Source organism: Telmatherina bonti (assembly GCF_933228915.1).
Source record: "Telmatherina bonti genome assembly, chromosome: 2".
NCBI classification, from domain to species: Eukaryota; Metazoa; Chordata; class Actinopteri; order Atheriniformes; family Telmatherinidae; genus Telmatherina; species Telmatherina bonti.
In genome coordinates, this window is record NC_136620.1 from 20,476,664 (window position 1) to 20,620,842 (window position 144,179).

The 144,179-nt window shown below is 38.5% G+C and overlaps 4 protein-coding genes across 8 annotated transcripts in view; 2 read left to right on the forward strand and 2 right to left on the reverse strand.

The window, feature by feature from the left end:
• Nucleotides 1-5,923: 5,923 nt before the first annotated feature.
• LOC306767872 (transcription factor SOX-6-like) lies at nucleotides 5,924-112,691 on the reverse strand. Of its 2 annotated transcripts, XM_079256020.1 has the most exons (17): nucleotides 112,373-112,691; nucleotides 95,092-95,160; nucleotides 92,243-92,325; nucleotides 71,592-71,811; nucleotides 68,865-69,075; nucleotides 53,234-53,323; nucleotides 46,428-46,600; nucleotides 42,926-42,994; nucleotides 34,710-34,830; nucleotides 33,583-33,662; nucleotides 26,437-26,586; nucleotides 24,332-24,509; nucleotides 23,028-23,230; nucleotides 16,637-16,745; nucleotides 15,499-15,669; nucleotides 11,633-11,846; nucleotides 5,924-8,909 (listed from the first exon to the last, which is right to left on the reverse strand). In XM_079256020.1, the coding sequence occupies exons 3-17, from the start codon at nucleotides 92,245-92,247 to the stop codon at nucleotides 8,561-8,563; spliced, it is 2,343 nt and encodes a 780-aa protein (XP_079112146.1). In that variant the 5' UTR covers nucleotides 92,248-92,325; nucleotides 95,092-95,160; nucleotides 112,373-112,691; the 3' UTR covers nucleotides 5,924-8,560. The 2 variants fall into 2 exon arrangements, with proteins under 2 accessions (XP_079112146.1, XP_079112147.1); XM_079256021.1 differs by lacking the exon at nucleotides 92,243-92,325.
• A 7,637-nt stretch (nucleotides 112,692-120,328) lies between these two features.
• On the forward strand, nucleotides 120,329-125,610 carry cUnh11orf58 (chromosome Un C11orf58 homolog). The gene is made up of 5 exons (XM_079248220.1): nucleotides 120,329-120,462; nucleotides 121,995-122,075; nucleotides 122,201-122,261; nucleotides 122,486-122,595; nucleotides 124,946-125,610. The coding sequence occupies exons 1-5, from the start codon at nucleotides 120,409-120,411 to the stop codon at nucleotides 125,171-125,173; spliced, it is 534 nt and encodes a 177-aa protein (XP_079104346.1). The 5' UTR covers nucleotides 120,329-120,408; the 3' UTR covers nucleotides 125,174-125,610.
• Nucleotides 125,611-126,888: 1,278 nt separating this feature from the next.
• Nucleotides 126,889-137,384, forward strand: LOC306765025 (NLR family CARD domain-containing protein 3-like). Of its 2 annotated transcripts, none has more exons than XM_079252355.1 (10): nucleotides 126,889-126,935; nucleotides 130,968-131,092; nucleotides 131,305-131,409; nucleotides 132,005-132,050; nucleotides 132,156-132,384; nucleotides 133,030-134,851; nucleotides 136,147-136,314; nucleotides 136,437-136,604; nucleotides 136,685-136,731; nucleotides 136,826-137,384. In XM_079252355.1, exons 1-10 carry the CDS (start codon nucleotides 126,918-126,920, stop codon nucleotides 137,368-137,370), a joined length of 3,273 nt encoding a protein of 1,090 aa, XP_079108481.1. In that variant the 5' UTR covers nucleotides 126,889-126,917; the 3' UTR covers nucleotides 137,371-137,384. The 2 variants fall into 2 exon arrangements, with proteins under 2 accessions (XP_079108481.1, XP_079108482.1); XM_079252356.1 differs by having other exon boundaries at nucleotides 126,921-126,935; nucleotides 130,968-131,126.
• A 1,087-nt stretch (nucleotides 137,385-138,471) lies between these two features.
• The window catches only part of LOC306765006 (pleckstrin homology domain-containing family A member 7-like), a 120,605-nt gene continuing 114,897 nt past the window's right edge, over nucleotides 138,472-144,179 (reverse strand). For all 3 annotated transcript variants that reach the window (XM_079252326.1, XM_079252325.1, XM_079252327.1), the window contains 4 exons: nucleotides 141,729-141,902; nucleotides 141,360-141,493; nucleotides 140,869-141,002; nucleotides 138,472-138,609 (listed from right to left, as the gene is read on the reverse strand). In XM_079252326.1, coding sequence (XP_079108452.1) covers nucleotides 138,587-138,609; nucleotides 140,869-141,002; nucleotides 141,360-141,493; nucleotides 141,729-141,902 — 465 coding nt within the window. In that variant the 3' untranslated portion in view covers nucleotides 138,472-138,586. The remainder of the gene's footprint in view (nucleotides 138,610-140,868; nucleotides 141,003-141,359; nucleotides 141,494-141,728; nucleotides 141,903-144,179) is intronic.

Genomic DNA, 144,179 nt, shown 5'->3' on the forward strand with positions numbered 1-144,179 from the left:
TTTATGAAGAACACAACACATCTTGCTAAATAGCTGTACCATGCTCAGAGCTGCGGACATCTCCGCTCCGCTGCACAAGTGTGTCTACTGTCTTTATCTGCGAGCAAAGTACAAAAGGGAGTGCAACTCTACAATCATCAGAAAGGATTATGTTGGGTCAAATGAAGGGAGGACTGGGAACAATAGCGCTCTTTACCTCCTCACGGTCGCACACTGTTCCACTCCTCAAGGCTGCAGACATGTCTTTGACTCAAACAATCCAGCTGCTTTTATGCTGGCATTTTTCGTTAAACATATAATATTTAATTAGCGGGACAAATTAAAAGGCCCAAGGACTTGGCAACAAAAAAGGAAAAAATGTCCTTTTGTCCATTGCCTATTTTCATGAAAAACTGTGGTAGATTTTTTTCTTTTCACCTCTAATTGCATTTAAAAAAAAAAAAAAAAGTATATGCTTTTATGCAATGTTTCAAAGACATGGAAATCCAGAAATTGCAAAAGCAATTTCTTTCTAATTATTTTTTTTTCTTTTTTGTATCATTTCCCTTTATTCATGTATTGCATTTAGCTTTTTAGTTATTGTAGAATACCTCCCAAGGCTGCTGACCCTTGAAAATTCTAATATACCCCCCCCCCCCCCTTCCAGTTTTCAATTGTTATCAACATACTAAAACACATCTAAAAGCATAATCAAGGGTAGGTATTAACATACATTTTACTTGCTTTTCATGCTGAAAAACTGCTTTTTCTTGCATTAAAAACAAAGCTTTATAACTTTTGATATTTTTTAAAAATCTTTTAGTGAGTTTGACTCAACTTGTTTCCTCAACTTGCCGTGTGAAAACACAGCTAGTCCTGGTCTAATATCTTTGTCTCATTTCATTTGCAACAAAGTCCTGCCCAAGTGTGTGACTCAATTCAGGGTCTGCACACTTCCAAGTGCGAAGACAGCGTAGGCTACGAAGTTTTCTACATCGTCTGCACTAACCGAAGTGTGCTTACTTGCCAGTAAAATGAGACGGCTTATCTAGTGGACAAGAATTACCCATAGTGCTCCAGTCCTCCGTTGCCTAGCAACTACATATGGCAAACTTATCTAATCACTGATCCCATTCTTCCACAAAAAACACAAAAATATTGTTTAAAATGACAGAAAATGGTGCCAGTAATTTTAATTAGATTTATTTTCATTTTCCTTTGTGATTAAATGACAAATATGAGGAGGAGGCGACCATTAAAGATGGAGAAAAACAGCTGTCTGTGAAATAAGCTGAAATAGACAAAAGTAATAATAAATTACAAATTTTATGAAAATCATTACATTATTTTCTAGTTCTGGTTTAATAAAAAGATTTGTTTTTAAAAAAGCAAATAAATATGATCAAACAATATATCTCCATCAGTCATAAACTAATATTAAGTTAAACAGGCCTTTAATGTTTCCAAGACAGTCAGGTGTTTTCTGTTCCTACCAGTCAGACCTCTGCACCTGTTGAAAGGTATTTTGTCCAACAGTTCATCAGAAAAGTGCTCTAATTTGTCCAGGACCGACTGATTTGTTTGTTTGCTTTTTAACTCTGTTAAATGACAAAACTGTGTCTTATATCACTAAGTTATGATTTAGCATATTTTTTGTTTTTTTTCAGTCTCCAATTAGTTGAGTGACTGTTATAAATTCAGCCTTTTCTTTAATGAAAGGGGACGAAGACATCTGAGGACGACTGGAATCAAATTTATTTGTGGTTATTGGACACAATGTCACTGTCCTCCCAACCTGTCTGTTGGGGCAAATATGTGTGTGTATATAATGAAAAAAAAAATAAATAAACAAACAGTTTGGCTGGTGTGGTACCTACACGGCGCTCTACTCCTCATTCTTTTCTATCAGGCGCGCAATGAATTCTGGGATAAGAGAAGGCGCATAGAATGCATCGCCAAATGAAGTGCAGATTTGAAGGGATGATTCAAAGGAGCCGTTGAATTGGGACAGCACATGGCGCGTCGCTATGACGTAAGCAGCCAGCGAATCAGCACTTGGAAGTGTGCAGACCCTGAATTGAGACACAGCAAAAGTTTCCTGCATCCTATGATGCCAAATTTTATCAAAATTAATCATGGAAACCTGAAAAACTTTTTTGCCCACCTTTTGCATAATAGTCAGTGAAGAACCTTCCATTTCTTTTCCTCAACGCCCCTGATGGCTTTCAAAGGACAAGGCAGACACTTCAGGAAGTCGGTTAGATAGTTTTCGAGATTTATAGCCTCATGCTATTATGCTATTGTGGGTGAAGTGAGGAGCTTAGGATACTGGGAGGACAAAAACCGTGTACAAAGACAGGATTCACAGAAAATATGATGAAAACCATGGCAAGGACTAATCAATATGTGCTCAATTCTTTGTTTTGGCATCAGAGCTGTGTTACATCTCCAGTTAGCTTTTTTAATATGCTAATAGCTAAAAATCAACTGACACAGCTGTTGGTTCTTAGTCTTGTTTCTGGTCAAAGACGTTTAAATAAATTATTGTTTTATTGAGAGAAATTAGATGGCTGTGTCAACTACGGTATATTAAACAGTTTTTTGTTTTTGGTTTTTTTTTGTGACGTATAAAAAGTCTTACCTTGTATACAGAAGTATGCTCTCAGTTTCGACAGACTTGGAGGAATTCTGATGGGGAAGCTAGCTCGTCATCACAGATGAGCAGATAGGCACCTTCCAGTCAATTTAAACAAAAAAAAAAAACAAAAAAAAACCACAGACGTTCAAGTGCAATGTAATTATAGTCAGTTTACAGGGTCATCTGTGCACCAGACATTTGTGTTATCATTTCTAGAGTGATGAACATCTGTGTTGTTGTACATCCTTGCAAGCAATGGTGATTACTGTTTCTCTTGAAATATTTAGAAACTACACTGCTCATATGTACTTTCTTACCAACCCACTTCCTGGAAAAAAAAATAAAAATAAACAATATTTTCCACCACAATAATGCTACCTAATCTTGTTGTGTTGTTATTAAAAACTTTGGGAAAACTAAATCAAATCCCATTCAGTTAAATACAGTCTTCTTTATTGGTTTTTTTTTGTTGTTGTTGTTGTTGTTGTTTGTTTGTTTTGTTTTATTTTTTACCTGCATCATAATACTAAAATGATTGGATAAACACGTGATTGCCACGTGCGAGGGTCGTTGAGTCTCCTTCTGAATCAGAAGCATTTCAATGATTAAGCATCACACATTCAAAGAGGACAGTAGGATGCTGCAGCATCATAATCATTCTGTGGGTGGCTTTGATGCCTTCCTGCAAGAGTCTCTTCAACACGTCTGAAAGGGGATCTTCCTTTGTGTTAACAATTTATAATTCTCTTGATCTAAATGCCTTATTACTGAAGAGAAGAGAAAAAAAGGATGTGGTTTTCTCGACTCTTCAATATAGTTTAAAAAAAAAAAAAAAAAAATCAAAAAGTAGATTTGCCTCCAGGCTGCATCCAGGGCTTGTCTTTCATTAAGAAAAGCAAGCCATTATACCTCATCATCTCCTTACACACCAAAGCCACGATAAAAAGGACGTAAATTCAAAGTGGATCTAATCATTTTATATTTTCCCTTCCACGTGTAAGCAGCATGTAAAATGTACAGCACAATATTAGAATTTTAGATAACTTTGCGAGTACATTTAGCTATTCTTCAATTAATGAAAGACAGTGTTGCTCCAAATATCAGCATGTAAGCACAGTGCCTGCTTACTTACCATAAGAGCCCAGTCATGACAACTTATTTTCTTTTTTGTTACTTATAGCCTCTGTTAACTACTGAGAACAATAGACTGGAGTGTTCAGAGAGAGGGGAGCATGACCGGCAGCAAAGTGCCACTCAGGTGAGGGACACACTTCCTCCATTTGAGCTTTGTGGTGTACCATATCTTTCTGAGGCAAAAGACTTCAATGTCACACTGACCTCATCACATGCTCAAGCTTGTCATGGCACAGGAGAGTTTTTGAATAAGTTCAGAACCTATTCTAGTTATTTTGTTTATCAAAACGCAGAAAACAAAAGTCAAAACAAATCAATGGTTTCTTGATGGAGTTGAAAGGGAAAACAAAGTGAAATGCAATAGTCTCACGTTTGAGTCTAGCATCCAGATCTGCTGCAAATGCATAAAAAATCTGAATAGTTTTGGTAATTTGTTTTTGTCAAGCACTTTGAACTACAAATTAAAGCTTTGAGATCATTCTGCAGAATGGGGACATAATCTCACGGTGTGCTTATTGCAGGAGAAAATGTTGCAATATCAGAATTACATTCTTTATTCAGTCAGTTAGGCAGATTTCAGACATTTTTCCAATGTCTGAAATGATAGGGGTGTTTGAGGAGGGGACACGATAAACTGACTTGCAAACTCAGAAATTATAGGTTGCAATGATCACAAAAATACTGGAGGGACTCTACTGTGTAGATTGTCATGCAAGTTTAATTACCACTCAGTATGGCTCAAAGACTTTGCACTTCTCTACTTTGTTCTTGGTTGTGGCTGGTTGGGGTTAGGCATTAAAACAGCACAACATCAACACATGGTCATTTCCCTCATGTTGGCTGAATGTTCAAAATCAGGAATGAAAAATGTTACCAACTTACAATTTCTGCAGCTTTATGGTGACTCTTGTACATTTCAGACATGTGGACTAATGTATTACTATAATTATATATTTTGTGAAAACGGACAGACACATGACACCTTTTCAATTAATTGCAACAATACAAAGTGCAAAATAAGTTTTGGTTCGCCCCCACACTTGTCTATTTTAGCTCAATAGGCTGTTTGTAAATTATATACTGTATATGTATTGCATGAATATGAGCATTTCCATATTATATGCATAAGGCTTAAAAAGGAATCAGGATATATTTGGTTCCAGTTGTGAATGACTAGATCTCAAACAGCGTGCTAACTAATTTTATTGTCATGATGTTTTAATTAAACATTGCTGCATCTCGCTACCAGAAGCTTTAACGTCTCATAGAAACAATTGGAAACTAAAAATTGCGTCACTTTCCATTCAGTTATAATGAAGTTTGCACATATGAGCGTAAGCAGTTATGGAACATTGACAACACTGTAATAAACTATAATCCTTTACTGAGGTGCTGAAAGCTTCACATAGGCTAACACTAACCGTATGCACACGCACACAATCTGTCAACTTGCAAACAGCTAAACGTTCATCCTGCAGAAAGGAAAGAGGAAATGTAAATTATGATGACTTATTTAACAAGATTAGCATGGCAACAGCACAAGTATGATTTCAAACACCCCTCCCAACTAAAGCTATAGCCCAGCACTCGCACATACATACACAAGAGCCTACAAAGGAGTGTGACAAACTTGCCGGCGCCCCTCTCAGGGTGACGCTACAGTTGATTTGGGAATTACAATTAGATTTATGATGTGGCTGCATATGGCTGAGCTCTCTGTTCCTCTCTCTGCAAGGCTGGGATTGGCTGCAGTGAGCACCGGCGCCGTGGCGTATACACCACAGCAATGAGAATGTGTAGCGTTACCTCACACACATACACACACACAATGGAACAATAGGCCACATTTACTGTAATAGGCCACCAATCTATAAAGACCGAGTGGAATAGCTCCGCTTTGGAAACAGAAAGCCTTGTGTTGGAAATTATTAGATCCCTGGAAAGTTCGAGCAGTATTTAGAGCAGTGGAAACAAAAAATCATGCAGCACTACCTGTGTCTTGTGCTGTTGTTCAGTGCACACGACCATAAGCGTTTCTCTACAAAGGAGCAGCTTTAGGTAACTTGTAAAAAAATTCATAGAAACTTTCCAAAAGCAATGATGAAAGGAGAGATTGGTAAGAAAAAGCTCAAGTCTTTACTTTTTTTTATTTATATATATTTTTGGATTGTCTTTCTCACCAAGTTGTACTGACACTTTTTAGAGCCAAAGATGGCTAATAAATACAATGAAATGTTAAAACGCACAATTGAATTTCAAATACAATATTCATCACAAAAAAATGTGTGTGTGTGACCATGAAATGTGTATAATACCTCTGCAGGTCACAACCAACAAGAGCATGAGGTTACTTTTTTTTTTTAAAGAGAAGAGGTGATGGGGCCCCTTCAGGCGGCACTAGATTTGCAGAAATAAAAAAACAACCTGCTTAAATAAAGGAAATGTTTCTAAAGAAATGGCAATTTACTGGTGTCTGTCGTGTAAAAGGCTCCAAAAATGACTTTTTTTTTCTGACTAATTTATCATGTTTTAAATCAAACTTCACATTAGTCAATACTTAAAAAAGAAAACATAACAAAAACCCCCAGAAACAACATAGAAGTAATATCCAGTGCTTAGGATGTGTGACACTAACAAAAATGTCTATGTATGACGCAAGCTAAACTCTACATTTAATCCCAGCTTGTGATGATTTTCCAAGTAAAAACTGCCAGATATGGTAATGATGAGAAATTTGGAGTCAGAAGACTCCTGAAGCAGCTAAACAGAGCATTCAGAACTCCCCCGAGGTCACAGGTTTCGTAAATAGAAACGTATTAGAAATTGCAAAGAATGCAATGAAAAGAGAAAAAAAAACAGAGAAGAGTTTTCAGAGAAAGAATGTGAGATTTGAGTTAAAAGAAAAAAAGAAAACTGAGGAAAAACAAAAATGCAAGCGGAGCGTAGTGCTGAGCGCCGGGTTGCTCCGGAGGAAAAGGGAACATCTCGAATCTGACTGTGGAAAAACTGTGCTCTGGCTGGGTGTGTTGTGGCTGAGAATTTTGTACCTTGTCCAATCTCTATTCTCAAGAATCTATTTTTTCTCAAAATATACATGTCAAGTAAGAAAAGAATCTTTTTTTTAAACAGACTAATAGAAAAAACACCCCCTTTTAAATATACTTAATAATCCCAATTTTTAAAAATGACATAAATTCTCTTATGAGATATGTCTCTCTAACATAATGCTAAGAAGATATTAGAAAAGAATAAGCCCAAACAAAGTATACTTTTGTACTTTCTTGTAGGATTCAAACACAATACAGTGAGCTGATCCAGAATATTAGGATTTCTCATCCTTCAGTAGAGCCTCCCTGGCACTGTTTTCTCCTTCTTCCTATAATGCCAAGCGAGCTGAACCCAAAGTACACTTTAAAGACAAAGGGAATTAATTGTTAAAGTGAAATTGAGATGAAAAGTATCTATACCTTTAGCCTGATTTAAAGGGACAAACTCAAATGTTAATACTGCACTGTATTTACTGCAAAAGCGTTTGGCCTCAAGGAACTAAGGGTTATGTGGTTTATGAACACACCGATGCAGTGGGAGAGAGGAATAAAAGCCAAAGAGTCTGCCGGAGGGCGACATGTATGTGTGTGTGAAAGAGTGTGATGAAGACATATCCTCCCTGAGCGCTGCCTGTGATTGGGCCAGTAGGGGAGCCAGCAGTTACTAAGTAAAACCCATTTCATCAGATAGAAAAAGTTGATTGTATAAGACTTTTTTTGCAGCATTGGAAATTAAGACGACAACATCCCAAGTAAATGTGAATGTTTGGCACATGTGAAGAAATCTGTACAATGTCTGGGTACTTCCTTACACAATAATAATAATAATAATAATAATAATAATAATAATAATAATAATAATAATAATAATAATAAAGGGGATTTTACTCCCTTTATTTAAGTGTAAGTTTGAAAAGTCCTATCACTCATTTTGTATGAAAAAACAAACAAAAAGAAAAACACATTCACAAGCTGGCACATCATACCTGAGCTGGGATATTAAAAAAAAAAAGAAAAAAAAAGAAAAAGAAAAATCTAACAGTAATGTAATGTAAGCAGTTTGTCAGGAAAAACAAGGATGTAGCACTGTATTTATAAGAAACAAACAAAAAACAAAACGTAAGACTATAAGATTACAAGAGCTAGGATTTATATTAAAATCGTTTCAAATTCAAGTTCCGACAGTCCAGAGTTTGTACAGGCAGTGACCTGTCAGAGAAGTCAATTTAACAGAATGAAAAAAAAAAACACGAAAAAGTAAATACATTATGATAAAACTAACACACTCCTTAAACGTTTAAGACCAAATAGCTGTCAAAGAGCAATTTGCAATGCCTGAAAACCCATGCATGCTCGTTACAAACCACACAGTGATGTGTTCGTAGCTCATTTGTTCTCTGTCCCATTCTCTCATCTTCTCTCTCCTTGTTCACTTCTTATTCACTCCTGTTAAGATTGTCAAAGAGTAGAAAATTGAAGTTCATTATCTATTGGATGTCTAAACGATTGTTCAGGTTGTGTTTTTAGGCCACGTTTTCCTCCGTCGGCCCTCTTCTTCAACAGGTATCAGTCATGATGCTGTTCAAGAGCTTTCTGGGCATGTCTGTAGAATTTCCATCAGGTCTGGGCATGCTCAGCACATGATACAGCATGACCTGAAAGTGTGCATAAAGGTCTCTGTGATGAACTGTGTCCTCAAGATTAGTCTCTTTGTCTTTTGGGAGTTGTTCTTTTCTTTCTACATTTGACACTCTGAGCATGCTCAATTGGCATTCACAGCCTCCCGTGTCTCATGGTCGCTACTATAGTCTGACTTGGGCTCGTCCTCAAAATCCTCATACATGTCCATGTCATCGTCTCCATTGGTGGGATTACTGGGCAGATCCAAAGCTCCAACACCACCACCGTTGCTGCCTCCGCCCCCTCCAGGCTCAGACTTCACCCCGTACGTGCTCTGAATAACTGGGATGTTGGGTTCAGGGCTTGCTGAGTTGCTTGAGCAGTCCGAAGTCAGGTGTGGAGATGGTGTTGCTGTCGTTGCCATAGTTATGGCACCTGGGTAAACTCCTACACCCCCTGGGCTGTTACCGAGAGAAATTGGTGGCTGAGGCCTGTCAAATCAAGGAAAGGAGAAAAGTATAAAGTAAGAAAATATGAACTTATCAAAAGTAAACCCATAGAAACCAAAGACATACAACAGACATAACATCATAAAATAAAAATGAAGCAGATGAATAAAAAGTCTAAAAATAAACATGTCAGCTCATCATTTAAAAGGAGCTTTTAATGTCTGCAACAAGGGTTTTCATTTAGAAAATAACAATATACAGTTTGTTGATGTGGCAAAGTAAATAAACTGCTAATTGACTGCTTTATATTAAAAAGAAAAGATATGTCAATCGCATAATACATAATTTATTTTAGTTTTATCATATGTATGCTGTTATTTTATTCAGATAGAATAACTGCAAGTTACATAGCTAGCATAATTTTAATTGCTAGCTTAGCAATTGTTGCTAATGTTATGTTTTATTATTTTTGGTAAAACAATCACACTATATAAAAAGAAAACAAAACTTCAACAATGTTGCTGTAATGCTAATACGCTGCTGGTCACACAGTAAACTAGCTGTACCCTGAAATATTATCAGTGTTTCAGCTGTACTGTGTTGCTTAAGTGCAAAGTTACAGAAAAAATGTTAAATGACAAAAAAATCCCCCAAAATAAAAGATTTAATTGTAAAGCCTAAATGTTCCATATTACTTTTTAGCATGTTAACAAAACTAATAAAAATAAAAGAATGCTTGTTAATGTTTATAACATTATATAAATAGATATTTTAATAGAGATTTGATGTTTGCCGCTAACAAAAATTCAGTCATAATCCAAGTTCAATTTGATTCAATTTAGGATACAATGAGTTATATGAAATGATATCATAGGCAAGTGAACACAGTTCAACATTAACATTTTTAATTATGACCTCAGGCATTTAAATTAAGTAAATTTTTTAAAAAAAAGAAAGAAAAAAAAAAAGAGAGAGCTCATTTTAAAGAAGACCGACCAATAATAAATGGCAAACGACACACTTAAAATACAATCATTTACAAAATAGAATAGTGTTAATAAATGTTTATTGTATCAATATTTGAATAATATTTGCATTTTATATCAATGTCATTAGCTCAACAACCAAACGATTGATACAGTATTTTGATGTAGATTGATGTATTGTTACACACCTAATAGATAGATAGATAGATAGATAGATAGATAGATAGATAGATAGATAGATAGATAGATAGATAGATAGATAGATAGATAGATAGATAGATAGATAGATAGATAGATAGATAGATAGATAGATAGATAGATATTTTCTGTACACGCTGAAGAGATAAACTTCTCGTGAGAAACTGACTCATCTTCATTTGAAAAACTGCTTTAAGCAAAACATTAATTTTGAAAGCCACTGAAACTGAACCCAAAGCTCATCAGGTCACACATGTCCTAACATGAATTTCTACCTGCCCGCTCACAGAAGGATCAGCTAATGAGCCTGTAAAGATATAGACAGAATGAGGGTAAATGCATAGCATTCTAGCTCCATAAATTAACTACATAAGGCAGGAAAATTACAGTCACCTTTCTCACCTAACAATTTTCCCTCCCCTGTCTCCTCACACTGTTAGTGCCGTATGCTCTGACAGACTCATTTTCACATTAGATGCTTTAAAGCAGCCCTGGTTTAGTTATTTGGAAAGTGCAAGCGACTGGCTGCGCAGCTTTAACTGAAAGGCCAGACCTGGAGAATTTGAGCTTTTTTTGCATTTACTTGACCACACACAGTAAATGTGGCATTCAGCCTGTGACGTCTGACTCTCAATCCCTCTCAAACATCTGCTTACATTTCATATTCCACTCTGTCTGTCTGTGTCCAATTTCACTGCCCGCAAGCACCCAGCATTGTCCTAATTTAATAAATGACAAGCTATTAAAAATCACTCCTATTCAAGCTGTGGCCTCTGGTAAATCAATCTCATACACAGGCCGCTGTGATGGCTTTAAACACATCCATAGCTGGTTCGCATTAAGACAATGCCACTGTTTTCCCCCTACTGTGCTGACTACACTGAAAAATATGTAAAATCCTTCAGGAAATGTTTAAAGCATTTTGCAGATTGCACCACAGGATGTACCAAACCTTTCATAAAGGGTCAATAAACCCTGATGGTCACTCCACAGACCCCTAACGTACATAAAGAAAAAAGACCTCACAAAGTGCACAACCACTTTTGAAATATTTGAATAAAATGTCCTTGAAACTCCTCTAAGAAGCAGTACAGTAGTGCATTTGGTGATTACACTTTTCATTTACATCTATATAGATGCACTTTGCTTTTCTTTTATATACATTGTTGGAATTCTGAAAGCAAACATTTCTGTCATCAGTTATTTTATTTACATCTATAAAACGGCCTTTTCTTACCTTTTCATTTTTAAACATGAAGCACCGACATAGGTCAATGTTTAACAATCCCTAGAAGGACGTCTTTCAAAGGCCGTCAAACATTAAGTGCAGTGTTGCAGATTTGAATTAATAATGTAAAAAATGCACCTTTTAATTACACCATAGCAGTGGTTTATGCTGCTTCACATGTTTTAGGCAACTGTGTAAAAGCTGGAGATTTATTCAACAGGAGGACTATCAGGATATAACAGTGTACGTTTTACTTTTTTTTTTTTTTTTTTCCCATTTGCTTTTCTTTACAAACTATGGTGAACACATCTCTAGCGGTAACGGTGAGGCGCAAACTGCACGGCAAAACTCACCCCACAAAAAACTGTCTCATCTCCTGACGGCGTGAGCGCATCATCTGCTTGTACTCCCCGATGCGCAGCTTCTTGCCGTCGATAATGCAGGTTCTCTTGGGCCGGGGCTTGTACTTGTAGTTGGGATATTTCTCCAAGTGGATCTTGCTTAAGCGGGCCTGCTCCTCGTAGTATGGCTGCTTCTCCTGATTTGTCATGGCTTTCCAGCGAGAGCCTGAAGCAACATGGTGGAGATTCTTCATTAGTGTAACAAGTTTTGTCTTAACGGCTACAGCAACTCAACCTTTAAGTGCAAATTCAGTGTCTTATCATCAAACTTTTCCATGATATTTTGTGGAAATGTGTCTGAAAAGCTTACCGCAGAGTATTTTGTTAGACACAAGTGAAGAACCACATTAAAAGCTGTGCCCTACAAGCTATTTTTCTGTCTTTCTTTTATCACCAATGCACCGCTGATTAAATTCTCCAGTTCCTTTGATGTCTATATTATAGGTCAGTGTTTTTCAACCTTTTTTAAGCCAAGGCACACTTTTCTCACTGAAAAAAATCTTGAATAGAACACAGATAAACACAAGAAAAGGAATTTTATGATTATTCTCTCTACTCGCCGAGAAAACTTGGGCCTGTTTGGATGAACATTGTGCAACTTTTTAGACCAATTAGGTGAAAGTGAATAACTTCTCATGGAACACGTGATGATCTCTCACGGCACATCAGTGTGCCACAGCACAGTGGCTGAAAAACACTGCATAGTAAAGGTGACAATGAGATTTTTGTAGTTTTGATAAAGTGAGATGGCCAATCCATAGGCAGCATTACCCTTCCTGTCTGGATGCGCTTTGTGCAGGTGAGGAATGGGACGTCACTAATGGCTGTGTAACTACAAACGTCAAACGGAGCATGGAGATCATTATACATGAAAGGAGTACACACTGAGAGATTTGATTAAGTGCTTTCTGTTATACAAAAGCCAGAATTGTGTAAGACTGGAAGCAGATAGAGGCTGTGCTGTATATCTCCTTCAGCTTCAGGCTCCCAGGACAGCTGTGTATAAAACTGTGGGACAATTTATGATGGAGTATTGAAATACAGCCAAAGAAAGATGGTAACTTCACCTTATGGGACTTATTTTCCACTTTTATAGTTTGTCTTCATTTCTGTCCTGATTTATTATTCCACTCCTTCTCAAACTGAAAATGTAGCTTTACTTTATTTTACAAGATGTAAAATGACTGGTGCACTTTCAAGTTGTATTTAATATCCCAGTAATAAATATCCATCTTTCACACTGCTCCATTCTGATAGGCTGGGGCAAACTTTACAGCCCTGTGAAAACAAAGTTAGAAATCATTTTATTGTGTTGCTAACAGGTTAATTTTCCCTGACAGACAATATTTCCTCTAATCCTTTTTCTTTCCGAGTCTCCTCCACGCCAGTCAGGCTAACAATGATGAGTCTGTAGTCTGTCATGTGCTTGTGCATTTAATTTTTAAATCTCTGCCACATTGAGAATACTCTTTATTATGCATTTATATTACTTATCGGTAAGATGGTTCGAATACACGCTGCTGTCGTTTATGCAATCTCTCTGCTGAATAGTGGCTTCTTTTTTAAATGAAGAGTAAAATAAATCTGTTAAATCAGTTACAAGTGTTAGTCCTCAGTACTTATTCCCACACTTTAATTTACCTGATTTGTTGACTTGAAAGTTTCAATTTAATCATATTAAAAGGTGACAAAATTTTGAGGGGAAGATGACCAAATGTAAACCTTCGGACTCTAAGTGATCTTCGGTAGCAACAAGGACGGTGCTTTGCCAAACTCTTTTAATGGAAGTGGTTCAGTTTGTCATTAACTAGATGTAATGAAACAGTGTTCTGTCAGTAACTGCGTTTTCATTACCCTTAGAAAACCTAAATACCAAAATAAAAAATCCAAATACATAAATTTGAAACAAAAAAAAAAAATCAAATATCACCAAATGTTTTTACACTCTTGTGAGGTGGTTTTCAGATGTGTCCGTATGGAAGTATATAACAGAAGTTTAATAGAAACACTCATTTGCATTCATGCATTCCCAGACGTGACGCAGGCGGGTCATGTGACCACTTCATAACAGGTAAATATGGCGCAGTATGGATGGAAAACTATGACTGCCATCCTTAATGGCAAACAACAGCAAAATGGGAAGTTTTACAAGGAGTTAGAAAAGGAAATGAGGGAGAAGGGCTGCAAAAAGCTGTGGCAAACCTTCCACAGCAAGTGGAAAACCCTGAAATATCATGGCATGAGCCACAATTCTTGGAAATTCTAGAAACCTCTCATCCAGGGAACGAGATTTTACAAAAATTGTGTCTTATACTTTAAACACTGTTCAATGGAAACACCTACAAATCACAACTGCAGTTTGTCAAATTTTTAGAAATTATGTTTTTATATTGCAAAAAAAACTGTAATGGAAACGCAGCCATTGCTTGTGTTCTACATTATTAAATCAAACAAGAGTCAGATTTTGACATTTTTGGTGGTTTCTAAAGCGTGGATGTTTAAATGTGACCAGACACCATTAGTCTGTTTAAAATCAGGAGTGGACAACTCTACTCCCTCTTGGCTGAGGAAGAATGATACATTGTGTACTTGTGATGTTCCCTGGTAAGAGGATCTCCTGAACAAGTGGACAGGACCATTACTGCAGGAACGCAGCACATCTGTGAAGTACTTTGACAACTGATTATATACACTCTGCCTCACTTCTCTGTTTATCAAGGTTTTTCTTCTTGTTTTTCTGTGACACAGGAAACACAGGAGAGTTTTTTTTTCAAGCCACCCACCCACTCCCCAGAGTCCAGCTGTGTTATTAAATTGGAGGGGCATGCACTGTATACATACGGTCATGTAAACGTACGCTATTTCGTTTTTTTTTTTTTTGTTCAAGCATGGTCACAAAAGCTTAACAAAGAACCTTAAAATGAACTGCATTAATTCTAATTTTATATTTTCAACAAACATTAGATTAAACAGAATAATTTCAGTCAAAACTCTTTAAAAGAAGGACCGACTTTAAACTCAGCCCTTTTACAAACATCACCAGAATTTTAAAAGCAAAAAAAAAAAAAAAAATTATCTTAAAAATTCAGGAAACATTTTAAAGGAAACAAAATGCAGCTTTGTAGGACTCCCATTCAAAATTCCAGGTCAATAACAGCCAATTTGTTCACGATGTTCAGGAGAAGCGTTTATATTCAGCAACCCTCAAGCTTACTCCAGCTCTGCGTTGGACAGTGGAGGTCTTAGGAACGTTTCATGAACATCCGTTATGCTCAGCACCTTGTGAATGGATATCTGTGTTGAGGAGGTTAGAATCCACACGGATTTTAACTGAATGCATCCATCACACTAGTCAAGCTGACACAGTGGAGCTCTGTGTGTGGAGTGTTCCTGGCTGAAAAACACATTAGTCCTTCTCATAATCTGCAGCTTGTTGGTAAGAAACCCTGTGAACTGTGGAATATTGCGGGAGGGTAACCTAATGAGCACACATGCTCACCTTAAATAGAGCCGTGTGAAACTGACAGAGAAAAAAGATGAACACAAATTGGCTTATATTGATGAGATCTGCAAATATGCTCTGTAGGTAGTTCGCACACCATCATTTAAGCCTGATTGTTTTGATAAAGCGTATACATTTCATAAAGGTTCTGTTTTCACTGTAAATGTATATAAATTCCTGCCTGGCGGAAGACAAAGTGAATGTCTCCGTTTGTTGCAAGCACAGAAGAACAGAACACGTAATGAAATCTATAACAAGGAAATAAATAAAGTCACCCAAAAGTTTGCTGATCAAAGAAAAATCTCTAAAATCTCACCGAGGATCTTGCTGATGTTTGAGTTGTGCATATCTGGGAAAGTCTGCAGGATCTTCCTCCTCTCGTCTTTGGCCCAAACCATGAAGGCGTTCATGGGCCTCTTGATGTGGGGCTCGTTGTTGTTCCTGCCACGTGCCTCCCTGAATACTCGTGCCTCTGCGATATTACTCCCTAGGTGATAGATCAGAGACATTTCTCATTTAGCACTAATTGTCCAGTTCATATTTTGATAAATAAAATAAATTTAATTTTAATTTAAAAAAACACAACGCAGAACTGACTTTCAGTTTTCTTTATGATTTTTTATCTTTGCTTTTTATGAAAGAGGATGTGCAACAAAAGCATAACAAAAGTCCAGTGGGGTCTGACCGGATTGCCCCCCCCCCCCCATCCTATCTTGACACAAACAAACATGAACTATATGTACACTGTAGTCAGTTTGCTTGCTCCCGTGTTTACTCCTTCAACTAAACGAAACCATGATAAGTACTCCACAGCTTCTCACAGTCTGTAAACAATGAAGCTGTATGAGAAACAGGTGGGTCACGGCTGAAAGGTACTTAGACAATACTACGTGACAGTATTTCATTACATACTTTCTATTTATTTCATAGAATATTTAATATTTATATAACTGCTTGGAAATGGACGGTATTTGTCTTTGATCATATCTCCAGTGAACTCGCTGCCTAAACCTACACTAGGTGGGACGTCATCTCACAGACACTTGAAGAAGGGGAATTATGCCTCTGGACATAAACTTCCAGGAATAATGTCAATTTAAATTTACAAGGGCGCAAACATATTGATTCAAACTCTATTTAGCTGTTGTGGGTGCCTCTGACTATGACTTCTTGAAGAGCACAATAAATATTTGCATTTGCTGAATGCAGCGTGAATACCTAACAGACTTGTACGGTGGCTCACTGGGTTACAAATCACTTGTATTTCCTGTCTTTTTAGCCTGAACTCATTTTTAAAATGTACATTTCTTACCTTGCTTTCCACATATGCACGAGTTTTTGATTTACAGACTATAAGTAATGAGTCACAGGAAGATCATAGAGTGTAAGAAAATGTAAAAACAAGAAAAAAAAGAAGAGGAGGAAGAAGAGACATATACAACAGAAGTGCTCACCATCCAGATCCTCTGGTCTTGTGAGGTCAATAACTCGATGGACCATCTTCCCAGCGTCCTCTCCAAGCTTCCCCAGGTGCTGGCTGAGTGTTTCATAGTGCAGCCGCTCCTAAGATGTAAGAAAATGTTTCTAAAGTTACACTTTTTACACATTTCCCTCCTACAATTTACTGATGTCAGATTAATGGGTCGTCATGAGGCTTGTGCAGAACTTGACAGCAAGCTGTTGGAGAACTGTTTTATTTCAACCAGCTGTGTTACAGCAGGTAAACATCTAAAAACCTGCAGGACACTGGTCTTACAGGTTCAGAGATGGAGATTCCTGAGCAAAACATGTGCATTTGCAGATCACTTAAAGTGACTGAATTATGTTGCTACCTTTTAAGATGAGTCATTGCGGACATCTCTAACAGTGGCAGTAAAATGGACTGAACATGACATATACAGAAAACTCCAGCAACCTCTTCTTTTCATCTTTTTTTCTGAGTATCTCATCAAATCACCAAAAGATAAAAGTGGTTCATGCAGAAACCTAATATACAAGACATTCCCTCCTTGAGGCGATGCTAATCCTTGTCTTTCCAGCCTCTCATCATCATTCGCTCCGTCTGCTTCAGCCCAACTGCCTGCCACTCCACTTCTAAGACAAATAACTTCTAAAACAGGCTTGCCTTAGGGCCTTCCAGCTAAAAATTACCCCACCGCACTCCGAAATTGTCTCTGAAAACACTGAAAGCCTTCGCACAGCTACTGCACATCCGCGCTCCACTCCTCTCCCCTCCCCTCTTCTTCTTACCTCTTTCCCCCACCTCCCTCCCCGCACCACTACTTTTTCTGGTGACAGAGGCATTTTGTTTGACGCAAAGAATGGTTGCCGGGTGAAGTCATGCCGCGGTAGCCGCTGGCAGAGTTGGTGGAACTTAGAGGCCAACATGTGTGTGTGTGTGTGTGTGTGTGTGTGTGTGTGTGTGTGTTTATAGATGAGGAGTCGGTGCGGGCCAATGTCAGCACTACAGCAGGACTGTAATCAGGCCCACCACAGAACATGTGCCTGGGCAGTGCCATGCTCACCGCAGGAAGCAACCGCCTAACAAAGGACCAAAGAAAAGGGAGAGGGAGGGAAGGACAGAGAGTGATAGAGGGAGCAAAAGAGAAAAGAGGAAGTAAAAAAAAAAAGACTAGTCCAGACAATCCACTTTTAGGCTTATTAAGGGGGGATATGGGGGCCTGTTGAAAGCTGCCCCAGACGATGCTACTTCTTCAAGCGAGCTGAAGTTTGGCACCGTGTTATAAAAGCTGGATGTCAGATGTCGCATAATTTCTAAACAAACTAAGTAGCTAGAGATGTATGACTGTTTCTGGTGAATGGGAGGAGACCAGTGGAAAAGTAATGCAGAGGAGGGTTGGGGTTTTGGAAAACAGTCTAAGACAGCATCAATAGCGGTAGAAGGATCCAAACTACAGATTAACAGCAGACCTGGGTCAAAATCTGCAAATATTCCCTGCGGTTGGTCTACTTTTGGTCTTCTTAAAAGTTCTTGCGGCAAATGCAATAAGGAGCTGTCTTCCTTTTGTTTAGTCAAGATTGAAATAGGTTTGGCCTGCATGCCTGCTGGTTTTAAACTGGACTGCTGCCTTTCAGAGCACTATTATAGATTAGATTTTTCTTTCCTTTCAGTAGACTCCACTTGTATCGAGTACAAAAGCCGAAAAGAGAGGCAAGCGTTTTGCTTTTAAAATTTTAATCTGAACAAACAAATACCCCCGAAACAAATGAGATCAGTCCAGCCGCAGTAGTTTCAACACATCGTTGCTTTCACTGGCTTCTGCACGCCTTGCTGCTGCGTGTATATTTCTAAATTTAAGAGTCACCCGACTCTTTTTGTTCTGCTTGGTTTGTTCTCTTCTTGGCGTTTGCATTTCTCCACTGTTGCCAGGGTAACACTCCAAACTTTGCTGTGTTTTCCTTTTTTCCTTTTCTTTTAATTCATACTGCATTGAGCTCATTACCACAGTTACAACTCGCCCTCTGCCAGCGCAGCCTGTCTCCAGCTGACCCGCAACCGTTTACTGTCTCCTCCTGGACCAATCAAGTTTGGCAAACTGATGCTGCACAGGACAAGTGAAAAAAAAAAGCTCTCACTCCCCCTACTCCCACTCACTCTTCTCCTTTGTCCACACTTTGCTGTGTTCTGATAGAGCTGTCAGTCTTACCTGTTCTGTTTTGCCCCCCCCCCCCCCCCCCCCCCCCCACTCCCCTCTTCTTCTTCTTTTTTTTTTCACAATTCTTCATATTTAAACCCTTAATACACCCCCAGCATCCCTTTTCCCCCTAGAGGCTTTTTTCCCAAAGACATAGACACTCACAGTTTATTTGTAGGTGCCAGACTCAGCTTTGTAGTATACATTATAATAATATTCATCATCCAAGCTTCAAATGCAACATTATGTCAACCTTTAATCATTACTTGGAACAGTCTGAGCTGTTGGTTTCACAGGCTTACATCTTATGAAGACCAAACTTACCAGCAGAGCCAGTATAAACTTCTATACAATCAATCCTTCCCTGGTTTTTAAGCCTTTAGACTGATTCTCCTTTACTAAAGTATCCTGACTGGCTGACAGAGAACAGACAAAAGGACTTTTCTCTACAATGGGCCATAAAATAAATCAAGAATCTGTTTTGTAGTGATGTGGTAAATTAAAATACTGTTCAAATAGCCTGTCAAAATGTCACATAAAGTAACAAGAATGTATGTTTCAGACAGTAACAAGAATGTTCATGCTGGATGAGGGCCGAGACTTTACTAAAATAAATTTGATCAGTTCTTTGTATTAAGCACGTACATGTGTACAGTGTTTTACCAACAGTAGACAGCAACTGGGAGACTTATGAAGAATAAGGAAGGGATTCTGATGATGAGGCTAAGATGATCATTCAGAATGGTGGCCCACAAGAGCAAATAATCTCAGTTCAAAATACAAAATGCCAAATAGTAGTTTAATCTGATGTTATTTTTACACTGTATGAACATTTGAATCTGAATGGTATTTTTATTCCTGTCACTATATTCTTAAAGATGGTGTATCCTGATAAGTGCCATAGCCTGTCTAATAAGCAGTGGGTAACTCACCGCTAACAATTACTTCTACAGGCAGAGTTTTAAAAATTCTTTCTGCTTTTCAAGGCTTTTTTGCTGATTTTTATTATAGTTGTCATTTTTGTATCAAAACAAGAGCATTGTGAGGCAGAGCTGATCCGTTAAAAGAGACATTGTCTGGGGGCTGCAGGTGCGTAGCAACATCAATGTTCTTCACTAACAAAGTAAAACAACTATGTAAAAGATACTAATCTGCAATATAATTTTGCTGGAATAGCAAATATATCTGATGAAAATGGGCTTATTTGAAGTTTCTTTCTGGTTCTTTTATATGAGTGTCCTGGCTGCTGTGACACTAACTACTCATGATTACTTCACACAATCCCACATTTAAAAAAGAACAAAGTTAACCTCAGTGGTTTATTAACATAAACAGCAGAGATACTGAAAGAAATTCATGCATTGCCATCATTACATGCATCATATGTAGATGTGTCTGTTAATTAAATGTGTGCATGCCCAATATTATCCATGGTGACATAACAAATATTGGACTAAAAGCTGCTTTTTACTCTTTAATTATCCTGCATATTTATCTGCAATAACTAACATCACCTATTAATTTCCTTTGGAAACAGAAAAAGTACTCCTAGTGGTTCAAAGCACAGTTTTATTTTTATACTATAAAGTAAAGGTGACTGGGCATCACTTTAACCAAATTTAAAGATATATTGTTATTCTGTAAAGTGAGATGTGCATGATTTCAGCCTGTCATCACATAATATGTTAGCTAAGTCACGTGCCAGTCTTTAAAGCCCCGGTGTTTTCCCTTAGGTGGGTTAAAAGACTGTTTTGTGACTGTTGAAATGAAAAAGCTGCACACAAACGATTGCAGTCTTTAACACAGGCGTACATGTACACACCCACACAGTCGTACACAGGGGCTATTTCGGTGAGTTTTGGCAGCCGCTGGCCAGCTGGAAGCAACGTAAGCGTAAGGTGATACTCAACAATGCCACGAACTGGCCAGGCCTCTCGTCTGTACACCAGCTATAATGACATTAACGTGGCCAAGGCCAATGCAGAGCCAGGACACACACACACACACACACACACACACGCACACACTCAAGAGCAGGGGATCACTTTCAGCTCTCAGGGAAATGTCTATGTAGTCAATTCTTGAAATGAACACTGTGGTACAAAAATACACAAGCACACAGCAAAATACAGACAAACGCATCCAGTCACACGTCACTGGAGTCCAATCAGCGTGAGCAATAAATAGCTCAACATTGCACATTACACTTGGATATTATTTACAGCACTTGCCTTATTCCACTGCAATGAAGGCAAATATGCTGTGTTAGGACTGTGTCGTAAAGGAGAAAAACTTGGGTGGAGCCTCAAAGTTTCACAGTGGGAGAAGATTTATTTGATGAACAGAGAATTGCACACAAGTCCAAGGTGAAGAAAAAAGTGCTGGTCCTGTTGCCTCCTGAGGTGGAAAGGGTGAGTCACACATTCAAGTCTCCAGCAAGTTCCATCCATGAATTGTTTAAGACAGAGCAAAGTCTTTGAGCACTTCAGGGGAAAAAAAGCAAATAGAAAAAACAACAAAAAAAAAAAAAACACACACACACACAAAAAAAAAAAGAATAAAAAAAAGACTCTTTTCCAATGAAAAAATGATGCATTTACAGCTAAAATGAAAGAGTCTTTGAGTGCCTGTTGTTAGGTAACGGATAACAAAGTGACAACAAACACCAAGGCCTGCTGTCATCCTTGAACCGGAAACAATTACAGGAAACTTTCCGAATGAACTTTTTATTAGTGAGGATGCGGCCATAAACCAAATTACTGCATTGCTTTGGTTTTGTTCTCATAAAGTTAGAAAATACAGCGCTTTAAGAGAATATGGATTTCCCTGCAAGACCTCAATGACGGATTATTTAAAAAATAACTTCAAGAAACTTTAAACAAACAACAACAACAAAAAAAAGCTCTTTTAAGCATAAGCGTATCTTAAATGGGTGATATATATATATTTATTTTGCTGGACTTGCAGCAGACAACTTACATTAAACCTTATTAAACAATTTATTAGCATAAGTTGTCATATAATTTATATTTATGAGTTTTTTCAGTATTTACTAGTATAATGATCTATAAAAAAGATCAGCTTGGGACTGCGAGCCAGTGCAGCAGCAACATATTTTGCAAGATTTTTGGATGTTTTCTTCCTAAAGATGCCAGGCAAACAAGTGCAAAAAATTCAAAACAGTCCATCCTTGGAGTGCACCAATCATGACCTACTTGGGGTTGGTGGGTTCAAAGTCTCCACCCCCTGAAAAATTCATGAGCTCCTTTCCTTCCCCCTCTTCTCCTCATCCTTTCAAGCAACGCGGGGTCAATTGCGCAGGAGAGCCAGTCGAATCATGTTCCTTCTGGTGTTTTCTCTGAATGCCTGATCCCTAGCATCTACGACTGGCTGCCCAGGCCGACTGAAGATGTTTTAGAATATGCATTTCCCAGTGGATATGAGGATCTCGGTACAAAGGCCCTGTCTCCTTCAACCCAAGGGGAAGAGATGAGCAGGGGAAGAGGTGAGAGCGGAGGGGGAAGAGGCATGTTCCCCAAGAAAAGGCCCTTTAATTGGGCTAAGACCCTGAGGCCGGGACCACCCCCCTCCAGGCCAAGTGGAGAGATGGACTGCATTATACACACATGGACACACACTAATGTTAACATCATCTCCTCTCCAAAAAAGCACTCACTCAGTCAGGGGAGGCGCACAAACACTCACACATACACACACTAACATGCCAAAGCCATCACTTGTCATTGGCCCAGCTGCTCCCTCTTCAAAGCTGTTGGCTTCTGGGTGGCCGTTGAGATGAGAGGAGAAATGAGAAGTCCTTAAGAGCTGCAGCCCAAGCCAAATGACACTAAATATTATACAGGAATATTCCTCACACTGACATGCTAGCTAAGGAGAAACCTACAACACACAGCCAAGGTGATCCAGAAGAAAATGTAACAGAAGAAAGAGGAGTTTACAGGACAATCAAAGCATGAAGGACACATAATTACTGATCATACTCCCAGAATTAAGAAAACCTTTCAGTACTTTTTACAAAAACAGAGCTGTTTAGTATTATGTGAACCTATTAAGTGAATGAAAATTTTGTACCTACCATGAAAAAAACGTCCACTGCAATCACACCATATGGTTTTCATACACATATCAGTAAGCCGTGCGTGTGCGTGCATCTTCACACACATCTTACCTTGTTGCCGTTGTTAAGGCTCATGCTGCTGAGCGCAGATAGTTTGGCCTCCAGACTCTGATGTCCCGGCTGCTGTTGCTGCTGCTGATGGTGGAGCTGCTCTCTCTGGATTTGCTCCCTCATGCTCCTGGCCTCCTGGATGGCCTTCATCACAGCATCCTGGTCACCAAACAGGGCTGTGGAGTTGAGGCTGGACAGGATGTCTGCACAGGACACAGGAGGACTTAAAGGATATATTCACAGAAGTTTAATCAAATAACAAATAATAATAACTTGATATCCTATAACCTGTGTATCTCATTTGAATTAAGCAGACTTGGATGAAAATGTGTCGATGTAACCCGAGATTACTGTAATCTTCCACTGCTTCAGATTTCGTTAGAATAACTTTATAAGACTGGTATTATTCAATATCATCCCATAGCCACATGTTTTTCAGTCCACTTGTGTAAACGTGACAGAGTCTCCTCCCCCTTGTTTATGTGTTTCACACTTTTGAAGTTAAAGTTGATTTGAAGAATAAAAAAAAAAAAAAAAGAAAAGAAATAAAAGGAAGCAAAGTTTCCGTCGCCCTCCTCGTTTAATTAGCAGACAAGTAGGAAGCTCTGTACGCTTGGGTGGCCATTAAAACGGGCAAAAAATAACTTTGCAGGGAACACAAGTGTTGCGTCCTCAAAGCCACTCCAGAGGAGCTGGTGAAATTGTTTTCTGGGGGGATATAATGAGAGGCTTTAGATTGGCCTTAATAACAGATAGCAGAGGTAGGGGCATAAAAGGTCTAGCGCGGGCAGACAATAATGTGAGGAAGCTCTTAAAAACCAAATAACGTGTGCTGGGTTTCACTGTTTCCGCTGCCGGGGTTTTCATTGGGGCTAAATACAGGGCTTTGGACTCCTGTAAAACACAAACACTCACTCAGAATACACACACACACACACACACACACACAAACACACACACACACACAGGTCTCCTCGTGAGGGTGAGGTGTCTGCAGGCTTTCAGGCACATGCAACTCTGCTCAGTCTGTCTGTGGGTGGTGGAGGGGGGGTGTTTGGGTGGGTGTTGTTTTTGTTTTCCAGTTAGAGGGAAGACAACATGATGTAGTGTAGGAGCTCTGGATGGATGTACAGTACAGATGTGAGTGAGGTAGTTGTGTGTGTGGGTGTGTGGGTGTGTGTGTGTGTGTGGGCATGAGAGTTTGTGCGTGAAGAGTTTTCATTTCCTTTTTTAATCATATCTTTGAGATTGGCATTCAAAATGTCAGCAACACTCCTTCTGTATTTCATGTATGTATTACCTACCCAGAGAGTTATTCCTGCCCATGTTGGAAATGGGACTGGGGATGCGACCTTTGCCCATGCTGGTAGGACTGGTCTTGCTTCCGGAGAACAGACCCTGTGTTGGGGACGTTGGAGAGCGACGAGGCTCGGCTGTCTTAGGTCTGGCTGAGAGGTTCAGTGGCTGTGTGGATACTTCCTCCTGTTGGCAGAAGAGTTGATGGACATATTCAACTTGTAAAAGATCAAAGTCCCACCTTGATGTAAATCTGTAGTCAGTTGAACACTGATCAGTTGTTACGTTGTAATACGACATATTGTGATCTGCAACCTTGGATCAATAGTTTAATAGCTGACTAACCTAATAACAGGTTTTTATCTTTATGCAAAATATCTTTCTTGCAACATGGAATTTAGTTTGTTTTGACTTTACAAAGTGGTGGAACTATGCTGCAGATGCCTCACTGATGTGCAGCTAATAGAAGCCAGTAACATGCAGTACTTACGGTGGCTTTAACATGGACGTCATACTCACAGTCCAAAGACATAATGCTGGGTGAAATGATGATATTAAAGCTGTAACAGTAAGCATGCATGGCTTATTGTATCTGTCTGTTGGGAAAGTGACAGACCAATGGCTTATTTATGATATACTTTGCCTCTCTCCAAATCCCAACCCAGCCTCATAAAACAGTGAAATTATATGTAGAATACAGAGTATATAAAGTATAAGAAATAAATTGATTTATTATGATTATGATTATGATTATGATTATGATTATGATTGTTGTTGTTGTTGTTATTGTTATTATTATTATTATTATTATTATTATTATTATTATTATTATTATTATCTGTAGTTATTATAGTAATGACTATAGTAATTATTATAGTAATGTAACTAACAACTATTATTATCTCTGTCAAGACAGAGCAACTTAACTCAAAAAGTTACAGACAGATTCATCATTTCGAGCTTCTAACTCAAAATAATTCCCACAAACATTGGAAAATATTAAAAAGGCGGAGGTCTGAGCCCCATTGCTTCTCGTTGTAAATATGTTTCAGACAGATTCTGGCAGATGTATTGTATGAACGTTTATCTATCTTTCAATTATACCTGGAAACAAAACACAGCTGCTTGTTTTCAACTGTGGCTAACCATCTTTTCAAGTAATTTCACTCATTTAAGTCATGGTTTCACAAACTTATAAGTTAATCCTGTTAGCTTTAAGTCAATAATTTCCACTAAATTGAAGAAAAAAAAAAAGAAGATTGCTCAAAAGTTGAAAATTCCTTCTCATCTGGACAAAAGCTTTTTTGTCAGTGAGACAAGAAGTAAAATGCTGGACGTCAGCACCGCCTGACTGCAGGTCTTACAGTGGTAGCAAACACATAATGAACATGGTTTTAACTCGAAACCCAGGCTCAGCTGAGGAAGTATTGAGAGGGGTTTATGCAGGGAGGGGGGAGGGCAGGGGGAGTCGGGCTGCATGTGACATGCCAAAGTGGGGAGAGTATACACACAGGTTAGTGGATGCTGGGGTACTCAGAGGGTACAGCACTACTGTTTGAGTGTGGTGAGCTCTGACGCCCGTCTATTGTGACGCCGGTTGCAGCTGTGCCCCACACACACACGTGGTTCCCATTACTGCCTCGTTGCAGAGTAAAGATGAGGCGTACGCTCCCTCCACTGAAGGGGTCTGGGCTCCTGCCAAACAGCAGCCAGAGCCAGAGTCAGTGTGTGCATGTGTGTATCAGTGTGTGACTTTTAAATAAGCTGTTACTAATTGACGATGAAGAGTACAGGGCCATGCGCACGGCGCTGTTTCAACAACCTCCAAATTTCCAGCCTCTCGCTTTGACTCGTGCTGATCATCACTTTTAAGCGTTTTCCCATCACAGCTTTTCCCAACTCTTTCTTTCCTTTAGCCGTCGTTTTGCTTTGCAAATGTTAATATGCTGTTTTTTTCTAACAGAGGCAATACTGAAGGACTGCTGACGATTTGTTGATGTTACAACAGATCATCTTCTTACCCGTCCATCCCTTTACCCGTGTGTGTTCTGTTGAATCATTTAATTGCCTTTCGGCATCAACGCTTTAACAACATTTGCAGCACTGCACTTACCTTAATCTGACTGACAGGACTGGATGCTCGTTTCTCGCTCTTGAGGGTGGAAGGAGAAAGAGGACCGGAGGAGTTGGGAGCCTGTGGGAGGGGACCCATCTTGGCTCCTGGTGAGATCTGCATGCTTGCCAGCTGTGCGGCATACAGCTGCTGCAAAAAAAGAGAAGAAACCAGTAAAACCGACAGGCTATTAACATCGCTCGCCAGAAGCTAGTCAGTGGCTTTCCTCTTTCATCCTCTCTTTTTCTTCCTCACACACACTCACACAACCATGATCCTGTTGTCTTGTACTCTCTTTTTTTTTTTTTTTTTAAATCTCCTCCTTCTTACTTGCTGTATCTTCTGAGGTTTGCTGGGTGTGTGTCTGAGCCAAAGGAACCCAGAGCTCGTATGGAAACAAATGCATGTGTGGGAGAATTGTTGGAGGTATTTATCAGGAAGGTTTTCTCAGCAAAATGTTTTTTAGTTTAGATGATCTACATTCCATATCGGACACTTATTCTTTTAACAGATGCTGGGAGCATCTTGTATATCCATTATCATCTAGAAATAAAACCAAAAAATAAAAACAGATGTTTTTGAGTCTTTTATATATATCCTGATAAACAAAGGTAGAAACTTTCTAAGCAAAGCACAAAGTTTTTACACAATGACTCAGTTGTCTTTTCAGTCCTTTTTAAATGACCCAAATAAAGTGTGTATTGGTGAATTTCTCTGCTAAAGCCATCCATTTGCATGCTTTTCACCTATTCCTCTTCACATTGCTCTTTTTGACTGTAAAAATCCTTCATATTCATGAAACATCTTGCTGTGCAGGGTGCATGTCATCTGCAACTGCAGAAAAATTCTGGGCCAAATTTTTCACATCTCCATCTCCAGTACTTATATAATATAAAAGATTGCTATAAGTCATAGGGGGAAATACATAATAAGGTTGAATTCTCTAGTTATTGACACAAGGCAAGCTTAAAAAGATATCTTACATGATAAATACATGAGCTACTTAGTATATCTTTATCTTGGGGTTGACAGTTATGAGACTTTAGGTTTCAACATCCTACTTGAAAGGTGCATACAAAGTAAAGTTTTTACAAAGAGAAGTGAAGGATGAGTGTAAGGTAATGCCAAGAATAGACCTGTTTTGTAATCTTGTGCACATGTAGGTAGCTGTCTCTATTACTGGTGTGACTGTTCGCATACTTATCAATGTTCCTTGTTGTTTACAGGCGGATTCCTCAAGCAAACTGAGACTGTAAGAACGTCATGATTTAAACACAGAACTTGTAAACAAATAAATTGGATTAGTATTTGGGTATATGTTATATCATAACACAGAACAGCAAAAAAGCAGAAACAATGGTAAATCTTAAAGAAGAGGAAAACTTCAGATAGATCTGGTTAACCCAAAATCAGAACATACAAGAGTTAAGCACCTTAAGCGACATTAAATCAGAGGAAAGATCAGTCATTTTTAAATAGGTGTAGACTAATCATACTATACATATTTGGACAAGTGATTGAACAATACAAAATTGAAAAGAGCATAAAAATAACATAACAAAAGTAAATGAAAACACATGGAAAGTGTTTGAGTTGGACTAAAACCTTACAAAGAATGAAAGCAAAAAGGTACTGACTTTTCATCCAAAGTACTTTACAGAAATCAAAGAGTCACATAGTCGGCTCAGAGTCCAGGGTCTTCTAAATCAAAGCTAGCTGGCCAGACAAACCGCTGCCTGAAACCACTGTCAACCCCTGTCTCAATGCATTGGAGTGTGAGTGCTGGAGTATCAAAGAGCCTGTCTTCAGGAAAACCACCCAGACGTGGCTGGTCCTCAGTAAATTCCCTCTTCTCCTTTTTTTTTCTTTCCTCTCATTTTTTGTTACTCTCACCTCATCCATACCCCCCCCCCCCCCCCCCCCCCCCCCCCCACCACCACCACCACCACCACCACAAAATGTCTGCCTTTGTTTCACTCTGTGAGCTTTTGATCTCTCCTTAACTCTCTCGACTTGTCTTGTGTCTAGTTCCAGAAATGATTCTCCATATCTTCCCCGCCATCTCCATCTTTGTTTTTCTCTCTGGCCCCTTAACCCAAAGTGGCCCCCAGTGTTGTGAGATCTGATTTCCCCGTAGTCAAAACTGCGAGGTCTCCTGGGACCAGAGATCCAACAGCAAAGAAAGCGCCACGGAGAAAAAGAGTTGAGAGAGTTGGGCAGAGTTTTGCGCTGCAGACACACGAGACCACCGTCGCTTCACCGCCAAAGCGCCAGGCTCAGCAGTCAGGGCCAGAGAAATTGGCTGGCCCTCTTTCGTCTTCTCTCAGAGCGATATTAAACACAAACAGAAGGGGCCTCACCACTGAAACAAAGCCCTGATGTCACACCGCTTATTTTCCTTGGAAGGTACCGGGAGCTCTCGGGCCAACCCCTGGCGATATGAGACCCCTGTTAGAATATGCCTTGAATGGCTGGTGGTGAGGCCTCTCGCGTCAATCAAGACGACCACAGAGTTACTCCTGGTGCTGCCTGATATTCTTACAGCTGTGAAGGGAGCATGGGCTCGGGCTGACACTTGAGTCTTTGAGGTAAAATACACAGTTAGGATCTCACACACTTAACCACATCTGCACAAACACACACACTTAGGGTATTTTCCGCAGACACACCCGCCGCTATTGTGCTGGTGGCAGCAATTCTGTCAACAATAAGAGCAGAGAACTGTCGAACAAACAACAGGCTGACGATAAAAGCTTTTATCTTATTTTTCCTTGGATTCTGCAAGATCTTCAGCAATTGATTGTTGACTGGCTAATGTGCAGCGTAAACAACCCAAACCGGAGCTCTTGCCATGCAATCAACTCTCAAGGGAAGACAATGAAGCAATTTCCTAAATTACAAATTGACAAAGAGGGCTTTAAACTGCACCTCAGCTGTCCAAAATGTCTGCTTGGACTTTAGTGCAAATACCACTAAAATGTGTCATTTCTGACCTCTGTGATTATCAGACAGTTTTTCGGCCAACTTTGTTTTTAAACTGAAGAAAAAAACCATGAAAAGGTGATGTAGATCTGTTCAGCTGCTTTGGAGTCAGCTTCCTTCGTGGTTTGTGTTTGAGCCGGGCTTCTATTGATTCCGAGAGTGCTCAAAACAAATGAGGCTTTGTCTTTTTCAGCAGGTTAATGGTTGGAGGAGAAGCTGAAATAGACCAGTGTGCCTGTTCTGAGAATAGAGTCTAAATGTTACCCTGCAAGTATCCAAAGAATCAAACATATAGACAGTCTCGATGAAAACAATCATTACACCATTTCTGTTGTCTTCTATTTAACAGATATACTTGTGTTATAACTGTCCTTTTAGCGGTATGAATATAATAATTAAGACTTAATTGGAATATGTTGCTTACAAGGTTGAAATCATGACTCAAGAGGACAAAAGTACGCTCTTCACCTTTGTTTCCGTGCTTCAGACACTAAACAGAAAGTGGCAGAGCATGGAGACAGTGAAGGATGTCATATGATTTCAGCAAGAATGTCTGCTAAGCAACTGTATTTCCCGTGCATTAGCTGCACACAAAGAACGCCTTTCTTCAGCAGAAATCCACTGTCTGTGAAGGGGTCTACTGCGAGGCTCTGGAAACAATTGGCCAGATCAAGTTCCCACGCCAATAGCACAACATTTGCACTATCAAAATTGTTGTTTCAGGTCATGATGGGTCAAGCGCAGCATGTCAACTCTGGCCAAATACCTCAGCTACGCTGCTTTTTCTTAAGTTAATAAAGGTGAAAAACTAAGCAGTTAAAGTGTAAAACTGTATTTTCTTAACTCCTACTGATTTTTTTCTTGCAAAACAAAGAAATAGTAAATTTTTTGTGGCAGAAGGTTTATGTTTACAGCCTCAGTTTTTAGTCTTTCTAGAGGACACTTTATGAGTGTTTGGTGTTGGCCAGCTGTCTGATAGACTGCTACAGGACTTAACTTTAAAACATCTGGAGGAGTCTGGCTGCAACATCTGTTTATTCTGTACTAATCTGGCATTGATTCAGTTTAATACCAGCTAGTGAATACTGGACTACAGAATTTACATTAACAGTGGGTACTGCTGATAGAGCTAACATGGTATCACTGTCTATTTATAAACATTTTACCAGGCTAATTGCACACTGAGGTGCAGCTAAAACTGAAAGCTAAAAGTTCTTAATCAAACAAGACATTTCGATTTTGGCATACTATTGTCACAACAATTGCTTACAAAGGACTTGAAAGTGATGTCAAACAACTTAAGACACAAAAATTGACTAAGCTTAAGCAAGAATTAAAAAGCAATTGTTAACCAAACGTTTTTTGTCAAAATGTTTTTATACAGTGACCTTTTTTATCCTGTTGGGTTTATTATCAATAGCTAAACTTATGATATTTTGATATTTGTTGTTGCTGCTGCCATTGTTATTAGAGTTTTTCTAAGTTTGTCATTTACAGGTACTCCCAATGATTGACTGCTTTGTTGTATTACAGCAGCTATAGAGCACAGCAATTGAACTTGAGTGCCTGAGGTTGTTGTTGTGAAGAAGTTGACAAAAGTTGTTGGCTCCATTTCATTTGAATTTGGTGTGTTGGAGCAGTGGAACAGCAAAATCCTGCAAGATAGCGACCCTCGAAGGCCAGAGCTTGACACTGTTATGACAGGAAACGTCCGGTTAACGTTTTTACAGGTGTTGCAGATGCGGTTGTTGCCATTGCTTTCTGTTTTTTAGATTATTGCGTCCTTTGTCTTGACTTGTCTTGACTGTCTTGACTTACTCACTCCTTCTGCATCGGGGTCTGTTTTTTTCTTCTCAGTCGGAAGAAGAAAAAAACAAATCCCAAATCAATTTCTCAAGTGAACCCTAAATTTGTGTCTAACGCTGAAGAAAAACATTCTCATATGAGCACATGTACGACATGCAAACAGTCCCACTCCATGGATAAATAATAGTGAATACCACAACAGCATGCAGGTGTTTGCTGCATGTGTGTTAAAGATTTTGCTTCCTGTTTTTTGTTTTTTTTTTATGATTGAGATATATAATAAAACCAGCACAAACCACAAATGTCAGAATGATTGCTTTTGACATCATCATCATTGTATAAACAATGTCCAAATGTGCTGAAAACTATTCCCTCTATCACACAAAATTTAAAAAAAAACGAAATCACACTTCCCAACACTCTGTCTGCCTCTTTTTTTGCTGTCTCCGTCTTTATCTATGCTAATGCCTTGATGAGAAACTTCCTCTTTCATTCAGGTTCCACGCTGCCTCTCCATTCTCCGCGCACATCTCAGGCAGTGTTTAAATGTGATTGAGTTTGCGTTTCTGACATCATTTGTCCTCTTACCTCTCGCTCACCGTGCAGCTCTTTTGATCATTTCAAAGCCAGGAGTGGAGACAGGAGGTTCCAACCCCCCCTCAGTGAAGCAAGGCGCTTTGCTAGTCAATAGCAGCTAATGAGGGTTTCGATAAGTGAGAACCACAATACAAATTGAATAAACTGAGATAAGGATTCTTGTAACATCTAAAAGCCATGCTATAGTAATGACTGACATGATGAAGCCACATTGTTTGCAAGTGAAAAAGCCTTAGAGGGCTTTTGTCCTTTTAGCTGATAGTAGGTACAGCAGGAAGGGTGACGGGGTCGTGCTGTGAAATTCACGGAGTTAGGATTTCATGCTTCTTTCCCAATTTTCTATTTCCTTTTTTTTTTTTCATTTTCTTTTCAAACATGTTCTGTGATAACAATTATGGATAAGTGCTATTCTCAAACCACAGGTGTCAAGCAGCAATAAAATATTTGATGAATTGTCCGAGCCAGGTGTTGTGCTGGTGGGGCGGAATTCCTCTGTGATTCATCATAACAGCTTTTGTCTGACACAGCTGACGGAGAGCAGATAAAGCAGGCGTTAGCGTCAATTGACTGTGCTTCATCTTTAACCAGTGTGTCATGTTGTGCTATTCTTTCTTTAAAAAAAAAAAAAAAAAAAAAGAGTTACTGTAACATTATTTAAAATTCATGAGCAGGAAGAAAGCCTGTAGCCTGAGCCAAATCATGTATGTTTGGTCTGCTCCAGCTGTCATTTGTATTTTCCCACTCTTTTTTTTTTTTTTTTTTTCAGTATATATTAATGAAAATACTATGCATTGCAAACATATTTCAGCAGAATACTGGCTTATGCATGAAAAAAAGTTCAATCAGGCTGCAAAAAACATTTTAAAGGAATACTTAAAAGCATGCTGTCTCTTCCCTCTGATCCGTTGAACTTTAACCTACTGACTACAGCATTTCACAGTGTTGTTATGATGATTATGACTTCTCATGAAAAATACCAAGTTCCACTCTTTTTTTATTGCAGCTGTTGCCATAGGCTCTTCCCATGAAAAGTTAATCAGATGCTCAACGAGTTTCACAATAGCCTTAACCTCTCAGTTTCATGCCAATGATTAAAGGTTTCATGCATTAGGTATGGCTTCAAATACTGTTATGTTCTCCTAAGTGTGCAGCAGCCAGGGGTCATTACAGAGCTTTTTAGTGAGGAAAATCTTATGTAGATTTGAATTCTGTGCTTGTAATCTTTTAAACAGGCAAGTGAATGAGTGTTCATGACCAGTGTTTATACTCTCCCTGAATTTAGCAGCAAGCAAAGATTTTAGCTGGTGATAATTAAATGAGATTCAACGGGAGTCAGTGGCGTTGGAGCAGAGACACATTGAAAACATGCATGACACTGGCCCAAGAGGTCCAGATTTGCTGATCCCTGATCTGAAGGTTTGAATTGCCGCTAAACCTGAAAAAGTTTGACAAACACATTTCCAAAAAAACAAAAAAGAGTCAGGTTCAGCCTTAGGCACATCCAGGCTAAACTGAAGCATATCTCACAAACAAGACACACCCCCACAAACCTGCACACCTGCACTTGTCACTGCTTTATTGCTATTTTCAGTGTATTTTCCTTCTGTCTTGAGAGATTTCTCAGTCTCTCTTTTTTTGAGCAGTTTTACGTATACTTTGCTTTTCAGTTTCCCCAAACAAAACAGAACGTAATGCAACAAACTTAATGAACTTTGCACATAAATTTGGATTTACTAAAATGTTATAGTTTTTTCCTCTTACTTGTAGTTGTAATGGGCTGAGTCCAGACGCCGCTGCAGCAGCCATTGTCGATGGAATGAACTGCATCGGGTAATTCTCACCTGGTGAACGAGCAAAACAACACACATTATGAGGAGAGGTGGAGACAGAGTTCAGCACAAGAACAAACCTGCTCTTTAAGTTCAGCCAGCTGCTCTCACTCTTTGTCTCCTTCCTTGTTCCCGCTTGCATTTTTATTCATACCATATGAAACATGAAGGGGTCACAAGTGTTTTATTCAAAAGGTTAATAACAGTCACTGCTGGTGCACACAAGTTTCAGAACAGAGCTCACTCAATTGGATGCACTCAAAGCAATGCACGAACACGGTGTGTGACCCCCACTGTTTGTCTGTAAAAGGCTTTTCATGTCCAGGTCTCTGTTTAAAACACGGCAAAGTCAAAAGAGAGGGTCGATCATGGCTTTTTAACTCCTTTTTCATTTTTATGCTCCACTTTGAGCTTTGTGCTAGTGTGTGCTGGAGCCGCCTTACATGGATCCGTCTGTATGAAGTATGGCCGCTCAGTGCTGCCCTGTGTCAGGCAAGCACCTGGATGAATATATGGGAGGGAGGAATGTGTGAAGGACAAGAAGACAGAGAAAGCAGGTGGTGCAGAGGATCCTGAAGTAATAGGACTGAGTATTGTGTCTTTCTGCAGGTGTGGCTTCAAAATATTTGTTGAACCTGTTCAAGATAAAAAATTCTTGTGGTCTGTTAGAAAAAAAAAACACCCAGCACATTTGATTTCTTTAATGTGTATTTTTGGAAGTGTGAGTGATTTGTATGTCTGCATGATCAGTGTGTGAACACCGCTGGCTCCACGTGCACTAGGAGAAAATGCTCAAGAGCAACTGTGAACATGTATGTGTGAGTTTGTGAGTGAGAATGTGTGAAATTCCATGTTGCAGATGTGCAGTGCAACTGACATGCTTTCAGCATGCCATGAAAGAGACATTCCAGTTCTAACTGAGTCCAATGCATTGATCCTGGAGTGAACAAGCAGGGCTTGTAAATCTCTCTGCTCATTTCCAGAACATTCTTCACCTGACACACCTCATTAACTTAGACTGGGATTCCAGTGTTAGTGTGAGAGAGTGCATGAGGATACCTGGCTTGTAGGACATGCCGGGTGGGAAGAGGAAGCCTTGCTGTGCAGCAGCGGCTGCGGCCAGAGACCGCTGGTCGTGTGGAAACACAGGGATCATCAGAGGAGGCATGTGACCCTGGACCTGAGAAACACAACCAAGGAGAGTTGGGAGAGATGACACAAGGTCATTTAAGTAAGGTTGATGAGCACATACCCTGCAAAATGCATAAATAGTAAAAAAAAAAAAAAAAAAAAAAGAAAAAGCCTAATATACCATATGTATTTGAATTTATATCTCTAGTTGCCTGATACTATTGTGAAAAATACCACTCGATGCAAATTATTGAAACACAACACACTGTTAATAATAAAGAAGTGATCTGACATACAAAATGCGGTGTTCATATGTATATATATATATATATATATATATATGCACACACATTTTATATTTATTTTACATTTATATATATATATATATATATATATATATATATATATATATATATATATATGAATATGTGCATGTGTGTGTGTGTGTATATATATATATATATATATATATATATATTTTTTTTTTTTTTTTTTTTTTTTTTTTTTTTAACTTTATGTCTTCACGTTTATTTCTAAACTTTTGTTTCTGAACTTCACAAGCTGTGTCTCCAAACTGTCGCTGCCATGGGCTGTGTTTGAGCATGGAAGTGATTTTTATTGGGAAAAAATAATAAAACTGCTTCATGCAGACTTGATTTTTGTGGTTCTTTTGGCCTCAATATGTAAACTTATTATCAGCTCATGCAAGTGGTTGTGCTGATAAAACATCCTGATTGTGGCTGTGGTTAACTTGTTCATGTGTTCAATAAAAGTATGAAAAAAAAACAGGCTTTGACCATTAAGTAATAAGTCATCTCATCACTCTCGGATTTAATATGTGTACTGCTTACAAACTGATATTTTACTATTAATAATCCATTGATCTTAGGTAATAGAAGTGAACAGGATAAAAGCAGTATATATGCACCAGTAGTTAGTATGTTCATTTAAAAAAAGACTTGCAAAACTTCATGTTATCTGTTTTCATTTGGTTGATTTAATACTTTCACTTGAAGAAGAATAAAAGGTTTTTTACAGTGCAGTGAGTGCACATTTTCACACAGCCAAAACACAAGCAGCCAGAAAGTTCAGTCTAAAAAGTAAGGAGAGGAGAGGAGAAAAAAACAAGGAGGAAAACAAAATAAAATTCAGAGGACCACAAAAAATTATCGATGGATGAAGCAGGTGTGAATGGGATAAAAAGGTGTATGAATCAAGAAAACAAAGAGGTAAAGATTTTTTAAACACAGAAAAAGAGCTGCTGAGTAAACATTTAAAGGCAAGCAGCCAAACAACAAATAGAGACATTTGAGAGATGAGTAAAAAAAAGTGAAACAAGCTGCTTTTAAAACAACAGAGAAGCTAATAGCTGCCTTTCATGTGGGCTTGAAAGACTAAAAAAGTTTTTCTGAGTTAGGATGCTGAGGGCTCAAACTGAAGACAGCATATCAAAAATGACCCTGCGGGAATCTATTAACGTTGCCTGCGCTAAACCACAAGAATATACTTTCCCTTCCATCGCTCCCCTTCATCTCATCCTTTTCTCTCTTTTCATTAATTTCTGTGTCTTGTGAAATTATTTGCCGTTTTCTCCGCTTGCTTTTATTGCTTTTTTTTTACCTTTTGCCCCATGTGTGAAGTTGCAGCCTGAAAGTTGAATAGTTTAAGTAGATTTTCAAACACAATGAAATCAGAGTCTTAAAGTAATGAAATGTTAATTACCTCCACCAAGGAGGTTATGTTTTTACCAGCGTTTAACTGTTTGCTTGTCTGTTTGTGTTCAAGATAATTAAAAAAATTAAGGACAGATTTTCATGAAATTGTCAGGAAATGTGAAAAGGAAGAACTGATTACATTTTGGTGGTGATCCAGATCATTGTTTAGATCCAGGAATTTTTTTAAAGAATTCTTTAACATAAAGAATTCTTTAACTCTGTGATCCTTCGCGGAGGTTTGCGCTCTCCGAGTGTTTTTTTTAGCTTACAGCCGTCAAGCTTCATTTACTCTTTATCTATTTTTCTGCATCAGCTTCTTTCTTTTTCTTTTTTTCTACTTTAAATATTCTCTGACACTTTATTTGGGTTTGGTAAAAGTACGTTTTTCTCTCTGCTTTCATCTTTTATAACTGAAGACATTGTTTAATTTGGAAACAGCAACATACAATCAGTGTTTCCAAGGTCTTTTTTGTTTCAACCCTCAGTTCAGTGCCATCTGTTTATTCATCTCATTGACTACGACTTCACTAACCCTACTGCAGCCACACACACACACCCCACACTGACCTCCTGGGACAGTTCATCATGAGAGCTCAAACATCTGCAATCAGCATGCTGTGTGATTGCACTATGTCTCTGCTTTTGTGAGGCAGAGTTACACCGCTGCATTAGTTCAATAAGAGGACTGTCTTCTGGGATCTTCATGGTGTGTAAGGGGGGTGGGGGGAGGAGGGTTAAAGCGTTAGTCGCAGGAAAGTTTAAAGAGCATGCCTAAATGGAGAGACAGAGCAAGATGAACAGGGACGTGTTTGACTTGTTTGTGTCTGTTGAAGCGATAAAATGATTAATTAATTAATCACAAAAAATTAATGGGCCACAGTGATCCTTTTACATAAATTATGTAGAGCGCTTAGATTGGAAAAAAAAAAAAAAACTTTTAATCCACAACCTATCAGAAAACCAAACTAAAGAATTCAAGAAAATGGTAAACCTTACAGTCATACAAAGCATTGCATTTAAATAACCTGTTTGAACAGTTTTATTATTTGGATCCGTCCTCATGGACAGCAACATACTTGAAAAAGCCATCAATGTTTGCCCATCCATTGTCATTACCTTCATGCTTTATTGTTTAAGCATGACACACTGTGAAATTGTGGACAGCAAAGAGTTATTTTATACATTTAAATCATTTGATTATAAAATTAAGTTGTGGGTTATTAAAAAAAATGATTGCAGGCAGCTTAAAGCCTACCGTGGCGTGTGCATGTGTGGTCCTGTCTACTCTCAATATCTTTATAAGAACCAGTGATATTTACACTTTAAAAACGTAAAGTCAGACATATTTTTTGGTCTCAGGATAAAGGTTATAACAAGGTTGTGTAAGCGTGCTTTTGTGTGTCTGTGTTGTCAACAGTCGGCTCTGTTTGTGTGGAGATACATGTGTTCATCGCCTGACTGGCTCTTCAGACAATGTTGTTCAGGTCACACTCTTAAAAAGCATCAGCTAACACACACATGCACACAAACATTACACACTACTAGTTGGAGGCACTCTTTGAGGCATTCCCATACTCGCAAACACACACAGAGACAAGAGGTCCGACGTCTTGTGACATGAAGAAAAGAAAATAAAGGGAGAAGAAAAACAAGTTTGTGTCCGAATGACTATAGAAAAAAAAAAGGAGGAGGAAAAGAGGAGAGAAGTGGGGGGTGGAGGTTTTTGAGAGTGGGACAAAATGCTCCCATTCATTGTGTTCCTCTGGGAACACTGGGACTGACTGGGGCTGCTTCACCAGCACAAACACACAAAGATCTCCTTTTACCAAGGGGAGGGGGCGCGCTCGATGAATGGAGAGAGAAGGTGGTGCTGTATGGGCCCCCTCTCCTCAGCCCCTAAGAAAACACAAGGTCCCCTTCCTCCTAGCTGCTTACCAGACACATCGACATACACACCTAGGCAACAAGGAACATGTGTACACATGCAGACACACACTCTGAATTAATGGTCCTCTTGTGTGAGGTCAGCTAGGTTAGGGGGCAATGAGTGCGTCTTTATGTCAATGTGATTGAGAAGGGGAGAAGAAAAAAGAAAATTATGCTGTTTTATGGCAGGTATACACTCGTGTGTATTTGTATGAGCTTAAGTTTGTTCATCACTTCATTTCAGATAAGACTGGAAGTCTGCACATGCAAAGTATCCACAAGATTCAAAAAGTAAAAGGATGTTTCGCAGACTTCCTATTTTCATGATTTCTTCTTGTTCAGCTGCTTTTGTTACCTGATCATCAGTTTGTTTTGTTATTACATCTAAGAGTGGCTTAATAAACTGATGCTAGTTAAGCATACATACATACAAAATAGCACATGATGTTTACTTTATCAAGGAAAAGCTTTGTTTACAATGCAGAATGTCACATGATGTATATATATATATATATATATATATATATACACACACACACACACACACACACACAAACGGGTGACATTTGCATATTCTCCCTGTGTATGCATAGATTGTATGCATAAATTCTCCCTGGGGACTCCAGCTTCATCCCACAGTCCAAAGACATGTTAGGTTAATTGGCTACTCTAAATTGTGAGTGTGTATGTGTGCGTGTTGTTGTCTGTCTCGCTGTGTTGGCAACCTGTCCTGGGTGCCCCCTGCCTCTCACCCATTGATTGCTCAGATAGACTCCAGCTTCCCGTGAACCTGAATTAGACTAAGCTGATAAGAAAATGAATGTAATTATATATTTTTACTTCATTGTTTGGATGGAGTTGTATTTGTGGTTTTAAAAATTGTATGGAGTATCTTGGACCATCCTAAGTAGTATATAAGCCAGACTAGAAAGGTTGATGGAGCAGTACCTCATAGGGATGTGAAAATATTAAAGTTGAGACTGTATTTTTGGCTTATACACACTTATCTTAAATGTGTGAAGAACAGCTGCTCAGTCATTTTTTTCACAGTCTTTTTTTTTTTTTTCTTAAAATGTGTTATTATTGTGTAACACACACAATAATGACACATTTTAAAAGAAAGACTCAGAATTACTGTTTGCTGCTCATAGCATTTCTTTTTAGGCTAACTAACACAGAGGTTAATGGAGTGGAGGGAGGACCACTGCAGAGTCAAGAGTCAGCCATTTCCCATTACCAGTGAGCTCAATCGACATTATAGGTTCTCCACTGCTCTCCAAGTTATTGTGTCTGAAGCTGTTTGTGCTGACGTAGAACTGCCTATCCATCTAACGGCCTTTTGCTTGCTCAATAGTCCTTACGCATGCCTGTGAGTATGTGGATCGTGTGCTTGTGCCTGCGTTGAGATAGCATCCCGATAGGAGGGAACATTCCTGGCACCGATTCAGACAGAATTAGACCGAATAGATAAGCCTGTTCTGACTAATAAATTAATAATAACTTTTGTAACTTAGTTAGTCGTCACCAGCTTCTAGTTCTGTTCCTAAAGTTTAAGATTCAAAATGTTATCTAAAATCACTTTAATCAATCCCAAAGTAACAGCCAAAACAGAAAGACGTCAGCATCCTGAAATCATGGAATAGGACAACAACAAAACAATCAAACAATACGATGACAACAATTGAGGGAAAAGAGCCCAAACATTGAAAAGGAGGAGGACGCGTAAAGGAGGAGACAGCGAAGTTATAAATGAAGAACAGAAAGAGGGAGGAGGAGGAGGAGGAGAAGTGCGGCTTTGCAGCCATTAATTAGCCCGTTAGCTAGGGCCTGGGCGGTGCGGTTAGGGCCTGCGCCTTTGTGGGCCTGAAGGAAATGGGCCACATATGAGAGCCATTATAAGATCTGACTTAACAAAGACACATGCCTGTCAGCCACCAGGCTGGGCTGGGCCGCTCGGCTTACGGCACACAAAGGGCCCGCCACCGCTGCATATGTGCGTGTATGTGTGTGTGCGTGTGCGTATACACGCCTATATGGAAGTTTTTCCACAAGTGCCTATGCTTTCTTTTGGTACGTACACACGCTTGTGGGTTTGTGCTTGTGCGTTTGTCTCAGAGTCATGCACAAACTGCCCATATGTGTGTAATTATCCATTAATGTCAACTGTCTCTTCTTTAAGTTAATGTCAAACCCATGTGTTGCTGTTCACCATTGTGCGAGCGCATATGTGTGTGCAAACCTGAATTCATGCATGTACATTATATCAGTTTATACTGGTCACTCACTGCATTGTTTTACAGTCTCGGATGTGCATGTACGGATGTGTGTTTACGTAACTATATCTATCAAAATGGGGCCTTCGGAAGCATTTCTTTAACCCCTGGACATCCCCCGCTGGCTCCCCACACCATTTAAAACCACATGACAGGAAACCAGGGTCACTTTGAACTGTGCTCCCCCACCATATAGCTGACAAACATACTGACACCATCCAGGGAGTAAAGCAAGAGAAGAAAGATGCTCAAACACAAAAATGGGTTCCTGGTGGGATTTTATTGTCTGTGTTCATAAATCATAGGCTGCTTGTGCTAATCCTATTTGACTATTACTATACTACTAAAACACTGAAGTTTGGGGATATTTATCACTGTAATGAAGTAAACAATGAGAATGCGTGTCTGCAAAAACCTTTTCCCACTTTTCTGGCACAAACTTTGTTTTGATTTCTTATTTGTTCCATCTGGACAACATTTAGTGTATCAAGCTTAGATGAGAACAACAACTGGCACTTCAAAAAAAGATGGTTTCGCCACACTGAGGCCTATTCTTCTCAGCTGAAACAGTAGCATTTGGTCAGCTCCTCTGAGTATTGGCCTGAGAGGAGCTCAGGTCTGGAACTGATAAGTGGAAACAGACCGGTGCAGCGCTGCCTGTGTGTTTGAGGCTAACACACATCTGACACAGAGTAAACAGGCCATACCCGAATAACTAAAACCTGGAGTTTAGCCATAATAATCCTAAACCTCTGTACTCTAAGTATACCATATGCTTCTTTCTAAATTTGGTGTGTTAGCCAAGACCACCTATTGTTTAGTAAATTCCTTAAATGACCAGAAGTTAAGCAGTGGGCAAATCCTTTACGTTTTTCTTTTATTTTTATGTTTACTTCTGCACTTTTATTAAGTTGAAAATGCCAGTAATTGAGAACATTTTAAGTTCAATTTGATTTTTTAAAAAAGTGTAAAACAAGAGTTACCCTAAGTTGGATTTTCACATATATTTACAGCTGATGTTTCCAAAGCTCTACACAATAACAAGCTGCACACCCCATCATCCTCAAAACCAAACATGACACAGTATCCATCGCTTCACAGCATGGACGAGGATCCGAGTCGGGGTTGGTTTTTATGGTCTTGCTCTCCCCTGGGGCTAAGAGGCCTAATGAAGTCCGATCCGAGCTTTATTAAGATCCAAGGGGTAGGTCTCGTAATAAAAAAAAAGAAGGGGGGAGGGGTGGGAGGTATACAAGCCTCTTTATTAAGTTCATCACACCTCCAGAACACAGAGAGATCCAAACCTCTGGAACGACGACGGGTAAACAGGGCAAACGGATTACATCGAGTGCATGTAGACCGTCTCCTGAGCTTATTTCATTTAGCTGCAGTCCAGTCTCTCGAACAGAAGATTATAAATAGACCGATCAAACACAAAACTGCCTAAATTCCCTCAGGACTTTCAGCCGCAGCGTGCAAATTTGCCAGCATGTGGCTCACAGCTGGCGGTAATTTCTGCGTGAGTCTGTACGCATATACAGTGCATGGAACATGAATCTCAATACGTCAGGTGGCTAAATGTAACACATGTAGGCATAAAACGAGGACGAAGACAAAGAAAAGGAGGACTAAAGGACGAAAAGTAAATCAAATGTGGCAAGGAATAAGCAGCAGCTTGATGCATGGCATGTCAGGCGTTTGCTTTTCCCTCGTCAGGGTGAAAATCTGCAACATGTACCGCAGCGTGTCCGGTTTTTACTCCACATGTATCAGGAAACAATGAGCGTGCCGCATGTTCAAATGATGAGTGTGAAACACATGCTGATAAACAGACAAGAGGGGAGAGAAACAGTGTGTGGGAGCCTAGGGGATACTAGAATATTGATCACTAAGTGATCAATGGAACAGTGAATAATCCAGCCATAACCAGGGCAATTACTGGGTCACCATCATGTGCCATAGTGTGTGTATCTGCTGGTCACTGGTGTTGCACCTCTGCATATGAAAGGTCACGACCCCTGTGTTAATACGGTTTTCCAGTCACACATGATACACTGATAATGGAGCTGGAGGAAAGTCAGACAGTCCGCGCTGGAAGACTGATGGGACAAAACTAAAAGCAGGGATGGATGCAGAAACTGCTGCGGCGGTGGAGATGTCTGACGCATCCGCAGAAGGGAGAACTGCAAGTAAGCTGAAGAAGTGTGGAGAAGAGAGACTGTCTACAAACCTGAATCTGCTGCTGGAGAATGTTGATCTTGTGCTGCTGCTGCAAAAGCTGCTGCTGTTGTCTGGCAATCTGTTCCCACACAAACACAACATGACAGAATGAGCATGCTACTAAAAAGAAGTGTTTGTTCATTTTTCATAGAACAATAACATTTTTTTTTTCCTTTTTCTTTTTATTTGCCTGCGTGTGTCCAAGTTAAAAGGTTTTTTTCGTCGGAAACTTTTTACATTTTAATTATTCATGGTAAGCCCCTGTCTTAAATTTGCAGAATGTTACAAACAACTATTAGGCTTATGGTGGCAAGTGACCTGAGAAATATTCAGTCTATTTTTTGTTTTAAATCTAAAATTTTACTGGAAAAATGTTAAGAAAAACAAGTCAGTTTTTGCCTCACAGAGAGCAATGAGTCAATAAAAGGTAAAACATCTCAACAGAAAAGTATGTTAAAGTGGAAACAAAATGGCACTCGTGATCATGATCGGGCCGAAAAAGCCCTTTAAAAGGGAGCGCGTAAAGTGTTCCTGAGATGTAGTGTTAAGAAATGGCTGTGAAGACAAGTGTGCTTCAAGTGCAGTATGCTAAAATGGAAAAGGAAAGTAAACTAGCAGTGAACTAAGTGTCTAGCCTCACACGAAAAAGTGCAACAGATTTGTCCGCATGTATGAAAGCTAAAAGTGACCGTGTCTGCAATCATTAATGGTCTATGCTGTTATCTTTAGATCACTGCTTAACTGTTCATTATTTTTGTTTCCTCAAAATCACAATGTTGATTGTTCTCATAATCCAATGAAACTGGTTTTTGGTTTTCTTAACCTGAAAGTTTTCTCAAGATCATAATGGGATTGAGGCGAGCGTGAAACTTGAGTGTTTAGCACCTAATTTCATCATGTAATTGTTGCAATTGGTCACCTTACCTTAACAGTAAGTAAAAGCCTGTGTTAAGTTATGTTTGCTTCCTGTGACTTCCAGTGGCTTTTCCAAGCCTAAGCAAAGAAAGACCTCTTTGTTTTATTTCAATTTAAAAGACAATTAACCTGTTATCTTGACAGGTGAACCCTAACAGAGATTGATTGACAGCAAAGCAGAAAAATAAAAACTGTTGCATAATATTGGGTTTAAAATCACATCACAACTTTTCTTGATTTATTTTCATTTTATTTTAGAATTTCCTAAATCGTTAAAGAAAAAAGGAATCAAGTGTTTTTGAAGCTTTAATTTTACTATTTTTAAGCCTGTGTGAGAGTTTTATGTAACGCAAAACACAAGAGTGATATAATTTAGCCCAGAAAGTGGAAATTTTCCAGTTTTGTAAAAGTTCAGAGCTTCTTCTGTGGACCAACGTAGCTTCTTCACATTCTGGTGTGAGACTGTACTGACATGTCTGCTTGACCTGAGATTATTATCTCTAAAGGGACTTTGCCGAGCGAGATGGATGATGCATTCAATTCACACATTTAGTAGTTTGAAAAACTCTTGAGAGCGTGTCATGACTGACAGTGTAGCTGCGAGAGTGACGTGTTTACTTCACCAAGCAGGATCCGACATACACTCACATTAACATGAGGAGCCATCATTTCTTTCTGACGCTAAATTATCTACAATCAAAACTCTTACGTTGAAGTCTGGAGCCTCATCGCTTAGTTGAGTGAGGAGTTGAAATCTTTAAAGGGGCAGCACATCATTTATATAATCCCACCCAATCTGAGAGAAAAGTCAAACTGCTGCCGTCTCTTTCCTTTTTTCTTTTTTCTTGAGGAGTCGTTTAGTATATTTATTCCGAAATGTAATTACAGGCTGCTGAATGGGAGGCGGCGCCCCATTTGCACACATGTCATATTTCATTAAAGGCAGATTTCTCAGGGTTTGTCTGTAGGGCATTATCCTATCAAGTCTCAACAGTCAAATGACTGGCTGATACTGGAATCTGTCTTTCTTTTCTCTCTCCTCATATTGCCTGTTCCTTTGTGAAGCTGTGAAAGGTGGTATGTGTTTTGATGGGAGGTGTGGACTTGTCCAAACACAGCCTGTCGTATGCCGACCTAAAGTGACGCGTCAACAAACGGCAAAAACAAAGAGTAGCTCACCTAAACACCTCTCTGCTCAGGCTTTCCTTTTGTTACACATTTTTCTTTTTTTTTGTAACTTCAGTCTGACGTGAAGATTTGCATCTGCATCCTCTCTCTCCTTTTTCTAAAACCTTAGGAGAGACTCTCCGACATGCAGATCCAGCTCAAAGTGAAGCAGAACTTTGGTTTGAGAAAGAGCGTCAGTCACAGTTTGTCATGCAAATCCCAGTTCTGTCATATTGACAACCAATGGTTCCCAGTTTTTGGAGCTTATGACACCACACAAAAACTCAAAAGACAAATCTTCAGCAATGAAGGAAATACAATTTTCTTTGGAGATTTCTCAAAATTCCTCTGAATTTTGGCAAAATTTCAGTCATAAAATCTTCTAGTCAGACCTCCAAAAGTAAAATCTTCTTCTGATTTTGTTGCACGTGAACTGAAAAACACAATTTCTGTTAAATTTTTGGGAAAAAGTCGGTTGTCTTTATGTTTTCACAACTTTTTTAACAGATGGACTTCTGAAATGTGCCGGACTAAGTGTGCGAGCTGTGTGGAGAAAGGCTTTAACCTCTGATAACATCTTTAGCAAACAGCAAACATATTTGACTGCATGTTGTTATTAGAAGTTGACGGGCTGAATTGAATAATAATGAGAAATAATGAGTTGAGTAAAAGACATAGTAGTCCAAAACCAGAAACTCGCTCTTGGGTAAAGATTAAAGAAATAAAGCAGTTGTTCCTTCAAAAAACAGAGATCCTTTTTCCTCAATTTTCCTCATTTTCTCTCATTTCCCTATTGTCAGTCATGTAGCTAAATAACACCTTTTTATCTTTATTACTTATCCTCACAAACTACTTGTACCTCCTATCAAGCACATGAATTTTTCTTTATTTGGAAAAAGACTAACACCTAACAAATGCACGCATGTAATACCTGTTTACCTTCCAAACAACGGGAATGTTTGTGAGTGCACGATTTGGCAGAACACTGATGCAGATTTCACACTTCAGCTCACAATGTTGCCAATGGTGCTGCATTCAGGAAGTTTAAGACCCCTCAAACAAGTGACTAGCGAAAATCTAGCGACTTTTCCAGGTGTTATTGGAGATTTTTGGAGATTGATGTGAACGATTTACTTCTATTTCAATGAAATGAGTTTTTCTAGATGTAACTACATAGTTTATTATATTAATGTCTATGTCTGTTATCAGATTCAGCTATGCACTAAAGTCCATTTAAACTAGAAAATATTGCTTTTTGAGGCAACTGCTGTTGTGTGACTAAAATGCAATTAATCTTTTCACCCAGTCAGTACATTTGGCAGTGTTGTACAGTGCACAACCTGCAGTTTCTTTCTTTCCCTTTAAACAGCCACTTCAGTTCAACATTTAGCACCGTCTCCCACCTAACACCCATTAAGACCCCATCCTACCTGCTCCTGCTGCTGCCTAGCCAACTCCATCTGTTGTCTCTGCTTCTCGAGCTGGGAGGCAGCCATCTTTTTTTGCTCATCGTGAGCAGCAAGAAGCTGCTCCCTCAGGTTGATCAGCTGACCGATCATGGTGGAAAGCTGGCGTTCCTTCTCCTCCAGTGACTCTGGCGTACCTGCACATGAAATTGGAAAGAAAATCTTACCATCTGAAGCCATTAGCAGGACACATTAGGTGGCACTGGATCATATGAAATATGGATGTTCAGATCTTACCTAAATTACCATGCTATCAAACTTCTGCACTTATTTATGATTCCTTACAGAAAAAAAAGGACACGGCCTTTGAAAAACTCATTCCTTGTTTTCCATAAATCATCTAGATTGTAGTTACATCTTACTACTTATTATCTTTTGCCTTGTCTCTACTTGTCATCACCTAGTGCCTGTTCACAAGAACAATAAAACTGTTTTGAGTTAACCTCTGAAAATAAGTAGCTGTTAAAGGCTTTTGTCAGGTTTATGAGTTCGACATTCTTGGGAGGTTTGCAGGCCGACACCATTAAGATTCCTTCTTTATACCATACTGTCAATATATTATGCAGATGTTGTCATAAAAGACAGAGACAATGTTGCCAAGATATGAATGTTATTCAAAAAAACAACTCACTATTCTGCTACACATGCAGCCAATTTTACTTTATAGCCATTGTTTCACTGTGTCAGTGTTATTCTGATTTAGTAACTGTGATTTCTTCCAGATTAGAGTGCCAGGGGAACTTCCACACCTTATTCCCACAAGTTACCATGGATACAAATTCAAACTTCCTATCCATAGTCATAAAATGTGTGGTCCCTAAATATTGATATGCAGTACACACCAAAAGTTTGGACACACCTATTCATGTTTTCAATGGGTTTTTCTCCAGAATTTTGACAGGAACTCTTTGTTAACCGGAACTACTGTTTGTTAAATCGACAAGTCAGTACATGACATGCTTGCCTGCAATGTGGGCCCGAGTGCATTTGAAAAGCATTTTAAGATAGTGAGGGGTCATCATGGATGGGTATGTCGAAACCAAGAAAATGTATCCTTTTGTCTTTGTTCGTTTTATATTTGGCCTTTTTCTTTTAAGGCGGATTAGTTACCACCAATAGTCAGAACTGTCTCAGTTTGCCATATCAGGATGGGGTGGGATTCCAACAGACTTGAGGCCAGAGAAGAGCAAATTTCCACGTCTAAAACAACTAAAAAAATTCAATTCAATTCAATTCAACTTTATTTATATAGCGTCAAATCATGGCAATGCCACCTCAAGACGCTTTACAGTCAGAGAAGAAAACATTATGAAAGCCAATTCATAATAGCTTATATAAGGAAACCAACAGATTGAGTTGGAGGTCCAACTCAATCTCCCATCCTGAGCAAGCACACTGGCAACAGTGGGAAGGAAAAAAAGAATCATAGATGCCTAAACAATGTGATATATCGAGAATTTTTTGTACTGTTCCTTTCTAGCATCAGCAATTTTCTGAAGCCAGAGCACTCTGGCTGCATTTACTGCAGGTAAAGACATCAAGTACTCATAAGTACTTCAAACACTGGCAGTTATTTAAAATATTATATACATTTTCTTTTAATCGTTTCTTTTAATTCATTTGGTGCCAATAAAGGAAAAGTGTTGCTGTCTTCAATAACCTTCCTATAGAAGGTTTCTCTAGCTGTCTAAAAGCAGCTCAGAGAAAAGGACGAGGAATTCATGAGAAATACACAAAAGGTAACATTGTCCAGCCATTGAGGTACTGTGATAGTTGTGTGTGTCTGGATGTGTATGTTTGTAGATGAATTTTCTGCAGCAAATGCATGCCACTTATTAAAAATAAGTTCTTCTGCCTGAGTCTCCCAGTCTTCTTGATGCACACGTAACAACCTTTAAATATGTAGAGTTGGAATGTGCAGCTTAAGTACCTTGGATTGAACTTGGCCATGCATGTGTGTGTGTGTGTGTGTGTGTGTGTGTGTGTGTGTGTGTGTGTGTGTGTGTGTGTGTGTGTGTGTGTGTGTGTGTGTGTGTGTGTGTGTGTGTGCATCCTAGTGGTGACCATACAGAATTTCCACACCAAAGTCTATCATCTTGAAAAGTTCTTGTTCTTTTGTGTGTGTTGCTTCTGTATGTGTGTATGGTCTTGCCCTGAGGCCATGTGGGGAGATTGCAGGGTGGCCCCAATACTACCTGCATACTAACAGAGTCTTCATTGTAGTCTTGTCAGGCCCCCTATTGTACCCCAGACTACCCTCCCCAAAAAATACCCAATCAGAAATTACCCCTCAGCACCCCTGTATCAAAGGCAACATTCTCCTCTTTCTCTTTTCAGGTTTCCCCCAAAGACCTTCCTATCAGTTACTCTTCCTTCAAGTTCAGTTTCTTCCCATGTTCTCGTCTCTCCTCCCTTTTTTGCATTTTTTTTTTTTACCCCAATCAATTGTTCACTGACATGTGCCACATTTCTAGACATTCTTTATTCCTTCCAACCTAATCCACATCCTAATCCTCTGTTGTCGGCTTCCTCCCTCCCCGCTTTTCTCATCTGCTATCAGAATTTCTCCTCAGCTCCTCCTTTCTCCGTTCATCACCTCCTTCCTCTTCTCCTCTGCTCTTATCACCACTTCCCTCAGCCTTTATTTTCCTTTTCCCACTTGTTCACTCCTCCCCAAGTCGACCAATTTAGTCTTGCAACACTTATGGATGGTTTATAATTCTGTCACGTCTGAAAACACACACACACTTACATGCAGACATCTTCCCATTTCTTCACATTCCTTGCGAAGAAGCAAAACCTGTTGTGTAATCGTAACAACTGCGATTACAGCTCCATGATTCATATTCATGGATTACAAGTTGCACATACCATACGTGAGGCCTTGCGTTCCTTTAACACTTCTGGCACCAAAAACCATCTGAGAAGTTTCCGTTTTCCATTTATCAGGATTATTTCTGACACCTGCTGAGGGTACGAGCCAAAACAGAGTCATCAACTGTATTCTCCCTCTGTTTGGATGTGAAACTTTTATTCTGGTTGTGAGTTCTTTTTGTTTATTTATTTATTTATTTTGGGGGGGGGGGGTTGTTTGTTTGCTTTTTATCTGCCACCTTAACTTAGAGTTCATCTCAGCCTCAGAAAGCTTTGTCGAAATTTCACAAATAACAGCAGCGTTGCAACAGTGTAAATGAACTCACCACATGATGTAAACGAAATCAGTGTTTTGAGTCTTCTTAAATTCTTAGAAAACTTTTATACACATATATATATATATATATATATATATATATATATATATATATATATATATATATATATATATATATATATATATATATATATATATATATATATATATATATACTTATGGAGTTTAATTTTGGTTAAACAACAAGACAAGATGAATAACTGATGTATATCTATAATTTTCTGATTTTATGCCCAGAACAATTATTTGAAAAATGAAAAAGGAACATCAGATTTTGGATATTTTTGTTACCATATATATATTACCAGCTATGTGACCCAGTGCTGCCTTTGCTCTGTGTGGACTGTGTTAAATTCATTTGATCATCATGATAAGACTGTGCCTTGAGAAAAATAAATTATTTGTATGTGTCTTGTATTTGTATTGTTTACACCTGTAGCAAAGGATAAAGAGCAGTTGAACTGATGACGGTTGGCCAACAAAAATACTCTCTATGAGCACTCTCTCTTCTTTAATATGAATTAAACGTCCCTGCTACTATATTCGAGAGGTTTGGACATGGTGACGATGTTTGTTAATGGCTTTGTTTTGGTTTAGCATTCATTTTTAATACAATAATAAAGGTGTCTATCAATTATGATCTCACATTATTATTACTTTATGCTACAATATTAACTGTAAATACAAGTAAATATATAAATAAATATGTGCATAGAAAGAAAAAAAATGATTTTGTCTGATTATTGTTCACACAGGAAATGACAGGACATGAAGTCACACAACATATGACACAGCGGTGTCTCGTCTGATTCCCTTAAAACACACTGAACTACTAACACAAACACCATCTGCTCAGACTGTCTCACTTGGATGTAAGTTTCTGCCAAACCATCACATGTTGCAGCATCTACTGACTAAAGCTCCTTCCCAACAGCACACAAGAAAGGATGCTGTTTCTGGATCCTGTCAAAACTTTTGTCCCCAATCACGTCTGCAGGCTACTAAGATGTTATCATAGGAAATGCATGTTGGCGCCATTTCACTCCTGCAGACAGACGGAAGCACATGTGGACATAAAAATAAAAATTGACAATAAAAAGCTGCAACGGATAAAGATGCTGGATTTAAATGACTCTTGAATGTGAATATGATTATTCCTGCCAGATGTGCCCGCTCATGAATCTAACATTATAATGAGGCATACTCTATCCATCTGTTCTTATGAGCTTTCTCACTTTGAATTGGAACAAATAGAGGAAAAATTAAATGCTACAGATCTTAAAAATGCCCAGTTCACAAAGAAGCATAATGGAAAACACTGCTCATAATTTTAAAATAAAACAAATTCTAAAAACGAAATGTATGTTATTGCTGTTATTTTCCATGCAGCTTCTTGTTTCATTGTTAATTGTAGTTCTATTATAATATTACATTTTAGTGAACAGGATATCCATGTTTTGTTTTAATGCATTACAGTTGTATTTCCACAGTAAAATACCAAACCAAACATCATAAATGGATAATAAAAAGTCATCAAAGGTTTGGGAAATTGCCACAAATGTGACACAACATATCGATGAAGTCCAAAAGCTACGTAAAGAGCGCTGAAACAAACAAAAAAATCTAACTCAGCTTAACTTGCATATTAAAAAAAAAAAAAAATCAAGAAAGTGACTTTGCTCATGTGTGAGGGGGAAGTAAAATTTAGGCTTATGGTTTTAATAAAAGTTGTATTTGGAAACAACATTATAAAGATAACTAAGAAAGGAAACAATCCCAGGAATAAAGTGTTAAATGTAACCATGCTAGTGCTCCTTTAGTTAATACACTTACTTTTTGTTTTTGGCAGTTTCCCAGATGCTTGTGCCATTAGCCCAGAGCCAGCCATCGCTTACAGCACACATATTCCTCACATAATCTGCGGCTGAAGACTCACATTGGCTGTATACGTCGCGAGCTCCAAGCAATAATGAATGTTCCAGTGAATTAAAGGGGCTCATCGGTTTTCTTCACCCTTAAAGTAGCTGCGACTGAACAAGGTGGCTCAAGTTGTGTGAGAAGACAGAGTGACAGTTGTGTTTGTGTAATTAGGTCAGCCAAACCGGGCCGCCTTTCCAGCACCAAGAAATTAAACACTTGACTTTAATCAGAGTGTTGCTGTGCTTCTGTCTGGGATTGTTTATCTGGATGCATGTACTGGAACATCCTCCATTTTTATTAGTGTCTTTAACAAAAAGAAAGCATCCAGCCTAATGTATGGGACAAGCACGTGGTTGTCTTGTGTGTACTAAATGGAGTTGACAATATTTAAATGTAGATAAAAAGAAAAGGCAACTGCATGCCAAGTGCAAGACCCTGCCTGTGTTTGAAACTGATGCAATAAATAATGGTCGCACATTTCTGTTCTAAGAACTGCCTGTGAGTTGTGCTGACAAATCCATACTCACTGGTGAACGTCAGAAACTTTTGTTTGAAACAAAAGAAGTAAAACATACTACACTGGTCTTCTCACATTTTCAGCTGGCAGCACAACTCTCCAAGAAAGTCTCCAATTTTTAAAGTTTAGATTGTCTTCTGAATATAAATGTGACGGTGATTTAGATTTTAAGTTGTTATTTAAATATAAAGATATGATGTTGTAGTTAAAATAAAAAGAAAAAATGCGTGTAATGCATGAAAGGTAATTACACACATTTGTGTGTGTGTGAATGACTTTGAATACAGGGCACTTTAACAGAAAAAAAATATGTATAATATCCGACTACTTTCATATGCAACAGTTAGATATGTTTAATATATCATTCAACGGGCAACAGGCATGCAGGTTTTTCATCGTGTCATTAAAAGTGATGACAAGCATCTCACTCCATCGAGCTGCTGCTGCTGCTACATGAAATCGTAACATAAGATCTCCTCACAATGCTGCTGTTTTCACATCTGAATACCAGAGCAGGTCAAGAGTACGTTCCCCTCGGCTGAGATTTACGGCCACATAAATGCTATTTGCTGATACGGACAAAAACACTGGAGCTAGCGCAGCCTCTCCTCCTCATACACAACCTTTAATCAAAGACACAATTACAACCTGTAGTTTTTAAAGCTCGACAGGTAGGCCAGACGACCATTTCAGCTTTGGCTTTCGTATGTAGAAACATGTTGAAAGTGTACACATTCAGGGAATTATAGCATATTTGACTGGTTGTTACCTTTGAATTTAGCTTTGGCATTTCTTTTTCTTTTTTTTTTTTTCTTTTTTTTTTTACTTCTGTGCACATACAGTCTGCTATTTGCTTTATAACACTGTTCGTCTTTTACTGAAAAAAGAGAAGAAAAAAAAGAGTTGTGGATGCTGAAGATGTGCCCGTTTCAGAAAGGTGCTACTTATCATGGTCTTCCTTTTCTATTTTTCTTTCTTTCACCTTCCTTATTCCATGTAGTATGATATTTTTATTTTTGTAAACACAACCTGCAATCATTCTCTAAACATCACCGATGTTTTTGAATGCAGATTTAGTTGTAGGTGAGAAATGTAGAAGTGGTTCAGAACAAAGTCTCTCACCTTTAACTTCCCCAAGTAGTTCATTGGCATTGAGGCGGTCAACGCGTTCTTTCCAGTCTTTGGACAGGAGCCTTTCCATACAAGATGGTTCTACAAAGAAAAGAAAGGAAGAAATAAAATTAATTTGCTTGTGTTACGTTGCTGTTCATGGTGTTTTATCTGGTTTGTAAGCTCAAAAGGAGAACAAAAGTAAGTTGTATTTTTCTGCAAGATTCTGCAAGATGACTTATCACATCATACTGGGTGCATTTTCCAAAAATAAAAAAATAAAACTTTGTGCCACATATTTATGTCATGTTTCCAGCATATCTAAAGATTCTTGAGTGACAGAAACTGTAGCAGAAAATTTTATATGGAAAAGGGCAATAAGAGCAGCTCAAGCCTCCAAAAGAGTTGTTAATTTACAAATCTGCCTCAAGCTTCTTTAAAAAAAAAACAAAAAAGAAAGAAAGAAAAGAAATGCAGCCGCCATCCAGCTGACCAGAATGAGAATGTGTGCATTGTTCACAGAGTGCATTTGTGTCTGTCCTTTTTCTCACAATGTGTCTCATAGCCTCAGGATAACAGACATCAGAGACACGTGGTCTCATAAGATTCATAAAGTCCCATTTGTTCATGTGGAGTCCTGCTGTGAACTTCACTTCAACAATGGGAACTTTTCAATTCTTCAGCAGACAGCAGAGAGACAGAGATGCAGATAACTGCAAGCAGGAGCGTTACTCTGGGACGAAGGCAAGCCAAAGGTGCTTGGTGCTGTCAGGTTTTGTAAAGTTAAATCCAGATTTTCTTGCTTTATTCCACATTTATACAAAATGTATAACTGCAGTAACCGCAATGTGACATGTTGCTAAAAACCTGCACAGAAAGAGCAGAATCAGCTCCACTTCAGACAGTTACATGAAAAAGCTGCTTATGCGTCTGCATGGGATTACTCACAACTCTGCAGTGTTATCCTTTTCTTCTTCTTTTTTTTTCTTCTTTTAATTTAAACAACGTGACATAATGAATCCAAGATAATACAGTATACAAGTAACCACTAACAACCAGTGCTGACATCACTTCACTTTGTTCCTTTTTGGTATTATACCTCCATGTGTGAAATGTAAATCTTCCCCTGTGTAATCCAGGGATGCAGCACCTACAGGGCTTTCCTGCATGTGAGACACATTTCTGCACCGTTTGTGTGCAAACTCTGGCTTTTATGCCAGCATACACGTTGCAGATGGTGTCGGGGCCATACAGGGCTCTGTGCCAAAGCCTCAGTCACCACGGATGTCAAACACACACACACACACAAACACAAAACGGAGACATTCTTGGGCACTGTGTGGAAAACATGTCCCTGAGGGCTTGCCTGATTTAGAATGGTTAAGTCATACAATAGCTCATTTGTGGTGCCTTTATCCTGACAAAAGGCGCTATAGGCATTCATAACTGCACATGGTCTATTGTGAATGGCTTAATTTTTAGTTTGTGTATACGGGCACATTGTGCGGTCATGAGATGCCTTCCGCCAGCAGAGCACAACTTCCTCGTTGAGTCCATTAAAGCTTTGCATGTTTACAGTCGGATTATGATTGTTGTAAATAAGCTAATGCATTTAGTCAGATCACAAGGAGTCCATGTAAACAGTGAGTATTTTTTATATTAGTTTAAAAAAATATATGTTAGTTTTTTTCCCCCAGAGATATGGCCTATGCTGATTTACAATAAAAATGCAATAAAAATCATTTCTGCCCCCCTCATTGAACCAACTAAAACTTGCAGTAAATTTACATACAGTAGATTTACCTGACAGGTGTATACAATGGTTTCAAATGATGATATACTGGGAAGCTGTATGACAGGGTCAGAAGACTTATTACCGCAAGATATTTGCATTAGTTCAGTGGCTGTGTATCACACAAAATCACACAGCACAATTTATGGCAGCACTTAAGAGAGGAAAATGCAACCTGTAACTCTGAGAAGCATCTGCATAAGTCATCCGTGTGTACTCCAACGCACAATTTACACCCTTTCCACTGATAAACAGATCAGATGAGGAGACAGTGGGGTGTGAGTGAGGAGCGGAAGAGGGGAAAAAAATGGGGATGAGGAGGAGATGTTTTACCCTAGATGGGTCTGTCGCCACAACTGAGTCAGGGTTCAAGTGCTGTTTAGATTGGAAGGTGGATAAAAATTCCTCACCGTCTGAACATCCACTCCTTTATCAAGTGGGGTAGAAGTTGGGAAGATGGATGGCCGAAAATGAGGGTGAGTGGGGAGAAGACATAAGGAAAGCCACACAGACAGAAGGAAGTGGTCCGGGAGGTGTTGTAGGACAGGTGACCCTACAGGCTGACACAAGGATGTTTCTCCTTTAGCAAGTGAAGGATTTTTAGGAGTTAAAGTGGTTGAGAAAGTAAGAAGAATAGTAGGGGAAAACGAAAGAACTCACATCCAGACAACACCAGTATTTCTGGAAATATTTTCAGGTATTACCGGGAACCCAGAAATTCAGCCACAACAGAGGCATAAATGTTTAAAAGGAATAGCTTACTGAATAAAAGTCAGAGTGAGACTGATGTTGGTAGACTCTGGGGTGACAACCGGATCGCGTGGGAATGAGATGTTGAAATACAGGGCTCCTTGTCGCACTCTTTTCTCTGTAGAGTGCTCCCCCAGTGGTGGGACAGATGCTGACAAGGTCAGATGTCAGTGATGAAAAGCAAGAGGAGTAATCTGAAAGAACAGCTAATATTTGGGACACGGAAATTCTCTCCAGTTAAAGCACCAATCCAAAATCCAGATGTGGGGTAAATAAACAGGCAACGGTCGAACACGAGAACACAGAAGTCAGAGTCTAAACCAGGGGACAGAAGAGAATCATAGCATGGGTGAATGATAGCAATCCAGGGATGTGAACTTGGCCGACAACTTGAAACAAACAAGAGTATGTAAGGTGTGCTGGGAATCTACTGGCAAGAGGCCGCTGATAATCTGGCAAAGAGGCAGAGGCTGGAAAGAGCTTGTGTGAAGTGCTGGTCACAGGAAACTATTTGGCGAAGCCCAGGTGAGCCGAATAAGGCTGACTTGTGAACAACATGAAGCACATGGTGTGAGAAAAAGAACTGAAAACTCATAAGACATGGCATGATGTGTGAACCATGACAATACTAGAGTTTTCTGATGTACTTCTGGATGCAGTAACAAATTCTGGCTTTCAGAGATGCCACTGAGCTCATGCAGTGTTTTCTATAACAGAGTGGTGTCTGTTTTTAATGCAGGGCTGCCTGAGGACATGAACATCACAGCCGTTGAGTACTGGTTTCTGGCTGTGTGCCATGTGCAAAAAGATTTCTCAAGATTCTTGGAGTCTTTTATATACCATTCACTTCCCAAAGTTTGCAAACTTTTGACCCTTTTAAGAAGAAACACTCAACCCTTTAGGAAGATTTAGGGTCCTGAAATGGTTTCAACTCAACATTTAGATGTTAGGGAATAATAATACTACTAATAATAATTATTATTATTATCATTATTTACAAGATAAATCAATTAACAAAATGTTAGAGCATATTACACTGTATCATGAATGAAAAACTGCATACACTCAGTGATTAAATGGTGCAAAAAACCTTCTTTAGTCACCAGAACTTCAAGTTGAAAACTTCTGAAAAGAATTGATGGCCTCTCTTTTGACCAGGGGTGTCCAGCTCCAGTCCTCAAGGGCCAAAAGGGTTTCCATGTATCCATGCTCCAACACACTTGACTTAAATTGATCAGTCATTGTGCAGATCTTCATCGGCTGCTGGATCCATATTTTGCAAGCCAGGTATGTTGGAACAGGGATATATCAAAAACCTGCAGCACAGCAGCCCTTGAGGACCAACTTTTGGACACTCCTGCTTTTGACTTTAGAATACCAAAAGGTGTCCGGGCCTTATTGCTGCAAAATAAGCTCACATCATCACCCCTCCACCACTCTGTTTAAGTTGATGTGTTGTGGTTTGACTCTACCAAACGTAGTAAAAACTAAAAAAAAATTGCTGATGTCTTTTAACACACAGCTAAATGATTCAAATCAGCAAACTGGTAAAATTGTTTTTATAGAACCGATCAACGAGATCGGTTCTATAAAAACAATTTTACCAGTTGACCATATTGATAAAGAGACCAGTGAATAAATACACATCATTAGCTGCACACTGACGTTATAACCTCTTATTATAAACAGGGTGAACTCAGTTTCTAATACTTCTGTACAGTAGGATGTATTTTCTCTTTTACACAAGATGTTCCTCCATTTCTAGCCTTACCTTGCATTTTCTCATTCAAAATGAAATGCTCACAGTTTTAGTATCAGCAGGGATACACAGTAAGTGGCTGATGAAGGAAGGTGAGAGAGATAATAAGAGAATAAAGAGACATGGTTGTAGTAAATCAAATGCTTCAGCAGCCAGCAAGCTGACATATGTTTTGGGTAAACAAAATTTCATCGCCTGTCCCCACGCCAACCTGCCAAGAGACAGTGTTTTGGGTGTTTTACACGAACCACAGGCAACTGACTGTGTTCTTCGCTGTTGTGTGCTTTGCATGTGGCGGGCAAGAATCAACAGTCCCAAACAGTCGCTGCCAAGAAATACACAGTGTGCCACGGGCTTTTGCTAACACTGAGTCGCTTCTTTCTGCCTTCTACTCCCTCAGTTTCTTTGTATTCAGTTTCTGATTTGGCCCCCATTTGTTGCTTTATTTTTTATTTTATTTCGGCTTTTTCAAATCAAAGCTGTAGCGACCTCAAGCTAAAGGTTCTCTTACAATTAACCTGAGAAGTCTTGTTCATTACTTCCACCAAAGCAGGGCTTATATTTTCAGCAAAGTTGGGTTCTTTGGAACATTAATTAATAGTAAATAGACTGTATTCATTTTGCACTTTTCCAGTCATGCCTCACACTACATGTTATATTCATCCAGTCACATATATACTCATACCCCCATAGACACATCGAGAAGTAATGCAGGGTTCTGTGTCTTGCCCAAGGACACTTACACATGTAGTGAGTGGAAGCCTGGAATCAATCCACCAACCTTCAAGTTGTTACACAACAGCTTTTTCTCCTGAGCTCCAGCTGCTCCATACCAAAAAGTTATGGATGGAGTTAGATTAAATTTGCAGGACATGTCAGAAGTGGAATAAAGAACATATGATTAGATTTTGGGGGTAATCCGGATCACTGTTTTGATTCAGGAACTTTTTAAATGATTCTTGACTGTTGTATTTACTATACTATGAATAGTTTGCTATTACAGTTTCTAGCTCAACAGATAAATGTCTGAATTAATTGGCAAAAAAAGGGAAAAAAAATACAAGATGGGATCATGGGATATGCTAAATACAATAACACATGTCCCAGATTAACACCATTAGAAAAAAATGTGGATTTTTTTTTCAGTAACTTCAAGTTTATTAAAGCCATTTGTTCAATTTTGGTGTTTCCAGAGTTAAGAATTAAAAATAATGTGTGGCATTTATCCTGAGGATGGAAATAGATAGATATTATCTTAAAGTATACATAAGTGTTGGAACAGGGTTGGTGAGTGAGTGGACTGTTGGGCCTTTATGGGGTTTTCTCAGGTGAACAACTCTATGGCAGGGATGCCCAGAGTCAGTCCTCGAGGTCCGCTGTCCTGCAGGTTTTTAGTGTATCCCTGTTCCAACTCCAAATGGATCCAACAGTGAATGAAATTCTGCACAATGAGTGATTAGTTGGTCAGTCAGGTGTGTTGGAGCGGGTATACATGGAAAACCAACAGGGTTGTAGCCCTCGAGGACCGGAGCTGGACACCCCTGCCCTATGGCTTGGTGGAAGTCTCTGGTGCTTTTTGTTTTCTCTGTTTCTTCCACAAGCCGACATGCAGCAGTGTGCCAAAGCTCAGCAACTCAGAGCTCAGGAGCTCCAGAGTCTGCACACAAATGCCAAGGTAAAGAGAAAAGGCATTAATCTGAAAAATGAGTTAATGTTAAAGATAACAAAGGCCGATGTCGTAGAGCGTGCCTGATGTTTGCGTAACACACCCACAACTGAAAAAACCATTTTGCGTCTTCACTTTGCAGCCAAACGTGAGTAAATGGAAGCTGACAGCTCCACTTTGCACTTCCAAATTTATGTCAGGGCTGTGACTTCAGCTGCAGACCCCACAGCATCAGAAGAACAGGAGAAGGAAGAACCTATAGAAGAACAGCAACTGGTAGAAACATGTGGAAAGATCTATTTAAAATCTATTTTTAAAAAAAATACAGCGACACTGGAATTAAAAAGAAGCAAAAGAAAGAAATGAGCAGAAGCAGAACGACGGGAGTAAAGATGCAGAAAGACTGAGCCGGAGCGAATGTAAAAGAGAAATCGAGCAAGAGGGGAACAGAGAGAGCAGCTGTCCGAACAGCTGGCCAGCAGGATTGATGTCTCAGTGAAATAAAACTCAACATATGTCCAAACATGAGGAGACAGAACCAGCCAGGAGAAGGAAAGAGATACACACACATACACAAACACACACACATATGATTATGATTGTGTGCACTCTGAAATACTTAAAACACACACACACACACACACACACACACACACACACACACAATTTCACCGCTCGCCTCCCTCAGTGTTGTAAAACCATTACACTGCAGAGAGGTTAGCCTGGCTGCATGTTAGCACGGTGTCTATTTCACACACACTATTTTCATCTGTCAGATGACACCCAGACTCTCTTGTCACAGAACATGCCCTGAGAAAGCGGCCGGGCTCGCTGATTCAGGGTGGGGAGGTGGGTTTATGATGGCTTGTAGCGCTATGTAACCCCTTCTACATGCATCATCCCCTAATACACACACACACATTTGCTTTAAGTCCAGTCAGATCAAATGGACAATTAAAGAGATTTATATAAACAGCAAGTTCATTCTGAGTTCACATGGAGGGATATTAAAGCATTTTTCTTACTTTTAATGAACACAAAAGTTCATTCATGACTAATTCAAAGTGAAATTGATCAACTGATTGATCAACATTGTCTGGGTGGGTTTTGAGCCGAATTGAGGCCACCCAAGCTGGAAACACTCCTAAACACCCCTCTATTCCAGCAGTGGAGTACCTCAGTGGTATAAAGTCAGCATGATGTCCAAGCTCTTGATGAGGAAAAGTCTGTTTCCAGTGAAAGTGTATGTTTAATACTAGAAAATCCAGGAGCACTGATCCCTAATGAGCAGTCACAGGCCTGCCCAGCATTACATCGCCGATATCAATAACCAGTGCAGCCTGACTGTTAGGAAACTACTGGGGGAAAGTTTGTCCACAAAGCTGAGGATCTCCTGATGGGAGTTCTCTCACTCTACAGACTTTTTCCAAAAAACCTTGATGGATGACACATCTCATTCTGACTGATTTCTTTCCTCAGCTGCTGCTTGTTAGAAACAAAAGAGGCAACGTGTCTGTTTAATTTGGTCAAATCAGAAGTGGAGAAGGATCCAGTAGGACCGACTGGTAAGTCTCAAGTCATCGCAGTAACAAAAAGTCTACTCAGTTTATCTAAAATGTGGAGTCGAACATCAGCCTGGTATCACAAGCACAACGTTTGTAACATGATGGGGCTAAAACTTTACTGCATTTTACTTACATTTTACTGGGCAAACTTTACTGGTTTCTCAATAAAAATGGGGGAAAAAATTTTTAAAAATGACTTGATCTAATCTTGAACCTGGAAAAACTTAGTGTTCAGTCATGAAAAATTTAAAACTCTATTTTCAGATAAAAACAGATTAAGTTGAAGCTGAACACACTCACATCCACAGTACAAAATTGCCTCTTTGTCAAACACACGCTCCCAAAACACCAGTTCAAGACCCAAGCTTCTGGTTCCACTTTAGGCTTGATATATGAAACCCAACCCTGCTCACACACACACACACACACACACACACATACACACACATCAACATACACATGCAAACACAGGGAGATGTGTGGTTCAGACACAATAGAAGCGTTGTTTTGGGTCGGGCCCACAGGGGAGCCAGGTTGGGCGGAGCTTGTGATTTGGGTTGGAGGGGATCAGGGAGCCAAATATCAGCGAGGACAGCCGGCGGCGGGTCTGGCTTGAGTCAACAACTGTTCCAGATCCAACATGGCCACCTAAACACCTCCCAAAGGTAGAGCCTTTTAACCCCGCGGACACCTCCGCACAAGAAATCAGGATGAGACGGGGAGGACGTGTATGCATGCAGCGGAGCTGCTCCAACTTATTGCACGAGTTATCGTCAATCACAATATTCTAAAAGGTGCCATCAGCATTCAGCTGCAATGCACATCCAGGACTGGCATGTCAATAAGGCAGTTTGGCATCGAAATAATGACTGCAATCAAAATCAGCGCAGTGTGATGAATCACTGAGCATCCAGACGTCGTAGTGCCAAAATAAACATGTACTCTCACAGTCAGCCTAAATCTACATTGAGATAATGCATCTTCATTGATCATTTTTCTCTCTCAAAAATATTGGATGTTGACAGAAAGGTTGAAGTCTTACTTACAGTGAACAAGGCATTGTAGTTAAAGAAAAATAAACAGAAATGAAAGGTTTTGCAATACACGTTTTCCATAGTTTTTCAAAACAAGTGAAAGTAACAGATTTAAGGAACTGTTGGAGTAAATATTGTGCTGTACTGTATATTTCTCTGGCTTCAAATGTGACTGATCTAAGTGGTTTTTCCTTTATTTATTTTCTTATCAATGTGTTACATCACTGCGGTTTACACTAAAGCAATGGAGCAATCTGACTTTTCTTTGAGACCTCACTAAAAAGACAAAAGAGACGTTGATGAAATCACTTTTTAATGTGATTTTTTTGGAGGAAGTTCAAAACTACTTTGACAATCACATTGCATGATCTCGTACCACATGTTGGTTGGCCTGCAGCCAAACAGAGAAGATGAGGACCAGCAGGCATATCCCAGCGACCCACAGGCTGCGGCTCATCATTAGTAAAGAGAGTTCCTATCATTTACAGAGTAACGGAATTCAACCTACATCAAGACATCCAAAGAAAAGCCAAGGAGACCTTTTTTTCTTGAGGGATGGAAGTTAACACAATGTGCTCCAAAACAAAGATAAAAAAAAAAATATCCTTTGAGTGTTATCTGAGAAATCTGGGATCTCATATGATCTGAACAACTTTTTTTCCAGACCTTCAACCCTTTTTCAATTACACAGCGTGGCTGCACATGTTAACATGTTATTATCACATTAACACATAACTTATTAATTAAAAATTAACAGGAGAGAGTGAATTTATCAGAAAAAGAGATGGTTTCTGTCCCATGCTGAGGAAAGAAAGAGAAAAAGGATGAGGGGAAAAAGAGAGAAAGCCAGTGGTAAGCAGTGCAAATGATACAGAATCCTGTTCAGCACAGAGCAGCTTCGTCTGTCCTCCTGTTTTGAGTTCCTGGGTGTCACCAGGGTGAAAACCAAAACACATCACTTGGATAAAACTCTTTAATTATCAAATAAAAGCTGTGAATGTAATGTGCTGAGATTGTAATTGTGCTTTCTGTCTCTTCACCTGATGGATGGAAATTCATCAGATATTGTTTAAAAGAAAGCAGCTTCTCACCTTTAAATTCATCCAAAGCGTTACTTATTATTACAGTAATCTCTTAAGTTAAATTTACAAGAACTATTTTAACAGTTAATATGTACAAAGAAAGCTGCTGTTAAAAGATGTTTATTTGTTTTGTGTTTGGAAACCAGAGATCCCTGTATTTTTTTTATGTAGCAGTCATTTAAAAAAAAAAAAAAAAAAGATACTTTGCGCATAACAGTGCTCTTAATCATCATTGATTGCAAAAAAAAATTATATTATTATTGCAAAAAAAAATCATTGTTTCCCAGTACTATATACACCATGTACTGCTGCAAACTGAAAGACTGGAGAAAAACAACACTTCAAATGTTTCATTGCTGGGCATCTTCATTGTCTGAACAGCTCCTGAGAGTGTTGTAAGAAGTGATGCCAAGGTATCAAAACCATATAAGTTTTATCATCAGAGCATTTTTTTTAGACTTTGCTGCAGCGTGAAAAGCAAAAATGTCCAAAGAAACATAATGTTGACCAGAAATAGATGAAATATCTTGCTTTTATTCTGCCTGCAATAAAATGAATGCCTTTTTGCTTTTCAATAGGCTATGTCAGAACTTGTCTATCAGCCTTAATATGCAAATCTACACGCAGGTAAAGTTTTCACCTGCACACAATCACAGCTCAAGCTGCCAATCCCATATAGCAAGGCAAACATAGTGCCAGAGTCGAGGCTTTGTTAATTAACCAATAGGATTAACTCATAGGGCTGAACATACATGCTTGTTAAGCTGTCATCGCAACTACCTGACACACACGCACACATACAAATCAAGTGACTGGGTCGCACAAAGCTTTGATAGATTGGTTCAGCATAGCATCTTCTGCTGCTTGGCAGGAAAAAGCTACAGGCGTAGAGAGAGAACACGGCCGACAAAGCTGAGATGCGAGCTAAAGGAAAGATCTATTTGTTGTTTACAGCTGTAACAGAAAAGGAATCTCAAAGCCCCTTGTAGGACATCACACAGTACGTCCCACAGGTTGAGTGGCGGTGGCAGTAGAAACGTTGAAAAAAAAGCTTTCAGCAGTTTAGAAGACAGTAAAGCTTTGCAGAATGTCTCTATTGTTACAGAGAAAGGGGTTCAGGGCTCGGCCTTTCTCTGACCCTGAACTATTCCCTCGGCCCCCACCCCCTTGTGGCTGGAGAAGCCATTATATCAGTGATTGGGTGAGCGGCTTTGGCTTGTCTCCAACTTAAGTCACAGTGCGGGACTCTCCGAACTGACTGGACAACAGAGGCATGAATACACAGAGCAAAGACACGATAATCTGGTTACGTGATGAAGTTCAGGGTTTATTTCTCCTGTATATCGATCATAAATGTTGATCATGAATAGGCTTTGTCTCTGTCTATCTTTGTGAAGAATGAAAACATTTCAAGTCTCTTCAAACCTGGTTTTAAACCAGTTTTGTTCCAGGCCAGTTCTGAATATTTGATTTTAAAAAGCATAATAACCCTCTTTATTATTTATATTAAGAGCTTTACATGTAAATGCCCAAACAAGAAAGCTTCCCAGCTATCAAATATTGTTAAAGTCTTTCTTTTACATATAAAGCTTATTTTCCTAGTTTAGTTTAGCTTTAAGTTTTTTTTCTAACATGGAAAAACTGTTGCAATTTCACTTAAATAAAACAGAACTTTATGCACAAAAAAAAAAAATTAAAGCAAACAAAAAAAAAGAACAAACACGTCCATTACTTCCTCCTGGCCAAAGAAAGGAGTAGGAATAAGGGAGTAAATGTTCGAGGCCTACCCTCTCTTACTATTTTTATGTGTGTGTACACTCAACCTCAAAATCACTTCAAACCAGTAACAAGCATATTGCGTAAAACAATTACACATCTTGGATGAAATGACAAAAGCTGTTGCTTTAACTGAAACGGGGTAATAAGAAAAGAAATAAAGCCTGCAGAAGTTCGGCTGAACTAAAATGGAAGATGTTTTAAACTTAACACTTAATTAGAAGCCGTTTCCACAAAAATGAATCAATCACGACAGGCATGATGACTTATGAAAAGGCACTGGGTTTGTTGGATCCTAGAAATGCATCATTGCATTACCACTAATACCAGATTGGAAGCTGCACTTCAGCCCGTTTCCATGTGATGGGAGGGGCCGTTGGTGGCATTCACAAATCTGAAATAGCATCACTGTGTGGGTTTTTATGAATAACTAATGTGTGCCTTCAGGAACTGATTGAATCTGTTTTTCTTTGAACGCAGATAAATAAAGATTATATTGTTTTTAATGGAAGATGAAATCCATTTCCTGAGCTGAGTGAGCACTTTCTGAGCGTTTTATTTCAGGGAAGAGTAAAGCCGGCTCTTTTCTGAAACCTCCAGTTTAGGTTGAACCAATAAACAAGTCACACAGGTGTCTGCAGCGGTGCACTGCGCCTGTAATTGAGCCTGATCTCATTTGCAAATGAAACCCATGAATTGTACAGTAATTCATCTGGGCTCTGCTGTAAGCAGGGATTAGAGTGATTTTAAGTGTTTGCCAGGCACTAGGCACATTAGATGGCTGACTTAGTTGGCATGAGGGCACAGTGCCTCTGCCAGGCCCAGTTAACAGCAAGTCAGCTCTCTTGAGGCGCAACAATACAGATAGTCATAATTTACTTATCAAAATGGAGGGAGCTTGATTGCATCCTTCACTGGTTTTAAAGTCCATTGGGCAGCATCCCAGAACAGCTTGGTTTGGCAGTCACATAAATGAGCTTGCTTTGTCTATTTGTTCCCCTTTTTGTGTGCAGAAGGTTTCAGGAAACAAGGTGAATTTGCGCTAATTACTGATGATGGGACACAGGTTATTGTTTGGTTTATTTCTCTGCTTTTGTTTCGATTGCTTAGTTTTAGTTGCAAAATGGCACAAAGTGGAGAAGCATCTCCATTCCACCACGACTCCTGGCCTCACACTTTTTTTCCTCTGATGTTCCCCTTTCCAGGCCTTGAAACTTTTATTCAGCAGCCACCTTATCAGTCTAATAAGCGCTAAGTGCTTTAACAGCACAGAGAAAGCCTTTTGTATGCAACACGCCTTTGTGTTTAAATCTTCACGCAACACCGGTGAGGTTCAGCATCAATGCAAAAATTGTCAAGAAAACGTTGGGCCTTCACCTTCTCCATCACCATTTTGGCTTGCACGTTGTGCAAGTTTGGGTGAAAGGGAGATATTTTCAGAAGCCGCCAATGTGGTAACACAGGTACCTGACACAGTCTTAAAGAGTTCTCGATAAAGCTTTTAAAAGCTGAAAGAGAAAGGAGAGGAAAAAAAAAAAAAACTTCCACTCTTGTAAAGCGAGGCCATGTCTATTCATTAGAACTGTCACAGGCACTTAGGGCTCCTCGGAGCAGCAGGCTGCTAACAGCGTGCCGACAGGGGGTGAACGTAGCTCGAAGGCTCACAGCAAAACCTTCCTCTGTTTAGCTTGAGGCTACAGTGCACTGAGAGATCAGTCCTGTTGGGCTAAGTAAGGGCTCAGTGGTTAATAGAGTCTGTTCTGTTTAATCATATGGTAAATCAAACCTGGGAGAGCTCAGCTGACTAAAGAGACTGAGGATGAAGCACGGGGTCGAAACATCCAGGTTTTAATGCTTGTCAACTGACTTCGGATGAATAATTCTGCTACAATCAGTATATTCTGAACAAACTCCATTTTAGGATATAGTATAATCAAATGCAGAATGCTGAAGAGTCAGGGGTTAGAGAATAAAACTAAACTAAAGTGAGGAACCTTCTGTTTGATCTTTGTTTCCTGTCAAACCACAGAAGCATTATTAGGTCGGCCTTGCACTCTTGTGCCGGAAACATTCTTTTAGTAAAACAAAAGGAGAGACAAAAAAGTCAAATCCTTTTGAAAATCTTTCCCTTTACCAGTAACACCTAACAAAGCTTTAATTTAGGATGTGTGCAAGGTCACCTGTTTAAGAGGGAGTCCATAAAAATCTGATTTGAAAAGATCCTTCAAATGAAGGATGAAGCAAGAGAAAGATTCTCTCATCAGGTGAGAAATAAGATATGGAACAATAGAGGAATGATAAAGAAGAGAAAGACTTAATTAAACCAAGAAGGAGTATTCAACAAATTAACAAATCGGGGAAGGAAAGTGGGTTTGTTCTGAAAAGCCACAGAAGAGGAGCTCACTTAATGAAGCCTTCAGCATCAGCCGCCTATTGATCACCTCATCTAATTTTGACTAAGCTCATTAAGTGAAAAAGCGGCCGTGCGCCTGTCAATCTGCATATGTTGGGTTATGTTAAACGCAACAAGAAATGCATGACAGCAGCGCTGCATAAAAGACATTTTAACAGTGTGCATTCAAGGTGGCAGCAATCCACATGAACACTTACAAGGCCCCATTCATGCGAACGCTGTGCGATTCAGTGTGCCTGGTTACATTGCACACACTTAGCTCGTTTGTTTTTCTCTAAGTGTTTGCAGCTCGTTCAATATGTCTCGTTAGCCCTTGGGGAAGAGAAGCTACGCTAATTAGCAAAGGAAGAGCCCAATTCAATATAGAGCTTCAAAGGGGAGGAAAATTGTGCAGGAATTTCATTTGATTTTTGTGCAAAATTAAAGCGAAAAGGAGATTTTTTTTTTTTTTAATAAGATGAACTTTTCAGAGATCGAAAAGCATCAAATTCAGCAAATGCATGAAAAACTTTTCCAAAGGGGGATAAATAATTTAATAACTGAGAGAAAAAAAAATCTTAACTTTTTTTCTAAATGTTTTCTTAATGTATTATCAACAAAGACATGCAGTAAACGCAAAACTTTGTTCACAAATCGTGTTTAATCCCATTTAAATCTGTTTCCACTTAACCTTGTTATTGGTAGTCCTATCTGGTTGGATTAGAGCAAATAGTTTGGCCAAAAGAAAAAAAAACAAAAACGCAACAAGCTTAAAGTCGTCTTCTAGATTTACTTCCGCTCATTTCTGCTTTGACTTGACAAGAAGATGTCACAGCTGTAAAACACACACACACATCTGCACACCTTATTCCGTGCTGCAGATAAGAGGACGAGCTACAAGTCTTTCAACTCAACACTGTGTGCTGTATTGTGCCTCTGGCTGTCCCATTCAAACCCACTTTACTGTATCAATAACAAAGTAAAACCTCTAAATGAGCGAGATCAAGCGCTCCTCTGATATTGCGATTACTATCTGCACATAATAGTAAAAGAGGGGTGTCAGAAGGTTTTAGATGGGGCTGGCTTTGGGGAGGGAAGGCGGCATGCCGAGGCATGCTGGGAGCAACTAATCTGCAACAGATCAGAGGCGCAGGAGAGAAAGAGAAACCTGTGTTTTCACTGATTGATATTGTGATCTAACGAGCAAAGAATATGTCAGTTGTAATTTCAGATGTTCAAAGATCCTCTGAAGAGGAAAGAAAAAACAAAATAGCCAGGTTCTGGAAAATTGTTCTTAGTTTATGAGAGGGGAAAACAAGAAAATATGAGGCAACGTGGTGATCTAATAGAAGACCTTCAGCTCTTTTCTTTACTATGAAGTTAAAACTCTATGATTCCTTCCTCTGTATGTTGTTTAAATTATCTAACTCCCATCCTTTAGCACTTGACTTGTAACTGCAGTATTTCCTTGAAAATATTAATCAAATTTCCATAACTTGATGGTTTCCAAACAGACTGAAAGGCGATATGCTCCGTCACAGGGCGATAGGATTTTTCTAAACTGTGTAAGCAAATAAATCTTCCTGAAAGCCCTTCGGATGAAGCCAAAAATGCATCGCTGTCCAACCCACACAGAGCTATTTTTCTTGGATCTAATAAAGTTGTCCTCCAATTAACAACAAGCGACACTGTCGAGTTGAAGAGTGGCCACAGTGTACGGCCTCCAGCTCCTAACGGTAAGGCTGAGAAGAGTGGATGAAACAAGCCACACTCACACACACACACACACACACACTCAAACATGATGAGCTGAGGCTTTTCACTCACCATCTTGTTCTGTCTTGGTAAGCTCTACGAGCTTCTTCTGTTTCAGTGTGTCCACCACGTCTGCCAGGCTTCCCTTGCGCCGTTCTGGTGTCCCAAAGGTGAGGCCGATCATTGGGTCTGCACGATCCCTGGAACACTCCTCTGGCTTGGTCGGAGAGGTAGAGTTTGTCCGGTAGGAGTAGACTGAGCAGCCTTTACTGCTCTTATTTTCCTGAGAAGGAAATTAAAAGGATTAGGTTTTACAAAGAAATTATGTACTAAAAAATCGCTGAATTTGCATAATGGCTGAAAAATTCTATTTTATGTCTTCTGTCATCCTTTATGTCTCAACTGTACTTTTTCATGGATTTATCTGATGCTTGCTTAGCTGTGCTTTAGGCTGATACAACTGACTGGCGTACCACTCCAAATGTAAAGTCAAGGATTGCCCGTTGCTACAGACAGAAGGTGATGATGACAGCATTTGATCTGTCTGTCGTCATGGACGCAGCAGTTCTCTACCTTTACCTCTCCTGCTTTGGTCAGTTGTATATTGCCCACTGTGGTGTGAAACTGTTACCCAGTTAAACATGCTAAATGCAAACGTGATATTATATGAAAAATAAAACAATACTACAACACAAGAAAAAGGGGATTGCATTCACACACAGAAATACTCAAGTACTACTAATCCACATGCTCACCTCAAGTGGATATCTGAGACATTATCCTTGTTAGACATTTTTTTCTTTAGACTGCAGATACATTCTTGTCTCTGTCAGTACGGGACTTTAAAATTGTTAATGATATAAAATGTTGCTTTGATGGATTTTTGTATTCTGCGTTGCATGACTGGAACTCTTGTGCTGCTGTTTGCTCTGTTGAGTTATGAGTTAACCAACAGGCACAAGGAGTCTATATTTATCATAAAGATAAGCCCTTCAAGATGACCACATTGTCCCACACAACAGACACTTTAGCACAGGTGTCCTAACACCGGCGCTATTTCTGGATGCTTTCTCCACCCCTTTACAGAGCGGGGGGATCTCCAAGAACTTTGGAAGGCTTATGTTTCAAAGACAAGGGGCTTTGGTGAACAGCAGGATCTTTAGATGTCCTTGAAATGGCTCCAGGAGGCCTTGTAGTGCACTTTGTCTTTAAGCAGGAGATGCCTCTATAATGAGGATTGGGAGATTGTGTGTCACTCATGGATAGTTCAGGTGAATGTCTTGTTTTGTTCTTTTTTTAAGTCTGTGCACAAGGACTTAAACAAGCAGACTGGTGGAAGGAAGACCTGATGGCGCGATGCCCGCCCAGGAAAATTTGTTTGAATTTGTAAATTATTCTGAAGCGCGAAACTAAAATCTGAACGATTTACTTTACTGAAGTGGGTCTGCACTCTCAAAATGCTCTTCAAATTGTGCAACACAGTTAAGTTTTGTTTTTGCCACAGCTTTGATCAGGTGGGAGTAGGACAAAAGATGAGATTGGTTCATTTGGATGTATTTTCCAAATATTTCCCTGATGGGTGTAATGTATTTTTTTATAAAATAAATAAAATGTGCTGACAACAAGGTGCTGAGCATCGTAAATGAAGCTTACCATAGCTTCCAACTGCAAGGACTTCATGCTTTTTGCAAAACAAAAAATAGAAGCATTTATTTTCCAAGATTTAAGAATTACACCTTTAGTGGACAGTCTGAAAGTTACCAGATTCAGCAGGGAGAAACTTTGTAGTTTAGTAAAACACATAAAGGTGAATGTCTCAAGATTGAGTTCCAATTGGTTCATTTCTTTTTCTACTGCCAGTGAAAGCTGATCCCAATGTGAATGTTTAATCACAGTGTTTTTAATTTGATCATCTAGTGCCTCGAAATTACATTAACACTACATTACATTATGTTAAGACAATAACTATTTGTTAAGGGAAATAATCATAATTGGGGATAAATATTTTTCTTTTCTAGTGCATCCCATCCTAACCTGTCACGATGCCTTGACACTTTGCTAAATCTGGTAGCACTCAGTTATTTTTATTTACCAAAAGGTGTCATTAAAAAGGGGGTTATAATAAGTTATAACTCTCGATTAGTACATGACATTTCTGAAATGACCGAAGAATACATACATTCTTACACTTTGGTAACATCTGACATACACCACAACGCTTTGTTATTTTCTTTCTTGGGAAGCATGGGGTGTGCTTTGTTACGGTGAAAATACAAATGAAAAACTCTTCCAAAAATTTCCATGATCTCAGATGTTCAAGTCAAACCTGCTTCATCCATAAGGGTCCAACAGAAGAGAAAGCCAAGTAACTCAACACACACACACAAACACCTGAAAACACACTGTCGAGATGAGAAGAAGCCAGGGGTATAACCCTCTCCTGAGGAGGATCCTCACCGGGGTGCCTGCAGCACTGCCTGTAGCAAACAGCCCAGACACAACTACTGTTGTGTGTGTGTGTGTATGTTCGCACTGAATGGGATTGTGTGCACATGAATTTAAAAGTGTGTGTGTGTGCACTCAAAGCTGCACTATCATCATTATGCATGAGAATTTGCTCACCCTCTGTGCTTCTGCATGTACTGTATTTCATGAGTGTTTTATGAGTTGCGTGGCCCAAGTGTGTACACTGTGTACACACAGCAACTACATTTGTTTTATAGATTTGAGTTATAGCAGCATATCTCAAGATAAGATATGGCTGATTTCTCTCTCCTCTGTGTGTAATTCACTTCTCACCATCGCAGCAGGGCCGACGTTCTCCCACTCGGCATCTGCTGGTTTCTCTCTGGCCGGCTGAAGCTCGTCAAGGTGGGGCGGATCTTGGGAAGAGGGCGACGCCGTTTCTTTGGGGTCGTCTCGCTCATCGCCAGCCCAGGCTGTGTTGTCTTGATCTATCACTTCCGCCTGTTCAGACGGTGGGTGAAAAGGAGGTGTTGCTTGCATGGAAGACATCACTCTGCGAAAGACAAGTCAGAAGAAGTTTTTTTTTTTTCAGTGAATTCCAGTGTTGATGAACACAAACAGAAGTAACACATGAGGAGCAGCCAATCAGACCCTCAGATTGAGACACTGTTGTTAAAATGAACCCCTGTGGGTACGAGACACTCTCAACACATCAACACCACCTTTGTTTCTAAAGCAAATCAAAGATTCTACATAAAAATGTAGTCACACCACAAGTACATTTTAATGTACCGTATATCCTTCCATGCTTCATGTGTTCATTTATTTCATATCTTTTGATGTACAAATTTACAAATTTATCATTTCTGACACTCCCTGTATAAATTTTTCTATATATTCTGATATTTTCAACCTGTCGTTCCCGGTGTTTGAATGCTGGTTAATCTGAGTATATTGCTTACAAATACAACAGTTTTCTCTGTGATAACATTCAGGTTTTTGTTTACAGCAATCGCTGCACATAGAAGCTACAGCACATAATAAACACTTGCAGATTTTACAACCAAACATTTGAATACATAATTCAGAGCCGCAAGTTTATTTAAAATGCAGAGACATGAAGGCATGAGATGTAATTACAGTTAAGTTCACACACATGAGCAATTTAAAGTATATGTCATATTTTTGGCATTTACACATGCACTTATTTCGAGCAACTTGCTGCTTCCGCGCTGATTTTTTTACTCGCACTCAAACACGCATACACAGGGAAAATCTATTTGTTTATGAAGCAGCGACAAGGCCTCTCATCACCTTGGAGGTGTTAAAAAAGCAACACAGAGCTAATGACTTCAAGTGAAGGAATTTCATTTTTTCAAATGTAAACTTCAGGCTGACATTTATAAGACAAATATCTACTTTATGATTCCTTAAATTCCTCTCAAGCAACTTCGCCATAGCCCTGAATATAGCTTATTTTACTTTCCAACCCTACGTGGCAAATTCAGATTAATACACACTCACAAACATAAAATGTCCATAAGAATACAAGCACAAACAAAGTGATAATTGATAACGCATGCATAAAAAAAGGCATCCGAGTGTATCTGTTTTTGGTTTGATTGCTAAAAACAGTACCACCCATCTCTCCACACACACACACACACACACACACACACAAACTTCTGTGAGGCTAAGCAGATTGCCGCTTCGATGCTAGCATATAGTAAATCACAGCAGACTGTCTGTCTAAAATATGTAGCCTCCTGGGTGCCCTCAAACATAAGTTTGACCCTACATTAAAGTGGAATGAGCTGGATATCGCTCTGCATGTGTGGGGAGGTAAAGGAGGGTTAATAAGGCCTGTGTTCGCTGATCAGGACTAAATAAACGTGTACGTTATGTGTGAAAGATTTTAAATCCCACTCCAGGTCTGACTGCTGTTTAGGGGCTCAGAGGGCTGCAATGTTCCATCAATGTCACTTTTTACTGCCGCTGCTGGAATGCAGCATCCAGTGTCTTTGTAACGCAGGTTAAATCAGAGGCTCGCAGTGTCGTGCCACGAAAAGAGAAACTTTCTCAACTCTGACCTGAAATGTTACAGAACCATTAATAGACAATATCGTGCAAAAACATCATGAGAATAAATCATTAAAAAAAGAAAAAAAAAACGTTTTGCCTTTGAGTGCAGTGGGGAAAGTCGACCCTGCATCACATAACTTTGCAGTTACTGGCAATCAGAAAGTATTCTGCTTATTTTAGTGAGCATACTCCTTTTTAAAATTCCTTTTTAAATCTGCTATTTTACTACTCATGACACCTTGACCTCTTTTTTTTTTTTTTAAACAGTGTTGTCCTGTCAGTGTAATTAGTTCTTTGTTGGTAAAAGAAAAAAATCTAATAAACAAGGAAAAGTACATATTTCTTCTCTCAGAAGTTTGTAAACTCAAACCTGTATTTTAAGAAAAAATTCTAAATTTGATTAAAACTTGCATATTTTGTACAAAGTCTACTAATAAATTATGGCTAGGTTTGACTCAAATGTACTTTTCTCTATTTCATTCTTCTCTCATAGTATTCTTATTTTTCAACATCCACTCCCAAAGGTGTCTGTTTTTGGTGACATCTAATTGTTTTAAGCATTTTTAAACCTCAACTTGTATCAAACTTCATGACTTGCTAATAGTATCAAATTCACTCAGACTGACTTGATGTCCTGAAATGAAGAGGTTGGTGTTATTTGAAGCAGTGTGGGCATTTACAACTGTAAGACCCCAGACAATCAGGAAATCCCTAATCCATGATCACCACCACATTGGATAGATGGGTAGGCAGTGGGGGAGCCAAGGAAGGAGACGACAGAAGAGAGCCTATATTTAGCTGACAATATTGCTGCTGCTGTCTTTATGGGACAAGTTGAGTCTTAGTTTCTTGGAACTGGTGTCTCATATGGTCAGGAATGCCCAGCCTATTAACCTGCTGCCACTGATAGGGTTTCATCATGCATCGGCATATTTTGTTGATAAAGCATGCTGCAAGGCCTTTGTGACTGGATGTGGCAGGAAAGCAGTGTGCTGCATAATTTAATTTTAAAAAAAAAAAAAGAAAACCGGAATAAATACTATTCATATGAGTCCTTTGTTTATGTAATCACACATTGCAGAAAAAATGTTTTAAAAAAAAAGTTTGGTCAATCAAAAGCTTGAGCTGGAAAATGTCATAACTTCAGCCGGGGCTTTTCTGACCACAAATCTTACATGTAACAATGTTAACTGTGTCCCCACTGAGACGAAGGAAGACACTCATCGATTGTAGCAGCTTGAATAACCTCCCCCCAACGAGACGGATAGACATATTAGTTTGGCTATGGAGTGACATTCGCAGGAAACAGACATGAGACTTTGACACCTGAAAGACAAATTTCATTTCATTCACATTACCCCGAAGCTCTCAAGAAAAACATCAAGAAAAACCCCAACATTTCTCCACTGAAAGCAGTGGTTTTGCCTACGATGTTCCAGGGAAATTAACACTGCGGAAATTGTCTGTTTGATAACTAAACAGGAAAGACTGACAAGGGAGGAGCTTTCATTTTTCATTCTTATGTAATTTACAGGAGTTTTTATGAGCCAGAAATCAGTAAGGTTATCCTACAAGCAACAGCTACATGATAAAATCTAAGTTGAATGCTCATTTTATAACTCCTGTCACTAATAATCACAGCAGAGGTACGCTCAGGCATTACTTACTGTTCTCTTTGAGCATTTTCATGCAAGTTCTCTTCCTTCGTCTGTCGCTGTAGGAAATATTTGCAGCCTTCATCGCAGAGACACACTCAACAAACAAAGTGTTGATCGTAGACAGCTAGCTAAGTCTCCCTTCAAAAATATGGACAGTAACTTAGAATCCCTTTTGTGAGTGAAAGAAAAACGAAAACCAGGGTCGGAATTTGGCAGGAGAGCATTGTTCGGATCTGGCCTGGAACCTGGCGACTTGGCAAAAACAATCAGGCATTGTGGAGCGTGGACGGAGAGGGACCTGTGACAGATGAGAGTGGGAGAAAGAGGGCCCCCTCTTAGAAAAACAGTACACAAAGCGCTATTCACAGCCCAGGTCCCTTCTGCCACTTGTAGAGTGAGAGAAGGACTCCGACAAAGGCCTCCAACTCAACCAATTGGGTGTAAAATCTCCAGCCGTCCCAGCTGGATAGAACTAAGGAAGTGGGAAACAGCAAAGAGAAAAGGAGAGAGAAAACAACAGGACAGAAAAAAGGGGGGAGAAAAGAAAATGAGGACTTTCTTTAGAATTGTTTGTCTTTGGACTGTCCCAGCGAGAAAATAAGGTGAAAATAAGGTGAAACTGAAGTTTTCTGGGGGGGAACACACAGGGCCTCTGTATTAGCAGGTAGCAACAGTATAGCAACACAAGTTGAATACCAGAGAAAGATGACATTATCAACTGCAATCTTGCAAAAACATCCAAAACTTCCTGGTAGTGATTGCCTCTATGTGTGATGATACCAGCTAAGCTCTGGGGTAAGAACATTTCAATCCAGACGGGGAAGAAACAAGATCAAGAATGACTTTGAAAGCCTCGTTGTTCTTTGCACCAGTAAACTGTGACGTCAACACAGTGCCATGACTATACATAATATATCTGTGCATAAGGATCACGGCAGTATTCATCACAAAGAATAACTTGTGAAAACGTCACCACATATCAGGAACATAAGAACATATCATGCAGGAAATATAAAATGCATACTGATCTCTGAATTTCTGGTGTAATTCTTTCGTTTGCAACATTTACAATCTTCCTGTAGTTGCACAACATGATACAAGATACAAGCGCTTATAGGTGCACAACCAACTGAAAGGGCACCACAGCATCTGCCATAACGGGGGTTTTGGTACATGTCGCGTTTGTAACATTAAGAACATCTAGTGTAAACTTCACATAAGTTTAACATAACACATTATCTGGAGGTTACACCAAATGGAAAAGAGAGAACAACTAGGGTGTGAGTGAGTAGCCGGGCGTTGCTCTAAAGATAAGTGTGTACAGTTAAATTCCCTGGATAAATAAATAGAGGGAAAAGAGAAGAATCAGTCTTGTATGTGAATAACTTTCCTCACATCTAAATCTTGGGTCTGTCTGGGCTCTCATTAGGTCATCACACAGCGCTCCAAACAGAGGGCACTGTCATAGGTCAGACATTTGGAATGTGAACACACACATGCTGCCCTGTTTTCTCCCAGAGATTCCCTGTCCTGCCTCTTTTTCCCAAAATAGAAAAACTCCAGTAGCACTGCCAGTCACCCCCAAAATCAAGCCCATTTTGCCGTGTTAATCTGTTTCAGAACTACAGCGGCTTGTTACAGGCGGCTGCAGGTATTTTCTGACCTTTACGTGACATGAGGGGAACAATAAAGGGAGGTGAGCAGAGGGCGGATGCTGCACACGACTGTCAAGTCACATAAGTAGCTAACATCAATCAACTGTCACCGTCAAATCTTTCCACCTTTCTCGGGTAAACAGAACCTATTGTATTGCCATTGGTGTGTTGCACTGAAAAGCTCTATGTATATACCTCTGTAAAAATAAAAAGGTTTTCACAGGCAAAACGCGGCTTTCAGTCGAGCTACAACTGAATGTTTCTTACTTACTTTGTAAATAAAGTCAATGTAAGAAAATATTGCAAAGAAAGCCTTTGAATAGTGTTTTAATCAGGGCTGCAACTAAGGATTATTTTAATAGTCGACTAATCTGTAAATAATTTTTTAGATCAGTCGATTAGTCACGATTATTTCTGTCACGCCTACCATCTGTGCTTCCAGTTGACCCAGCTCTTTTTACAGACTCCAGTATGTTTTACCCCACTCTTTTCATTTGCATCATGTGAATGTCACCCTGATTCCCAGTCAGTCCCAACATAATGTCCTTTAGTAAGTTAAAAGAATGACTCCTGAACCAGTTTAATATTAAATTTAAGCTTAACAGCTTGCTACTAATTTACTTTGAAACATTCAAACTTAGCTATAGTGTCATATCCAAGCTGGACAGAATTTGCCTCAAAAGGAAAACAAAATTATTTTAATTTTTGTAGAATTGCATTGAAAGTATTATTTACATCTTGAAAAAGCCTGTTCTGTACAGTAGGCTAAACACGGGCCAGAATCCTTGAAAAAATTCCTGAATCCAAATGGTGATCTGGATCACCACCAAAATTAAATCACTTCTTCCTTTTCAATTTAATGAAAATCTATCCATAACTTTTTGATTCATCTTGAACACAAAAAAAACAGATAAACGCCGGTAAAACCATAACCTCTTTGGCAGAGGTAACAACAGCACATCAATACTCTGTAATGTAACTTTGCCATCTGGAATGCTAAAAAGCATGACTCCGGGGTGCTTTCGTTTCATTTCTCATGCATGACTGTCGTGCTGCTGTGGAATGCCAACTCTGCGTAGCAGACGGCACATTTCACCTTTTTGACACTTTGTTTAGCGTAAAATATCCCCAGACTTTGGATATAGTTTCCGTCAGCTTGTTCCTTGTTGTTAAAACAGAGATGCTGCACAAAATGACAATGCTGCCCCCAGCACTTCCTGTGGTGCTTTGCGTCATTTGCTTGGTGTTTAGAGTTCTTATACTGTCTGAAAAGCCGTTAGGTTGCCTGGCGCAGTGGTTTTTTTTAGCAAAGCTGTTATGAGTGTTTATAACGCAACGGGACAATGAAATTTTGCGTCGATGAATTTTCATTGTTGATGTTGACAACTTTGTCGACAAATCACTGCAGCCTTAGTTTTAATACTACATTATTTCTACGAGGACAAACAAATGTTTACTGAAAACTGTAATGGTGCCAACATCCAGACTGATCTCATAAGAGGATATAACTCCATTGGTTCACATTACAAGATTCTGCAGTTGAAGAATCAAGGTTAAAAGATTGTAGTTACTATTTTTCCTTCCTCTCCTTCCAACACACACATGCACCTTAAGGATTTGTTTCTCAGCAAATTGATGTTTTGTATCTCCAAGTGTTTCTACTTGACCTTTTTTTACACTCCATGCCACAATGGTTCAGATGGCAGGTGGTAACCCACTGACCTTTTTGCAACAAGTTCAGGACTCATACATAACTTTCACACCAATCGTTTTTTTTACAGGTGCCTTCATATGTTCTTGCTACAGAGGGTTAGGTTTGGGCAGCTGAATCTCACCAAAATTTACAGGTCAGGGACATTTTCCACATCCAAAGTTTAGTCATTTCACCATCAACTTAAATAATTGTGAGGGATGACTGTTATTTTTTTATGATAGTGTCAAATAGCATCATGTGATGTGATGGAAACCATAGTCAGTCTGTTAATCATATAGCCAGTAAAATTTAACCATGTGCTTTTCAGTGTTGAAATTAGATGGGAAAATAATGACCAATTCTCCGCAGACTGTGGAGATATAAGGGAGAGAAAAGTTACACTTTTGAACAATTGTACAAACCTGTACAAAATATCTTAGGATGTGTCATGGGATCGTGTTGGTAAGGATTGGTAAAGGTTAGACGGGGACAGAAACATGTATAGCTACACCTTGCATGTTTTACTATTCATGTGCCACAGTTACTGTCACAACTACATTGTTTTAGCCATGGGGATGGGCGTTGACATGAGAATATATGTTTATTCATTTTCTGATGAGACTGACCAGCCACATCACCCAGCAGTCACCACCGCTGATCATACAATTCATAAAAGTTGGTTCGCAGCTTGGCAATACCAACAAGACCATCAATAGGTCAGCAGCAGAAGATCATTAGATTCAGTTGGGAGATGGTGCTGATTGGCTACAAAACCAGTATGACAAAAAAAAAAAAAAAAATTCAGAAAACACTATTATTATTTTATCATTAGGTTAGAGAATATTACACTTATCTATGAATATACATTATTAGAAGCACAATCAGATTTTGTGCTGATTAGAAAATATTTATAAGATTGGTAATAGAATAACTAAAGGTGATAAAACCATTTTAGTCTACAAAATTTCTAAACCTACCAAATAAACACATTCCACAGTAGAAGATGTAAAGAATCATTCTCAAAATGTATGAATTATCCCAACTCTGAAAAATGTAGTAATTAAAGAATTTTCTTCCTTCATCAGAGGAATTCCTGAAGCATTAGTCCTGCTGATGGAAAATATCAATTAAAGCAATGATGGAACAGTAAAGAAAAAAGATGAATGTGTCGTTTGTACAGTGGGCATAAACAGTCGCCACTGTGCTCTGGGGTCTCTGTGTTCGAGTTCTGTGCCTCCGAGATGCCGAGCTGAAACCACAGACCCCCAGAAATCCAGAAGTTGCCGTACTGACCAACACCCGCCCTTGTGCTTGTTATTTTTCCTGGCACATGAACACACCCATAGCTAACACAAATTCAGTACACATATACATTTATCTACTTCATGGCAACGATACAGAGAAAACCACTGAAGACCAAAGTCAACATACGGTGGCTCAAAAGGAACTGTTTGTCTGCTTCCTCCTGCTCATACCACTCAGAAGTCATGAATATTTTGTCTCATAATCAAATGTCTTTTAATATGCCGGCATGGAGAGAGACTAAATCTGCTCACACAAATCATGGGCTTAGATGTGTAATCATTAAAACACAAAGAATCAGCCCCTGTTGTTGTTGTGTAAATACACTGAACATATTTTACATGATTTCACAGAAATACAATTTTTAAAAATGGAAAAAAAAAGGAAAAAAAAACCCTCTGTAATTACGTTCTAATAACAGCAAGAGAAAATATTTTGGGGACATACAGTCGTGGTTTCTTTTACTCAACAGAGAAAATTAAGATAAAATGAAAAAGAAAAAAAAAAAAAAAAAAAAAAGCATCTTAACCAAGTAAATCTGGTTTGATTCAGACATAAAGAACTTTTTCCATTGATTTATATTTTACCGTCTTTTATATGTTATTTATTTTATATTTAGCTTCTAACTTGCTCATATTTTGCCATAACCTACGTTTGGTTTAGGCACAAAACTACTTGACTGTTTCCGAGAAATGTATGAACTGAGATGTCCAAACCCAGTTTGGATGAGACGCTCAAAAAACACGCAATTAGATTACTTTTCTTTGGTAACTAATAACATTGTTCATTAGTTTGCAGATGGAAGATGAAGTGTCTGTCAGGGGTCCTACACAGTGTGAAGGGAAATGATGAGCAAATTGCTGGTTGTCATTGTTCATGAAGTGCTATGAGGGAATACTATGTTCAGATCACAAACCATATAACAGATTATATGATAAGAAAAAGCTGTGCAAAGATAAAGGTTGGCAGACTTTATAACCAAAGTGCACATTCTGTAGAGTAACAAAGTGGTTTATATTTCTTTGCAAAAAATAAAAAGGTCAGAGAAGATTTTTATTTTCAGCAAAAGTGTGATTTCACCATGACGGGCCTCTACTGTGTGGTAAAGTATTTCATGTATTTCTTGACACAAGCCTGTTTGTGAACTTTGGTTTTTGGTATTTTTGGTAATTTGGTATTTCATTGCATCCAATCTGCATTGGGCAATAGGATTTCGGCATGAGGAGACTGTGTCCCCTCCTACTACAACTAGTACTACTAGTAATACTACTCCTGCTACTCACTGGAGTAACCCAGTGATATCCAACCCTAGTTCTCAATCCCATTATCCTGAAGGTATTGAATGTTTTCCTACTCCAACACACCAGTATCAAACTGAATAGATCTCTGACCAGCTCTGCACATGTCTGCTAATGAGCTTTTAATCTGAGTCAGGTGTATTGAAGCCGGGAAACATACAGTAAAAAGTACAGTATATACATGACAATGAACCTTGAGGAGCAGAGCTGGGGATCCCTGTACTAACACTTTATTTATTTAACTATTAATTTAATCTGCCATTACTTGTTTCTGAAGTTTTTTAAGAGTAAAAGGAAGCCATGCAATTGTTTATATGTCATTCACATTATACCTATAACACCTTGTTGAAGATTTTTGCCTGACTTTTGAAGAAAGCACTCTGTTGCGCCTGTGGCTCGTAAAATTCCACAGCTAATGAATGCATGCAGTTATGAACGCACAGTCAGTCCCAGCACATCTATGCATCCTGCTTATGTACACTCCAGTTATGTGTATCAATTAATTATTGTTGTTTGATTGTATACCATGTAAATTTTTACAAGTTTTACAACATTTTTATCCATAAAAACCCAGCTTCCTTCCACTTCCCAGAGTATGTGCCATGTTCTGGTCATATTTAAGATGACATACTAAAGATGATTTCAAGGAAAAGCCTATGTAAAGAAGCAGGATTATGAGGCAGAGCAACAGATAATGTTGTTGCACAGAACAATAATAGTAAGTACAAAATTTATTGCATCTGCATGCAATGATCAGCTGAGAGCTTTTTTTATCATGACAAAATGCCACTAAATCACATTGACAAATCATATGAGAGACAGAACAAAGGGTGTAAAATAAATAGCCAAATAAATATTAGAATATAATGATAAATTGCCAGTTGTAAGGGGTTACGGTGCTTAATATTGTGCAAAACCAAAGTTTGAAAAGTACAACAAAAAAGATGCAAGTAATTTAGATATACTGTTCTCCAAATGCAAGACTCTCTGATACACAACCAGAATCCAGAAAAGAAAAGAAAAGAAAAACATAAATTCTGAATAGAAATTTCACGGGTGCAGATCTGGATCTGAATATTTTTTAAGAATCACAATGAAGGTTGAACTAAAATCTTGAAGGAGTTGTTATCGGTTTAATGTTAATAACATTTAAGTGATTTACTTTTGCCTAAAGTAATTTCAGAAACAGAAAGTAGTAGATGATTAGAGTTAAATTAAGGGTGAGTCCATTACAGTACTGGTGTATCTACTCATGCTGAAATCTTATTGCCTCAGAACACTGTAAGCTGTCATATTTTGTACCGGGATCAACTTCTTAATATGGACGAGCAAGTCTGCCCATAAGCTCATGTTTGACAGAAAAGACAGAAAAGAGAAAAGAATCAGGAAATAGATAAGGAAATAATTATAAAAATAAATAGATAAATATCTAAGAAATAAATTATGTAAAAACAAATTTTAAAAAAATTGTATTAAAGTATTTATTTATTTATATTTAAATGTATGTTATAATTTAATGTTTTATCCATTTGCTGATATTATTTCTAATTTATTTCCTAATTATTTTCCATATTTATTCTTTTCTGTGACACTCTTATCATTCCACAGATCAAAGTAAATTAAATTCAATTTCATAAAGGCAGATAAAAGTATTTTTAAGAGGTAATCATTTGTATGGATTCACTGTGCTAGTTCTATCATCGGCACTACAAGGTACATTTTTTCATAATGAAAACTATCAGTTAGACCAGAGAAAGACCAAGACACATATCCTGGAAAAACACAAACATTTCTTTTGCAACTGAACAAATTATTAGTGACACATACATTTCTGTATTTCTGTGCATGTAGCACAAAAGCACAAAGCAGAATTTAAAACCTTTAAAAACTTAGAAATTTGTCAGGAATTTAAATGTTTTTAGCAACCAGAACAGTGTACTCAGCTATTTTCCCCTCTTCTACTCCATGCCCTCCCCCCCTTCCCCTTTCTCCCTCCTTCTGATCCATGTCACCTTAAAGCAAATGTGGCCACAAACATGTAACAGGAGATAATGCAGTGTTTGTAGGCCCAATCTGATGAAGCTCCGGAGGTCTGCTGTCCTCTCACCTAAAGCCACCAGTTTCCTTTTACCTCTTTAGGGATAAACATAACTCCACACGATGCACAAATAAGCTTATTACACAAGTTTTAAGCCTGTTTTGCTGTCAGAGGTTAGTTGTCAGAGGCTGTAAACAAGGGGAAATCCTATTATCTTAATAATATGGATGAAACTATGAATAACCTTCCTACAAGGAATAAAGTCTTTAACTGTCTCTGACTTAAGATTTTAAAAAAAATTTTAAAAAAAAAAAACCAACAGTCAGAATTTGAGCAAAGAAAATGTGCCTGAAAAGATATCTAAAAAAGGCAAAAACAATTGTTTATTACTTTAAATAAATTAAGCAGCTTATCTGATGGATGTCGGTTCATTTTTTAGAGGGTTACATTTTAAGTGTCATTGGCAGTAAAGTGTTTTTTCGGGGTGATGTCGGCAGAACGTTGACACAGAAGCTTGTTGCGGAATGACAGCTGCCCTCACACATGACTGACCGCATCAGCCCTGAGGCCGACGGTGGGGAAAAGGGAGCTTCAGGAAGTCATTACGGAACTCAAGGGGTCTCACCAAAAAGCTGAGAACAATCATCAAATGACCATGTTTACTGATTTACTGCATTTGTCCTTCCCATCCTATCCATTTATGATGCAGTGAACGTTAAACTGAGACGACATTATGACACAGAGGAGTTGGAAGCACTTAGAGAAACAGCCTAAGAATTATGTTGCAGATCAGTTCTTGAACAGCAATATCATCATAGAAACTCAATATTTAATGTTTATTTAGGAGAAAGTCACTTCAACCCCTAAAGATAGTATATAAAACAAGGTATTTAATGTAAACTAGTGTAAACACCCAGAAAACAAGATCCAGACTCACAAAAAAACAGGAAAATCTGAAAGCACAACTGTCTTCTCAGCGACAGATTGTGCCATAATGGGCTCCTTTTCAAACTTTAATGCAAACATGAAGACTTATGATCAAACAAGAAGCTCTGCAGTTTAACATCATCTGCGGCTGCATCCAAACAGGTGGCTTTTAGAGCACCCGGGAGGCGTGAATGCCCGCTAATCCCAGATTAGGGTTGACAAGCCATTTCACTGCATGCCCCTGTTGTAATCCCAGTTGCCTGTCGATCCTCTGACAATGAGCTTTGTTCCCTATCTGCGAAGGAGCTTTGAGGATTTTCTCAGCTTTATTAGCATGAAGTGACTCCATTATTCAGAGGCCAGCTACTTTTGGTTAGCCAAGAGACAACATAATTTTATTTAATTATTGACCGTCATGAATGTGAAATGTGTACAGATGTTCAATTTGTACACATAATGGCAGTATATAACTCTGCCTGTCAGGAGAAAGGGTGAAGATGATGGTAATGTGTGTGTATTTTCAATATATTCAAAGTTTATGAGAAACTTTTGCCCAAATGGTTTTACAGAGCGTTAGATAAAGAATTTTTATGATCAGTAAGTCATCTGTAATAGTATTTATTCAGTTATCTTAAGTAGAACTAGGTTAAAAACTTAATTAATCACTTTGAATTAAATAGAATTTATTTAGTCTAATATCAATTCATAGAATTAAGTAATCTTTTTTTTATGTTTCCGTTCCTGGTGACAACAGACAACAGTGCTGCATGACGTACTGATGCTCTGCATGAACAGTTGGTTGGTTGGCCGTTTGGCCTCCATCCAGAATCAGCTCCTCTCACGGAGACAATGCCAAATTCAGGATTTTTCCAATAATAATTGGATTACACTCACCTGTAAACTATTTAGCAATTTATTAGCTCTCACAACAGCAGAATAAAAACTAAACAGTCTGAAGTTATTTATCTGATTTACATGACGGCATGTCAGAGCTGCCCTCTGTGTCCACGGAGCTTTGCAGAGCCCTGATGCCACACACTTACACATATGCGTGTACACACAGGTGATCACACTTCTGCCAGTGGAAGAAGTGTGTCAAAAACACATCATCTAGCTGAACATCAGACAAAAATACGAGTTCCTTAAAACCCTCCAATGGGGGTGAAGATGGAGTCACTCTCGTTCCATGGAGAAGCAGCCGAAGTAGTTTTCCTGCCTAAGCCGAGAGTCACGCCTACCATGGGAAAACACACATCTAAAGAAGCAGGATCTACAGTCATTGTAGTCATGTCTGACTCATATTACAGTTTAAAATTGATCCAGCATTCTTTTTAGGTTTTAATAACGTCAAGTTATCTCGGATCAGAATTTTAACAATGTTTAGAGAAACTCGGCTGAATAAAACACTCTCCGTCAGGATATTTCAAAAGTTTCACTTTCTCTGGCCTGACTTGTTTTTCTTTTTTTTTAGTACAGCTGGTTTTAAATCTGAATAAAAGGCTAACCAGTAAACGTGAACACGAATGATCAAATATCATATTTCAGAAGTGCATGTAGATCAGATTTTTACATTTATCCAAATATCTGACTTTTAATGACCATGTAAATTGATTTGGTGTTGAATAAAAAGACTTATCTGAGAAGGTCTTTAACAGTCTTGAAAAATCAGTGATGTGACATTAATATCTGTAAATAACTCAAAATCAAATCAAATTCAGGAGATTAGCAGTGGTACCCAACTGTAATCTTCTGCATCTTCTGTCAAGTAAGACCGAACTCTGCGGCATTGAGCTTTCTGATGTGTTTAAATTATCAAGGTTTTTCCAAGCTTGATCCGGTTGTGGAGATTAGAGTGAGGGGAACTGCTGAACCTCCTGAGCACCACAGAAACGCCTCCTCTGCAGGAGCAGTTGTCTTGCTTGGTGGTTTGAGGCATGTCAGTGTCCCCCGGCATGTAAAGCTGCCGCAATCCAAACTAATCCTTCCTGCAGAGTGTCCCCTGGTCTGTCTGAAGCCACACGTTGCAAAGTGTGGAAAAGTGTGTTTGGGTGTACTTGAGTGTCATGGGAAACAGGCTGTGTGATCTGAAACACTTGTATGTGAGTCAATAAAAAGTATCTGATACCATAGCCAAGCACTCTATGTACACTAAACACACCAGCAAAGGGAGATGAAGAGACACACACTCACACACACACAGAGAGAAAAAACAGGCTTTTCTCTGGGATCTGGACATAAACCCAAGCCCAGGGATGTGAAAACATGTACAGTGTGCATATGTACAGTCACAGCCTTGAGTGTTGAGAGGTGTGTGTATGTCTGGGTGCATGTGTGTGTGTGTTGGAGGGGTCAGAGGCGCTCCATGCTGCACAAGGTATCCATTGTCCTACAGAGAATATGCATTGTTCGTGACGCACAAGGCCTCACTTCAACCTATGTAGGGTGTTAATCTAGCCAGTCACAGCAGCTGTTATTCATATGGAATTAAGTCCTAGAATCAGTGCAAACTCTCAGACTTAAGTGGGGTTGTTCAGCCCAATAACACTAATGTCAAGCATGACAAGTTCACACAGACAGCCTTTACGTTTGCTGCTCTCAATGATCAGTGTTGGTAGAATCTTGAGGACAAAGAAGCAGCTGGATCAATGCTTTTTAGCAGGGAACAGAAAACAAATTTTAAAAAAAGTGCCTTAAGCACAAGTTAAGACATCAACATCTGATTTGGGGAAAAAAGCTAATCATCACAACTTATAAAGTAGAAGAACCTAGAAATGGTAAATCTGCTTACTCTGTTTGTTTTCTGTGTGTAACTTTATTCGTCCTGCTGCTTGGTTTCTTTTGCATTGACTGTTGTACATGGACAAAGTTCCCATGAGACTCGTGCAAGTATTTTAGACTTGCTAGAAGGGAGCAGTGTTTTTAATAAAGCAGTGTTCCCTCTTCTTTTGCAGCTGCCACCAGATGAGGCTTCTCTCATCATCCATACTCTCACTCCTCTCCAACGCAACACCAGGCTTGCAGGCTGTAAATCACAATTAGGTGGTTCATTAGATATAGCTGATTTATTAAGACCAAGAGCTTGTCTCTAGGCCCTCCAGCCATATATTAGTTGACTACAAGATCTCATACATAGTTATGAGACATGGTGTTTACTGTATGGCATACAGGGTCAAATGCCAGCAGATATTAATTATTGAATAAGACTCCACAGGTTAAATTAATTGCACCTTGATGATAAATCTTTTTCGTTTGTGATTTCTTTTTTTTTTTCTTGCGCAAGGCGCACATACCATACTTTTTTGATTACATATTTAAATGGATACCGATAACAGCAAACTGGAAGCAACATTGGGAATCTGTTATCTGCAAGTGATGCAGCATTTGAAAGACAGCCAAGCATTTTCCAGCTTCATCCAAAAGATGTCACAAACACACACTGAGGATGTTTGTCCTCTCGAATACAAACACGTAAAGTTGGCACGTGACCATTTCAGAGCTACTCCAGTTGTTAAGTGTGCCTGGTCTACTGAATACATTGTTCTTTTTCCTGTAAATCAAATTGTTTTTATCGCTCTGTATATCAGCTCCTGTCGACGACTGCCTGTAAACAGAGTCCAGATCAGGTGGTACATGTCTTAGTGTGCTCTGTGTTTACTAACCCATAAATTCAGATTGAGTTACTCCACATCTTTAGTACATCAACATCAGAAAGGCACTGCAAAAAAAAAAATCCTGAAAGCACGATAAACTGCTTTTCATTTCATGTACATTCACCATTTAGGACTGCATCCAAAATCCTTTTTACTCTTTTTCTGTTATCAACATCTTTCTCTCTAAACATTATTTGTTTTTTATTCGGATAATTGTAAACCGAGAGAACTACACCAGTATTTCAAGATTAGTCACAGCTTGACCAGGTGAGCTCCAACATGTTTAGATCTAATTATAGTGAAATCCTATTGTTAAGAATAGAACAGTGTTTCTGCAAACACAACAGAGGGAGAGAAAAGTCTTAACTCAAACAAAACTCTTCCCATTCTTAATCTAGACATTCACCTCACTGAATTAATGAGACATAGCCATAGACCTTATATGAAAGATGGATGGAGCCTCCGGCGGTTAAAAGTGAAGCCAATGCGAAAGTGTATAAAACTGCAGTTCCCCCTTCATCCACTAGGGCTGGCTCCAAAACAGAGCAAATCCCCATAGACTCCCATGTTAAAAAGGCCAACTTCACAGCTGAAATAAACATGTTTACAGCTTGGTTCAAAAATCCATGTTTGCTTTATAGGTCAGGTTTACCTTCATGACAACTGTGGGGGGAGTGAATTTTTTTTCTCACTCGCCCCTTTAAAAGTAATTTAATCTCGAAGTTTGGTATATTTAAAGGCGTGTCCTTTTGATTGACAGGTACCCAATCTCCCGCTTCAAGTCAGAAGAACGTAGAACAACCGTGGTTTTTAGCTGGTTAACAATGTGACTTAGCTTTAGCCCACTTACTTCTGTTAGCTGGTTAGCTCCTCTTATCTCCGGGTTAGCTCGGTAAGCTCTACAGAAAGCTCTGAGTTCGCTCAATGTCAATCATTCACCATGACGCTCACAGCCCCCCTCTCAGCTCCACCTCTTTGCCCATATTTGTATTTTCCGGGTGAGACGACACGCATGCCTCTACCAAGATGGTGATGTTTGGAACCACCCACCGAGTTTTAATTCAGCTCTTCAGAAACCTACGGGTGTGGTCACGGAGGCTACGTTCATCTTTTTATATAGAGTCTATGGACATAGCCTAATCACAATGTTGGCGTTTTTAAATGTGTGCTTGCGTTTTCATGCAACTATTTCAGTCTACTAAATAACCATTCCTTAAATGCTAATCATCATAAGGAAATTGTAAAACCACAGCAAATAAGAATGCAAATTTTAATTGTATTATTGTATTTCTAGTGCTTGATCTGAATTTTGGTCCTTTTTGGCTTCAAAAGTGTGAAAACAAACCAATCATCAAAACAGTTGCTGAGTAATTCTCTGTTATGTAGGCTAATCATTTAAGCACCAACTCACATGTACGCTCCATTGTTGTAATTAACTTCTTAGATGCAAAAATGGGCCCAGCACTTAAAAATAATTAATGTATTCACACACAGGGATGTTTCCCCTACATCCACACCACACATCCCTATGGGTGACTCTTAGTACATGACTAATTGGGGGTGACACAGAACAAAGGAGAAGATTAGGAAATTGAGCCTGTGACATGCAGGCACAGGTCAGAAAGAGGTTTAGTCCAACTGTGATTATAGATGGGCAGGTGTCACCAAAGGACACAGGGAAAGCCGACACCTCCATGCCCTCCCGAGCAGCTTTTTTCCAAGTCCTGTTGGGTCGGCTCTGCAGAGGCCATGATGTCGCTGTTACAGTGTAAAATCTCTACATGCCTCAAGGCTCTGTGGCACTTAATGTAGAACTGAGACAATATCTTTGGTTGTTCTATGAAGGAGAAGACAGCTGCCTTAATTCTGCTCAATAAAAGCAAATTGGATCCTATTAAAATACTAATTCTAAAAAGTCTGTACAAACAAAAAGTAAGTAAAAATAAATAAGCTTTAAAATACAGAGTTGTTTTGGTTTATTAGTCCAGTTTATTCATTGTTGCAGCCTCTAATTGCTGGACGTGGTTGATTTTGAAGCTAACCAGGAGCGATGTCATCCCCTTGCTCTTGCTACAATGGACCTTATTGGATTAGTTTTGTTAAAAGCTGGTGCAAATCTAATCAAAGAAGAGACCTCAATTATGCTAGCATGTACTTAAATGATCAGATCAGTAAAAAAATGGAGGAGGGGGCTGACCAGTGCAGGAATGCAATCAGGAGCGATTAAGGCTGGTTAATTTTAACTGATAGCAACTTTAAAAGGAGATCCAGGATTTCTATAGTAATAAGAATACTGTAATTATGAGATGGAGATGTTGCTGGTGTTTGGTGTTGGGCTTTTTTTCATGGTCAGTTAAAATGTGTTCACTAATGGGAAGCTGACAACAGACTCTTAAAAAAAAAAAAAAAATATATATATATATATATATATATATATATATATATATATATATATATATATATATATATATATATATATATATATATATATATATATATGTATATATATATATGTATATATATATATATGTATATGTATATATATTTATATATGTATATATATATATATATATGTATATATGTATATATATATATATATATATATATATATATATATATATATATATATATATATATATATATGTATATATATATATACATATGTACATATATATATATATATATATATATATATATATATATATATATATATATATATATATATATATATATATATATATATATATATATATATATATATATATGTAAGCATAGTCTGTGTCCCTTAAAAAAACAGCTTTCAATAAAGTGTTGAAGAAAGCTCAACAGCTGGTGAAAAGGCTTCTGCTGGCTACAGCATGTTGAAGAACGCAAAAAGGTGAACAAGCGTATTGTTTGAGGACGATAATGGGCTGGATCACTATGATCTAAGGACCAGGTGGCATTCTCTGAAACCCAGAGTGCAACAGCTGAGATTGACCAAGGCCTCTGACCCCCAGGTACCATGATAGTTTGAAACAGGAAGCAATTATCCCAAATGTCAGCAAGTCTGATGGCATTCTTCAAAAGGAGTTGCTGAGCTAATAACAGTTGTCACCAAAAAAAAAAAAAAAAAAAAAAAAAAGTACATAAATTATATGATTACATTTTGCAGTGTGTACTTTTATCCAAACAAGTTTGTTGTTTTTTTTTCCAGTGCTATATGTCTAAAGTAAAACTGTGACTAAGGATTTCTGCAAAATGCCACCTACAGTAATGGTCTGTAAGTTCTACATAAAATACTGGAGGAACCAATCCTGAATACCAGCTGGGTGGGACTTTTCGAACACACAAGCTAGTGGGGAATTATACAGGAAAAGTAAGGCCGAGCTAAAAGTTGCAGCTCTCCCCAGAAGCACACTGAGAGAGCTGTTGGCTGCAAGAGCTGCTATAGACGTGAGAGCAACCAGCCAGGAGAGCGAGCTGGCCTGAAAGAACACAGACAGCTTGAAGCAGAATAAGTTGCCATTGTAATACTTCCATTTGCATGGGACCTTTTATGATTTAGCTTTTCCTTCACTGTGACGCTCTGGTTCAAACCATTAAAACAGAATTACCTCAATGTGATTTGAAGAGAACGTTTTAGACCATAAATGTCTTCTTCATGGCCAATTTTCTTCATGACAAAAACTTTAAATGTACAATTTTGAGGAAAACATACACATTTTAACCTCTTGCAGAGGACTTTGAAGCAAGGAAAGCTCTTTTAATTTAATTTAAATTTATTTTCATTAGTAGCATCACAACTTTCTTTATTTTTCCAAAAAATAACTCGCAGTGTGTAGTTTCACTGTGTAGTTGAACAAACTATACTACATTTCAATTTTTCTCCACATTTCCCCACAGTCATTTACTTCTGCTCCTTAAACACTCCCAACTCTTTCACTCTGCATGTCGTGTGTGTGTGTGTGTGTGTGTCCGCCTGAATTTCTCTGAATCCGAAAGTAAAAATTTGAAGTTATATGAGAAGTTATGACATATTAAGATTTCACTCATATAAAGATGGTTAACTGCAATGTTACACATCACTTCCCACTATCACTAAAACAAGCTTGTGTGAGCTGTGCAACACATTTTAGAGCAAATGAAATTTATTATAGCAGAAAAGGATTTTTGCCCATTCTCAGTATCTGCTAAATCACCTGTTCTCTGGAATTCTCCGGGATCATATCATTTAACTTAAGGAGACAAACCACTACAAGCATTAGCTTAAAAAAGTTATTTCTCCTCCTTTGAGGATTGTGATCCACTTCTGTCATCATCTTCACCATTTCTGATAAATGGGGGGTTTTTTTTGCATCTCACTTTTCTCTCAAGTTATTCATCTAAACAGTAACCAACTTCATCAGTGTGATTCCGTCAAGCTTGTTTTTTGAATATTTGTTTCATGTCATAAACAAAAGCATAACTGCTTCTAATTACTTGTTGCTAAAACTCTGCAGAAGTTCCCTCAGTTGGCAACCCAGCACAGCTAATCAGCAGCAGGAGGTGTGCGCAGGCATGATGTAGCTGGTATTGAAAGAAAGCATGTGTCACTTTGTCTAACAGAAATCTAAGGTTTGGATATTGATCCATGGTGAGATTCTTCCTCCTATACCTCCTTCCCTTCTCACTCTGCCTGCTCATCTAGCTTGTGCATTACCTCATCAGAGGAGGATCTGCCTAAAGCCGCAGCGGTCACAGAACAGACAAAAGTGCTCATCTCCAGGAAGCCGCTGCCGCTGCCTGTGGTTTTGGAGAGAAGAGAAAAGAAGAGAAGAGAGGGGAAAAAGTGACTCAGCCCCACAGCTCCTTTCTTCTCGCTGCCGACTTGGGGATAAACGGAGGGATAAAGCACGGGGGGAGATAATATTTAGAGCAGGCCCCATTTCAAGGGCAATAGAAGAGAGAAAGTGGGGTATGAGCTTGGGTGGTTTGGGAAGTAGCCACAAGGGTCGGTCTATACAGTTACTGGCAGAGGGCCTCGCGCCACGAACTTATGTGTAAGTGGGGAGGAACTGCTGCTGGCTTGGCCCAGACTTAAAGCCCTGGCCGCTGCAGCTCCACGAGCCTCTTAAGCAAACCAGATGGGCTTCAGATGGGAAGTTGATGAGGCATGAGTGTGCAAAACACAAACATGCATGCAGGCACAAATACAAATAACCTGGTTAAGACACAGCATGACAAACAACTAAATGCATGAAGCACAAAAGAACATATAATTATATTATATTACCACTGATGACTAAAGTCTCCCTTTGTTTTGTTTTTTCTCCAACATCCAAAGTTAAATCTTTAAATGTAATCTGCCCACAGTAGACCTGAGTGGATGTTTAATTTCCATGGAAAAATCAGATCAATTACTGAACTGAGGTTCTGACAAATCATTGTAAACCTTTGGTTAACTACCGAGAAACAACACTAAACTCTGTTAGATGCTGCCGATTAACTGGATCACAGTGAAGTTCACATACGAAGATGGAGTAAGAAGAAAAAGAGCAGAGAAGGAAATTGTTTTGGGGAAGCCAAATAGGTAACCTCAGAGGGTTCATTAGCTCATTAGCTCATTAGTTTACCACAAATCATCCCAAAGGCTGCTCACTGTCTGTTCATTTTTCTAACTCTTTGCAAAAGACTGCCATTACAGCAGCCATGTGTAGCAACAGAGACTCACAAATTCGGCTGTGATTTCTGCATATAATGGCTGAATTGTTGTCCCAGTGTTTGTTGACTTTTATATTACAGGGGCATTAAACTTTGAGGTTGTGTTTCTGTACCAGATTTAGCCGTACAAAGACCTGAATCTTTACTCTCTGATGATAAACACACAATAAACTTGTTTTCCGATTTGGTGAACATACAGGAAGTTGAAGAGGCACTGATTTTGCAAGGCATCCAACGCATGTTACTCTCTTCCTGTTTAGCAAGTCCCATGAAACAAAGATGCCATAAATTGGTTCTGTCACGACAGCAAGACAGTAATTTTTTTTGTTTGAAGAATCCACTTGTCATCTTACCCCTGTGTAATTAGATTTGAAAAGTAATTGCATGTTAAAAGACAAAATAATACGATTTCAAGTTTCCAGAAGAACTGATGAAATTAAGGGAGTGTGATGGAATTAAAAGCTAACGCAAGTGGTGCGGGTTTTTCCCCCATCTTGATATAATTCCTCCTCTGAATGCAGCACAATTCATTGATTAGTTGTAACCTATAAACTAATACTAAAAGAATCTTTGATCACACAGCCATTAAACTGGACCTAAATTTGTTTCACAACTATTTTAGGATTATAATTCTGAACACGAAGCTGAAATCATGACACAAATCTCATTATAAGACCTCCATTTTAGGCTTTTTCTTTCTGTTATTGTTCCTAATGCTTTGTTTAGCAAGATAATAGGCTAAAAATACTCACTAATCCATCATATTAAAAAAAAAAAAAAAAAAAAAAAACATCAGACAACAAAAACATTGTCCTGAAACAAACATATTATTTTTCTATAAATCTTGTCAGTGAAATCTTTATTATCATTGCAATTAAGGTTTGAAAGAGCTGACTGTAAAAGGAGAAGAGGAAATTCTATGGCCCACAACTTGCACCAACTCTGCAGCAATACTGAACACTTGCAAACACACATACTGTTTTAAACCAGACATTAGATGTATAAACAGTGTTTTATCCTCTGCTGATTCAAGGTGAGCTCTGTAGCGCAGAGTTGTTAAGCTGAAAAGATGTCAGAGAGAGATGCCAGTGGGAATCACACAGGCCACTTGTTGACCCGACAGTGACACGGCTCAAGGGTCACCAGTGAGTGCCTTTATAAGTATTCTTAAACAGGAGGATTAGCCAGATGGTCAGATCACTCTATTTTCCAACTTCTCCCATCTGTACATTTCCAGTGTGTCCCCCCCTGTTTCTCTTAAAACTATAGCGGTTGGCTGCTTCAACCATGCCAGTTTCATTTAGGCTACTGTTACCTACAGCACTATTTGACTTTAGATATAATCTTTATTGCTCACAGAGAGAAAGTCCATTAAAGACATACTGTATGTCCCAGTGCTGAAAGGCTCCTGGAGTGATGCCTGCTAGAGCCTTTAAAAGACCCCTTTCTTCACTAAAGTAAAAGCAGCTATTGAGGGTGCACGGGGCAGAACACTACCCGGACTGGAGGTCTGCATTTACTCTGAGACAAATCAAAAGTGTTTCTGTATGCGCCGGCGGAGGGGGCGAGACATGCAGAGTGTCAAATACGGTTTTATTATAATGAACAAACACTCACAGCCACACTTTCTAACACAACAGCTGGTACAAACTGTCTTAAAACAGCAGCACGAGTAGCTTTTCTTCCCTGCAGAAACAATGCCTTGTTCCTGTTATCCTCCTTTTCACCGGAGCAATTACCCAAAGTGCCAAACGGTGGCACAGAAGCACAAAGACGCTGGCAGGGTTACAGTAACATGAAGCACTTGTCATTAGTAACAGACGATAAGGAGATAAGGAGGAAACTTACAGAAATTACAGACTTCAGCTCCAACACCCTTTCTCACTTACGACCAACTGTAAAATACATGAACGTCACCTGAAAAAGAAGAAAATAGAAAAAAATGGCTTTGTATAGAATTATGAAACACAGTAAATACATCTACAACGAACATCTGGTTCGGGAGTCCTTCAACTTTTCATATGTTGTGCATAGAACTGATCATTTTTGTGCCTATAATTTGCCATCATCGAGTTATTCAAGATGCATGTTGACAGAAGTCAGCAGCTGATAAACTGAACTTTGACAATATCTTTAAAAAAAATTTTAAAATGGAAACTTTAAAGTGAACTAAACCCTCGGCCCACCTGAGTGCCCTCTTTAGCCAATGTCTCAAACAGAACAGAGGTCCTGTGTGAAGCCCACAAACAGAGGATCAGTGTATTTCTCTGACAGCGCTTTCATTGCGCAAACAACATCACATACCGGCATACCACGCAAAGCCTACCAAACAACAAACAACCTGATTCTTGTGCGTGGCTTTGAAGTCGAAAAATTGGCCGCAATCAGTTGTAACATAGTTAGCAATACGTGATATTTTTTATACAAAAATTGACTCCAATGAAAGCAGGTTAAAAAAATCTTTCTCATCCAATGGACAGCTCTCCATTCTTGAGTCTCTTTGGCTTGAACAGTCCATGCTGGCTTGGACAGCTAACCTGGGGTCAGCCTCAAGTGTCACACGCACAGATGCACACACTACAAACAGCCATTTGCTAAACCGAGGAGGGTAATGGAGGGGTGGGGGGTTCACAGAAAACAAATAAGAACATCAAAGAGGTCAAACTGCCAACAGAGCCCTTTGAAGGCACCATGATCACGACTGCACCGCCGTTGGCCCCTAGATTGAGAGAAGATGGGAGATAGTCTTAATTGAGAATGGGAGGTTGCTAATTCAAGAAAGAAAGAAGATAAAGAGGCTTCAAGAGAGAGCCTGTAGTCCCACAAACAAGCAACACACCACCCCACAGCAGCACGATGCATCATAATGGCGTCTTGACACAGCATGTAAGTTGTGCAAAAACGGCAACACAAACACTTCTTTGATTCCACAATTTGAGGCTAATTGAGAACAATGAAGAAAAAAGCAAATACTGAGCATGTATGATCTTTTATTCATGTCTGTAATCAGGCAAATGATTTTCTCTTGGATGCATTTTTCCTCTCAGGGCACAATTAAGGGCAATTCGGACCAGAGTAACTGAAAGGTTTGAACACAAAGAAGTTCTGATAATAATGATAAATAATTTGCAAAAACACACTTGGGTGGAATATGTCTGCTACGAGATGCAGCACCCATTTTCTTTGCCCAAAAAAAAAAAAAAAATCCAAAAAGCCACGCACTAAAGAAAAGACACGTTTTTCAATCAGACCATTTGCAGTCTGCAGATCTTGCTGACCCGTCTGAACATGTTCCAAATGTCTGCAGAACCAGTTATTCGGTCCCCCCCCCCCCCCCCCCCCCCCCCACTCCACACGCCCCACTGCTCATCTGCAGATGGCAGGTCCGTCACTTGGAGGATGCTGGGTAATCAGAGAGACAGCTGTCTGACACTTGATCTTGCGCATAGACAAATTCTGTAAAATCATTGTGCAAAAAGATACGGTTGTTCATGTAGACCTCATGTTTTTGGGGTTTTTTTGCACATTTACAGCCTCTCCATGTGCATATAACCCTCTGTGATCTGAATCATCCATGCATCTTTAGATTTACAGACAGCAAAATGTCAGAGTTGGGTCAAACCCGACATGAGGCAATAGAGCCATTCTACCCTCCTGCTGACAACTGTGGGGAAAAGCTACCTTCTTGGCCTGCTGTCCAACAGCTGTAAAATGAAGCATGCCGTGTTGCAGTTTAGCCAACTGCACCTGTTTGGAACAGAAACTTTGAGCAGTAAGAACTAAAGGAAAAGACTTTGCCTTAAGACAAGCATGGCTGTGACATCACACGGTTACAAGATAGTAAGGAGAAAGGTGAACAATATCATGCCTGACACAAAGATAAGCGGTATTATGTTCACTGCAAAGGCCTGCACCTGCACAATGAATGCAAGCATTCATGCAACAAAATATGCACAGTCCCAAATGTCATCTTGTTGCAGCTGTCAATGCCACTTGTGCAGACATGGACACACTGGGTTAAGAACAATGGAACTCTATTAGACAGCAGCTTTCTCAATAAATGCAGCACCACATGGGGCTCTGTGCTGCCACTTCCATGTTTGCACCATAGGAAACAAAGTAGGCTTCAAATTAATCATATGGCCAATTAAACTAAAATGCAGTTTGCCTGACCCATAAATAATGAGCTTATAACACATGCTGACTCTAGAAAGGACCTCTGGTTATATTGGACTGTGTATGTCTACATGTATATTTCTCTATGTTTTGTTTTTTTTGGGGTCTGTTAGTGAGCAACTTATCTTTCTTTTACCACTGAGTTATTAAATTATTTCATTTCACTGTGAATTTTTGGCTCATTGACAGACATTATGTTTCTGGTTAAGGCTGTGCCTTCATCCTAGTTGCTAAAAATTAGTTCACCTCTGCAAAATTTGTTAAGAAGAATTGAATGTCTTAAGCCAAAACTGTTAACATGAGGAATTTACCATGGCAGTCTCTGATCTATTTCAATAAATCCTGCTTCTCCCTGGCAGAGTATTGATCCTTTAGACCCTTTAGAAGGTTGTACAAAGCCAATGCAATCTCAAACATGCAAAAACAAATTAACAGTATTAAACTATTTCAGCCTTTCATCACATTATGATTCTTTAAACCTCTGACATCTCATTTTACAGCCATTCCTTTTCTTTTTTTTTTCTTTCTTTTTTATTGGCTTAACAAAATTGATACGTAAATAAATACAGCGAGTTTGAGGGCAAAGTCAATGTAACACAATCAGAACACACAGATAAAGATTAGCTTTTTCTGATTTTGTGTGTGTGTGTGTGTGTGTGTTTGTCTGATTCAAGTCAAGCGGCTGAATATCTGTACTCCCAGTTAAATCAGGCATTGTGTTAGCAAGTCATCAAAATATGCTCTTCCTGGATTACTGGATTACGTCCTGGCCTCTCAGCTAAACAAAATGTGTTGGACAGGTGAACCAAACAAGGTTTGTGTCCATACCTTTAAAACCTTGGGTTGAATGCGTCCCATGTGTGTTTAGGTTTAAGCTGCTAAAACTCTGAAAACAATCCCATTTCCTGACTGTTTCAGTGAAAGAAGATGTGCAGGAAGATATACATGTGGGTGGGCATTCTGCTACAGAAACGTTTTTAAAAACCGAAACAAGGGAAGGGGGTGTTTGCATGAATGAAAAACCTTTGTGCTCCCTTCACAAACCACCTAGGTGAACATTAAAGAGGCTCAAGCGACAAGTTGCATTTTCTGCCAGGTCGCTGTTAACATGAAATATTGCCAGCGTAAAGAAGGGAGGGAAGTAGAGTGGGACGGTAGGGGCAAGCACCAGCACATGCATCTAAACCTCACCCCTGTGCTCGCAACTCTCAGGAGATTACATTATGGTGCTCTCTATTGTCCTAACTCCTTCAAGACAAAGCCTGTTCCACTGTGCAAACAGCGCGCCTTGGAAAGATTGTAAAAACAAGAGGTGAATGTCAAAGGCAAAAGTGAATAGGATCTCTCCCTTCTTTTGTCAGGCTGGTGAGGTATGCACAAACACATCGCTGCGTGACAGAGAAGAAAGGAGGGCCTTGTGAAGGAAGGAGCTGGAAAAAAGTTGGAGCTTCTTCGCATGAAAAGGCCAGTACCGTGAGAAGTTGCCTGCCTGACTCCTGGATCTATAGAAAAAAAAAAAAAACCCTCTGTGAGTATTTGGATGAAAGACCCCCGGGAACACACAGAAGGCATTACACTCAAGAAAAAAACACAAAGACTGATGAAATGATGACCCTAAAGCTGCCAAGAGCATAAAGGTTGCAAAAACAATGTCGAGTCCAAATGAAAAAGAAATATGAAGAAGACTAATAGTACAAATGAACATTCTCACTCAGAAAAAAAAACATTTTCTTCATTTACAATGAAGTCAAACCAGTCGTATGAAGGCCGGCCAACCTCAGTTCACATTCTGCTGTCCCAGCCGAGAGTCAACCCCGTCACGACCCAAACAAGGCTTTAACTGTCAGGGGCAATTAATGAGGGCGACCTCGACTCTCTCTAATTTACAAGGCCAGCACCAGCCTGTAATTAATTGCTGCGTGCATAAATGTAAATGAGTCCGCTGGGGAAGAAGAGGGGGGGTGGGGCAAAAACGTCTGTCAGGCCAATATTCCAGCAGGGGAGCAATCTGCGAGAGAGGGAAATGATTTAGAGGACAGCGCACAAATCTGCCGCTCTGTAAAGCAGCACAAAGCTGAATGTGAGAGGAGACTTGTTGAGATGGAGGAGGCGGTTGTTAGGGGAAAAACAATTGGGGGGTAAAAGCACAACTGTGGTGGCAATAAATATTAACTGCATTATTTTAATCTTCTCCCACGTATGTTTGCAATTTGTCTGTGAGGAATCAAAAACACAGTTTATGTCATCTGCTGGATGCCAGTGTTACTCCGCTGTAGTAGTGACGTGTGTTCTGCAGCATAAATGTACAGATTTAAATCAACACTTTGAGAATGATATGTACATTTACTGAAGGCTGAATATTTTCCTTTCTCTTTGTTCTCTCTTGGATTTAAACTGTTTGAGCAGATTTCAAGTACAGACTGAAGCAGCTATTGATCAGATATTCACCAAGCTGCATTTTTCAGTCCTTTGAAATTTTATGAACTCTTGTGCTGCTTCTTTGGACTGCGTAAGTAAAGGGTTATGGGTGGACTAAGCCATGTTTGTCAAATGTTGATAGTTATTCTGGTCATTTTAAATAACTGTTTTCAAATCAAAGTGTTCGGATTGCATCACATCGGTTGGATTTTTTATTTTTTTTTACTTCTTTCATCGCTGAAACCAACCGTGACCCCCTTTCTCATCACCGTTATCCTCTTACCTTGTCTGCTGGCAAGTCATGGAGCCGCACGGCAACAAAGAACATGTTAAATCAAAGGAAGGAAAGAAGGAAAAAATATGTATTCATCATGACAACAACAGTAACATCTGTCATTTGTAAATCTGCCACACAAAAAGCAGGCTCTCAACTCCCTTTGTGCACACCGTGAACAAATAGGTGAAGAAACTATTGTCCATTCAAAGCTGCACAAACGCAAGGAAAACACACGTGAGATCCACTTTGTAAAACTCCGAGCAGTGACACTTAAACACACGCTCGCACTCCCTCAGCGCAGCAGCCGTCACAATAGGGTCTTTATGACAAAAGCTCCTTTTCACTACAGTACTTTACAAAGGCAAATAAGATTTTTCCTATGGCAGGCCTCAAGCAATAACAGTTGACATCACAGGTCAGCCTACGTATGTTTCCCATATTAAACAGGGAGACCCAGTATAAGCTCCTTGAGAACGAGACTAAACAGCCCACTGAGGCAGTGGTTTCCCCTCCTGCAGCGGCAGGAACTATCAACTCGAGGGACTGTGGCAAAGGGCCATTTTATTTGGTTACACACCGGCTGCAGGCCAAGACAAATGAACTGCTTCTAACAATACAGCAGTATGATAGACCTGTTTGCTTGTTTCAAATGTTGAATTATCACAAAGTGATATTTAAAACTGTATATATTCCCAAAATGTTGCCAATAAAAGAAGAAAAAATGGCTCCCACCATAAAAACCCACAAACACACTGCTGATACCATTTAGCATATCTTCTGGAGTAACACGCCACGATGCTGACCATCTTCAGTGTGTTGGACTACGTGTTGGACACCTGAGGTCTGAGCACAGTCAGCTGGACACTCGAGCCAGCGCCTCTCCTCACATCACTGAGCACGACACGCATCGTTCTTCTTCTTCTCCGACAGCATGTACAGAACAAAGCATGCCATCTGCAAAGAGGTGAAGATGTGAGGAGCAAGGTGAGCTTCCCAGCAGCATTTCAGGGTACGACTGCGTCACTGGGAATGAGCTTGATGCGTGCATCTCATGCTGATGTGCTGCTGGAAGAACCATGAAATGATAGTTTTCTATTCTGAGCCACAGAATCCATATTCACACTGGGTCCAAACATTCACTCACTGTCTCATCATGACAACGGCTCGATTAAAGACTTCTTTACGGCCTGGAAACCATGGCAACGCCCAGCACAGACAAGCTTGATGACAACCAATTGAATTCTGGCTTTGGCTAAGTGGGTGGGACCATGCTATCCTGGCCATCACTACTTGACCACAGGATTATTTCAGAGGCCTTGCGCCCCAACCATGCTGCCACGCCCCATTACTTCAAACCACTATAAGTGGTAAAGTGAAGGTTAGACGAGTGTAACGCTTCTATAGATGGAGGCGATGGAAAGAAGCAAGCAATAAAAGCAATACAAACATAAAGTCCACACGCAGTCTCTCTCGGCAGCTGTTTTCTGTTCAGACCTGAAGGAGATTATTGGTTTCTTTCAGGTTATCATGAAGGAAATCTGAGATTTTGTTAGTTGGTTTTCACTAATTACCAACAGTGAGCTGTTTTTTTTTGTTTTTATCAACAGAAGCAAAATTACTTTTATAATCAACTGAAGCATGTGTGATAGCAACAACATGTAGCAATGCACCCCATTTCAGCTTGTTAGGATAAGACTTTTTCCACACAAAAAAAAAAAATAACCGAGAAACGATATGGCAGGCAGGAAAATTGGCACCATATCCTGTTGCAATATAGAAATTTATATACCTCTTTTCATGTTGTAAGTGTGTTTGCTTTACTAATTTTCCTTTTTAAAATAAAATGCACACTATCCCTTTATTGAGAAATTAAATTTAGCATGGTTTCAGTAAAAAGTCTGGTTTTTGTCAGACTAACAACAATTCAATCATTTCACTGTTTCTCAAGTTCAGTGCAATTTGGGCAAAAGATTTACCAGAAAATATATTTCAAAGCAAAGAGTGTAAATATGTAATGAGACGGACAGTATAAAACCTAGAAATGGTTAAATTCACTATATACTATAAATATGAATACACTGACCTGCATGCCACAGGTTCCTGCTATAGAAGATCTAAGCCAGTTGTTGCCAGCTCTGGTCCACCAGGGCTATAATCCTGCTGGTTTTCCATATATCCCTGCTCCAACACACCTGGCTCAAACAAATCACTTATTATACAGAACTTCATAAGCCTACTGGTTCCATTCTTTAAGTCAGGTATGTTGGAACACAGATTCATCAAAAACCTGGAGGACAGCGGCCTTTCAGGACCAACTTTAGGCACACCTGATCTAAACCAACTATAATGGGAACATGGTAAATGTATTAGATATGTTTAGCCTAACTCTATTGTCAAGTTGTGTGTATATATCAATCCCAACAAACGTTTTGGTGTAACACTGCAGTTGCTTTCATAACATTTTTAACACAGAATGTATCTGGTATCGGCTACGAGTGCACAGAGTTTTGTGTAATCTGTGGTCGAATGGTAATCACCATCATGCCAGATAAGCTGATTGTGTGTGTGTTTCATGTAGCGACTGTAGATACTCTTAACTAGTAACTAAAATGAGAAATCACTATATTCTGCATTAAAAGCTAGAAAAGCACAGACCACCTTTGAACACTTCATTTCCACCCATATTGTGAAGAATTCTTTTAAAAATTCTTGTGTACACAATTCCTTCCAGATCACATCCAAAATTAAATGAAATCAGAGTTCAATCATGACCTATCCTCAGATAAGAATCATGAAAATTTGCAGAGTAGCTTTTGCATAAAGTTACAAACAGACACAGACAGCCAAACGCCGGTTAAAACCTCTTCGACAGGGGTAATTATTCCCACACAAACTTACAGGAGTATACAATCAAAGGTACAGTGTGTAACAACTACTGACATCTAGCAGGGAAGATGGGCAGTGAAATGACTTCAAATGTCAAGCACAGCCGTAGACGGACAGTGGTCATCAGAGTCCAGAATTCTTCCTGACATAAACATGGTTTCCTCTGCAGGTGGAGAGGCCTCGAGTGCAGCAATGAATGAAATACAGGTAAAGTACAGATTAAATTATGTCCTGTTTTCTTTAAGGCATTAATTCTAAAGCTCAGACAGTTAGCACTCCACACACACACTGGTGTTTATCCAGTCATTTCAAATGGAAACTATTTTTAATTATTTCTGTCACTGACCTTTGGCTTTGTTACATTAACCAGGACATTTTCCAAAGCTGGTTTGTCTGTTTATCTATTTTCCAAATACCTTCTTCATGCAATGCAGAAATACCAGGTGGTTTATTGAATCCAAAATAAAAGTAAATTGAACATTTTTTTTTATATCTTTAAAGTTTAACCTAAATAAATTACGATGTTTTACGATGTGTGTATGAAGGGATCTAAATGAACACCTCCGAATCCAGTAAACATTAGTTGAAATTCCTTTTGAGGTTATAAATTAGAGCTTAACGATTAAGTTGGCAAGTAATGAATATAGCAAATAATTGTGGCTATTTTCCCTGCCTGTGTTATCATTGAATTACATAAATATACATACATATATACATAAACCTTATTCTATTGCATATCATTGGCTGAACTCAACACGCTAGCAGAGGAAGTGCTGCTGTCTGAACAGAGTAACAGTAAAGTTTAAACAAAGTGATGTGTGGAAGAAAAAACACAACGGGTGATGGACAGTGCAGAGATGCTGGTCGCAAGAAAAGAAAGGAGGCAGGTGAGAAAATTGCCGGCAAAAGATGAGGTGAGACAGTAAATGTAAAAGATCTACTGAAGTTTAAGAAACAACTTTGCAGACGTGTCAGAGGTAAAGTTATGTTGCTCCTTGCTGGAAAAGAGACAAATGAGAGAATGTTGTTCATAAAAAAAAAAAAAAAAAACCTCAATGAAAATAATTTAAAGGACGTGTTTGATGAAAGGAATTCAGTTGCTCGTATAATGTGAATCATTTTCCATTTAAAGAAAAATAGGTGGCCAGTGGAAAATCATTTTGGTTGGTGACATTATAATGTACCAACCACAATGGTAATCAGAAAAGTTGCCCCTGCACTGTCTTCACCACAGCCTGCGTTAACGGTAGCGGTTCTGTTTGTCTATCTGAGCTCAGACTTTGCCTTGGAATAATCTCAGAAAGGTTCCGATGAACAGCACAGCAGACTTTCTTCCCTGCCGCTAACATTTCAGCCCATTTCCTTTTTCTTCTCCATCTTTGCAGAGTGACTCACAAAACAACACCCAGAGTTGTTACATGGAAACTAATGGCGCTTATAGTATCAAATTCATGAGTTTACCACGTAGTAATTTGTGCAATATCAGCAACAAACTTTATTCAAGAGGCAATGCAAATAATTTCCCTTATTTGTGTGGACTTTTAGGGAGTGCCTCGGGGGTGCAGTTGGCATAATATGACAATTCAGAAACAGCAAATGTGAATATCAAACAATAAATGTTAAATGGATCTTCAAATACTTCAGTTGGTTATCAAAACTTCGCTGCTCTTAAATTACTCTTTGTATGAAACTTAACCCATCAGTTTTTTTAACAGAACAAAACTATCAGAGATGTTTGCCAATAACACCTATATTTCAATATTGACTACCTGTGTAATGTCATCATGTTGAGAATAGCCACTTATGAGTCATCTTAAACAATAAACTATTTCTAACCGAATTATCTGTTTAGTTTGAAAATGAATAAGTTTCATTATTTCAGGTTTCACATAATCTACAGAAATTATCCACATTCATTTATTTGTTTGGGTTTTTTTCTCTGGAATCCAATTTTAACAGAAATCTGAATTATACATTTAGCTTTTGTTGGAAAATGTCATGAGATGAAGACGAAAATTGCTGCAACAACAATCTGAGCTCATGTACATTAAACTACACACCCTCATGTCCTTATTTACTTACACGCTCAGTCAGTATGACCATATGAAAACACTGAGCTTAACTGTAACATGTTGTGACTGTAGGGAAATGTAGAAAACAATTAAGTCCTTTTCTTTCTTCAGTTACCAGACATGATAAAAGAAACTGTGACGCATCTTTCCTTCAAATTTTAGAGAATTCAAATAGCTCCTAGTATAAATACTTACACATAATTTCACTCCAGAACAATTCTAATCCTCATTATTACTATTATTATTATAATCATTTTCATTATTATTAATGATGGAAATCATTTTAAAACAAATATATAACTTAAAAAATGATAATACACATAAAAACTAAATGTTATACAATTTTAATCATGTTGGCATGTTGGGTTTTGGTTGACATGCCAATGATACTAGTTTAATTAATTCCTGCTGCTTCTATTGTTCGATAGATGCAGTGTTTTGTACAATGGAGAGCACCAGAATCTTTGTTAACAGAAGAAGTTAAAGACAATTTGGCTAAAGTTTTAAAGGACTTTGCGGCGCAGTGGTTCCCAAACTTTCCCGCAGGGCCCCCCCTTGTCATCGATGACAATAATGTCAAGGCTTCTGTTCCAGATTTTAAAAACAAAACACAAACATTTCAACTGCTTTACTTGTTTAGTCTAAATGTCTCTTGTTTTGCCTCATGAGGGTTTCTCTTACTTTAAAATTCAAGTTCAGCTCATTTTATCATCCATCATTCTGCATATTCTCTGAATTTGCTTCCCATTAAAGTTACAAACCTGAGCCAAAATGAAACTGACATGATGTCAGAAAAGAACAAATAAAACAAATAAATGAGTGCGTTACATTTACCGTGTATGAAATGATCAAGCACTTATAAAAATGAAAGCACCTATGATTTTGGGAGGAGGCAAATCAAGTTCTACCATGAGCTCCATGAGCAGTCAGGCAGCTCTGATTCTGAGCAGTCAACCAGATAAACTGCTTCACACAGAGACCAGCAATCACACACCTGAGCCTTGCGTTGCGATCGTACAGGCATCCCACCATGTCTATTTAGTTTGCCAGTCTAGTCCCTTCTTGTTTCTTTTTGTTTAATTTAACATAAAAATGAATATAACTACTGCAGATGTTAATACTTGTGTTGCACAACACCTATATGACTTAAATTCTTATTGTTTATTGATTTTGACAAACAGAATATGATCACACCCACAACCACCGGAAAAAAAAAAAAAAAAAACTCTTCTGCCTCCAGTTTGGATGCATTCAGTGTAATTCAAAAATTTAAAGATGGACAATGACAGTCTAAAAGGAAAAGCAGTAGAGACTAAATCAAAGTTGATGAAAGAAAAGGGATTCAAAAAATGTCCGAACATGATTAAAAGCTCATATGTAATGTTGTTTTTCTGTAAAATCAGCAGCAGCGGTGTGATTGGCAAAGCATCTGCTGGTGCTGTTGCTGCAATCCGAGGCCGAGTCTCGCTGCTGAATGACAGAAAAAGACTCAGGGGAGCACTTGTGTCAGTCACCTGGTCACCCTGTAATCTTGGTGTAAAAGACAAAAGGAAGGCGGAGTCTGACTGGCCGCAGCAAAGACAGCATCTTCAATCCTGTGACTAAAGTAGATGAACTGATAGAGAATCTAAGCAGCATCCCCCTTTTTACTCATGTTTATTTCTTGTGTCTGGCAGAGCAAAGAGTCCGTTTCAAGCAACAGAAAATAAATTAAGGTGAATTATGTGTTTTTACGATGCCTCCTTTAAACAGAACAATAACAGAGAAGGATCTACATAAGAAAACCCCAATGAATAGAAATCTCTTTTACATGCAGCATTAAAGAATCATTAAAGACTTTTTAATCTTTTTTCCATATTTAATATGTCGGTGGAGACAAAGATTACGTTCTTTATTCAGACAAGATCATTTTTTCAGCCAGACTTGAAACCTGCCAGAACCTGGACATATTTCCTTTATTTCTTTTAAAAGAAAACATTTTAAACGCCATCTCTTTTTTTTTTACTTCTTTTTTTTTTTTGCCTTTTCATTTGCTAATCTCTAATATAAGTGCTATTTTTCCACAAACATCTATCATATAGCATGTGCTTTCTTTCCATTTAGGTGCTATTATAGGAAAGGAATGGCATCATTTTGCTGTTTGGAACATTTCAGATCAACGTGAAAATGTTTTGTTGTCTAAAAGCGCGTTTCTCTTTGCTTCTTATTCTAATTTCCTTGCAACTGATTCAAAAAGACAGTTGCTTCCTCTCAAGATGCATAAACAAACTCTGGTCTGGCAAAAGTATTTCAGCATTGAAAGAAAACTCCAACCTGCGCTGCCCCGTAGAGTTGGATTTGTTCTACACCTTCCAGGATATTTCAGTTTTATGTTACTTCATTTATTAAGTTCCTGTATTTCCAAATATGACTTTCAACACGACAGGACGGGAGCTCAGCGGAGACCATGATGAGGAGTTTTTCCACTGAGGAGAAAGCGTAGCGACAAAGCCAGTGATGCTGCGGTTGCCATGCCGAGCAGTGCACACAACAAACAATAAAAAGGAGCACAAACAGAAACATCACACTTAGATTTCATTCTCAGTAATCTTAATATTAGAATAAGCAATAATAATTTATTTAAAAAAACATGTTTCTTTAATGTATATTCAAGCCCTCCTTGTTTTTGTTTTTTTTATCTCCAGGCAAGATGCCACGTTGGGAAATGCGTTAACGGTGCAACAAACTGTCAAAGACTGTAGTCTAAGCCACATACTCAAAAACCTGCTAAACGTTTAGCGTGTTTAAGACAACAGTTGCCACCGCAGTATTTACCTGAAACAGGGATGTCAACCCTGATACAAAAAGAGTTTAAATAGTTCAAAAGAGGATAAACTTTGCTGTGTTAACCTGAGCTTCTATTCGCCAGAGAAGACACCATGATGTTGAACAAAGATTAAATAGTGAAGCTAAAAAAAATTAAAAGAACTGAAGGGCAAACTTGTGGGGGTGTGTGTGTGTGTGTGCAGAAAAGATGCAAGTGTCATTAGGAGCTGGTGTGTCAAGTAAGCTCTAATTCTGAGCTTTGAAAGTGGATGGTGGGGAGCAGGTGCTGGAAAATGTGCGGCAGAAAGGAAAGGTTAACACACACACACAAAAAAAAAAGAGTGAATAGAGAGGAGAATGAAGACGGAGGCCTGTTTTCTCCACTGTGGGAGAAAATGAGGAAGCTGTTTCCAAGGCTGTGTGTTGTTGGACAACAGGGGAGGGATCCACAAAGCAACACATCCACCAAGCAGGAATCACACTCGCAGGGGGAAAAGGCACTCGGCATAGACATCTGCAGCAAGAACGCAGCGTTAAGACGCTCTGGGAAGTGCTTTTATGCTATACACATATAACTGTGCACAAGGATGTGTGTGCCGGATCCGTGCAAACATTTGTACATGTGTACAAGTAAAAGCACTAAAAAGCCAGCGAGAACATACAATTAGTCACACATTTGTCAGATTCCTTTGTCAACGTTCCCAAAAAAAACACAAAAGAAGAAAATGTCCACAAGCACACACACGTACGCAGACATTGTGCTGTACAAACACACCTAAGCTTGCATTGTGGTTGAGAAACTTATGGGTATCTGCCAGCATGCTTCAAGTGCTCATTCTCCAGGGCCCCAACCTTTCTTTTCCAGCAGCAACACTGCAATTTGGGTGTGCCGTTTGGCCAGAGATAAGTATAGGCTGACTAATATGCACTTAGGATCCAGGGAGAAATACTTAGGGCTAAATGTTTAATTTGTGTTTGTACAACACATGTCCAATTTGGGGGCTGGTGTCTTTTTCAAAGAGCCCGACAACAAATAATTAAGACTCTTCGGATCGGCCACAAGCTTAAAATGGTGGATCGGAGGATGTTTTTTTTTTTTTTTTCCTTTTTGCAATGAAGGTGAAAGACATCCTCACAAAAACAACATCTGGAAGCACTTAAAATCTGCAACACCATGGTCGGACAGGAGATATACATTCAGCTCCATATTCAGGGTAAATACACCAACACTACTGGCATCACAGTGCATCCTAACATCTGGTTAAATCAGGCTTTTATTTTTCTGTGGATCAGGATGAATTGCAGAGCATGTCTCTCTCCTCTCCTAACTCGTTCTTACTGCTGTTAGAAGCTGTAATCTTTCACCTTTCAAATTACTTTTATAATTTCTAGTGTGCAACAATAATGATTTCCCACATCACAGCAAATGAAAAAGGCCTCCAAGTATCTCACAGAATGCACAGGGCATGGAGGAAAAACCTCTAAGAAACTGCTTTATAGCGGAGAAATTGATCCTGCGATAAACCTTGTGCTGAAATAGGTTCATATTGGGGAGAAGAAAAATACAGATTTTTTTTTTTCTTAAGATGGATTTGAATATTATGTACGTGTCTAATTCTTTCTAATACATTTATTCATTTGTGAATGTAGCATTCAGAAAATAACAATGTAGATTATGCAACATATAAAATGAGAGAATCAAATGTAAAAAAGGAAATCACTATTTGAAACTGATTAACAAAATATAAAAAATAAATAAGGATGGAAATTCAGGCCCAAATATAAGGCTGCAAATTTATTGGGAACCTGTATGGAGATTCTGGCCATTTCAAGTCATTAGTTATTAATTTAATATTAAATTAGGCCAAATTTATCCAAACGTGACTGGCGAGCTGTCCAGGTGTACCCTGCCTTTCGCCCAAAGCCTGCTGGGATAGGCTCCAGCTTCCCCGCGACCCTCCTTCGGAGCTGAATGAATGAAATTTATCCAAATGTGATGACATGTTTTTTTTTTTCTTCAGTTTTCCGAATAGCGATTTCATGTGTCTGACAGAAGAGTAACAACCACGCAGTGGCCGGAGGTGTGCACGTCTGCAGTGCAGCTCCACACAAGAAGAGGAAAGCACGAGGGTGAGGGTGGTGGGGGGGGTGTGCGCGGCAGGTCTCCCCCGGACCGCGCAGAGAGCGCAGCCATGCAGCCCAGGACAATGTGCTGAACTGGCAGCCTATATATAAGTCTGCCATTTGGACACTAATGCCACTTTACCTTATGAGGGAAGGACAACCCGCAGCACCTGCTCAAAACAAAATGCCATGGGAGATCAACTTCAGCAACCCCCCCCAGCTCGGATTGTTTTTCAGACAGACACTCTCACTTACAGAAGAGAGGAGAGGGAGGAGGGGAATGGTGTGTGTGTGTGTGTGTGTGTGTGTGTGTGGGGGGGGGGGGTCTATAAATTGTTCTGCCAGAGTCTAAACAATTAAAGTACTTGTTGGAAAAAGTGATTTATTGCGCAGGCCCGGTGTGGGCAGGCCCGAAATGGCAACTGGAGGATGTGTCATAACTCTGAGGAGAGATTTGATGCGCTTTTTTTTCTTTTTTTTTTTTTTTTAAATAATTTTTTAGATCATTTAAACAATATAAACTGATCCTGGAAAATAACTACATTTTTAGCGATTAAAATACCGATATCATTCACTTAAAAATCACTGAAACACTTATCCAGACTTTGCGTTTCCCATTTGGTGGTTTTTCAGGATCTTTTCTTTTTTTGTCACGCTTGCACGATCTCTCTCTTTCTCTGCCCCCCCCCCCCCCCCCCCCCCCCCACCCCACCCCCCCTCTCTCTCTCTGCGTGTCTCTCTTTCTCTCTCTCTCTCTCTCTCTCTCTTTCTCTTTCTCTTTCTCTCACTCCCTCTCTCTCTCTGTTACTCTAAAAGCTTCTTATCTGCGGGCGGGCAGAGGCTTATCTCGGAGGTGTAGCGTGGCTCTAAATATGGGGAACACCCTGAAGTGGCTTTATCATTCTTTTCCAAACCGTAGTCGTGCGCCTTGTCCTCCTGTACCCTCTGGCCCATCAAGCCTCCTCACGGGGGACGCTGATTGTCCCGGGCTAAAGGCTGGACAATCATGGGATTACAACCTGGCCCCTGCACGCATGGCTCAAGTTCAAACAGCCGCAGTTAACTTCACACTTCAGCCGCTCACAAGCCGCGTATTGGGAAGCACAAGTGACACTTTTAACATTTAACCATGCAGGTCCCATATGAAGCAAATCACAGATTAGATGACAAAATAATCATTCATTTGCAGACGAGTTTCCCTGCTCAGACACTGTCCTGTATTGTTTCTAATGGGCTTCGTGTCTATTCTAATTTACGACTCGTGCATTCTTCTGGGGTCCATCGCGCTGACCTCCAGAGAGCAAAGCTAACTTGGGCCTTGAAGATGCAGCTTTTTTATCTCCTCTGCGAACTTATTTCTCTCTATATCCCATTGCATGCACGTGTGAATGTGTTTGGTATGGGAATGGTCCCATAGCTTCATTGCGGTGTGAAATGTGCACGGGGACCACAAAGGTCCGGGGGTGTTCACGATCGTGGTTGAAGAGGGAAAAAGAACTGAAGGAGTCAGAGCGGGTCTGAGTGATGGCTTTGACAGCTATTTGATTTATTGAAAGTAAATTTTAAACCAGTTCTGTGAGCTTAAAACTTCATTTTAACAGGCTGTAGTTATTTCATGCAACAGGTTTCTAAATGCGCCCACTGAACATATTGAGTTGTTTTTCGTCACCGGTAAACGGCATGAAGCAGATCATGACATGCTTCGAGCGCAGTTCATTTGCATATTCCATGTCCGAAAATAACTTTAAAGTTTCCTATTTTAATTGGGATGTCATTAGGCCAGAAGAAAATAATATCAGCTTAATAGAGGGATGAATGTTTGGGAACATGTTGGTGCGCTGTGACAGATGTATTGGTTTCTTGTAACGAATCCACGGCCAGATTAGTATGTAAGTAAAATAAAATCAAAACTTTCTTTCTTTCTTTCTTTCTTTTTTCAGGTTCATTTTGGAACACAGACAGAAATGAACCCATATTTCATATTATTTGCATCAAATGTGTAAAAGAATAAACAAATACATGCACACAGATAATTGCTCGCATTTATTGATTGTTTTATTCTTTTTTTTTTTTTTTTTAATTGTGGCGTTTTGTGACTTAAGCCTGTTATTAAAAGGCAATTCATTCATTCGCTGCGCACGTTTCTGTCCGCAAAAAAAAAAAAAAAAAAAAAAAAATCTAAACAGCTCTCGAGTTGGTTTCTTTTCGAGTCTAATCACTGTCCCAAGTTCAGGTTCAGACGCAGTGATGCATCCCGAATCTGCTGCTGTCATCGCTGTTAGTTGGGAAGTGGAGATAAGCGGAGTGCGCGCAGACTTTTCAAAACAAGCAGTTCCGATGCTGCCCCACGCAGACGCAACAGGACTCTTACCTGCTTTCACTTCTTCCACATTCGCCTGCGCTTGTCTTTCCAACGTGCAGATGGTCAGAGTTTGGGTGACAGCGGAGACACGGTGACAGGAATCAGTTCAAGCAGCCGTCAACTCCCGTGCGTAAAGTCACCATCGCTGGAGCGTGTAATGGGGGGACTTTGGTAACTCCTCTGCTCTGTTTGCGCTCCGCCAAGGATCTGAAAGTAAAATCAAACACTGGTGTGTCTGTGTCAGAAGTGACCCTGAGCCCGAGGAGCTGTCAGTAAAGATTATTCAAAAAGTATTTTGGGTTTATTTCCCATCCGGCACTATGTAGAAGCTTGGTGAGAGTGCAGGGCACTGCCGGGCAAAAAGGCAGAGACAGGATAACCCCTCCTCTCTCTCTCTCTCTCTTTCTCCCTCCCTCTCTCACACCCTCCCTCCACCGCTTGGCTTTTTATCTTTCTGCTTGTCGGTGTCACTTTCAGTGTGTTGTTTGAGAGCACACAAAACAACTACTTTGTTTAATTCTTTTTATTCGCATTCCCTTACCCTTAGTTTTCGAAGTTAGTTCATGAGCACGTGAGCGTGCACGTGAAACCTCAGTGAAAAGTTCCGTTACCTGTATAGAGATGACAAATTCCTGCGTAACATGTCAGAAATCCTCATAAACTGAAAGACAAGAAAATATCAGTTTTGTTTTGTTTTTTATTTATTTATATTTTCCCCAAAGGCAAAAAATAAATAAAATAAAACGCGCATACAAATACATTTTCAAAGGAATTTGACAAATACAGCTGTAATATATTATGGGAAAAAATTTCAATTATACAGTCAAATTTGGAAGTAAATTTGGGGAAAAGCTTTGTTTTGTTTTGTTTTGTTTTTTTTGTTTTAATTTACTCTCTTTTCATGACATATTTGAGGTCTGCAAAGTCCTTTTTTTTTTCGTTTTATTGGGAAGATTACAGAACCCTGTTGAATCTCTGCGGTGAATAAAACGCGAGAAAAACGGTCAAATGTAAACTCACACAACTCTGGTGTTTAGTCAGTGATGGTGTGAGGCAAAGATGAAGTTTTCAGCCTCCTGTCAGAGGTGGAAGCACCGTGGGCATCGGTTGCATTACATTTACTCTGACGCCACCTTTTGGTGGTTGTAGTGCAGGAGGAGATTCATGTCTTTATAATTAGAAAGATTTTTTGTGTCTCGCGTCGTTATCAGTTAATGTCGGTAACATAAGTAACTATGCCACAGGTAAAGCAGTTATTCTTACACCAGCAGGAAGCTGTATATATACAGCTTCCTGCTGTATATATATATATATATATATATATATATATATATATATATATATATATATATATATATATATATATATATATATATATATATATATATATATATATACCTGTCTCAGCAAGTCATCATAAACCTATTTTCTACATGTCAGTATATAAAAGAGTATATATTTATATATATATATATATATATTTATTCAGCTATCCTTATCTAGCCTGTGACAAACATAAATGTCATGCACAGTTTTCTTTTTCTTTTTTTTTATTTCATTGAAGGATATTAAATATTTATTGTTAACAAAAAAAAAAAAAAAAAAAAAAAAAAAAAAAAAAGCATGGATGGTTACAGGATTTACTTTTAGTGAGACTTTTTAACACTCAATAAATCCAAAATGTGTCAACAGCCATAGATGATGAAAATATTCTGAAGCCATCATGGGGTTGGTTGTCATATTTTACTCTAATTTCAATTCTCAAAAATTAGTTGGCCTCAGATGATTCCATCACAAGATGTAATGGATTCCCAGGTCGTAACAGACCATTTGATATAAATCCGTTTAAAAGATAGCGGACTGCCAAATACAACATGTGCTTTTGTGACAACATCCCCAGTGTAGGCTGCCATGCATGGGGTTGGCTGTCTCAGTGCAATCTCAATGACAAAATTATTTTTAAAAGGATTCTGAGAAAAAACTATTTTTTATTTGAAAAACCTTTCAATTTAAAGCATTTAATTAAACATTTCAGTAATACAATCTCACATACGTAGTAAACTCGTTTAGCTATGAATATTTGCCTGGAATATAATAAATTAATTAAAAATTAGGATTCAACAGCTGCACTGCTAGTTAGTCTTTGGCAATAGTTTCTTCTTTTTTCTTTCTCTCTCTATTTTAAAAAAAAGGACTAATGCAGTGCACTGTGCATAAGTCACAGCCATAATGAAATGTGATTTTTTTTATTTGTTCGTTTGTTTTTTTATTCACAGATAAGTTGCCTAACCCATGCTGTCTTCTAGGAAAAACACGTATCTTTGTAGCAGCTCTGCTTTACTTACATTTACATAATAATAATAGTTTTATCATAAACCCGTTGTATAAAAGGGGAATTTCACTGGTGCGTACTAAAAGACAAGAAAAAGAAAGGAAAAGAAAAAGAAAAATCGACTTATATTACTTCAAACTGAAAGAGACCATCACCTGTACTAAACGCTGTTTTGAGTTTGTCTGTAGGATCCGTTTCAACGTGCCAGTAATCACTTGACATGTTCATTGTTGAGAAACGACGGGAGTCAGACAGTGCATCAAATTATCATCAACTTGAGGGAGGGGATGAGCATCAGTGATGATATCTGAATTCAGTTTCCTCAAATCATTGCAAAATCTGTGCCATCCTTCTTCCTTGCCAAAACCAGTGGCACTGGGCTGACCCAGGGACTTGTGATGTCCTCAGTCCGGTCCTGAGCATTCAGTTCTTCCACTTGGAAGTCAATCTCTGTTTTCACTTAAGGAGAGGTTTGCCACAATATTGTGAGTCATTTGGTTAGTGTATCTAAAGTCATGTGACTGGTGACTGAAGACGTCTTAGAACTGGGAAGTTAAAATGTCTGTCAGTTTCTTTTTCCATACAGTGGTCAGCTCAGAGTCAGAAAGATCCTTCTGTTTAACCCATAAGGACCCAGTGAGAGATTTAGGATACATCATTTCTGAAATATTTGGTGTCACCTTATGGTACAAACTTTGCTCAAAATCCTGTGGAACACAATCCGATTTTTGTTTTCTGCCCTTTAATGGACACCAGCAAGCAGAAGACAACACTAAGACAACCTAATATAAAATGTTGGTACGTTTTTATTTTACATTTTCTTAGAGGGACAAATAAAGACCCCATATTCAAAGAATTGGACTTATCTTAACATTTATTCATGGGTTGGGTCTTTATAAGTTAAAAGCAGAGGCCATCAAAGGCACTAAGCGGTTAACATTACAAGTTTCCACCACAGTGTGGTTGTTCATGGAGGTAGGATAATAAGGTCCTAACTGGATGCCAGCATGCAACAAGACATCTTCTATATGCAGGTTGGCCACTGTAATGTAAATAAAACAACAAAATCCATTTCATTTGAATTTATTTTTAAAAAAAACAAAAAAAACAAAAAAAAACAATGGAATTTGTTCACAAGTAAAACAAAGGCATAAAATAAAACAAAGTCAATACATAAAAAAGACATTAAGGACAAAAAGACATTGCTGCTCTAACTGAAAGACTAATCCAGTCCTCAAGATCTACTGTCATGAAACATTTAGATGCAACTGATCTCCAAAATGGGGGAATTCAGCCGTTTGATTCAGGTGTGTTGTAGATCAACAACCAGACTTGGGCACCCTGATGTAGCATATCTACTCTGTAAGAGAGACGGCAGCAAAAATCACATGTAGATCTAGTTATACTAGTTGTTGTAGTTGTAGTTTTATTTGCCCTCAGTTATTCTCAGAGATGCCATTTGGAGAAAGGCAAAACTTAAGCAACTCCTGAAGGAGAAGAAACTTTGCTTTGGTGAAGACTTAACAAAAACAGAGATATTGGCTGTAGCCAGCTGTGGAGAAGTTATAAAGATTGCCTCAGGGCATACGGGCCAAGAGTTTTTATCAGCTGGAAAGTCATTTGCAACAAACACTGACCTGGGACTGCGCTCATCAACGGGACAGTGATCAGCTCCGCTCTGCTGACTCCATCTTTACGTCACAGATCATAACCAGCCTTGCTAGCACTACTGACTATATTAAATGAGAACAAACATTGGTTGTGTTGAAAACTTACAGGTTCAGCAGCTTTAAAGTCTCTTTCACATATAAGTTCTTTTTTCATATTCTTTGGTTTAGAAACAAATAGGTTTGTTCACAAGTAATCCAGATTTAGAAATTAAAAATGTTTCATAAGTTAGTTCAGAGAAGTTAATTTGGAACAAAAAGGTATAAAACCTTAACTTTCAACTGTTGTCTGACATTTTATGGATATAAAGCTGGTCTATATTAATGCAAGGGGCGTATACAACATTGTAAAGAGAAAAACATTCCAATTGTTTTGTAGATACACCAAAGCAGATGAAGTCTTTTTAGACAATGTTCATTCTTGTGCAGATGACATGAAATTATGGGAAAAGCAATGGCGTAGAGACATCTGGTGGTCACATGGTATATGTCATTCAGTTTGGGTAGGTATCCTGAGACACAACTTTAAGGCTGAAATATTAAAACCGATACACAACTCAAATTATCATTTGGCTGTTTGTTGAACTGGCTGATCATGAATTTGTGTTCTCTCACATCTAACTCATTGATTAGAGGACATAATCTCAGCTCTCAAACGGAAATTCCTGCCAGCAAAGTTAGAAGGCAATATCAGTATGCTGTGATCTAAGTTCTGGGACCAATGCCCACCTTTTATGACAAATTATTAAAAAAATAAGTTTATTTCTTTAAATCGTATGTGACTCTAAGATATTTCGAAGCATAGAAACAAAGTAAAATTTGATTGTTGGCCAAATTTCAAAAGAATTTAGCCACATATTTGTGAAGCTGAAATCTCCCCTATAGTCATGACCTATCACAAAACAGCACAACTACATTTTCTTTCCATTCCTGTGAACAACATAAAAACATATTCATAAGAATGTAAAGAATATACAGATAATTTGTTTATGGAACTTTAACAGCTTGCTTCATAGGAAGAACAGCTGATTTCAAACATCCAACAGTCCCATTAAAAATCTAGCAGATGGCTTCAGTAAGCAAAGAACATGCAAACACTGGCAACTTCCACAATCTTAGAAAACTTTATTAGTCTTGTAATTCTCATCAAAACTCACATTTTAGAATCATATAAAGAACCAAAAAAAAAAACCACACATGTGAAAACAATCACAGTAAAGGTTCAGAAAAGTTCACTTTGGAGGAGACTCTTGCAAGCATCAAAAGGCTAAACAACAATCCCAGCAATAATGGCTTAACCTATGGGCTTTTATAAAAACCTTTAGTAAATTTAATCAGTATTCCATAAATTTAGTACAAAATAATCAAATGTACTGGCACTTACTGATTTGTGAAATCTCATTTTTCAATATAAATCTATTTAGTAATTTATGCATTAACATGTTTTATTCATACATTTTTTGATAGTTTTATTGATTTGTATTTAGTTTCATTCATTCATTCATTCATTCATTCTTTCTTTTTCCTTCATTCATTCAATACAATAGAACCAATAACTTTTTATTTTTGCAATCCTATACGCTCTTTTTATATTGGATTCAAATATAGGAGCATGGTTATCTGTCTGGGTTTGGCCCAGTGTTCCTCCCACTAGGCCATGTCTGGTCCAATTCAGTATCATTTCAGACATCAAATACCTTGATAGTTAATCCCTGATACCCTAGCCTTAACCAATCTCTCAAAATACCTGTGGGGGGAAAAAAAGTAAAATTTTGTTTTAGGCTCTTGGTTGTCTTAAGGGGATATTTTATGTTCTCAATGTTGTTACTGTTTATTGAACTTATTTTTGTTTTAGTTTAACTGTAGCCTATATTAGACTTTTTATTATCACTATCATAGAATAGAAATTATTGTTGTTGAACAGATAAAGGAATGTGTATTTCTAGTACTTTGAAATAACACGTCATGGCATCTTAACAATCCAATATTACAAAACCAACCAGGGTTTAAACCATAGACTGTATATAAAAGAAACGAACGTCATTTGGCTGGAAGCTGAATGTTTTTCTTGAGAGGCAAAGCAGCAGAGTGGTGGCTATGGCAAGCCATTTGACATTTATTCAAAGCACACTCCTCTCGTAGTATCTTTAGGTAGACTTCCACATTATATTTTTCCTTGTTAAAATTACATTCTTACTAGTCAGAATTGTAATTAAAAATATCCTCAATAACATTTTTGCTTGCAAAACCTAAATTTCAAGATATCTAAGAATAGAATTGTACTAGTAAGAACCAAGTTTCAGGTGTCTACAAATCTTTACAATTTTTAAGTGGTCACTTTTAACATATATAAGCTTGGCTGGATATATATTTCAGATATCTTTAATTCAATTATTCCTAGTCAAAATGAACATTTCAGATATCTAAAATGACATTCTTACTCGGACAAATGACGTCACATTCCCCATTCATGTGTATTGGGTTTTTCCTTCCAAATATCCAAAATGACATTTGTCCTATCTAGAATACACATTCTGGATATCTGAAATAGAAATCTTACTAGGACTAACTTCAATTTATGATATCCAGATTTTAATTGTTTCTAGTCATAATTTTAGTTTCAGACATCAGAAATAAAAGCTCATTGTAGATATCTACAAAATAATCTCTAACCTCTATAATATAATTTTACGAGTAAATGTTTTATTACACATATCCACAAATGAACTTTTACCAGGAACAATTAGGTTGTGGATATCCATAATTTTTTTCCTTCCTGTTATAGCAAGTCTGCTTTAAACATTTAATAGCAAGCAATTTGTACTGCAGATATCCACTATTCAATTCCTCCTATTCAAAAATAACATTTCAGATATCCACTATTAGCTTGTCCTTGTAAAATTTCTATTTCCAATATCCAGAATGTGTATTCTAGATAGGACAAATGTCATTTTGGATGTCCGGAGGTAAAAACCCAATACACATGAATGGGGAATGTGACGTCATTTGTCCTAGTAGGAATGTCATTTTAGATATCTGAAATATTTATTTTGACTAGGAATAATTTAATTAAAGATATCCGAAATACATATCTAGCCAAGCTTATATATGTTAAAAGCGGCCACTGATAATGTTTAAGAACGTGTAGAGAAACGTCTTACCTCTTGAATGTCACTAATCACATTTCTCGATGGGAATATTGCAATTCTGGACAGCAAAAAAAAAGTTAAGACAAGCAAGAAAATTATTCTGACTGGGAAAAATGCTTTCATGCTAACTAAAATAAGAATGTGGAAAGTCTATTACTCTGTTTTTATGTTAAAATGGTGCCTTACCATTCTGCCTCAAGATGACCAAAATATTCTTGTAGGTATTTGCAACTGCATTATTCATAGATATTATTCGAATTTTAGATATCTAAAATTTAATTATAACAAGCCATATTACCAGTAGTTGACATCTATAATGGCATCTTTACTAGTAAAAATATGTTATAGAGGTTAGAAGTTATTTTGTAGATATCTAGAATGTATTTTTCATTGTTGGCATCTTATATGAAAATTATGACTAGAAACAATTAAAATCTGGATATAATGAGTCCTAGTTTGTCCTAGTAAAAATTCTATTTCAGATATCCAGAAAGTTTATTTTAGATGGGACAAATGTCATTTTGGATCTCTGGAAGTAAAAACCCAATACACATGAATGGGGAATGTGGCGTCATTTGTCCTAGTAAGAATGTCATTTTAGATATCTGAAATGTTCATTTCGACTATGAATAATTGGAAAAACAGATATCTAAAATGATTATTGTGACTAAGAAAATATTAATTACAGATATCTGAAACACATATCCCATTAAGCTAATAAATGTTAAAAAGGCTTGCCATAGGCGGCGCATTATTACCGCTACCACTACAACAAAACCGTAGAAGAAGAAGGCAGGAAGTGGTGTTAGCTTCAGTAGGAATTGTTGACAACATCAGCTAGCTCCTGCTAGGTGGCATGACATTTCTCTCGACATTTTAAGAAAGGTGTCGTTCATAATGAGTTCACCCGAGGATAAGCACGGAACAAAACGATCTGCTTCCCCCTCGCAAGTGAGTAAAATAGAAAAAAAATGCTAGCAGTAGTAGGGATTTACATTTCATTATTTAAAATGATTAGCGTTTCGTTAGCCGCTTGGCTAACGTTGGTATTGATGAGCTTCATCCAGAAACTTGACCACGCTGCAGCCTCAGCAAAGTTTACTCACTGTTTCATGCTTACTTGGGACTCTAGCTCAGGGTATTCTTCTCACCGATTTAATACACTGCAGTCCTAAATCAGACTGAAAAATATTGATTTCAAGTTGCAGAATATTGAAAAAATGTTGAACCAAAATAATAAATCTTGTCTGCAGGTTTCAGCGTGATGATCTGAGTTGCTCTTTTATCCATGTGCTCAAATTAAGATTCACGCTTTCTCAAAGAAAAACGAACAAACAAAAACGTAGATCTACACATCTAATGTGCAAAATGCACGCTATAGATCCACATTGTGAGTATATTTGTCATATATTTGATATTATCATTAGAGCCATTGTGCTGTATTAAATTTATTATGACTCTCAGAACAGATCAATCCATTTGGGAAACCTATAATGTAATAATCATAGTTGCATAATATAATGATAAGGGGTAATGATTAAGCTAAACTTTTTAAAATGATGTATTTGTTGACTAATAATGAATTGTTTGGTCTAGTGTTTATTTAAGCAGGAAAAACTCATTTAAATTAGAATGAGAAAGTTGAAGAAAAAAAACACTAAAATATGTGAAGAAATAAGTAATTTTTATTTTATTGCAAGACGAATGAGTCCGCTTCATTGGTTTTTCATTTTTCTTTTAACATCTCTATATTTTAGTCTACAAAAATATAAAACATCTTAAAAAATTCAGGTAATAATGATAACAAGCAATGAAGCAATTCAGCAGGTAATTTTATTTATTTATTCTGTTACAACTCTCTGGCAAACACCTGCAACATTATGAGCTAGTCTTTGTGGCATAGTCTGTTTTGTTTTTTGTTGTTTCAAAAATCTTCACATTCTCAGTTGTGTAAGGGCCGGTTCAGTATCTGTACCCTCTTCTACAGACATGCCGTGTTGAAGCTTTATAATGAGTTTGTACATTTACAAACTTATTGATATTTTGCAGTCAGCAAAATAAGACCTCAGTATAGGTGTATGTATAACCAGATCTTTATTAAAATACCAACTGTTTGGAAGCACTTTGTGACTAGACTTAAATTGCATTGTGGCCTGGCCCCAAGATCCCCACGCCTCCCTCCCTCTTACCCTCCTTCTAACAGCTGCTGACTTCGACATAGACTTTCTCAGCAATGTGATGTGATTGCCTCCATACAAAGGGCAGTACCTACTCCCATAACTTGGTGGGAAAATCAAGCCTTTTCTTTTGAACTTGTGCACTTCTTAGTCTCTATTGGATAATTATTGCAAACTTACAGACTAGAAACACTTGAGGAATCTGAGAAAAATGGCTTTGACAGGCTGTGTGCACTTTGAAGTGTTTGACTGTCATTGCTAGTTTACAAAAACATTTGACAGAATATGGATATTTTGTGTTGGCAGGAATCTACTCAGTGGGCATCTGCTGATTTAGGTAGTGATGAGAGGAAGCAAAAGTTTCTTCGATTGATGGGTGCTAGTAAGGTGGGTGCCATGTTTTGTTTGCTTTTTTTATCATTACAAACCTGTAGTCTGTGAGACAAAACTAAATAAAACTTGAGCTTTGGTCTAGCTGAAGTTGTGACAATGATTTTTTTTCTGTTTTCCAGAAAGAACATACTGGACGCCTTGTCATTGGTGATCACAAATCGACGTCTCACTTCCGAACTGGTGAGCTTCTTTATGTTTTTTTGGAGTAAAATTTGAAATGTGTCTCATGAATGCAAAGCACAGTCAAGCTAATGAGAAGCTCCACATACCCAGGCTGCCTCATCCATACAGCCAGTGTTATTAACCTGGCTTCTCCAATTCACATCTTCCATGCAGCTCTATTCGCATTTGGATAGAGCTGTAATGGCTGGATGTGCCTGTTGTGACTGATGTCTCCTCTGCAGGGCAGGAAGATAAGAAGATGAACCAGGAACTGGAGATGCAGTACCAGCAGAGCATGGACGGGAAAGTCTCAGGGCGAGACCGGAGACACTGTGGTCTGGGTTTCACCGAGGTAAGTGGTCATTTTAGGGCAGAAAGCTTAAAAGGAAAGGCACAGGACTAGATCTAAAAAAAAAAAAAAAAAATCCTGAAAATAGTTACTTTAACCTAAATAAATGACAAATGTTAACGTTTCTGAAGACTGTAAAAATGAAATCTTACTTAGCAAGAGAGAACATTTTATGCACATAGAATCTCCAAATAGAATATTCAAAGTCTGGAGTGAATGCATTGTGAATATGGACATGTTTCTAAGTCTAAAGTTAGCTGTTTGAAACCTACTACTTTAATTTACTTAAATGCCTTTATTTTTTTTCATCCTGCATTGTAGTTCAGTTTTGAAGAAGCCAAATTGTTAAATGTTTGAAAGTATATCGCATATAATGGTATTATATTCCCAGCATGGTTAAACAGCTTTACAAATAGATCTGCTTGGGCAGGATTTTTAGGCTCTTTTAGAAACACGATGAAGAGTCAAGTGGCCCATTTATGCTCCCTTTATATACATACAGTACAGGTACATCTCAGAAAATTGGAATATTTTGAAAAAGTTCAAAATTTTTTGTCACTCATTTCAGAATGTGAAACCCATATATTATATAGATTTATTACACATAGAGTGAAACATTTCAAACATTTATTTCTTGAAATTTGGATGGTTGTGACTTATAGATAATGAAAACCCAAAATGGAGTGTCTCAGAAAATTAGAATATTACGTAAGATCAATGGAAAAAAAAGGATATTTTAAACAGAAATGTCAGGCTTCTGAAAAGTATGTTTATTTCTAAGCACTCATTACTTGGTTGGGCCTCCTTTTGCATGGATTACTGCATCAATGCATCGTGGCAATGGAAATGATCAGTGTGTTGTACTGCTCAGGTTTAATGGAAGCCCAGGTTGCTTTGATAGCAGCCTTCAGGTCATCTACGTAGTTTTGGTCTAGTGTCTCTTATCTTCCTCTTGTCGATACCCCGCAGATTCTCTTTGGGGTTCAGATCAGGTGAGTTTGTCGGCCAATTGAATACAGTAACACCATGATCATTAAAGCAGGTGTTGGTACCTTTGGCTGTGTGGGCAGGTGCCAAGTCCCGCTGGAAAAAAAAAAATCGGCATCTCCATAAAGCTTGTCAGCAGAAGGAAGCATTAAGTGCTCTAAAATTTCCTGGTAGATGCTGTGTTGACTGTGCGCTTCAGAAAACACAGTGGACCAACACCATGACATGGCTCCCCATCACCAATCATCACTGACTGTGGAAACTTCACACTGGATTTCAAGCAACATGGATTCTGTGCCTCTCCACTCTTCCTCCAGACTCTGGGACCTTGATTTCCAAATGAAATGCAAAAACTTCAGTCCACTCTTTGTGAAGCTCCCCAAATTCTTGAATGAATGTTGCTCGACAATCCTCTTAAGGTTGCGGTTCTGCCTTTTGCTGATGCACGTTTTCCCTCTACTCAACTTTCCATTAATATGCTTGGATCCAGCACTCTGTGAACAAACAGCTTCTTTAGAAATTACCTTTTATGGCTTTCCTTCCTTGTGGAGGGTCAATGATCGTCTTCTGGACATCTGTCAAGTCAGCAGTCTTTCCCATGACGGTGTAGCCATCTGACCCAGACGGAGAGACCATTTAAAGGTTTAGGATACCTTTGCAGGTGTTTTGAGTTAATTAGTTGATTAGGGTTTGACACCATGACTTTCTAAGATGGAAGTTTTACACAATATTCTAATTTTCTGAGAGACTGCATTTTGAGTTTTCATTATCTATAAGCCATAATTATCAAAATTTCAAGGATTGAATATTTAAAATGTTTCACTCAATGTGTAACGAATCTATATAATATATAGGTTTCACATTCTGAAATGAGTGATGAAAAATATTGAACTTTTTCATAATATTCTCATTTTCTGTGATATACCTGTATGTGTTTGAAACGTCACGGCCTTACTTTCATGCCTCCCTCACGGTGTATTCAAACCAAATGTGTTTTGAGCGTCAAGAGCGGCAGGTTTCCATGTAAAGTCTGTAGCGTGGCAAGGCAGTGTCGAGCTTTCTCGCGTCGCGTTTTGAGCGTCGCCTGAAAATTTAAGAAGTGTTTGAAGCTCGATGCGCGTTCTGTGCGGAATCTTGCATGTTTTTCACTGGTTTCTCCCCCAGAACACTGTACAGTAAGACTAGACACTGATCTTCAATGATTACTGCAGGATTTCTTGCTGATCCATATGAATTTTCAACTCCAATAGTTCAGTTAAAGGTATTCTGTGTAGCGGCAGCTTCTAGCCAACTTGAGGGGCAACTAACTGCTAAAGGATGTTAAATTAACTTTATCTTGCTTTTTTTTTTCCTTTGTAATCAACAGCCAAACCCACAGCCAGAGTTGTTACCCTGCACTCCAGTGGATGTTCAGACAAAGGAGGCTGAGTCAGAGAAGCCCACCACAGAAGAAGATTTTACAGAAGCTCAGAACAAAGACTGCGATCCCAGTCCAAAAGAAAAGGCATCAGAAGAAGAATCCAAGTCCAGTCCACACAACTCAGTCGAGGAGCGGAAACATGACTACAAAGCGGCCTTTGTGAAATCAGCGTAGGGCTGAGGGATGCAACCAGACAGGAATTAGTTTTAGTACTTTTCAAACTTGAACAGTTCGATACTTTTTGTTGAACTATGAGCAGTTAAACCCTGCTCAACAACTTGTGTGACTATAAGCAGTCACCCACCATACATGTCTTTTTGGTGTGTAGTAATGTTTCTCCCAAACTCACTTCTGAAATATTTTCTGGTGTGCATGTCGGGAAAGAATTATGTCTAAAGGCTAAAACATGGCTTTTGCCTCTGTGGTGTTAAATGATGTGACGCGACAAATGAAACCGTTTTTATTTTGTTTGGACATTTTTATTGCATTTAATTGTCATTACATTTGTCATGAATTGTTGGTTAAAACAAGATAAGTTGCTTCAAAGCATGATTGGTGTAGGCAGTGATTTTTGTAATGTCTTTCTTGGAAACCAATTAAAGGAAGTGAGAGTTGTACTTTCTAGTTAACCTCTGTTGCGAATGAGATTTTATTGTTTTGGGTTTGTTTTTAAAGAGTTTGAAAAAGCTGGATTGTTAATCAAATGTTTTATGTTATTCAAGGTGGCATTTTTGTGGGGATCTAGTCACGCTCACACAGTCACAAATCGGTATTCATTCCAGATATTTTGCTCCACATCTACTAACCTGCTTGTTGATCCATCCATTGTGTTGTTCAGTGGGTTTAATTTAATTATATGATGACAGTGTACATTAATGAACACTTTACAAATTCAGTACATTGTGTGAATATGCCAGATTCTGCTAGAAGCCACTTTCCATCTGTTCTCAGACATTTACCGACAAGACATTCAAAAATTACTATATGGACAATATACAAGTAAACAAACCACATACAATGTATTTCACACATTAAACCTTACCTATATTGATAGCTTAAAAATGGCTCAAAACAAATCAAACCTCTTTTTTGACAGCCATAATGGTGGAACTCTTGCATAGATGTTGCAAAAATGGAACCTCTCAGTCCCCTCTGGAGGCGTATCTGGTCCTGAGGTTACTGTCTCTACGTCTGATAAATACCTCAGAGGGAGAAGGGGCAAGACAATGATGAGGCAAGCATGTGTAAAAGTTGTAAAAAAAAAAATTCTAAACTTAAAAAAATTGTATTCAACTACAGTTCATGTTTTTCTTCTTGTATGGATGATAGTTTTGTTGTTCTGATTAGCTCTTTCTTTCTTAGCTTATCTGATTTTTTTAAGTTCCCGTGATAACTGTCCGTTTTATTGGAGATGTTGCAGGAGGTGTTCTGGTTCCTTACAGGTTTAGCAGCTCTTTTGCTTGTTTGTTTTTTGTTTAGATTGAATGGCTCAGACTTGATTTTCATGTCTATCTGTGTCCCCTTGTCTTTGTCCCATTTTCCTCATTTAATATTTTCTTTGCTTTCCTTTTTTTCCCTTTTAACTTGCTTTTTTCTCCCTCCCCCAACCCTCCTGTCTAGCTTTACTATGTGCATTCCGCAATAGTGAAATCTAAAAAAAAAACCATACTTACATTTCAAGAAGGACCTTGTATCATCAAGCTCCTCTTGGCAAAACTAGTTTTTTCAGCACAGCACAAGAGCCAGACCATTATTCTGCTTGCTATGGTGCTGGAAAACACTTTTTTTTTTAATAATTTTAAAATAAAAAAATAAAAAAAACACACAAAAAACATTGGTTGACCGCGACACATGAACGCACCACAGTGACGCTTAAGACGCGCCGTCACTGCATCTTGAAGAATGAAAGTTGGCTCGTATGTACACATCCAAGCAGGTAGGATATATTTAAAGTTTTTGCTCGAAATACTTTTACAGAAAAGCTGGATTTACCTGCTCATATAGTAAAATTGACTTTTAAATTCGATGCAACGATATGTTCGTGAATAAGATTTGAACGACGATGAAGAAAAAGGGACTTCCGGTTTGTCTTTTTAACTGTTATGAAAATTTTAACTGCGCCATTAATGTTAGATGAAGTTTTAATGCAATAAAAAAAATAAAATAAAAACTGCCGTTGGAGTCAATATCTCGGTGTCAGCAATGTTTCTCTTATTGTTCCTTTAAACTTTACTGGACAAGCGAAAGTTTGACTGTACTCCGTTATAACCCTAAAATACTACACAAGTAAATGTTGTTTGATAAATTATTTAGCAACTTCAGAAAAAGGTCTTAATAGTGCAATATCCAAAAAGGTTTATAAACTTACTGTATTCTTTTTTTTTTTTTTTTAAACCACTGCAGAAGGCTTAACAAAAACCTCGTTTAAGAGCAAGCTTGGACTATTATAAGGCAAAAACGCCTTTGATATATAATATAATATACGCACACATACCTAAATGTTGGTATGACTTTTCCGAACTCATCAACGAAACATTACTTCTACAAAACCAACACAACACCGTGATCAGAGCAAGGTAGACTGGGAGCTACAATCACATTTTCCTCAATATATATAATATGTATATGTATGATGTATAATATGTATGTATGTATGTATGAATATGAATGGCTTAAAAGCTGAGACTATAGAACTTTGTATGTATACAACTTTAAAGCCCATGTATCAATATAGCTGCCTATCAAACTCTGGAAGGTGAAGCCTGATTTTTTTTTTTTTTTTTTTTTTTTTTCCCTGTAATTTTCGACTCTGCTGCATCCAACATTCAAACACAAATAAGTCATTTTAGAAAGAAAAAAAAAATGAATAGGAAGAATGGTACTGAGGACTTGGCTGATTATACACTAGGTATGGGAAATCAAATTTTAAAAAAAATTGAATATCGGAATTTTTTTGCTTCACAATTTTAAAATCAGTTTTTTAAAAAAAAATCCTTTTTTTCCTAATAAATAAAAATAATCAATTATAAAATTTCTCTTTTTTTTAAAATAGTTTTTTATTGATCTTTTTACTCATTTTCTTGGGCATTATAGCTGCAGAATGATGATCTGTTGTTTTTTCCTAACTGAAATTAAGGAAAATGGTAAGCAAAAAGATTTTTGTACATTTTTTACAAATGTACCTCTACAAAATCAACAGTATCAAAGTATCATGAGAATTGCAATTTAAATCGAATCGGTACCCAAAAATAAGAATCAAATTGAATCAGCGACAAAAGCACATCGCCACAGCCCTATACATATTTTCACTCTGTAACACGGGCATTTTGCTTCTACATCCTCTAATCTAGTAAATAACTTAGACTATGAGTTAGACATATTTAAAATCATTGTATATATTTTAAAGAATGAACATTTTTATGTTTGAATGGTTCTATTAGTATAAGGTATACAGAAGGAGTAGGCTTTCAGAGAACATACACAATAACTTAGAGAATATAGTTCTGGAAACATGATTCTGGGACAGATATACAAGCATTTGCATGTTTTATTTGTCACAAACCAATACATCACATATTTTGAGTTTGTTTTATTGCCAGTGCTCACCTTCCAGCCATCTGCAATGACCCAATAAAACTTCAGTGATTCATTCAAATCTATATTTGATGTTATGGAAATCTGTCTACATCGGTATAAAACAACATGTCTGACACTTGTCTACAACACTTTTTAAACAGCTTTTTTTCATTCATTCATTTTGAATTGAATACGAGCAACACATTCTAACAAATGCTGAAACAGGCAGTTTTACCTTTTTATAAAAACTCAGTTTGGAAACATTTGGAAACTGAAGATATCAGTTGTTGTAGCTTTGTAGGTGGAATTCTTTCCCAGTCTTGCTTGATGTACAACTTTAGCTACTCAGCAGTCAGGGATCTCCTCCATTGTTGTATTTTGCACTTCATAATGTGCCACACGTTTTTAATGAGTGACAGGTCTGGACTACAGTCAGGCCAATGTAGTACCTGCACTCTTTTACTATGAAGTCACGCTGCTGTAACACATACAGAATGTGGCCTGGCAATGTCTTGCTGAAATAAGAAAGGACATCCCTAAAAAGACATTGGTTGGATGCAGCCTATGTTGCTCGAAAACCTGTATGCACCTCTTAGTATTAATGTGGCTTTCACAGAATGGCCGGTATAGGTACCACACCAGCCAAACCATTTATTTATAGATTTTTTTTTTAGTATATACACACACACATATTTGTCCAAGTAGACAGGTTGGGAGGATAGTGACATTGTGTCCAATAACCACAAATTAATTTAATTCCAGTCGTCCTCAGATGTCTTCTTCCCTTTCATTAAAAGAAAAGGCTGAATTTATGACAGTCACTCAATTGTTGGAGACTGAAAAAAAAAACTAGAAATGTGCTAAATCATAACTTAGTGATACAAGACACAGTTTTGTCATTTAATAGAGTTTTAAAAAAAAAAACAACCAAACAAACCAGTCAGTCCTGGACAAATTAGAGCACTTTTCTGATAAACAGTTAGACAAAATACTTGTCAACAGGTGCAGAACAGATTCCGCCCTGACTGGGAGGAACAGAAAACACCTGACTGTCTTGGAAACATTAAAGGCCTGTTTAACTTATTAGTTTATGACTAATGAAACATATATTTTTTTTATCATATTTATTTGCTTTTTTAAAACAAATCTTTCTATTGAACCAGAACTAGAAAATAATGTAATAATTTTCACAAAATTTGTCATTTATTATTACTTTAATCTATTTCAGCTTATTTCTCAGGCAGCTGTTTTTCTCCTTTAATGGGAGGGTATGAATACATATGAGGACAACTGTATATGCTTCTAACAAGGATTATTTTTCACTGAAATTGACGTCAGTTTGACAGGATGAGCTGTCAGGCAGAGGAGAGCTCGTACGGGCCACCTCCTCCTCATGTTTGTCATTTAATCACAAAGAAAAATGAAAATAAATCAAATTAAAATTACTAGTACTATTTTCTGTCATTTTAAACAATAATTTTGTGTTTTTTGTGGAAGAATGGGATCAGTGAATAAATTAAATAAGCTTGGCATATGTAGTTGCTAGGCAACAGAGGACTGGAGCACTATGGGCAATTCTTGTCCACTAGATAAGCCGTCTCATTTTACTAGCAAGTAAGCGCACTTCGGTGTGTGCAGACGACGTAGAACAATTTGTAGCCTACGCTGGCTTCACACTTGTGTGCAGACCCTGAAATGAGACACAGTCTTTGTGTCAGTCCATTTGAAATGAACTCTGAGAAGTCAGCGGGGTTTCTGGGTGTTGTTGATATTTTGCTTTCCTTTTGCATTTAGAGTTAGAGGTAGTGATTAACTGTGATTGCAGACAATGGTTTCCTGAAATGCACCTGAACCCATGTTGTAAGGTCTTTTAAAACAATGGTGTCAGCTTTTAATTCAGCTCTGCCTGAGAGATCAAAGGTCATGGGTATTCAATGTTGTGTGAGTGCAGAGTGCAGAGATTTCTCCAGATTCTTTGAATCTTTTGATGATTATAGACTTTAGATGAGTAAATATCTAAATTTGTTGCCATTGTCAATTCAGAAACATTATTCTTATACTGTTGGACATTTTGCTCATGCAGTTGTTCACAAAGTGGTGAAACCCTGAATTACAAACAGCAAACAGAGGAACACTGGGTAAAACATAACCTCCTTGGCGGAGGTAATTATATTAAATATGTTCTATTCTCTTCTGTGGATCCTCCAGATGTCTTTCTCATCTAGGAATCCATTTCATTTTCTGGTTTAGTCTGATTTTGTAGAGGAGTTGAATATTGGATTCAGGTATCCAGGAAGGATTTCCAGTATTATTTCTCAGTAGTGCTGCCATTTAATATAATCATTATTATCTGTGTTAACATTATTGTTATAATCAAACTTATGTTCTGCAGGTGATAAAGATTGCCAGGGAAATGGATTCTTCTGAAGAGGCTGACTCTGCCTCATCCTGCGTGTCTATGAAAAGTGATGCCTCCATGCACAATCCTGAGAACTTTGCCAAAGAAACAACAGACCAGTACATGCAACTCACTCAGTTACACATATTTATGGTTAAAAGTGATTTTAAATATTAATGTCTGGAAAAATAAACACTTTTCTTAGTTGCAATGTTTGAATAAAGAGAAGAGGGAAGGATCAAATCTACTGCTCTGTGAAAACATTAAAATCTTATTCAAAAACACATTGCTCCAAGACAAAATTGCACTGTGACTTTTTCTCTCTCAACAGATCAGTTCATATTCAAAACTCAAATGTGTCTCCCTCTTGTGAATCCACGACAAGTGATTCTTCCATGAAAGCTCATCAGGGTGTCACCAGTGAAGATGCTGCCAGGTACAAACAGGATGGGTTCTGAGTCCAGATTAATTCATTTTCAGCTTATCCACCTCTGAATACTCCTAACATGGTAGCTGAATTCCTGATTCTTTGCTTTTGGTAACCTTTTTTTTTTCCTTTTCTTTCAAGAGTGCCATGAGGAGATGGCTATACGTCCTGATTATTTAGCTCTTGCTCTCTCTGTGTCATTGTTAAGGCTAAAAACGTAAATGGATAAAGAAAAAGGAAAAAAAAAAAAAAAGCTGTCTCAGGTTTTTCTACAGATCAGTGTAAATATTAAAGATTCATATGAACAAGAAAAAAGTAGTGAAGATTAGTGATGAACAGGACCTGGAATATCTTTCTGAGTTGGGACTGAAGCCACCAAGCAAAAGCCAAATCCAAATGCCCAACTTTCCTTTCTTGTTCTACTGAGGTCCATTAGAGTCATTCAGATATTCTCTGCATGAGACTTCAAAAACGTTTTCCTGCAGATTCACACTAATTCTGCTTGGAGGAATTACCCACTATTGCCACCAATGATGCTTTTTAAATGGTCTGAAATTTGACACGTTATAATTTTTTTCTTATTATTCATTTCATGGGACTACAGTGATGGCCCGGAATCAAGAGAGACGGATGGAAGTGCCATATTCAATGTGAGTTATGTATATAATGGAGAAAAAAGTAATTATACTTGTCTTGAAATAAGTTAGTGAAGCGTGCATGTTTATAAATGTAGTGTTGATTCTACAACGTTGCAGCTGGTGGAATCCCACGGTGTGGATATTCTTAGGAGGGAAATCAGACGTTATCAGAGGATGCTCTTTCCACACCTATCGCCATCTTCCAAGAGTGAAGATCTGGATGAAGACACTTTTACTCCTGAAGACACAAAGATTGACCCAAGTGCCAGGGAGGGGGTTCTTAGGATTACACTGCATCTCCTCAACGAATTAGGACACAAGGAACTTGCCAATAACTTGGAAAAATGTAAGTTTGAAGAAACAACACAAAAGTTAAAACAATAAATCGTAAGAGAACAACAATGTGACACATTAAACTGTTTATTTATGTAACTTAACCAGAGTGCAAAACTTCTTGCACCCTAACTGTTCCACAGGAATGAAGAGAGTGAGTAGCAGCTAAATGCTACTCATCAGATCCACTTGATTAAATGACTGTTACTAAGTGTGATCGCCTCTATAAAAGCAGAGGGTTGATCAATTTGATGGTGTAAAGTATGCAGACCAAGGAATAAAGACATCAGCAATGAGCAGCAGTTGTTGCTGTCAATAATACTGGGAACAGAGAAGGTTATTTGGTTTCCAGTCTTCTCTGGAGGTTCAACAAGTAATCAGAGAAACTTAAAAAAAAAAAAAAAAAGATTAGTTATATCAGACTGTAGTTTGCCTCAGTTAGCTTTTTAAATATTAAAGTTTACTACAGCACAGTTAGAAAAAGACTTGATAAATTTGTCTTGAGAAGTATTTACTTAATTTTGAAACCTGATTAGTACTCCAATGTTCTCCTGAAACACACAACTTAAGAACTGCCAGTTTATTGCTTTTCTGACATAACTGTATTAAACTTGCATTAGTTTGAAGATACTTTTTTTTTTTTTTTTTGTCCATTTAGGCATCTACGGCGAGCTTGATGTCTGTCAACGTAAACTCAAAGAGAAACTGAAAAAGTTTGAGTACATATACGAAGGAGTGGCGCAGCATGGAAACCAGACACTTCTCAACAAAGTTTACACCGAGCTCTACATCACAGAGGGAGTCGGTGGTGCCATCAATAATGAACATGAGATCAGACAGATTGAGGCTAAAACCAGGGAAGTTGCGACAGAAGAAAAGCCGATAAAATGTGAAGACATTTTTAAGCCTGCTTCTGGTCAAGACGGAGTCGTCAGAACCGTGCTGACGAAAGGAATTTCTGGCATTGGAAAAACCATCTCTGTGCAGAAGTTCAACCTGGAATGGGCGGAGGGAAGAGCCAACCAGGATGTCCAACTTCTAATTAATCTTCCATTTCGGGAGCTGAACCTGATGATGCAACTCTGCTCACTCACAGAGCTCCTTCATCACTTTCTCATTGAGGCAAAAGATTCAGGAATTTCGGATTTTGACAAATACAAGCTCATTCTGGTCTTTGATGGTCTTGATGAGTGCCGGCTTCCCCTGGACTTCGGTCGCAACAGGTTGTGCATCTGCACGTCAGAGCAAGTGCCAGTAGACGTTCTCCTGACAAATCTTTTCAAAAGGAACCTGCTGCCATCTGCACACATCTGGATTACGTCCCGACCCGCAGCTGCAAATCGCATTCCAATCAACCTTATCGATCGCGTGACAGAGATACGCGGGTTCAATGACCCCCAGAAGGAAGAGTACTTCAGAAAAAAAATCTCAGACCAGGACATGGCCAGTAGAGTCATCTCTCATGTTAAATCAACCAGGAGCCTCCACATCATGTGTCACATCCCAGTTTTTAGCTGGATATCTGCCACTGTTTTACAAAGGATTTTAAAGGAAATGGAAAGAAAGGAAAGAGAGGATGATGCAAAAGGAAAAATGCCCAACACTCTGACACAAATGTACACCCATTATCTGGTTTACAACTCACTGATCACAAGTAGAAAGTACTCAGCAGCAGAGGAGGAATCAGACACACACCAGGTCAGAATCAATGAAGAGATGATTTTGAAGTTGGGAAAACTGGCCTTTGAGCATTTGATGATGGGTAACATGATCTTCTATGAGAATGAACTAAACGAGTACGACATCGACATCAATGATGCTGCCACCCATTCAGGAATGTTCACACAGATATCAGCTGGCGATTTTGGATTGCATCTGGAGAGGAAGGTCTACTGCTTTGTGCACCTCAGTGTTCAGGAGTATTTAGCTGCGGCGTATGTTTTACACACATTTGTCTCCACAAATACAAACCTGCTGGATCCACAACAAAATACCGCAGTCCAGGAAGCACACAGTCAAATAACCGACCTTCTCAAGAGTGCAGTGGATGAGGCATTGAAGAACGAGAACGGCAACCTTGATCTTTTTCTGCGCTTCCTTCTTGGCCTCTCACAGACCTCCACTCAGACTTTGTTGAGAAGTGTTCTGACCACCATGAGGAGCAGCTCAGAAAGAAATGAGGAAATTAGAGAGTACATCAAGGAGAAGATCAAGCAAACTCCCTCTGCAGAAAGATGCATCAACCTCTTCCACTGCTTGACTGAGCTTAATGATCAGTCTCTTTTGGAGGAAATCCAGACTTACATGAGCTCTGGTAGGTTGCCAGAGACCACGCTGTCATCGTCACAGTGGTCCGCTCTGGTATGTGTTCTGCTGACATCAAACAAGTCGCTGGATGAGTTCGACTTGCGGAAATATTCACGATCTGAGGAGGGTTTGCTAAGGCTGTTACCGGTGATTAAAGAGTCCAGAGTAGCCTTGTGAGTAAAGATTTACAGTATTCTAGTATAATTATTTGTGATGATTCATACTTTATTTACCTTTTTAACCGCTTCTTCATGAAGCCTATTTTTTATGCCTTCTGACTGCAAGAATGTACCCAAATTAAGTATCTCTTCACAACTGCAATGGCATGATACAACCTGCTATTAGGGGTACGAAAAAATGCAACAAAGTATTGTGGACAAAGCGAATTTATGCTCCCGGAACGGCCAACAGTGAACCAATCGGAGGAGGGTATGCGAAGGTGTGTCCGGGGTAAACACTCCTGAACCAGGGAGCAGAACTGGCTTTTGCCTTCAGCATGAGCCTCAGGTGTAGTCATCTCACAGGCTCTTGTAACAGGCTATATATATAAAGAAATCAATGATATGTGGGATTACTATTAAAGTGTTAGAATCAATACGTGTTATTGTAAATTAATCTTTAAATGATCCCTTCCTAAAAGAAAGCACATTACTTTCAGTGAAATCCAGACGATTGCAACCTAGTTCATCCAGGAATTAGAACAGTAATGTCTGATGAGAAACTTTGCGAAAGTAAAAGCTAAATAAATGAAAATAAACAGTTTTAAAGATGCGTTTACACTGGTGTACACAGGTTATTATATCAGCAATCCATTAGCTGTTGTTAATGATTGACGGGTCTGTCAGTGGTGGGCCAGGAGAATGAAGAAATAGTTCCTAAATTAACTTTAGAAACAACATGAGGATTCAGAAAAAAAATGAACACCAAGAAACTATAAGAAGAGTCTCCATGGAAACTACCTTGATTATCATGATTCATTTCAAACTCGTAAAACGTTGGTGTTTTTTTTTCAAAGCTGGAATTAAATGTTTGATCACAAGACAGTAAAAATAAGACCTGATTTACAAATTAGTGATGTTTTTTTGTTACTACATTTTGGCTACGAGCTTGCAGCGTTTTTGTCCCACCGTGATGAGACAGACAGTTTTGGCATCAGCAGTCTGCTGATGTGTTTGTGCGGTTTGCATCTTGTGTTTTTGTTGCACTCCTATAAAATTACTTGGGGTTTGAAGTGTGTTTCATTTGAATGCCAGTGCTTAGTAGAGTATTTTAGCTTAGTTTCTCATCATCATTTTGGTATTCTACATGTTAGGATTAGTGTGTTCTTAGTGTGCACAAAGATCTGTTCAGTATGCTTCTCATGCTGCCTTCTCATGATGAAACGCATGACTTTAACTTGTAAGTATAATCTTGCTGATGACTATCTTGTGGTACTATGTTGCTCCATGATTTTCCTTTATTGTTGAAGGCTTAAAGAATGCAACCTGACAGAGACGTGCTGTGAAGCACTTGCCTCCCTTTTGAGCGGTTCATGTCTGAAAGAGCTGGACTTGAGTGACAACGACCTGCAAGACAGAGGAGTGAAAATGTTGTGCAACGGATTGGCAAGTCCTGCATGCCAGCTGGAAAAACTGAGGTTTGTATAGATGGCATGGTTCAGGTTACATTTATGACAATGTACAGATGAGATCGACTATTCCTGGGTATTAACTGGAAGACTGTAATCAGGGGTGTGATTACTTTACGCTGTGATTTCAGGCTGCAGTTCTGTGGAATCACAGAGACTGGTTGTGGCTTTCTGGCTGCATCTGTTCGGATCAACTGTGCTAATTTAAAGGAACTGGATCTGAGTTACAACCATCCGGGGCTGGCTGGGATGGAGCTGCTGTCCTCTTTGCAGAAGGACAATGATTGCCTCACTGTCAGGTAATTTTATATTAAACATCATAAGTTGGTTTTATTTGATGCTTTTTGTGCTGAAAAAGTAAAATCTCTTGTTTCCAAAGCTTTCAAGGCAATGGAGAGTGCTACTTAAAATCAGCTCTGAAGAAATGTAAGTCTTCATCTTTAAAAATGTTTATCTGGCTAAAGGACATATTTGAAAAGTTTGGTGAAAATTATTTCTTTATATCACTTCCTGTTTCCAGATGCGCGTCAGCTGACTATGGATCTGGACACAGCCGACCCAATTTTGTCCTTCTCCGAGGACAACAAAAGAATCACTCGAATGGAAGGTGCTCTTCCATACCCTGACAACCCAGACAGATTCTCAGACTGGGGACAAGTGCTTTGTAAAGACGACCTGCAGGATCGCTGCTACTGGGAAGCAGAGTGGAGTGGGGACTGGATGGGTATTGGAGTAGCTTATAAAGGAATCAGCAGGAAGGGAAAAGGTAATGAACCTGTCCTCGGCTACAATGAGAAATCCTGGAGTCTGCGCTACTGTCGCGGAAAATACACAGCATGGTACAATAAAAGTGATGAAGACATGCCTGTTCCCTACTTCCACTCAAAGAGGGTTGGCGTGTTCTTAGATTGGTCAGCTGGCACTCTGTCTTTTTATGCCGTGTCATCGCAGTCCATGTCTCACTTGCACACATTCAAAACCAAATTCTCAGAGCCCCTGTATCCAGGCTTCAGGCTGGGTTTTGAAGGCTCCACCTTAACTTTGTGCACCCCAGAATTTCCCTAAGTAGCAAAGTTTCTGGAACAAATCATGGCTGAGAAGAAAAGCTTAATGTTATGGATGGTTGTCAGTATGTGTGTAATGTTGCACTTTTATTGTGAATTGTTTTTTTTCTTGGTTGTGCATTATCCTGCACAGAAAAAAATACAACATGACATCACATCCAAACACCCCACCAGAAAATATACTGGCAGCCACTTTGCTCAGCATTTCCATGATTACCTACAGGTCATTTAGTTGGCGGGCAGAGTGGAAGCTGTCTGATGAGTTGTTCTGTTAGGCAAACCTTTTTCACCATACCACAAAAACACTCATAATAAACAATGTAGCAAATTAACTTGATTTTATGACACTTGCTATGGCAACTGTGTCCCAAACAATGCTCTTTCTTATATAAAAATTGATATCTTGTATCAAGATGTACTAAGATAAAAATGTACTCATATTGAAACAGAAAAATATAAGAACACTGTGTTTTAATTTTTCCCATTTTTTTCAACTATTTAACAAGTGTTATAAGTTTTTTGAAGTTGGGTTACTTGTCGTACTTAATAGTCAGTATGTCACCTGCAGTAAAGAGCCTCAGAGTGTTTTGTTAGCAGAATCAGCTTGTTTATAATAGATGAGCTAAAGCTAAGTTGTTGAAAATTAAACTCCTGAAGGCGTCATTGGGAGAAGCTGTCAGAAAAAGCCCTGTCTCTTACATTTATGAGTGCTCTGACTGCCGTCTACTGCACACCAACTACTCGGAAGTACTTTAAACAAGCCCGTATCAAGACAAAAAAACAAACAGAAATGGTCCTTTAATGCATATTGTGATGTGTTTTAGTCAGACAGTATTGTTATATTTCGGTGACAGAAAACATACAGCAGAAGCATCTCAAGCCAAGCCGTAATAAATTACCAATTAATTTCTAAATATTTTCACTGCAATCTGTGTGTGTTGATTCTGGCTTTCATTTCTAAACTACAGACCAAACAGCAGAATATATCACAGCAGGTTTTTAAAAAAAACAGCAACTCTGGAGTTTTATATGATATATTAACTGTGCAGAATGAGTGTAGAAGCAGAAAAAGTTTCAGTCATTTCAAAACTATAACTCTTAAAAAATCAGGTGTCATGTGCTCACTCATAAATAACTCATTTGTAAGTTTATCAGTTAATGTGCCGAAAAATGATGGGATCCATCCAACTGGTGCTTCTGTAGGTCACTCTGGTGCTTCAGTGCTCTGCAGCAGCTTTGGCTAGAAAGAAAAAAAGTTCCAGCATTAGTTGATTTTTTTACTGCAGTGTGCAAGTAACCATGTGTCATTTGCATAAAATAAGAACAAATGTAAGAATCTTTTATCTTTTTCATTCTCCTAAAAACAGGAATGTTCTCAAACGTTGTTTTATTAAAGAGATTTGACATGTGTGATGGAACTGACTTTGGTTATATTTACAGGATGTATCTGAAACTGACAGCACAACAGAAACAAGATGTTTGCTGCAATAAGTGACTGAGGTCAAACACTGGGTGACTTCCCAGCAGTTTATTGTTATATTCCTGAGTAATAAAGGTAACATACAAATCAATACGTATGTATCTTGTCTTTTTTTTTTTTTTTTTTCATTTTACATAAGAAAACACTCACACAACCTGCACCAAAACACCAGAAGGCAAAAAACCTTATGAAAACCACACATTTTTATAACTCCGCCACTCACCTGGTGCCTGTTTCACAAAGATTTTCACATGGACTTGGATCTGACTTCAGCCAACTTTATGCATCTGTGCAGCCTGTGTGGTTCTTGAACATATTGTGTAGGACTGAAGTGGAACAGATGCCAGACAACTTAACCTCATAAGACCTCTGATTCTCTTTATTTAAGATTGTAGGTTCCAGTTACAGAGAGTTGTGTATTATGGTGCAGAAAACCAAAGACATGAGGGTTCCAGGTCCTAGCAGGTTAGATTAGTTTTTTTGTGGTTTTTTTGTAAACATTCAGTTGTGCTCATATGTATTCATACCCTTTCATTAAAGAAAGGGGTGAATTTACAACAAGGAACAATAACTAAAAAATTGCAAAAATATAATTTAGTAATATAAGACACTGTTTTTTCATTTAATTGAGTTGAAGAAAGAAAAAAAAAACAAATTGGTCCTGGACAAATTAGAGCACTTTTCTGATAAGTGGGACAAAATACCTGTCAACAGGTGCAGAAATCTGACTGAGAGGAACAGAAAACACTTGATTGGAGTGGAAACATTAAAGGATTGTTCAACAAAAAAATTGTTTATGAGTGATGTAATATGTAATAAATGATCTTATTTGTTTGCTTTAAAAAAAAAAAAACTATTTCTATTGAACCAGAATTAGAAAATAATGTGATGATTTTTATACATTTTCATTTAATATTACTTTAGTCAATTTCAGCTTATTTTACAGGCAGCTGTTTTTTCCTTCTTTTAATGAAAGGGTATGAATACATATGAGCACAACTGTAGTTGGCACTTTCTGCAGTGGATCAGTTAATTCATTGACAATACAAACAGATAAACAAAAGCCATGTTAACGATATTTATATATTAGTTATTTAGATCTAAATAATCCTAAAAGGATATGTTGCAGAGTTGTAAAATGAAGTCTGTTTTTATTTAGGTATAATGTATTAATTACATCAGACTGATTCAGAAGAAACTTATACACCTCTCTGACACATCGGAAAAGTCTTTGTGAAACCTGCTCCTGATGCTCGTCCACCACCACCAAAACATTAAAAATAAAAATCAGGATGGTGCACACATGATTTTAATACACGGAATGGAAAACAGATGTCAGGATAATTCAGATGCGTCGCTTTCAGAATTCCTTACAAAAAACTGTCAAGGATTTTAGATCCTTTGGTCACACATATGTGCACTTTCCTCACAAACAACAAAACACAAACAGCACTGAGACATACACACATAACCCACAATAAATCCTCACAACACAAGAGGAAGATCAGGGCAGGTGTACCTGAACCAGACATGCTCACCAACTCTCCAGCCATTCAGTCCCTACACACCAGGGACAATGAGAGAATCACACATTGCCAAAGTCATTCAGAGTTTAACATCCACCTTTGCGCTACATCGGTATGTGAATAATGACTAAAATATAGATTTTATTTGGAATTATGTACTGTATGTACTGAAAGTAAAAACATGAGGTAAAAAAAAAAAACTGCAAGAAATATAATCTTTTTGTTTGCTTGTAGATTCACTGTGTGTGTTTTTGCTTAACTTCTACTTCCAGATCGCTGGCTGGTGTTTGAACTGTTATGGATGGTAGCACAAGATGAGTACATTGGTCTTTCCATAGTTGTGGGATTGTTGGACAGCTGGCTTGCTCTGACATTAACTATCAGGATTGTTTGGTTTCTAGCAGAAACATGCTGTGCTGATGCCGAGTTATGTTACCAACGTGCAATCATGCGAAGGCTTCAGTGTTCATATGTTTGTAACTAATAAACTCACCTGCAACCAGTTTGCTTTTGCGCGAGGCCTCTGAGGCCAGTGCATGGGACACACTCATGATCCTCTCCTGTTGCTGGAGAGCTGAGTCCAGTTCGCTGAAGTCCAGCGCTGCTGATGACTGAATTTTCTGAACGCTGAGGAAGAGATGCACGCATACATTGTAACTTGTGTGCAATGACAATAAAGTCTATTCAAATTCTCTTATTCACATTTAATAAACAAAGGATCTTTTGAAAAGGCACACTAAGACGCAGCTGGATTTATTAAGTGCAATTGAAATCGGAGATATATTTACTTTGCATTTAACTTTTTAATAAATGTAGAAAACCATAATCGTGTTTATTACAAAATTGTAATAATGCATCATCATTACATGGTTAAAGAGTTTTCTCTCTACTATCAGTGAACCACCACAAATACCTTCCTTTTTTACGTTAAATTAGCCTTAACTAAAGAAAAAACAAACAAACATTTGAATCTCTGCTGTGTACCTGGACTTGGCTAGAAGGTTCTTGATGCGCTCAGCCCGACGAGAGCGCTCCTCCTGCTCCTCAGGACTAAGAGGTTCCTCAGAGTCAGACTCCACATAACGCTCAGGAATGGGAACCTTTTGGGGTTTGGACAGCTGCATATTGGACAGAAAGAAGTCCCATTTTTTAGGGTTAGGTTAAAACAGACTCTTTCAGTCTCTCCTTTCTTTCATGTACTGTCTGGAAAAGTAGCTTTCAAGGCCAAGATGGGAACTGTGAGGTTCCGATTAGACCTCATCCTGGAGAAATGGGATGGTTCATGTCTTTGTGTGCATCTGCTGGACTTTTATCTATTTTTTATGAGTGACAAACTGATGAGTGTGCTGTTACCTCTCTGCTGATATCCAGGTCATAGTCGAAAAGTTCCACATCCACCTCTCGGATATGTGTGGCTGTTGCAGTGACCCACTCATCTGACTGTATCCTCTCCCTCTCTTTGACGTGACTCAACCCTTCATCGCTCTGACCCTCTGCTCCAGGTCGCTCCTCATTCCAGTCAAACACCTGGGGAAAGGCAGGAGTAAGGGTTACATAGCTGCTGCGTTTATGTGTAAAAGACTTCTGCAGATATATCATATGTTGTATAAAGGCATAAGATTTTTTTCTTTCATGCAACGCAAGTTTCCAAACGCTGCTCAATCAGAATTCTTACAGCTTTACGAATAAAGTTAGATGATCAATAAAGATAATTAATTATGATCATGTTTATGTGAGAAGCTTTTAAAAAATTTCAGTGCTGAAGCCTTATTAGTTAATTAATCAGTTATGCAAATTATAGAAAAATAACCCAAATATATTTCTGGAATTGAAGCGCTGAAAGTGTTTTTCAAGAAAATCTGGAATTTACTGGTTCCCATCCCCCTCTGTTTACAAGTCAAAAATTTGGACACACTTTTCCTTTAAATTCAATGGGAAAGTGTGTCCAAACTTTTGAGTAGTAGTGTATATAAAACAAAATACATAAAACAAGGTTAAAACACCAGTATCTTCTATATAAAACACTGGGAAAAAAAACTGACTACTTGTAGGATGTGACTAAGATAAAGGGAACTGAAAAGCTATGAGAAATCATTCAGCTGCTCTGCAGCTCTGCAAATGCCCATCGCTGCACCAGCCATTTATAAAAATACTCACCTCTAATTACCTCTAAGGAAATCTAAAAAATATATACACACTACCAGTCAAAAGTTTGGACACACTTTTTTTTTTTTTTTTTAAATTAAAGGAAAGGTGTGTCCAAACTTTTGACTTGTAGAGTACATAAAGATTTGCTGCGGCATCCAAAATTATCCTCATTTTTACAAAGTCCCTGCAAGTGTAAATTTTACACCACATTGTTTACAGCGTGTAACATGCATCATGCAAGTCTACAGCTGTAGCTGCTGTAGCTTAGCTCTCTGACTGGACATGTAGCAACTCTGCACTGAGTCATTATATAGCCAGAGGGACACAAATTGCATTGACATTTGTCTGCAACCATAAAAAACATTCCAGCAGGTAGTTCACCAACGGATTTGAAAGATTGATTCTTACAATTGTTATTTATTTTCAATTATAGAAACTGTAGATAAAAAAGCTTCCTTCTGATGCATATTTATGAACATTATTATAAAAACATTTAGATTCCTTTCCTATATGTAGCTCTTGTGTAATTGTTTGTGTGGTGAGTGGTACTTGTGATTAATCATCCAGGGAGTATCAAAGCCATGCATGCATCCTTCCCCCTCCAGCAGCGGGGGTCTGATCTGTTGGTGTTCACATGCTCTGAGAAACACTGCATCCCATGCTGTGTTGTGCTCGAGAGAATCAAGTTGTACGCACAAAGATACGAGGAGAGAGAAATACATGCAAACATACATTCATTAAAACCCCCACCAGATTAGGAAGAAAACAGCCAAGAGGAGATTCAGAAGCAAGAAACTCTTTATTGTTGAGTGCAAATCTCTACATGATAGAAATGAAACGGGAAAAGAGTTGCATTGCTTCTCAATTACACAGAATTAAGTGGCGATTAGCATTTCATTTCTCTAATGTCCCTACAGTAAGTGTGTTCTTCAACTGAGCAACCTGTTGCTATTTTTGTGACTATTTCTCTTCTTGATCTGACATTCTGTCCTGTGGAGAGATGAAAGCAATATGGCAGAAAAGCTTTAGGGATAAATAACTGTTAGCAAACAAGGAGCGGACAGCAGAGTCAAGAAGAAAAATCATACAAATGTCTTCTGCATGTAAACTCTGGTAAATATTTTATGATTGGTCTACCAGGGGGGTGCCATGATGGCAAATTTGGAAAGTTTAAATAAATAGTTGTCGGTTTTGTATCATTATAATAAATGACAATTGATTTTCAACTACTAACCTGATGGAGAAGTGTTACTGACAAAGATTAATTAAAAGGAAAAAGTCAGTTATTGCAAGGCTTACACCTTCTCTTTTGTGCTTTCCCCTCAGATTCCTTCAGACAAAGCTGTCCACTCCTTGTCCTTGCTCATTTCTTTATTGCATTTCAGCCTAGTTCCTTGAACCTGTCCTGCATATTTATGACGCATAAAACAGCACAGGCCACTTACAAGTACTCAGTCCAGAGTACAGCTTCATAATCAGACTATAAAAGTGGCAATTTGGTTATGAACCACTATCAAATGATGAAAAACAACCTTGTAGTCCACACAGCATAAGACGTTGTAGGGGAAAGAGCATCAAATACTGTAAATGCATCATATGCTAGTGGAGTACAGGACTAAAGAAAATATGCTGTGGGGTCGTTATCATAAAGAAATG

Bases quoted from the DNA above. Each gene is read 5' to 3' on its own strand.
- LOC306767872 (XM_079256020.1), bottom strand. The intron at 24,510-26,436 runs GTAAGTGCAGTG...TTCTGCCAACAG, and splicing joins GTCCTGTCAGTCAGATTAAG to GAGGAAGTATCCACACAGCC. The intron at 11,847-15,498 runs GTGAGATTTTAG...ATGTTGCTTCAG, and splicing joins AAACATCAGCAAGATCCTCG to GCTCTCGCTGGAAAGCCATG.
- cUnh11orf58 (XM_079248220.1), top strand. From the start codon at position 120,409: ATGAGTTCACCCGAGGATAAGCACGGAACAAAACGATCTGCTTCCCCC. The intron at 122,076-122,200 runs GTGGGTGCCATG...TCTGTTTTCCAG, and splicing joins GATTGATGGGTGCTAGTAAG to AAAGAACATACTGGACGCCT. The intron at 122,596-124,945 runs GTAAGTGGTCAT...TGTAATCAACAG, and splicing joins GTGGTCTGGGTTTCACCGAG to CCAAACCCACAGCCAGAGTT.
- LOC306765025 (XM_079252355.1), top strand. The intron at 131,093-131,304 runs GTACATGCAACT...CTCTCTCAACAG, and splicing joins GCCAAAGAAACAACAGACCA to ATCAGTTCATATTCAAAACT. The intron at 132,051-132,155 runs GTGAGTTATGTA...ACAACGTTGCAG, and splicing joins ATGGAAGTGCCATATTCAAT to CTGGTGGAATCCCACGGTGT.